The 128,036-nt window shown below is 41.5% G+C and overlaps 8 protein-coding genes across 23 annotated transcripts; 4 read left to right on the top strand and 4 right to left on the bottom strand.

Moving 5' to 3' along the window:
* Nucleotides 1-12,011: 12,011 nt before the first annotated feature.
* bag6l (BCL2 associated athanogene 6, like) lies at nucleotides 12,012-36,189 on the top strand. Of its 8 annotated transcripts, XM_086279791.1 has the most exons (25): nucleotides 12,043-12,268; nucleotides 12,385-12,575; nucleotides 12,678-12,795; nucleotides 13,235-13,458; nucleotides 13,793-13,852; nucleotides 13,955-14,077; nucleotides 15,184-15,362; nucleotides 16,934-17,063; nucleotides 17,283-17,471; nucleotides 18,757-18,973; nucleotides 19,397-19,459; nucleotides 21,004-21,299; nucleotides 21,514-21,592; nucleotides 22,158-22,456; nucleotides 22,562-22,811; nucleotides 22,892-23,061; nucleotides 23,400-23,453; nucleotides 23,549-23,651; nucleotides 23,992-24,116; nucleotides 24,211-24,345; nucleotides 24,634-24,696; nucleotides 26,654-26,839; nucleotides 29,478-29,585; nucleotides 29,782-29,928; nucleotides 31,050-36,187. In XM_086279791.1, exons 2-25 carry the CDS (start codon nucleotides 12,495-12,497, stop codon nucleotides 31,146-31,148), a joined length of 3,498 nt encoding a protein of 1,165 aa, XP_086135917.1. In that variant the 5' UTR covers nucleotides 12,043-12,268; nucleotides 12,385-12,494; the 3' UTR covers nucleotides 31,149-36,187. The 8 variants fall into 8 exon arrangements, with proteins under 8 accessions (XP_086135922.1, XP_086135920.1, XP_086135923.1 ...); XM_086279794.1 differs by having other exon boundaries at nucleotides 12,013-12,575; nucleotides 18,832-18,973; nucleotides 31,050-36,189; XM_086279792.1 differs by having other exon boundaries at nucleotides 12,015-12,575; nucleotides 24,637-24,696; nucleotides 31,050-36,188.
* lg22h6orf136 (linkage group 22 C6orf136 homolog) lies at nucleotides 33,533-43,308 on the bottom strand. 4 transcript variants are annotated; one of them, XM_086279808.1, is made up of 7 exons: nucleotides 43,136-43,307; nucleotides 41,400-41,619; nucleotides 37,735-38,379; nucleotides 34,973-35,061; nucleotides 34,672-34,872; nucleotides 34,226-34,295; nucleotides 33,533-33,830 (listed from the first exon to the last, which is right to left on the bottom strand). In XM_086279808.1, exons 2-7 carry the CDS (start codon nucleotides 41,496-41,498, stop codon nucleotides 33,687-33,689), a joined length of 1,248 nt encoding a protein of 415 aa, XP_086135934.1. In that variant the 5' UTR covers nucleotides 41,499-41,619; nucleotides 43,136-43,307; the 3' UTR covers nucleotides 33,533-33,686. The 4 variants fall into 4 exon arrangements, with proteins under 4 accessions (XP_086135934.1, XP_086135932.1, XP_086135935.1 ...); XM_086279806.1 differs by having other exon boundaries at nucleotides 41,400-41,616; nucleotides 43,136-43,306; XM_086279809.1 differs by lacking the exon at nucleotides 41,400-41,619 and having other exon boundaries at nucleotides 43,136-43,308.
* A 7,302-nt stretch (nucleotides 43,309-50,610) lies between these two features.
* On the top strand, nucleotides 50,611-71,306 carry abcf1 (ATP-binding cassette, sub-family F (GCN20), member 1). 2 transcript variants are annotated; one of them, XM_086281086.1, is made up of 26 exons: nucleotides 50,611-50,843; nucleotides 52,913-52,984; nucleotides 53,335-53,381; nucleotides 53,459-53,524; nucleotides 53,869-53,980; nucleotides 54,063-54,094; nucleotides 54,185-54,274; nucleotides 56,809-56,880; nucleotides 57,126-57,206; nucleotides 57,286-57,381; nucleotides 57,947-58,069; nucleotides 61,630-61,730; nucleotides 64,107-64,192; nucleotides 64,286-64,425; nucleotides 64,841-64,989; nucleotides 65,065-65,148; nucleotides 65,608-65,732; nucleotides 65,856-65,968; nucleotides 66,266-66,440; nucleotides 68,060-68,134; nucleotides 68,492-68,562; nucleotides 68,647-68,679; nucleotides 69,888-70,056; nucleotides 70,148-70,212; nucleotides 70,295-70,367; nucleotides 70,953-71,306. In XM_086281086.1, the coding sequence occupies exons 1-26, from the start codon at nucleotides 50,783-50,785 to the stop codon at nucleotides 71,117-71,119; spliced, it is 2,478 nt and encodes an 825-aa protein (XP_086137212.1). In that variant the 5' UTR covers nucleotides 50,611-50,782; the 3' UTR covers nucleotides 71,120-71,306. The 2 variants fall into 2 exon arrangements, with proteins under 2 accessions (XP_086137212.1, XP_086137213.1); XM_086281087.1 differs by lacking the exon at nucleotides 52,913-52,984 and having other exon boundaries at nucleotides 50,618-50,843.
* mrps18b (mitochondrial ribosomal protein S18B) lies at nucleotides 71,302-74,482 on the bottom strand. Of its 3 annotated transcripts, none has more exons than XM_086281093.1 (7): nucleotides 73,984-74,482; nucleotides 73,337-73,505; nucleotides 73,157-73,254; nucleotides 72,997-73,065; nucleotides 72,404-72,470; nucleotides 72,259-72,318; nucleotides 71,302-71,605 (listed from the first exon to the last, which is right to left on the bottom strand). In XM_086281093.1, exons 1-7 carry the CDS (start codon nucleotides 74,062-74,064, stop codon nucleotides 71,409-71,411), a joined length of 741 nt encoding a protein of 246 aa, XP_086137219.1. In that variant the 5' UTR covers nucleotides 74,065-74,482; the 3' UTR covers nucleotides 71,302-71,408. The 3 variants fall into 3 exon arrangements, with proteins under 3 accessions (XP_086137219.1, XP_086137220.1, XP_086137217.1); XM_086281094.1 differs by lacking the exon at nucleotides 73,984-74,482 and adding an exon at nucleotides 73,810-73,961 and having other exon boundaries at nucleotides 71,302-71,588; XM_086281091.1 differs by lacking the exon at nucleotides 73,984-74,482 and adding an exon at nucleotides 73,810-73,959.
* ppp1r10 (protein phosphatase 1, regulatory subunit 10) lies at nucleotides 74,319-84,477 on the top strand. Of its 3 annotated transcripts, none has more exons than XM_086281088.1 (19): nucleotides 74,319-74,624; nucleotides 74,797-74,868; nucleotides 78,197-78,306; nucleotides 78,408-78,494; nucleotides 78,944-79,079; nucleotides 79,158-79,209; nucleotides 79,296-79,385; nucleotides 79,465-79,590; nucleotides 79,933-80,041; nucleotides 80,177-80,280; nucleotides 80,376-80,503; nucleotides 80,802-80,958; nucleotides 81,082-81,225; nucleotides 81,334-81,580; nucleotides 81,939-82,014; nucleotides 82,123-82,329; nucleotides 82,466-82,595; nucleotides 82,712-83,074; nucleotides 83,264-84,477. In XM_086281088.1, exons 2-19 carry the CDS (start codon nucleotides 74,854-74,856, stop codon nucleotides 83,422-83,424), a joined length of 2,442 nt encoding a protein of 813 aa, XP_086137214.1. In that variant the 5' UTR covers nucleotides 74,319-74,624; nucleotides 74,797-74,853; the 3' UTR covers nucleotides 83,425-84,477. The 3 variants fall into 3 exon arrangements, with proteins under 3 accessions (XP_086137214.1, XP_086137216.1, XP_086137215.1); XM_086281089.1 differs by having other exon boundaries at nucleotides 74,320-74,624; nucleotides 74,797-75,078; nucleotides 83,264-84,476; XM_086281090.1 differs by lacking the exon at nucleotides 74,797-74,868 and having other exon boundaries at nucleotides 83,264-84,476.
* Nucleotides 84,478-88,913: 4,436 nt separating this feature from the next.
* On the top strand, nucleotides 88,914-90,911 carry agr2 (anterior gradient 2). The gene is made up of 8 exons (XM_086279838.1): nucleotides 88,914-88,973; nucleotides 89,244-89,368; nucleotides 89,457-89,520; nucleotides 89,608-89,660; nucleotides 89,838-89,914; nucleotides 90,070-90,133; nucleotides 90,470-90,553; nucleotides 90,664-90,911. The coding sequence occupies exons 2-8, from the start codon at nucleotides 89,257-89,259 to the stop codon at nucleotides 90,711-90,713; spliced, it is 504 nt and encodes a 167-aa protein (XP_086135964.1). The 5' UTR covers nucleotides 88,914-88,973; nucleotides 89,244-89,256; the 3' UTR covers nucleotides 90,714-90,911.
* A 2,108-nt stretch (nucleotides 90,912-93,019) lies between these two features.
* tspan13b (tetraspanin 13b) lies at nucleotides 93,020-103,950 on the bottom strand. The gene is made up of 7 exons (XM_086280446.1): nucleotides 103,874-103,950; nucleotides 102,449-102,648; nucleotides 100,564-100,731; nucleotides 98,214-98,294; nucleotides 97,192-97,305; nucleotides 96,056-96,166; nucleotides 93,020-93,727 (listed from the first exon to the last, which is right to left on the bottom strand). Exons 2-7 carry the CDS (start codon nucleotides 102,509-102,511, stop codon nucleotides 93,653-93,655), a joined length of 612 nt encoding a protein of 203 aa, XP_086136572.1. The 5' UTR covers nucleotides 102,512-102,648; nucleotides 103,874-103,950; the 3' UTR covers nucleotides 93,020-93,652.
* Nucleotides 103,951-115,011: 11,061 nt separating this feature from the next.
* On the bottom strand, nucleotides 115,012-123,484 carry LOC147304617 (sclerostin domain-containing protein 1-like). The gene is made up of 2 exons (XM_086280035.1): nucleotides 123,292-123,484; nucleotides 115,012-119,149 (listed from the first exon to the last, which is right to left on the bottom strand). Exons 1-2 carry the CDS (start codon nucleotides 123,482-123,484, stop codon nucleotides 118,725-118,727), a joined length of 618 nt encoding a protein of 205 aa, XP_086136161.1. The 3' UTR covers nucleotides 115,012-118,724.
* Nucleotides 123,485-128,036: the final 4,552 nt, after the last annotated feature.

The following is a 128,036-nucleotide window of genomic DNA, read 5'->3' as shown; positions in this document are numbered from 1 at the left end:
AGCAACCCATCTGCTCCTCTTTCGGCTGAGCTAGTGTACAGGGGGCCCAAACCAACCATTCCAAGGTTCATTCATTCTGATCCCTCTGAGTTTGCTAGGCTCCGCATGGCTTTAGAGAACCTACTCCCTCCTAATGCTACTGAGCTCTTCAAGTATCAGATACTTGTGGACCACCTCAAACTAGATGAAGCTCGACTTATTGCCGATGCTTACCTGAACTCACCCAAGCCTTATACTGACACCATGGCAGCCCTCCACGACAAATTTGGACAACCTCATCAGCTCGCCTTGAGAAAGATAGCAAGTGTCCTGGATGGTCCTGAAATAAGGCGAGGTGACACAGTAGCCTTCCAAAGGTTCTCCCTTCAGGTGCAGTCACTAGTTGGGCTGTTACAAACATTAGGACTGGAAGGAGAAGCGGAGTTGAACTGTGGGTCCCACGTTGCCCGACTAATAAGTAAGCTTCCTGCCGAACAGAGAGCTGATTTTCGTCGACACCAGTTTAAACAGCCCGGGAGCACCTACACTCTGTACGACCTATCTGCATGGCTTCGTCAGGAGTCCTGGTGTCAAGGATTTGACGGCCAAGCAGGTGTAAGAAGCAGTAGAGAAAGGACAAGTGTAAAGGCTGAGGCCCGTCCAGGCCGACAAACCATGACATAACCTAAAGGGGCCATCAGAACACACTTTTCCACCAGTGAAGGAGAGTCGAGCTAGAGGGAAGGTGTCATGGTCCTGGGTCGGTGACCCAGCGCTTTTAGTTTGTTATCATTTTCTAGATGATGATTGTTTAAGTTCTGTGTTATTTTCGATCTGCCTCTGAGTCTGCGTCTGTATCTCTCTGTCTATGGTGTCTCCCCATCTGTTTGTGAATCTGTCTGTTTAGTTCAATGTCTTGTCTGGTTCCATGTGTCTGAGTTTCCTGTTTTATTGTGAAGGTCCGTGTCGTATGTGAGTGTGATCAGTTTACGTTTCCCCTGTCCCGTCAGCCCAGATTCCTCCCAGCTGTGTTGCCCTCCTGTCTCTCATCCCCTGATTACTGGTGTGTGTATTTAAGCCCTGTGTGTTCTCCTGCCTGTTGCCGGTTCGTCTGTGTTACTCTGTGTCAGTCTGTGTTCCTCGGTGTCCTGCTCGTCTCTCTGCCTCTCTTCCCTTTTTGTTTCATCTCAGGTTTGTCATTTAGCTTTCCCAGTTCAGGTCTTTAGTTTTGTCTTCCCTCTTGCCTGTTTTGCCTTCTCACCACTGTGTAAATAAACTCACCAGCATCTCATCCACTGCCTGCATCTTGGGTCCTTCTTCTAACTCCACACGGCTCGCCTCGGCAGCCGCGACAGTACGAACCGGCCAAATATGGACCCAGCGGCATTCGCACCTTCCAAGGAGCTTCGGGAGGAATTAACCGATTCAGTTTCCAGGTGGACTAATCTGTGGCTAGAGCATGAGGGGGAGGAATTTCGTCATGCTCTGGAGGCCCGAATACAGCGGCTAGTTTCCAATCACCCCTGGCTGCTGGATTCACTTCACCCACTCCTACAGGACTTCATCCTCAACACGCTTCATCTTCACCCTCCAACTGCGACAGCTGACCTGCCTGGCTTACCGGAAGATTCTCTCCCCAGTCCACCAGAGGACTCTCAGCTGGACACAATGCCGCCCGATCAGTCGGCTTCCCCCTCCTTCCGGGCAAAACGGCGGTCCTTCGCTTGCCAAACCAGCTCTCGGGGTCAGTGAGAGTGACAGTTTCATGTACATGCAGCCCCCCCAGTGGCCAGCTCACACCAGCCCAGGCTTTTTACAAAGCACTGGGAATCATCCTCATTCCACCCAGCCCATCCACCTCACAGCAGGAGCAGCCACTTCAGAGCTGCCTCATATCACCGTCCGCTTCCCCGGCCGCTCTCGCTCCTTCTCCCAGGCGGAAGCGACGTCCGCACGGCCGTTAGTTACCGGCGGATTCCGTGAGTCAGGAGCGCAGTGTTTTTTCTGCTCCATCTGAGCGTGCATTCATGAACACTCTGTCAGTTATTCCTGAATCTAGTAATTCAATACCAGTCAACTCAGGGTTATTCAAATTTGAAAAGAGTAATCCGGAAACGGTTAATTCTTTGTCTGATACTCCAAGGTCCGTTAACACTCGCTCTGAGGATCTAGAGGACTGCTTTCATTCTGCCTCTTCCGAGTCCTGTGTTATGCCAACCCGGACTTTCAAACCGAAATCTGGAAATAAGAAAGACTATCTACCAGAAGCTCAGTTAGCCGCCCGGCCAGAAGCTCAGTTAGCCGCCCGGCCAGAAGCTCAGTTAGCCGCCCGGCCAGAAGCTCAGTTAGCCGCCCGGCCAGAAGCTCAGTCGCCACCTCCACCACCGTTGTCATCACAACCATTATGTCAGTCACCCTTAGTCCAGCCTCCTGTTCAGCAGCCGCTAGCCCGGCATCCTGTATCAATTGCTCCACCTGTAAAACAATACAAGTCAATTCAACCCGAAAAACACCATTCCTCGCCCGTCCATTCCAAGCAGAGGGACACACCTAATAATAATGTCAACACTCCTCAAAGGCTGGCCAGTTCTGAAACTGAGGTGCACTCCAGGGCCTCCCCAGAGGCTGGGTTTCAGCCCCCAGCAGACTCCGGACCCCTGGAGATTAAGAAGCCAGCTGAGGGCCGCACCCGGCTGTCGCTGCCTGAGCAGCGTCGACGCTCTATGCAGCTGCAGCCTGCTATGTGTTTGCAGCCTGCTATGTGTTTGCAGCCTGCTATGTGTCCTGCAGCCTGCTATGTGTCCTGTCCTTGTAGTACCATATCACCCTATTAGAGCGCTCCGCTCTCGCTCTGCAGGCCTACTTGTTGTTCCTAGAGTATTTAAAAGTAGAATGGGAGGGAGAGCCTTCAGTTTTCAGGCCCCTCTTCTGTGGAACCAGCTTCCAGTTTGGATTCGGGAAACAGACACTATCTCTACTTTTAAGATTAGGCTTAAAACTTTCCTTTTTTCTAAAGCATATAGTTAGGGCTGGACCAGGTGACCCTGAATCCTCCCTTTGTTATGCTGCAATAGATGTAGGCTGCCGGGGGATTCCCATGATGCATTGAGTTTTTCCTTTCCAGTCACCTTTCTCACTCACTATGTATTAATAGACCTCTCTGCATTGAATCATATCTGTTATTAACCTCTGTCTCTCTTCCACAGCATGTCTTTATCCTGTCTTCCTTCTCTCACCCCAACCGGTCGCAGCAGATGGCCGCCCCTCCCTGAGCCTGGTTCTGCCGGAGGTTTCTTCCTGTTAAAAGGGAGTTTTTCCTTCCCACTGTCGCCAAAGTGCTTGCTCATAGGGGGTCATATGATTGTTGGGTTTTTCTCTGTATCTATGAAGCGCCTTGAGGCGACTTTTGTTGTGATTTGGCGCTATATAAATAAAATTGAATTGAATTGAATTGAACTGTCCCTGCCAGAGGCCCGTGTGCCTGCTGGTCCTGTCCTGTGCCTGCCAGAGGCCCGTGTGCCTGCTGGTCCTGTTCTGTGCCTGCCAGAGGCCCGTGTGCCTGCTGGTTCTGTCCTGTGTGTTCCAGGGGCCCCTGTGCCCACTGGTCCTGAGACTGTTCTCACTGGAGGGCCCGAGTAGCCCGTCCAGCCTTTTGCATCATCAGCTGGGGGGCCCGAGGAGCCCGTCCAGCCTCCTTCCTCGTCAGCTGGGGGGCCCGAGGAGCCCGTCCAGCCTCCTTTCTCGTCAGCTGGGGGGCCCGAGGAGCCCATCCAGCCACCAGCTGCTCCACCAGCAGCCTCATCCACGCTTGCAGCAGCAGTTTCATCCATGCCGCCACCTGCTGCAGCGCCTCCGTCTGCAGCGCCTCCGTCTGCATCCTCCACGCCGTCGCCTGGTCCGGATTCAGCATCCTCAGCGTCGCCTGGTCCAGCGCCTGCTTCGGCTTCATCCGCTTCACCTGGTCCAGCCACTGCTTCATCCTCGCCTGGTCCAGCCTCCGTGTCTTCATCCTCGTCTGGTCCAGCTCCCGCATCACCTGCAGTGGCCTCCTCCTCAGCTTCAGCTGCTTCGCCTGGTCCAGCTTCAGCATCCTCATCAGCTGCTTCGCCTGGTCCAGCTTCAGCATCCTCATCAGCTGCTTCGCCTGGTCCAGCTTCAGCATCCTCATCAGCTGCTTTGCCTGGTCCAGCTTCCGCATCTTCATCAGCTGCTGCCTCGCCTGGTCCAGCCTCTGCTTCTGCTTCAGCCTCGCCTGGTCCAGCCTCCGCATCCTCATCAGCCTCGCCTGGTCCAGCCTCCGCATCCTCATCATCCTCGTCTGGTCCGGCCTCCGTGTCTTCATCCTCATCAGCATCGCCTGGTCCAGCTTCTGCTTCAGCGTCCTCATCCGCCTCGTCTGGTCCAGCCTCAGCTTCCGCCTCGTCTGGTCCAGCCTCAGCTTCCGCCTCGTCTGGTCCAGCCTCAGCTTCGCCTGGGGCTGCAGGGGCCACACAGCCTTCAGGTCCCCTACTACCACCTCCACATCGTCGGTCATCTGCCAGGCCGCTTGTTGGGCATCTCCGCCACCGTGGACGCCCTCCTGAATGCCGCCACTGCCTTCCGCGTGGCCAGCCTCCGGACTTGTTTCCACGCCGCTGTTGCCGTCCGCACGGTCGGCCCCCAGAACTGTTTCCACGCCGCTGTTGCCGTCCGCACGGTCGGCCCCCAGAACTGTTTCCACGCCACTGCCTACTGCGTGGCCGGCATCCGGACCTGCCCCGCTGCCATTCGCATGGTCGGCCTCCTGAACTTGACCATCTGGGCCTTTTTGGACTCTGTCCCTCCGTCCTGGGCCCCCTCCGCCCGCCCTGGTCGGGTTGTTTTCTGTTTTGTTTTGGTCCGTTTTTTTGTTTCTGCTGGGCTGTCTGGTGCCAGCCCTTGAGGGGGGGGGGTACTGTCATGGTCCTGGGTCGGTGACCCAGCGCTTTTAGTTTGTTATCATTTTCTAGATGATGATTGTTTAAGTTCTGTGTTATTTTCGATCTGCCTCTGAGTCTGCGTCTGTATCTCTCTGTCTATGGTGTCTCCCCATCTGTTTGTGAATCTGTCTGTTTAGTTCAATGTCTTGTCTGGTTCCATGTGTCTGAGTTTCCTGTTTTATAGGTGAAGGTCCGTGTCGTATGTGAGTGTGATCAGTTTACGTTTCCCCTGTCCCGTCAGCCCAGATTCCTCCCAGCTGTGTTGCCCTCCTGTCTCTCATCCCCTGATTACTGGTGTGTGTATTTAAGCCCTGTGTGTTCTCCTGCCTGTTGCCGGTTCGTCTGTGTAACTCCGCGTCAGTCTGTGTTCCTCGGTGTCCTGCTCGGCTCTCTGCCTCTCTTCCCTTTTTGTTTCATCTCAGGTTTGTCATTTAGCTTTCCCAGTTCAGGTCTTTAGTTTTGTCTTCCCTCTTGCCTGTTTTGCCTTCTCACCACTGTGTAAATAAACTCACCGGCATCTCATCCACTGCCTGCATCTTGGGTCCTTCTTCGAACTCCACACGGCTCGCCTCGGCAGCCGCGACAGAAGGTTAAGAACAAAGCCTACTGTGCCTACTGTGAGAGCACAGAACACTATTTCAGCCAATGTGATGATGTAGCCAAGCTCTCCAAAGAGGAAATAAAGGACTGGATACAGGTCAACAAACGATGCTGGCGCTGTGCCCGAACTCATTTAGCTGCTCAGTGCACACTAAAGAAACCCTGCAGCCACTGCCAGGGTAAACATCTGCTGGCTCTTCACGAGGTAAATGCCAGGACAGAAGGAAACAACGCTGGCATGGCTGCAAAGGAGGAAAGCTGCCTAACCAGTTCGGCTTCGGGCTCACCCTACCTTGATCGCCATGGGGCCGGCAATCGTGTCATGCTGAAGATTGTACCTGTGCTTTTGAGCCATGGAGAGCGGACTCTAGACACCTATGCTATACTTGATGACGGTTCAGAGAGGACCATGCTGCTCCCTGCTGCTGCAAAGACTCTTGGTCTGGCAGGCATCCCGGAGGACCTGCCATTACGAACCGTCCACCAAGATATTCAGATGCTTCATGGACATACCGTATCCTTCAGTGTCTCTGCTGCTACCAACCCTGGATCCTACTACAAGATTGATGGAGCGTTTACAGCTGATCGTCTCAACTTAGCTCACCATACCTATCCTATCGACCAGCTGAGAAGGAAGTACAAATACCTGCATGGGATCCCGGTCCCTGCCCTGAAGGAAGCCAAGCCTCTGCTTCTCATTGGTTCAGACCAGCCACACCTGATCACCCCCATAGAATCAGTCCGCCTCGGCCCACCTGGAGGCCCAGCAGCAGTCCACACCCGGCTTGGCTGGACCCTTCAAGGGCCAAGTCTTTTCATGGGGCGGCAGACCCAGCCTGTCCTATCCCTGTATACATCCGCCCAATCAGACGAGTTGCTCAAACATGTGGAGCGGCTCTGGCAGGTGGACGTGGTGCCTTACCAATCCGAGAAAGAGGTCACTCGGTCGAAACAGGATCAGCAGGCTGTGGCCCTGCTCGAGGCAAGAACAACTCGCAGGATGGTCGATGGAGTCTTCAGGTATGCTACACCTCTACTCCGTCACCCACAGATTCCGCCACTGAATGCACCAAAGGAATCAGTCATGCCCATGCTTCGAAGCACAGAAAGGCGCCTGTTAAAGGATCCCAGTCAGGCTGATGCCTACAGGGCAGAAATGCAGAAGCTGATCCAATCAGGAGCCGTGAAGGAAGTTACGCATGAGACTTCGCCCAAGGAGAACTGGTACATACCGCATCATCTTGTCAGTCATAACGGGAAGAATCGCCTGGTGTTTAACTGTTCCCATAAATACCTTGGACAGTCCCTGAACCAGTTCTTGTTGCCTGGCCCTACTCTTGGAGCTTCCCTGCTGGGGGTGCTGGTCAGGTTTCGTGAACACCCGATAGCTGTGAGTGGAGACATCAAGGGGATGTTCCATCAGGTACTGCTCCTCCCTGAAGACTGGCCCCTGTTGAAGTTCCTTTGGCGGGACTTAAAGGTGAATGAACCCCCTAAAATCTTCGAGTGGCAGATCCTGCCATTTGGGACAACTTCAAGCCCCTGCTGCGCCACCTTCGCCCTGCAACATCACGTGATGGAGCACACACAGCCTGACGACAGCCTGAGATTCTCCATCGAGAGGTGTTTCTACGTAGACAACTGCCTACAGAGTGTTGGCTCACTGGAAGAAGCGAGAGATCTGGTGGATCGGCTAAGAGAGTTGCTGAAATCAGCTGGCTTCGAGCTACGTCAGTGGGCTTGTAATGATCCAAGTGTCCTGAGCCATTTGCCTCCAGAAGCTAGATCACAGAGTCTGGATCTGTGGCTAGCCGAGGACAAATCCAACCCGCTAGAGACCACGCTCGGGCTCAGCTGGGACTGGAATTCCGACTCCTTGGGTTATAAGCACAGGCCCGTGTCCTATGAGGTGCCAACCCTCAGAAACATCTATAGAGTCCTAGCCTCACAGTACGACCCTTTGGGCTATCTGTTACCCTTCACCACTCGGGCCAAGCTCCTCCTCAGGCAGTTATGGGATAAGAAGCATGGTTGGGACGACTCGAATCTTCCCTCCACCCTCCTGCAAGCTTGGTCTGACTGGGAGGTGGAGCTTTTTACCTCACCTTACCTTCCCACGTGCCTATGTTCCTGCCAGTGCTAACTTAAAGGGGGCCATTCGTGAGGTGCACATTTTTGGGGATGCTTCTGAGAAAGCTTATGGAGCGGTGTCTTATATGAGGACTGTAGAACAGGATGGGCAAGTTCACCTCACCTTCATCCTAGCTCGCTCCCGGGTAGCCCCCAAACGAGCTCTCTCTATTCCCCGCCTCGAGCTCTGCGGAGCTTTGCTGGCAGCGCAGCTGGCCAGTACCCTGAATAAGGAACTCACCTCAGCGATTGAAAGAACAGTCCTGTGGTCTGATTCGACCACTGTTCTTACCTGGTTGAGCTCACAGTCCTGCCGCTACAAGGTTTTTGTAGGAGCCAGGGTAGCTGAGATACAGGAGTTGACGGAACACTGTACCTGGCGCTACATAGACTCAGAGAGTAATCCAGCGGATGACTTGACGAGAGGGAAGGCTCTGGCCGAGCTCAAAGTGCCTAATCGGTGGTCGAATGGACCCCCCTTTCTGCTCAACAGTCCTGACACATGGCCAGAGAACCCGAGCTCCGAGCCCAGTAATGACGAACTTGAGCTCCGGAAAACAGTCTTCTGTGGAACCTCTATCACCTCCACACCTACCTGTCAGGATGGAATGGCGTGCAAGACTTGGCAGGAGCTCTTGGATGTTACTGTTAAAGAGCTTTGTGGTCAGGGACTCTCGACTGCGCCATCTAGGGCCGAGGACTATCAGAATGCTGAACAGGCCATCCTCCGGCAGGCTCAACAGGAGTCATTTCCTGAGGAGTGCAGATTGCTTTCAGAAAGGAAACCTGTCTCATCCAGAAGCCGCTTGCTTACCCTGGCACCTGAACTGGATACCTCAGTGGGCCTCATCAGAGTAGGGGGTCGGTTGCGACGCCTAGAAGGTCTTGACGGACCTATATTGCATCCGATTGTCTTGGATCCTTCACACCCTTTCACACGCCTGCTCATCCAGAAATATGATGTTGATCTGCATCATCCAGGCCCCAAACGGGTCTTCGCGGAGCTGCGGAGGTCTTACTGGAAGAGAGGCAATTCGCAAGCACCAGCGAACCTGTCCTGAGTGTCAGCGTTGGAGGGCACAACCCTCTGTTCCCAAGATGGCTGACCTTCCAGCTGCTCGGCTTAGACTGTACAAACCAGCCTTTTACTCAACCAGTGTTGACTGTTTCGGGCCTATGTTTGTGAAGGTAGGAAGACGTCATGAGAAACACTGGGGAATCATTTTCAAGTGTATGACGACGAGGGCGGTACATCTTGATCTCCTAAGTAGCTTAGACGCGGATGCGTTCCTCATGGCCCTGAGGCGATTCATAGCCAGAAGAGGGACACCAGCAGAGTTATGGTCTGACTGTGGGACCAATTTCAAAGGGGGAGAACGAGAACTCAGAGAAGCCTTTGCCAACATGTCAGAGACATTGCAAGGGAGGCTCGCCCGTCAGAAGATCAGATTCCAGTTCAACCCCCCGGCAGCCCCACATTTCGGAGGTGTATGGGAGAGGGAAATCCGTTCAGTGAAGACAGCTCTGCGCACCTGTGTGGGTTCCCAACCTCTTCACGAGGAGGTACTCCGTACAGTTCTGCTGGAGGTTGAATTGATCCTTAACGCAAAGCCCTTAGGCTACGTTTCCACCGACGTAGCCGATGTGGACCTTGTGACACCCAATAGTCTCCTCATGGGGCGGCCTGATGGATCACTACCCCAGGTGGTCTACTCTGAGACAGAGAACCTCAGTCGGCGACGTTGGAGGCACTCACAGATTCTTGCTGATCAGTTCTGGGCAAGATTCATCAGGGAATACTTGCCTGGCTTACAGGCAAGGCAGAAGTGGCAGTCAACTCCTCCTGAACTTCTGGAAAAGGCAGTTATTATGGTTGCAGATCCACAGCTGCCTCGAGCCTTGTGGCCAATAGGCCATGTGATTAAGGTTCATCGTAGTGATGATGGACTTGTCCGATCTGCTGATGTGAACGTTAATGGACGTGTTTACACCAGACCAGTTGCTCGGTTGGTAGTTTTACCTGCCGTGCCATCGGAAGACAGCGATACTAAGCAGAATAGCAAGTCGCCTCCCTCAACTGATTAGGGAGCCTTTTTTCGGGGAGCAAATGTGTAACCACATTTGGGGGCGGCTGTATAAAAGGCTCTGGGATTTTATGTCTATGTTCTGCAATATTGTGTGGGGTGGAGTCGTAGGAAATGACGTAGGCAGAAGTTGGGGGTATCGCGATGCTACTCGAGAAGAGGAGATTTTTCTGTGTTAGTTCTGTTACCTCGTAAGCTGTGTTCCTGGTTGCCATCCTTCACGTGATACTCCGAGTGTTAAGTTCATGACTGGAAGTAAGTTTCCTTAAATATGTTTATTTTCCAATTCTGATGTTGGCCGCGGCTTTAGTTACATTCTACCGCATTGTAGCACCGCATTTTTTCATCTCGTGACTCGAAGCATGTGCCGCCGGCCGCCGCCATTATGTAGTAATTTTATTCGGCCACACGATGGCGCCAAAGTCCTTTGTTTACAGTTAGAGTGGATGTTTCGGCTATGTATGACATTCTCACTGTGTTTAATTGTGTCCTTTCTGTGTTTGGAGCAAGAGATGTAAGATTGGCATAGTTCAAATTATATATGTCCTGTTATGTGTATATTCAGATGGATGTGTTGGTTTATTTCATGTAATCCTTTATATTTATCTTAGTGAAGCTGTTGCTGTATATATTTATATACTCATGGCAACTTGTTTGTTACTACAGACTGCTGGCAACACTGAGCATCTAGGTGGCAATAAAACAGCTGGCGGTGACAATCCAGCAAAGTGGAAGCCTGTTGTCCTCCTTCCTGTATCCTGACGGATACACCATCTTGTTAGCTGCTGAACCTAAAAGAACTAGCCCTCACCAAGTACTCCTCAACAGACAGCCTGGCTTGTTTTTTGTTGTTATGATATGTAATCTGAAATGGTAGTAAATTCCGCTACAAGTGTGGCCGGGGTTGATTTAAATGTTTTATTCAAGTGTTATAGTACTAACTGTAGATGGGATACAGTATGGGATACTGAACGTTATAGGCCCACTAAAAGTAATGAAATAAAGCAAGATAAAAATGATTTTACTGTAAACACATCAACTGCTTCATTATTTTTGGTTTTAAATAAACTTTTTGAAGTGTAACAACAAAGTAATGCAAAAACTGTAACTACAATTAAAATTATTTAACTTAAATAAACAGCGCCGAATTAATATGTTCTCCATATGGAAAATAAACAAAACTCATCAAAGACAGACAGTATTTTTTTTTAAAAATCAACAAAGAAAAATAAAAAAAAATACTTGAAACAAGTAAAAACAAACCCCACCCACCCCTCCCCCAACAACATAGTTTAGAATCAAATACAACACCGAAAAGTGTATAACTAATTAATTCATGCAAATAAATATTAACCATACACATTTTCTATCAAACGCCATGACCTTTGAATTCAGGTATAAAACGTTTTCTCTCAGAAGTTGATTTCAGTGCCGAAACATATTTTTGAAAATGTGACCCAGACTAGTGAGAACCACCGGGATCAAAGTTAAAGCTCAGTTTTACACAAACAAGAAAAAAGGACCTTGAATTGTAAGGTGACCTACCAGTTAAATGAGAAAAATCTAGTAACTAGCTAGCTACTTTGTTATTATAAACTACATTAAACCAGTTGTATGAAAATGATATTCAGACAGGGGTTTTCTTAACATTGTAGACTGCACCGCTGGAGACACGAGCTAAGAGCCTATAGTACAAATCACTACAACAACAGTACTTTGTTTACATAATACTGTGTTTCTGTACACCTTTATACCTTTGATAATATATAAATCATCATTCACGCATGCAAAAAAGAAGAAGAAAAACAAATAATTAAAAATATCTGAAAAGTTAATTGCTCTTTGGGGTCCCTAAGCATTCGCCCGACAGTCTACCAATAGCGGTCTATCGCAAGATGAAGTATGTGGTACAACCGGTCTGTGCGTTTGTCGGGCTGTCAGGCTGCAGTGAAGTTATGACAGTGAAACCGAGTGTTTAAAAAAACAAAGCTTTTTGATTTGATTTTATTAAAATAATTTCATTGTTGTCCGAACATAACATTGACACATGTCTGCACTTTCACGAGCTGGAGATAGAGACCTTTTTGCCGAGGTCTTTATCTCGTCAGACCGCACTCCTCACAGACAGAGACGACCATGAAAATGGCAAATCTGCGGATGCAACACATATAATACGGAGGGTGGAATCATAAACGAAGCTAACCACTTAAGCTGGAACACCGGCCACTTCTCAGTCAGTATGTTTATATTGTACCTCTGCCTGTAAAAGCGCTCAGACGCAGTCGCGTCAACATCTTACGTCATCGAGGTCATGTGACCATGCTTCCATTACGACGTTTGGGGGTTTATTTAGCTAACGGCTCAGCCTGCATTGGCTAATATTGTAGACAGACATTCCAAAAACAAACCAAAGCCAAGCCCCACGTTTTTGTGTCGATTAGCTGACTGACGTTTTTCAACCGAACTCGTGCAACGTCGCTTCCAGGGGAAAAGCTAGTTAGCACTGTTACCTTCTCGGTAATAGGGGTTACTTAACGTTAGCTAGCTAACTAAATTAACAACAACAGGGAATGGGTTGTCTGTTGCAAGTTGCTTTCACCATATCTGTTATTTTGACTAATCTCATGCCGTAGATGCAGCGTGTTTCCTCAAGCTTGAGTCGTCCTCCATTCCCCACAGTCGCGAGAATTACAAATACAGAAGAGCACATAAACTGGCCAACGCTCTATTTAGAACATTAAGTATGACTGAGTCCAGCGGAATGATTGAAGTCACAGTGAAGACTCTGGACTCACAGAGCAGGATTTACAAAGTCAGAGGCGAGGTAATAGTCTCTGTTTAAAATGCTGATCTAGTTAGACATCCTCACCCTTACTGGTAACTGATTGGTGGGTGCTTATATCTTGTGTGTTTGTATTTTCTCCAGTTGACAGTGAAGCAGTTCAAGGAGCACATAGCGTCCTCGGTGGAGATCCCGGTTGACAAGCAGAGACTTATCTACCAGGGCAGAGTGCTACAGGATGACAGAACGCTGACTGAATACAGTGAGCAAATGACACCATGTGACCTGTGTATCCAAACATGCACAGTTAGGATGATCTTTGAACACGTGTCTGATTATGGCGTTATTTTTGTGCCATTATTCTGAGCGCACAATGCAAGTACAAGTGTTGCATTTTGAGCGAACAAAATTCACTGCTGCTTGCAAGAAATGTATTTCAGTGTTTGATATGATCCATATACACACACAATAACAGCCCCTCTCGCTCAGTTTTTGCATTTGCTCAAGCACTCAATCTAAAAGTAAATCCTTATTTAAATTTTTTGGCTACTGTTGTCTGATTTGTGTGGGTTTTTGTTTGTTTGTTTGTTTGTTTTTCCCCCACTCATACACTTATTATCTTTTTCAACAAAAATTGCCAAACAGTAACCCATAAATATTTTGGAGCATCTAATGATGTCCATCGCTTTGTTTTCCTTTAGATGTAGATGGTAAGGTCATCCATCTGGTGGAGCGTGCCCCGCCTCAGGCCACTGTATTGTCCTTTGGGGGTGCAGGTGTTTCTACTGATGGGGCAGAGGGTGGAAGCAGTAGCAGCAGCCATGCCTCCTCCCAGGGTGCCCCACATGACCGCAATGGCAACAGCTATGTGATGCTGGGGAGCTTCAACCTACCTGTCAACATGATGGACTCACAGCGGATACAGGTGGGGTCAAGGCCTGCGTGCAGACAAAGAACCCTGTTCATTTTCTTCTGAGGGGAACGGTAAAGGCTTACTTACACTCTTGTGGTAAATATGTGTAGACCCTACCAAGGTGCTGTTGCCAGTATTCGTGCTTGTGCATGGTGCATTATGTGTTAAATACTTTAATACGTGTACTATTGTGTACAGTTACATTTCTAAAGAAATACACTTCAGATTACGACACAGGTTACATTGCAGGGTTTCAGAGGGATTTGCGGTTATGATGTACCTACGGCCTAAATTTAACAAAAATCCATGTAAGGAGCTTTTTGTGGTTTTTTGTTTTGTTTTGCAGATGTCAGTTCAGCAGATGCTGACTGGAGATGGTGAAGCCAGGGTCAGCACTGGTTCGGGGGTAAAGTGTCATTATTCACCAATCATTTCTTTATTCTTTTTTTTGGAAACCCCTTCTACCTCACTCGTCCTGTAAATCTAATATATGTTTGTGCATCTTTAGAGCAATGGCTCAATGGATGTGCAAATCAACTTGGACCGGTCAGTTGAGAGTGAACCCAGGGTGAGGCTGCAGCTCGCTGAGAACCTGCTTAGAGACGCTCACTCTCTAATCCACAGTTTGGAGGTACATGGACTGTTTTCATATGTACTGTGGGTTTTTATTTGCACTCTCACAGTATTTCTTAGTGTCATAAATTAGTTTTGGTACTGTTCTGTCCCTTTGTTTTTTATGAATAGATTTTTGCCACAACAGCTCTCAGCATACTTTGGGTGATGCAAACAGGAAGTATACTGTAACACTGTTATCAGAGGAGTCAGAGAATCAATTGTGTGTTATGGCTTCTGTTTAGAGTTCTTTTTTTATTTCTAGTCTGAAAATGGATAATATAATACAAAAATGAGGAAGGAAAATCTTTTCAGTACTAAAGTAATCATAGGTCTTACCAAGCATGTTAGTAAGCACCTATTACTCACTGATTTAAGGATTGCAGCCATCACTATCTTGCTGGTATGAAACCAGACCTGATGACTGAACACTGTATTTGACCTCTGACAAATCATTAGCCAATAAGCAACCCATTTAAGTTCTTTTCTGAATCGAATATAAACTGAGAGTAACAAAATTAACTTTAAGTTTAATTCTGTCTGTCCTGAAGCTAGTGACTGAAAATATGAAGTCATCATTAATGTGTTTACTGAGGTGACAAAACAAGGGAGCCAGTGTTTTGTTCCTATGCACTCATATACAACTGGAAGTCTTTTTGCAGACAAGTTGGACCCTGCTGGCCATTGAATAGAATGCAGGTTTAAGGCCCTTCATTGGCTTCACTCTTCAGAACATGTTTCAAAACCTGTCGACCTGTAAGCTGAGAGATGAGGCAACTGTGTCTGTAAACGAGATTAAACAAAGAATAAACTTAATGAAATTCAGTGGGCAGATTGTATATGGACAAAAGAAAGCTGACAAAATATGGCATTGACTTGGCCGTACTCTCCAAGGATTCTTTTGAATCAAAAATACTACAACTTCTCTCTTCAGCGACAGTACTATAGTAATAGCCCAGGTTCAGTACCAGGATGTGCGTGCAGTCACTTTTCACTAACTTGTTCTGTTGAGTAGACAATATGCAAATTTAGATGCTGAAAGTTTTCGTAGGATTGCCTGAATAAATCTTTAAACAAAAAACTACTGAAATGCTTGTGGGAACAGTGACATGTTTTGTGTTGTAGGGAGTGCCCAGTGCCAGCAGCACCCATTCAGAAGCAGGGATGCTTCCGTCTTCTTTGTCCCCAACACCATTGTCCTCATCTCTAAGAAGGCCTGAAGCACCACAAGTAGTGCTTACCAGCTCACCCCCAGCAGCATCAGCTTCAACCCAAACTGAGAGACCAGCTATCACTGGGCCCAAGTGAGTCAAAATGAATAACTGGTATCTGATCATACGGTTTATACAGTTTGCTGTGTCATGTGCTAAACAGTTTCTAGCTACTGCTGCTACTTGTAACTTCCTAGACAGATTGAGTACTCCAGTGTTTTCTCACAGAATCGTTCGTCCTCTGTGATCACTACTATAAGGACTTTATCACAGCCATACAACAGTCTCAAATTAGCAACTAGTTACCTGGCTCTCCACAGGCATCATCATCAGCTGAGTAGGCGCATAAGTCAGTACGTGAGCACATCTCTAAAAGGCATTAGAAGGGCTAAAGCACCAGCTGCTCATTGATACGCCAGACATAAATATTCTTCATTGAGAACTCAGTGGGCAGGACCTCAACGCTGGAGGTCAACTCCAAGGCAGTCATTCAAGCCACCGTCAATCCTGAATATACCAAGTAGTGACATAAAATTATCGTATTTTCCGCACTATAAGGCACACTAAAAATCCTTTAATCTTCTCAAAAATCGACAGTGGCTGTGGTTACTGACCTCTAACTGAGTTTATGTGGTACACAGCGCTCAAAAATCTGTCAAAAAATGTTTTAGTACGACTTTGGTGAGCTACGAAGCCGCACCGCTCGATGGATTGTTGGAGCTTTACGGCTGTCGTAGTCAGGAGCGTCGCGGAGTAATCTGGGTCCTAAACTCAAACGAACACTGCAGCATCACTGAGAGTTAAAAACGGTCTAAATTCTTTCATCTTTAATAAAATGATCAGCGTTGCTGCTTTACCAGGTGTAACTATGATGTTTAACATCCAGGCATCCATGAAAACAGAATTTATTAGATTTAACAGAGTTAGAAGTTAGCAGGAAGTTAGCTCGCTAGTTTCGCTAGTTACCTAAGCATGATATAGCATGTTTGACTGAGAGATTTCTGAGAAAATTCAAACGTACAGCTCTGCTATCACTTCCAACATAAATGAAGACAGGAAACTAAACAGCAGTGACGTTTGTAGGGTTACTGAAGTTGGGCTAGCTGGTATATAATGATGTGCTACGTGATTGCTAGCGACACAGCAATGTTAGCATAACATAAACAGTGAAGCTGGAGGACGAACACTAACACTTTTCCACTTATAAAAGTTAACGTGAGCGTTCCTGATGGTTAGAGACAAATGCAATTGCATGGCAGGGTGCTGTAAACGGACCAAACTTCAGTCAGGAGAACAACTGAGGTTAGTCATTAATATACTGTAGCAACATACATAGAGCATCTACGAGAGAATTCAACATTAATGAATCGATGGTACGGAAGTGGAGGAAGGAAGAAGAATGAGTTGAGTAAAGTTTGACTTATCTGACTGTTTTGTTTCGCCTTATAATCCGGTGCGCCTTAGTGCAGACTCTCAAAGATCATCATGTTATATATCATTTTGTATGTCCTAGCTTCTTTATGCTGTGCAAATGTTGTTTTTCCCCCAAATCACTTTCTAAAAGCACAACAGATTTCAATGGATCCAAACTGACCTATAACACATGTCAAAAATGCCAGTGTTTATTGTAGTGCTGACTCTTCTTTCCCATTGTTTGTCCTCAGCCACCCTAGTCCCGCTGAGTTTGTGGAGGTTCTCTCTGAGGTCAGGAGGGTGGAGGAGCGATTACGTCCCTTCATAGAGAGAACCCACTCAATCCTCGGAGCTGCCACCTCAGCAGACTACAACAACAATGTAAGATGAACGTGTAGTGGCCATAGCAAAATATTCACTCTAGTGTACTTAGGAAGAATACATCTCAAAACTTTGTGACAGGAGCTCTTGCTAAGAAATGCACTGATGGAAGTGACTTCAATAAGGGAAACCAAGAGTTTCTCTGCAGATAAGTAGATACTGTCATGTCAGTGCTTTTTAGTTTAAGCATTAATCATAATTTTATAACTCTTTTCACAGACCCGGGAAAGAGAGGAAGATCAGCGCATTCTTAACCTGGTTGGAGATGCTCTTCGTCTCTTAGGGATCACACTGGTTGTCCTTAGTGACCTACGCTGTAACCTGGGAACCTCTCCTCCACGTCACCTGTATGCGGTTGGCCCCTTGGCTCACTACAACCACCCAGTTCTGCTTCAGGCTAGTCTGCCAGTAGGTTCACACCACACTGATATTTTGGCTACTGTGAAGAACTATTGTGTTAGGATATAGTGTAATAACCGTAACTTTACAAGTGGAACAATTATAACATGCAAGCAATGGATGGTGTTTGAATTGTACCGAGTATAATATCTTTATCTGCCATTGTAAAGGTGTACAGTGGAATTAGATTTTCAGTAGGTGCATACAATTAAGGCACATTTAATTTAATTTAATTGATTAGGATTGAAAAGGGACCATGTACAATATAAGCATTTTATAAGAGTTTGCTTAGAGCTAATTTGCATATGCAGTCCCTCGGCAGCTTAAAAAGCAAAACGTTACAGCAGTTAAACGAAGAAACCAAAATAAAATGTGTAACATAGTCTCAGGCACATTCACCCCACATCCCTGCATACACAAGAAAAAGCAGGCATTAATGTTTAAAGGTCTATTATTTTTAGTTCTTTAAAGACCTTTACAAAATTATATACAAATATTATTATGGCAGTTTCATTGTAAGTATAAATATCAACCAATCCAGAAAAAACACAAAAGTTATATATTAAGATCATGGAGTGCCTGTCCAGTCTCCAGACCTCCGTCCTATAGAAATATAAACAATTTAGAGAGCTCCGGTATAGATGGGTGGGCTAAAACCCCTCCTGAGATTTGTGCAATCCTGGTGAGCAACTACAAGAAATGTATGTGTATATATATTATTATATAATAATATCCAGAACTTTAGAATGAGGGTTACTGTCACCATGCACTGTCTGATTTTTGAGGTTGAGTTCTTATATAAAGTGTAGAAACAGTGAAATAGTGTCCTTAAAAAATAGATTTTAAGTAACGTCTACGTGTTAATACTAGGGACTCCTTTTTAAACCTAAAGGGTAGACATAATATTTGGACATGATATAATGAAAGTGTTACATTATTTTTCAGGATAATATGAGGGAGGTGCAACTTTGCTTATATTTCCTTAGTGTCAGCGCTGTGTTATCTGGTACCTCTCAGTGGTTGGTTTCATTACTCATAAAAAATTACCTATTACTTGCACAGCACAGGAAGCAACAAAATCATTGATTGATTAGTAACTTTAATGCATTAGATTATTGCAATGTAAACTAATAGTGTGCAGATTTGCGCGATTAAGCAGTGTTTGGACCTGAAAATGCAAATGTCAACATTTGTTTACGAAGGAGAAGGAATATATCAGAGGGCCTCAGGCAGTGTCACTTGTAAATTCTTACCCTACCTTTGTCACAGACCATGAAATAAATTTTCCCTCCAGATGCATTTAGGGACAACAGTAACCATGACGTCTAATGGTAGACAAGCAACTGATGGACAGCAACAAACCTTTCAGGGCACTGACCAATCAGATCAGCAGGCTACAGGCCAGACTCTGCCTCTTCAGGCAAATGGGACCAATCGAGGAGGACCTAGGGTGATCCGGATCACACATCAGACGATGGAGCCTGTAGTCATGATGCAGATGAACATTGATGGTACGTGTGCTCCAGTTCCTTCATAGAACTGACTGTACACATGAAGTTCTGCGACTCGTCTGATGCCAGTATTTTATACACGACACTGCTCTAAAACAGAGGTTGAACTCTTTCTGTGGTTGTTTACTGTATTCATTTGTTTATTTGGATAAATAGGTCTTATCTAATTAAATCAAACAATTACAGTAATCTGCAAACGTTATTTTCAGATGGGTCACAATTTTATTATTGTGGATCATTTAGAAATCTGTCATGTCTCACTACAGGGTTGATCTATTGATCTTCTAATGGCTGCTTTCATTAGCTGAAATGAGTGTGTGCACATTACATTTGAAACAGCTACTGCGTACTCTGTGGTTATTTTTGATGAGTGTATCAGTTCCCCTGCTGTGAAGCTGAAAGAGTTGTGATGTTGTTGAATAGGTGAATCGGCTGCAGGGTCTCAGATACCAGGACAACCAAATGCCGCAGCTTCTCAACAACCTGGTGAGTGAAACATCAACAATTATTTTCTTGGCAAATGAATGTTGATTTCATTGAGTGAGTTGTTGCTTAAACAGTGCAGTATAGATTAGAGATGGACCGATCCGATATTACGTATCGGTATCGCTCCGATACTGACCTAAATGACTGGATCAGATATTGGAGAGAAATAAAAAAATTTAATCCGATCCATTAAATATCAAAACAGCACCTCACAAAACTTGCGACATGGCGTAACTCGGCTCATAACCGTAGCACGTCGGAGCAGTGTGCATCACGTCATAGAGCGGCTGTGGCGTGCGAGACCTGTTGGCGGTCTGGTTGAGTATTTGGAGCCTCGCTACCAAACCGGCATTTCATCTCCGACAAAGTTATCCAAGAGAGAAGTAAAGCAAGTGTGTCAGTTCATCTCTGAATGTTTGTGAAGCATTCCTGCGTTAAGCTTAACAACCATATATGGAGCGACTGCCTCTTCTTGCTGCTACTTCAATCGTGAAACTGATCAATGATCAGCTGATCGGCTTTTCTGTCGCGAGTCTCTCTTGTTTGTTTATTGCCCACTTCGCGCCAGAAAGATGAAACCAGCTGCTGAACAACAGCAGCTGGTTTAAGCTTAAACTGTCGTTAGAATTTATTTAATATTACTTTCTACACCAGGATCTTTTTCTACGCAGCTGACGGCTGGTAACTGTGCAGGGGCGGATCTAGCAAAGTTTAGCCAGGGGGGCCGATAGGGCATGAACAGTGAAAAGGGGGCACAAAGACATACTTTTCTTTCTTATTCTCAGTTAAAATGTCGAGCTTTTAATAAATAATTATCTGACTCTTACACCCAAAGTTTTAATCTGATGTAAAATGTATAGAAGTCCATTACTGTATATAGTAACTGTTAAGTCTAATATACCCTAGTAAGCTATAGTACTTCTTCCATCTGTGCAGTCTGCAGTTCTGTTGAAGAAAGATGTTGAATCTATTTATTATTTCTTGAAAAATAATTTATTTCTGTGCATTTTTTTTCGCACTGCATCAAATTAAAGTTGATTATGTCGATTAAGCATCATGAGGTGGAGCGTGAGGGGTGGTTCCCTATTTTTTTTTTTTTTTTTTTTTTTTTGCTGGGAGTTTTAGAGCCCTATTAGTTAGGCTGCTTACTCTTTAAAATACCAGAATAGGGAGGATGGAGCAGGTTTAAGTTTGTTAGATTGATCAGTTTCGCTGAACTATGAAATATTTTGGGTGCAGTGTATGTTTTGCATACAGGTATAACAGAATAGCTTTAGTGGGGTTTTTTTTGTAACTTGAGTATGAACTTATACAAAAAGCAGCAAGGTATTAAAAAACACTTTTATTGATTAAAAACACACTATATCGGATTCATATCGGTATCGGCAGATATCCAAATTTATGATATCGGTATCGGACATAAAAAAGTGGTATCGTGCCATCTCTAGTATAGATGCCCCCCCCCCCCCCCCTTTTAACACCTTGGGCCATGTGGACTTCAAGTGCACTCACTCAATTAAGTTTAGTCCTCTCCCTGTTCTCAGGCACAACACCTGCCCACTTCACAGAATTACCTCCTGAGTTCATGCAGGCAATTGTGCACCAGTTTTCTCACCAACCCACTGCCATGGCTGCTGCACCCTCAGCAGCCCACCCAGTGCACATGATTTCTGGCTCTGACTCAACACCCAGTGCACAGACAGCTGCTTCACCACTGCTCCCCAACACCCCTGTACAGGGTAGGGTAGTCATCACCAGGCCATCCTTGTCCACCCACATCACCCAGCCTGTGGGAAATACCATCAACCTGAGGGCTACAGGTGGCCAGCAGCCAGGACAGGTAACCCACCACAGAGTGTGAGGAGATACAGGTTGAACATCACAAACATAATCTACTTAAAAAGTGACACACAAATGATTTGATTATCGACTGTCAGCTAATTTTACAACCTTCCGATACATCTTACAACGCACTGAATTATGTAGAATAACTGTTGTGCAGTAAACGTATATTCACTGGTATGGCTCTGCACACTTCGCCTTTTTGTAAACAGGGCACGGCACTGGGTCCCTCCTCTCTCACCCAGATGATCAGTGGTCTGGTTGGACAGCTTCTGATGCTGGAGCAGCCAGGTCAGTGTCATTATGTCACTTCCTGTTCCTGTTACAATGCAGAGTGGTGTTTTTGTGTAGCTCATCTGTGTAGCCAGTTAAATTAAAAGCTTATGGATAATGTCTTATATTAAAAGTGTAATCATCACATGCTTTATCCAAAGCACACTCTTACTCAATTCACCTGCTAGTTATTTCCACAGTATTCATTCACTGTGACTTTAGAGATTCACTAGGTTACCTTAGCGTATAGCTGACTGACTAGCAGCATGGCGTCTTCAGCTGTCCTTCCTGCACTTTGTCAGATGGTTTATTAATCCTGAGCATCCTTTATTAAAAACAATAATTGTAATAAATGTAGCCTGTTTACACCTCTGGAGGCCAGGATAACTGAATCGGAGACCTGGCTTCACACCCTTGGAAAAACCAGTAAAAAAAAAAGTAGGAGGACATATAAAGGGTGTCTCTACAACAAATGGTATGAAGACTAGTTAGGAGAGCAATAAACATAATATTAATATTGACTTTTATCAGTATTGGCCTCAAAAATGTAATATTCTTTTTTCATGTTTTTTTAACTCTCTAGGTGATCCTTCAGTGAACTCTCAGTCCTCCCTGTCTGCCTCTTCCATGTTTGTTTCCAGCACTGCTTCTCCCCCCTTTCCCTCAGCTAATACATCTGGACAGACATCCACCCGCACCACAAGTACTACCTCAGTCGGTCAGCCAGCAGAGACCAGCCCAGAGGGAAACATGGCTCAGCTCTTGGGATCTCTACTGGGAGCAGCAGGGTTGGGTGGTCCTGCCTCTGGATTGGCTCCATCCATCACTGTGACATTACCAGGGGTTCCTGGCTTCTTCCAGAGCATGTCAGACTTGGCACCAGTGAGTTCAGATAAAATGACAGAAAACCTGAATTAAACATTTCTGAACCTTAATATAAAGACTGTTTGTACCAGTCAATGAGCAACAGGTGTTGTTTCCGCACAGCCACCTGCCCCTGGCCCCAGGGCCTCACTTCTTCATCAGTCCATTGGTCCTGCTCCCTCTCAGACCGGCAGCAGCCCAGCCGGAGACTCTCTGAGCCCAGATTTATTCTCTGGCATTATGCAGGGAGTGCTGTCCACCATGATGAGCTCTTTTGGGGCACAGCAGGGCAATGGAGAAAGCATTGCCCAGTTCATCCAGAGGCTGTCCCAGACCAATAACCTGTTTGCTCCTGGCTCTGGGGATGCCGTGGGTGAGTCCTTGAATGAAGATATTGTGCCTAACAAGTTCTTGCAGTTCACACTAATCACCATGGTTGTTATCTCATGGTAGGGTTCTTTGGGGACCTGCTCTCCCTGGTGTGTCAGAGTTTCTCTGTGGTGGATATGGTGCTGTTGCTTCATGGGAACGCCCAGCCTCTGAGACGCATCCGGCCTCAGCTCACAGACTTCTTCACTGAACACTATCTCCAGGAGCAAGAACCCACTGATGCCAACATAGCTGTGAGTACTATGTAGAGTTAATGTAATGGCATCAGTGCCGTCCTTATTGGGACAGTGCTGCTGTTCCTCTCCTATACAGGGAAAACTTAAATCATGATCTCATGTGCATTTCACACAGCTTGTATTTTAATCAGTGTAACTGAAAGAATCTTTAGTTGCAACCCTAATTATCACTCATGAAAGATCCACTGTGCTCAATCTATGTAAAATATATTATAAAAATTAGTAATAAGCAAGAAAGTAGTTTTCAAAATGTTTTAATACAAATTCCACATTAACAAAGGTAATACCATAAAATTAAAATCGAATGGAAAAATGTAACATTATTCTCCCTCCAGGCAGCAGCTGAGGACCTCATCAATGGACTTGAGGATTACATAGCTGAGAGCTTTGTAAGGACAATGTCTTTCACACACAAACATAGTAACATGGACTCTTAATTTCCTGTGACATGTGCACATAAGTGAGCGCTGTGTATTGCATCTAGGCCACAGTGACAGTGCGCGAGGGAGTGGACATAATTCAGACCAACCTGTCTTTCTTCAGACAGCAGTTCACGCAAATGGCCACACATATCCTTCGCTGCCACGGTAAGTTCACTTTGATTGCAAGAAGGAAACGGTTGGGAAAAGAGGGCATTAAGAACTGCTTACATGGAACATGGAAGGTTTGAGCTAAAACCCTTTTCAGGCATGCTATATGTGGCATTGAGTGTGTTAATGGCTTAAAGCTGGGGGTCAATTTGTTGTGGATTATGGAATAACTTCAGTTTTATTTCAACCTTTGATGTTTGATCTAGTTGCTCAAATATATCACCTCCAAAGAGGGGCATCGGTTCACGACAGTATTTTCTTATCTTAGTATTTTGTGTAGCCAGAATCCTGCACTGATGGTTTTATATTTGGGTTTTTTGTTTTTTTCACATCGCAGATCACATGTTTGGCCCCCGCCTGCTGTTGCTGTGTACTCACAGCCTGTTTGAGTGTCTGGCTCTAAACCTGTATTGCCTGGGAGGAGAACACAGATCTCTGACTGCTGTTATCAACCAACACATTGTTTGTATACATCTTCAGTAACGCATCATCATGTGCTTTGCTGATGGCACAGATTGGCAGCTGCCTATTACTGTGTATTTCTGTGTTTGTGCAGAGGAGGATGTCTGCAGACGTCAATCCCAGTCTGGTCAACTGGCTGACCAACATGATGTCTATGAGGCTGCACATCATTCTGGAGCATAACCCAGTTACTGAGGACCAAATCCAACACTACGTTATCCATTTACAGGTAATTAACAGAAACAGTGTAGAACAGATTTTTTGTCCCTAATCAGGCTGCTACTAAAACCACATTATCTATGTAGATATGTTTTGCCAACGCAAGTAATACAGACACAGTCAGGTCCCAACATAGCTGAAAAAGTAAGGGTCATGATCAAACATAAATTTGAATGTATTCCAATTTGACTGTGTCTACAATACGACCCTGTTCCAACAGCAGACTTAACTACGTTCAAATCTGTCATTTGAGTCATTAGAGTCAGATTTAGTTACATTTCCTGAAATGTTATTTCAGGAGGAGTTGAACCAGAGGACGGAGACTGAGGTGGAGCAGCCATCAGAGCGTGCAAGTGTGGAGGTGAGTTTTTACTTATTTTTGTTCTTTTCTAACTTCAGCGAGTCTGACTGCTTCTTAGTGGATCCGTTTGATGTATCTTTCAGCACGTTCTGACTTCAGTCAGTATGTACCCATCAGCCTGTAAGCCCATCTCTTTCTCCTGAGGATGTAGGTCTCTAAGATAACTGTATGGTTATTGATTTGCATTCTAAAGATGGTGTAACTGTAACAGCAGCAACTAATGACAGTAGAAAGAAAAAATCAGGCTCTGATACACAAACTGCTCATTAGTTTTAGGCTTGGTTTGACTTTGCACATGACAAGAATAGAAATGTAGAATATCACCCTATTTATAATTTTAGATGTTTTTTTCTGTAATAAAAATTACAGAAAATAAAAGGGTTCCCATTACTATCAAATTGCCATTACTTCCACTACACCAAGATGGGCACACTTCTTTTTATTTCAGTTAGCTGGACATTATATGAGTTCAGTCATAAAATATAACAAAGATTCAGGTGGAGTACGTGACATTTTGTACTTGTGAAACTGTCAAAATTAGAGTCTGTATAAGTAACTGAAAAATGATCTTGTATTTTAATCTGAATTAGTATAATATTTTTTATTAGTGTTTAAATCAGCCGTTATGCTTTCTCTCTGTTGGGGCTAGGCACTCTAGCCATATGCAGTGCAGTTTGTATCTTACAAATGTACTTCAGTCCAATGGAATGACATGAAAGGCTCATGTGCTCACTACGGCTGCAACTACAGATTATTTTGGTGGTCGACTAATCTGCCAATTTTTATTCGATTAGCCAATTAGTCAGCATTTAACTCAGTAACTCTTATTGCTGCTTCCTGTGGGCAAACCTCCTATTCTAGGCTTCAATACCTCACCTGCTCAAGTCTGCTCACCCTGTTGTCTCGTCACGCAACAAATTATAATAATGACCCTGGAAACATGTGAATGTGAAAATAATCAAATGTATTTTTAACATTACTCAGCAGGACCATCAGAATAAAAACCAAATTAAAAAATATAAAAAAAAATAAATGAATTAAATATAAGTGATACAAAATAAAGGGAGAGTAGTATGTAAACAAAAACATGATGTGCAAACAAAACTAAAATGGCTTCTGTCCACAAGTTCAAATAAAGCTTCAAATGAAGTCAAAAATATTCCTTTTTTTTCAGTCCAGAATAACAAGTTTCCAACATTTACAGATGATTGCAGTGGGACGTGCTCTGGAGCGAGCCTTGCGCTCATCTTTGAGATGATGTTCCCAGCTGCTGGTAACCTCGCTAAAGATGCTCTCTGTCTGTCTTCAGCCATTCAGAGGTGCATGAGCCTCTTAACAGGACAAACTCATCCATACACCTGAGTTTTCATGGGCAAAGACTGTTACTAATCATAATCAAAAAACAGGAGACCGTGTAGCTACTCCTTTTTGATTGGCATTTTCACTCATTAGCTAACAAAACTGAAATGGTGTTTGCCTAGCAAGCGTCATCCTAAGAAGTTTCCCACAGGTAAGCTCACAGAAACAGTGCAAACATGAACACGGTGTCAGCGCGATGCACTAACTGAACTTTCTAAACAGAGTCGACGTCACAGCTCCAGGGTGCCGCGTTTTCAGTGCTCATGCGCTGCAGTAGTGCTGTCGTGGATGGAAGCTGTCCACAGTCTGCACTTAACTTTGTTTGTTTTCTCGTTAATGCTTTCAAATCTCAGTTTCCATGTTGCCGTTCGCGCTGAGTTCTTCTTCGTTAGTATTGAGCACAGTCTTGGCAGACGATATAGGCGATACTGCCCCATAGCTTCCTGGAGTGTATTGCAGTTACCAAATCACATTTACGAGGTATCAGTATATGACGCGTCGAAAATAAAATTCCGCGTTCACACATTTTTGTAGTTGACGTCATCGATTATGTCGACGAATCGTTGCAGTCCTAGTGCTCACTTCACCTCTCGGTCAGATGGAGGACAGTTCGTCTCCAGCTGCAGCCACTACAGCAGAGGAGGCCATGGTTTCCACTGGAGAGGGAGAAGCACCTGCACCTGGTTTATCTGTGGATGGTTCATCTCAGTGCTCCTCTGGGCCCCGAGCAGGACACGACGAAGTGGCTCCTGAAATGGAGCCATGGGCAGCAGCTGTTCCACCTGTAAGGATGAGGTTTTGTTCTGTTTTTGTTTTTTTTACAGTTTATGCTTATGCTATTCCTGCACAGGTCATTAACAAACCTCAGAAATGGGACCACAGTCTTATCTAATAAGACTTATAAGACTTATCTTTGTCCTTAATGGGCAGGATTAACTCTGTAAAGATGATGCTATTCCAAAATTTCTATATGTATTTCAATGCCTTCCCATCATGATTCCCAAATCCTTTTTTAAATCTCTGGATTCCTTAATCACTTCATTCATTTCGAATGGTAAACATTCAGAATTGAGGAAAGCTCTTCTTCAAAGACGCAGGCTGGTGGGAGGCTTAGCACTTCCTGATTTCCAATACTACTATTGGGCTGCAAATATCAGGTGTATGCTGTCTTGGCGACACTACCATCTTGGCAAATAACACCAGGATCCTTTTCTATGTAGCTGACAGCTGGTAACAGTGCAGGGGCGGGTCTAGCAAAGTGTTGCCAGGGGGCAGGTAGGGCATTAACAGGGAGAGGGGGCACAAAGACGTACTTTCTTATTCTCATTTAAAATTTCTAGTTTTTAAAATAAATAATTATCTGAATCTTACAACCAGTTTTTTTCTGATGTAAAATGTATAGAAATCATAAATATACCAACAAGTTTTTTAAATGTATTTATTTACCGAATTTCCCGGAGGAACCCACCCGAGGGATTAATAAAATTTCATTTAATCCAATCTAATCTAAGACAGTGTACATCACCTTGACACCTCTGTGTTTGTTTTCATTCAAAGGCTTTATGGCTTTAATACCTGGGGGGCCGGTCTCTAGTCAAAATGCCTGGGCTGTATTTTTTGTCCCAGTCCAGCCCTGGGCACGACACACAGTGAATTAATTTGAGAAGGTGCATAAAAAAATAAATGGCCGGGCCAGCGGTGCACATCGCAGATCAGCTCGCATAGACACATTAGTTGTGCCTCTTCTTAATGACAGTATCTTAGCTAACAACCCCAACTACCAGATTCAACTTGCAATTTGCTAAAAATCACTTTACCTCCCGGTCAGAGGGACGCTGCTAGCTGGCGTTTTTTTTTCCAAGCAATGTTGAAATTTTCACATTCCGACACTTCAAAAGCTTCAGGATCCGTCCGCTCAGCGCAGCATCAGCACCGCGGAAATACTCGGATACATCCGTAGACTCAAGACACAGTGCGTTCTCGGGACTTTCAGGTGTTTGGACCAATGTTTTCTTTTCTGATCAAACCAGAAGCTTTAATGAGCAGCTGGATTTGTCTCACATTAAATGGCTGAGTTAATGCCAGTTAATGCAACATCGAAATGCAGCTGATTGAAATGAAAAGCTCGAGTCTGTGGGGGTCAAAGTTTGCAGAACTACGAACGCAGCTGGAATCCACAGCTGTGCGTGTTCATGGAGCTGCATTTTCACCTGCTGGACGTCACTATCTGACAAGGTTAACTGTCTTCAGAACATTGCAGAGGCCTTATTGACAGTATTTGGCTCTACATATCTGTGTGAGCAGATTTTCTCTCAGGTAGCCTCTGAATGCTGGACACTGGGAGACCTGTGTCTCTGAGTGGGAGACCAGAGATCACATTAACATGTGTAGCCCTGTATTAACAAACATGCCATATTGGCCCAGTTTATTTTTCTTATCATTGTTGTGAGGAGACCATAAATAGCATTTGTATTTTCTGTTGTTCAGTTCATTTGCTGTTCTGGATAAAAAGTCTTTTTTTGTTTCAATATAGCTGAGAACTATTCGCTGACAGCTGCCAACATCTACGAACAAATATAATCCTATAAAGTGGCTCTATATAGTGTGTAACTGTTCATATAGAGCGTTATTCAATTTATTGCTAATATGGCACACTGACCTCTGAGGAAATTTTAGATGGCACTCGTCATCAGAAAGGTTGCCGACCCCTGGTCTAAACTCTTTTGCAAACTTATATGTAAATGGACAATTTGCTTGTCATTTGCTTTGGCATTGCCACTGCTCAGTTTTTACAGGTCTGACACTATGACAGCACAATTCTCCCAAAACCTCCAGACAGTCCTGTAGACAATTCTTTAATGGTCAAACCAGCCTCTAGGAGCGCAATATCAGTTCTGTAAAATTGAATTTCAAATGTTCAATGTTCTTCAGTAGCTGCTATCCAATCTAAATGGAACAAATCTTAACTTTCATATCACACGCCAGTAATGCCAGTGCTGTTTAATGTTTAATATCCTGAACTATTCTCTATTGTACGTTGCACTGATGCTTTGTCTAATAGTAAGAATCAGAGCAGGAAAAAGCGATCCATTCTCAGTCCCCTGAAGTTTAAACATGGATGGTAAGCTAATTTATTTTAATGAAACCACACTGTTTAAAAAATGAGTGACAGTCACCATAGTTACAGAATTTATTTGCCTTAGCATTTGTTTTCTCCAGCATGGTCTTCATGAAGGCATCTGTGGCAGCTTGTTATTGTTAGGAAATGTAGATAAGCAGTTGTGTGTATTCTGACATCCAGGGAAACGTTGTTGGAGGGCAAAGCCCTCTACAAATCTGTGATTTTCTTTTACACAGATTTTTAGCTACATACATGAGCAAAGTGACCATCACTTACAGTTGTGCAATAATACATTGGTCAGGAATGGGTTCCTATCATCAGACGTGACATGCTGTCCCAGAGGAAGATCAAAGCCCAGCCCCCGCTGTCTGATGCGTACCTGCATGGGATGCCTGCTAAGAGAAGGAAGGTGAGAACTGCTGTTCCAAACTCACTGAACAGAAAAGTCTGATTGTGTCACAGATCCCTTCCTCACTGTTGTCAGCCTTAGCTCTAACAAAAAGACTGCATTCTCTCACCTGCATATGAAGGTAGAACTGCAGGTTTTTTGATAATGAAAAAGGCTGTTGGGCAGAGAAGGATGACGTTAGTGTTTCTACCCTTAGACGAGCCAGTGTGAAGGACCGCACCTGTCCCTGTCGGACGCAGTTAGTCGAGCTGCTCGTGCTGTGGGAGTCCTGCCTGTCTCTTCCCCAAACAGCCTGCAGGTAGAGCTGGAGAGCCCAGAGATACAGGACGCTTACGCCAAACAGGTAATCAGCTGCTGCAAATGATGTAGTATGATGTGAGATCCCTTGATTACTTAATTACTCCTGTTTATTGTTATTCATCCAAAATTGAGTATTGATTGTTGACATATCCTGTTTTGCAGTGTATCATACACTACACTAAAGTAAGCCCTGTACAAACAAGCAAATATTAAACAAAGGTTAAATATTAAACAAAGGTTAAATATTAAACAAAGGTTAAATATTAAACAAAGGTTAAGGTCCCATCCAGCAATTCAAGAAAGGTTTCCAAGCCTCTTGAAAGGTGGGGACATCTCCCTTTACTACACCAAAATCCATTCAAGTTTAGCAGCATCTCACTAAGCCACCTTTTAAAACAGGGAGGTGATGCCGATTTCCATTCTGTCAGAGCTGGTCTTCCATGGGACAGGAGTGATCCGGTTTCATCAACGCCAAATAACAGTGCAGATGAATGGCTGTACTATACTGTTTGGAAATGAATAGGGTAAATGGCCAGGCCCTCCTCCCAAAGCTCATCTCAGTTCATTGGACTGGCTTTACTAAGATAATTTGCTGTAACTAGTGTAGTGAAAACTTGGATACTAAATGTTTAGAAGTTTGTTGCGCCAATAAGAGATCATACAAAGTTTGACTTTTCAAGGACATTCCCATACAAAATGATCTTGGCTTGAAAAGATGGTAGGTTGTTATTGTGAAGTGAACAGAAATGTTTCTCAGAGAGTATTTTGCATTTAATTTAGGGTCTTCAGAGAGTTTCTAAAAATGAAGTTGTCACCGGCAGATGTATGAGGAAACAACGTCATCATCAGGATGTATTAGCTTTAGCTTTATTAACAGCCAAATAAAAAACATCAAAATAAAAAACAGAAAACCCAGGCTCCCACTTTTAGTGGTTTTCTGTAAATGACCTTCAGAAGAGTGAGGAGGTCCATTACCCCATTCAAAGGAAAGAGTGAGAGAACCCAACTTTATCTACCAGTATTGTTTTTTATAAATGGGTAAGTTCCAAAAGAGATACGAACTCCGTGGCAGTACCAGCAGCCCTGGAATACAGATCTTGTACTTCACTGTTCTGAGTTAGGTTTGTGTGCGAGCTGCTGTTTCTGTCTGTATCCTCCTGCCAGGTAAAGTGTGACATCACACAACGAGTGAGAGACGATCCAGACTTTACCGGCCAGAGATTCCCCAACACACATCGAGCTTTCTCTGTAGAAGACTCCTAGTGCCAGTCAAACAGCTTGTGCCACAGAGGAGCAGGATGGGGCGATGAAACCTACCCTGCAGCGTGAGACCCTGATACATGTAATGTGGCATAAGCAAGGAAGACAGCTGCTGACTTCACTTCCTCCTCTCTTCTGTGTCATGGAGACGCACGCCGCTGTAGTTTGGTTAGAATGGGAAAGTCTGCAGACTCTTGCTAAAACACCCCACCTCCAACACCTCTGAGAAGGACCTGACAGAAGGACCTGACATCAGTGCAGAAGCAAACAGATCTACAGGATCTAGCTTAATGTCAGGATATGGTATGCAGCTTCTAATCAGTGGGCAGTCATACCAAAGTTTGAGATATTATTAGTATATTACTGTATATTAGTTAGTGGTGGTGTCACTGCTAGGAAAGAACAGAGTCAGAATGTTCAGAGAATAAAGTTTCATTAATCTGTGACACAGATGCACAATGAGAGTGAACGTGTAATCTGACAGTGTAAAAAAATGTCCGAATTATAAGCCAGCGTGCTTAATATTAGGAGGAAAAGTGTTCTAGTGTTGTTAAGGACAAAAATATTTTATGAGATAAAGTGTATTTATTGTTATAGTAAACAGTGATGGTGAAAAAAACATAGGTGAGCACTAATCTATGCTAAAAAATGATCTTCTTAAACTACTCTGCTGTCAAACAGCAGCGGTCCTGATACACTGTAATACTGAGCAGTACTGTGTTATAAATACATAGTAGCATAGAGCTTTGTCAGTTGCACTTTACCATATAAAGTCGTGATTGTCGTTAGTGTTTCCATGATATCCGCTTTATATTATTTTCACATCTTATTGATTTCAGTGAATCACAGACTTGCACATTTTAAATTTTGGGGTATTTTAGAGCATTACGTGTAATTGACTCTTGTTGAGTAATACAGGATACAGCCCCATCGGTGATATTTGTCAGCTTTGTCAAACTGAACTGTTACTACCTGCTTGATAACATCATGATCATAAATCCACTTTTAAATCAGTGTTTGTCAATTTTTAGTATTTATCCATCTGGATGATTGGCTTCAAATGTCTTTCTGCTTGTGGTCTCTGACAGTGGACCCATCTGTGTTTGTCCTGCTAGACCAGAGTGTCGTGTTCGATGCTGTTGACCATAATATTTCATCACAGCGATTAGAGCATGCTGTAGAGGCACTGTGCTGCAGTGGTTTGAATCATATCTATCTAATAGACTCAATGTGTTCATGGAAATGGGAGGTCCTCTTCACACAGAGGTTAATTGTTCCAGACTGCCCCCAGGCAGTATCATTAGAGGACGTAGCATCCATCTATGCACCCAGCTTTGTCTATCAATGAAGTAACACACACCAACTAGTTAAAATTGTAGGAATGTTTTAAAGACATAAAAGGGGTCATCTGATCGTTTAGTTTTCTCTGTATTGTAGGATTTTAATTTGTAAAATTACTTTACTGTTGTTGTGATTTGAAGCTGTGAAAAATACAACTGAATTGGACTTAGTATGGCACTCACAGCACAATCCAGATGGCAAACAATAATAGAAATTGTGTTAAATTTAGAATCAGACATTGATTCTTGATCATTTTTCCACCCTCTGTTAATATTATCATTCATCCAGAGTGCTGACTAGGTGCATGGTCACCAAAGGAGGTGGTGTAGCTAATCTGAGCTCCACCAGTAACAGCATCTCTAGTTCCTTTTTGCAATTTTTTAATTCACCATTAATTGAGTTGTAACATCCTGTTTAACAGTAAGAAGCCCAAATCTGATGCTCACTCTGTAGTGAGCTCAAGGTCTTCTCCCTCTTCTGCTTTCTAGCTCCAATTCCTAACATGTGAAATAACAGTATATGTGTGTATGTGTATCATTTTATTCCTACATCTCCTAGACTTGCTGCATAGAGGCAAGCAGACACAATCCACTGTTAATGACCGAAAACCTTTGTAGACAAATCATTTATAGCGAAGTCAAACTTGTGCTGATCCAAAAAGGCAGCTCTCTTAACTGTTTAAGATTGTTGTGCCACTCATTCAAATATGCCAACAAGCCGGTTACCACAACTGAACGGGCAGCTAGTTGGATTAATGATCCAAAAAGCAGATTTCAATACATACGTATATAGTATAAAAATCTCAAAGGTTACATTTACACAAAAGTGCACCATATGAAAGGTGTGGTACAGCAGCCGCCAGTAGTATTTCAGACTCTGTTACTCCAGAGTGACAAAATATGTTCTTATTCCTGCTGCTCTGCTGTCAACAAACATCTGCACTGTTGACCACTTCAATACTCAGAGTAAAAAGCTGATTGACTTTTTTGGTGGTATAAATATCTGAACAATTCCCTGATCTAGCATTAGAAAAGGAGAAGCAGAAGAAAGACTTGATGTTGTTTTAATTCAGGGACAAGAATATTTTTGAACAGCAAGCATAACTTTCAGTTTTCATGTGTTCCTATGTGAAGACCACTTTAGCTTTTCAGGGTCACATGGCTATAGAGACACTGGTTTTCCACTAATGCTTGTTCTGGGTCAGTTTCTGCTCTGTCGCAGTGATGACAGAAGCAGGGGTAACAAATTGAGAGCAGGTCGGTGTTCCTGCACTCCCAGTGCCACCAGAACCCCGGTCAAGAGGGAAGTTACTCTGGGCAGGACGGGGGGCTGAGCTGGCATCACCTGCAGGAAAGAGAACAACAAATATAACATATCCACACATATCACAGCAGGTCTCACTATCATCATGTTAATCTGACCTTTCACTGCTTTCTATCCAACATTCATGCTGATGAACGTCTTTAACTGACCGCCTGTCTATGTTCTCGATCTATGCCAATACTGACAGTGATGAGAGGCTGAAGACGCTGGTGTGTTTTAAAGCACACTAAGGTTAAAGCGGGTTAAAAGAAGTACTTGTTGCCTGGTCAGAAAGTTTATCAGCAGTGGTGCTGGGAAAACTGCACCCAACAAGAAATCTTTCTCAATCTGGCAGACAATCGTTGGGAGTAGTTATTCTATAGCACTGAAGGCGTTTTGCTGTGGGTGCTCTGGCAAAAAGCTGTTAGCTTCCTTACCTTCTCAACTTTGTGACAGTGAATAAATCCATCATGTCCCATGTAGAATGTAGAGAACGCATCATAGGACCTATGTGTAAGAGATGACATTTGGATTAAGGTTGGACAAAATATGCACCCATTTTTATGTACAAGTGTGAACGGAAGAATCAGTTATTCATGAGTCTTAATGTTTTTAATCTTACAAACATGATAGTGTTTATAGCGGACATTGCAACCTGTCTGAAAATCTGTTTCCTCTTTCCAAAAACACTCAATTCAAAAACAAGGAAACGTTAATTATATACGTAACACCAAAAGGCGAGTATATCAGAACAGTAATCTATTTTATGGAAAGATTACTTCATTACATTTTTGGGAGCTTTAAAATAACACACTGAGACAGAAATCGCCAAATCCACTTAACCTTGTAACTCCCGTGCACCCAGTTCTGGATGTGCTGTTACCTGTACAGGTGCGATTTGTCTTTGCGATAGAAGCGCAGCAGCAGAGAGTGGAAAGGAAGCCCTCTGATCCTCCAGCGAGCCTTAATGGTCCCGTCCTCTATGTGTTTGGTAAGCTTCAGTACATCCAGTCGAGCTTCAGCGTAGTAGCACAGACACAGCAGGCGCCACAGCGAGAGCGTGAGCCGGTACATCACACGGCCTCTACACCAACACACGCAGTCAGACACACTTATCAAGAGTTTGGTCAAAGGATAAGAGTTTCTTATAACGCATCACCATCACGCTAGACAAGCACATTCACCTGGTCTTGATATTTATGAGGCCGTTGATGAATTCCACATCGTTTGAGTACATGGAGTAGTCGTGGTTTGTCATAAAGAATCTTGGAAGCTGCAAAACAAACAGATGAAGATCAGTTTCAAAGTTTAGGTGCTGATGTTAAAGACAAACACTTCAACAAGATATTCTCCAATTCTATTCGTTTAAGTCTAAAAACAGAGTTTGGTTTTACAATAAGCAGGCTGCAGTTTGTGAGGAAAATGAAGAAGGTGAAGCGTATAGAGTTGTTTCAATGCTCACAGCAGTGGCAAGTAAAGCTGCTGCTGCTGCGCCCCCCCCTAAAAAAAGAGTTTTTTCATATCCGTGTCCCCTGTACTCCATCTGATATCAGAAAATGTGCGTTCTTGTGTTTGTTTTTTGTTATTCATTTGCCCTTTCGTGCTATGGAAACAATGTGGATACAGTGTGGAAACTATTATAAAATGTCTTAATTCTTCAAACATTAAAAAACAAAACAAAAACACAAAAGTGTGTTCAAATGATCCTGGTGGTGTTAAATTGCAAAGCCGATTATTCACCATGTGATCCGAAATTGTAAATTTCAGGTAAACATGTCCGATCTGATCATGGAAAAATGAAGATACTTGATTTGTTTTCATCATCAAAACATTTGTATACAAATGTAAAATATCAACATTGTAATGGATTTTATGGTAACAGGCTGTCCCAAAAACCTGTCCTTGGAGCAAATTTACTTTTCAATGATTGTGTAAAGTCATCATACTTTTTATGGTGGTTTTGTGCAAAAATGAATAAAACATTTTACCTGAAGCTGAGTAAATCCTATCATGTGGATAGCTGCTACATTTGCAGTGGTTTTAAAATAGAATTTCTTGGTTTGCAGTATTGTCACTGTTGAGGTGTAGCAGGATAATAGTGATAAGACTTTATTATGAACAAACAGCTACATTTCTAAATACTGCATGAGATGCATTTATAAGATGAAAAATTATTTTGTGATGATTTGATGATATTTCTGATCTGTGAACAAAAGTACAAACGAGTATTGTAGTTGTCATTAATTAATTTTACACTATTGTTACACTGCCTTGAGATACAACTCGCTGTCACTGCTTGTTATGCCCTTTGGACCACACAAGGGGAAAGAGACAACAGGTTGTTCCTCTAAGTCACACAAGCACACAATTTTGTTCCTATTGAATAAAGCGTGCCCCACTGTCACATCTAGACCTATGGTGGAGTGTGTTCAAGGATAAATTATTAAATGCACACACAGGTAAACTGCTGAGTGCCATTACTGTCTTGAGAGGAGGCTACAAAGGATGCTGTAAAGTCTTCATGCATGTCCAATCATCCCAAAAAGTTGAATCTGTTCATCTGGACGTAGCTTTTTCAGTCACTTGGATGAGTGACGAAACATTTCTCCCACTGAATACAGTTGAACAGAATCTACTGTTTGGGATGCTGTAAAGTGTTTAGTGCCCTGCACATGTACTTTGTTAACCAGCTGTCACAACCTGCCACTAGATGGGCCCACGACACAAGTTTTGGGGACTCACAGGACGCCTTAAACACAGGAGACTGACACTTTTCTCTCTCTACAGATAGAGATGGCCAACACTCACAACTTCAGACTAGTTGCTAAAAACAATATAACAGGGCTCCCGGCTTCAGTTTACTGTCACTCCCCCTAATTTCCTGGAAAAATGCATTCTCTGTAGAGATGTAGACTCGATTTGCATTCTTCAGGAGAAAATTCACTTGCTGTCAGAAAAAAACTATGTATGTAGTGCTCTGTGAACAGAGTAAAGCAGCTATCACTGCAGATATTTTTTGGTTACCAGTTTGGGGGGCCGGGGAGCTACTGGTTTACATCAATTAGCCAGAAGGATGCATATTTTTCATCTCTATCCCACTCCCAGGAGATAAGAGGTTTGTTTTTCAGGGCATCTGTGCAGAGTGTTACCGTCCCTGCAACATGTAACTTTAACGCTATTGAAAATGCTTGGGGCGTCCTCCACTTGCTGCCTCGACTGTAAATGTAACTGGAGGTGGTTGACAAACGGTGTAACAATAAGGGACACGTTCTGTGTCTGGTGTTGGTGTGATTTTATTATTCTTACAGGATCTGACTGACAGGGTAAAGGGTCTGGGGACAAAACAGTACCCCTTGATGTGCCATTTTATGAAAGGCTCCTCCCCGTCTCCAGGGAGACCAGACACCCCCTAGAGATTTAACAGTGGTGTTGGATGCAGGAGGGAGCAGCATCCTGGGGTTATCAGTCCAGGACATTTGTGCAGCAGCAGGAAGCTGGTCCACACCCCTCACTTTGTGCAGTTTGACAGGCAGAATGAGATCAGTGCTTCTGAGGATTACACCGGGAAGCGAATCATAGTGACCATTTCACTCATGCTGCTGGGGTTATGCAAGTAACCTAAAGTTACTGACAATAATTAATTAATTAATCATTCGTAAGCCATACGCTTTATCACAAAGAGAATGCAAAATAATCTGTATTTCAGTGCACAAGTTGGATTAACTTATATACCTCAAGCCTCAAGTGTACAGTCCAAGTTATATATGTGTATTAAACAGTCAGTACAGACTGTAGTACTAAATGCTTTGAATAGTCAATAAGAGTATGAGACTATTTAAATGTGTCTGTTTATATTTCAGGAAGAGACTGATTGCTAGGCAAGCGTTGAGTCAGATACAGCTGTCAACATAACCAATGACAGCTATCATACTGTAGTGGTTCTTACCTCTATCCTCAGCCTTTCATACACCAGGGCCAGTTTTTCCTCTCCTTCCCTGTCGCTCTCAATATGCTCCCCCTCTGCTCTGCCTGTATGGCTACACAGCGATACAGAGGGCAGCTCCACCGCCTTCTTGTCAAGTCCGCTGTCCTGGCTGTATTTTAGCACACTGTTAGGCACCAAGTGTGTGCCAGGGCAATGAAAGCAGTAAAACTTGGAGCCAGACATGAATGGTGCAGGACATCCCTCAGTTTCAAACAGGCTTCTGAAGCAGCCGTGTTCTCTCTTTACAGCATCAGTGTCGCTACGTTTGAAGGTCACTACGTTAATGTCATCCTCTCTGCTACCATCCACTGTGGTCAGTGGAAACAAGAACTCTGAAGACGTGAGGGGCCTTCCCATTTTGTTGTGACCAAACAGAGGGATCTCCAGAAGGGTGTGGAGGCCATGTGACTCGCCCTGTCGCACCAGCACACAAACACTGAGAGAGTCCTCCCAATCCTCCTCGCCGTAGCGCAGCATTTGAGGCTGGCTCGCATGATGTATTGGGTTAGACAGCACCGGCTGCCTAAAGTTCTGATATCTCAGGCTGTTGGGTGGGGCCAGGGCCCATGCTGCACTGCTCAGGGGGCGGGTCTGGCAATCCACCACCTAAAGAAGCAACAAGGACTTGGTGTTATTATTGTAAGCATATAGAACGTGATATTCCATTTTAATAGCGGTCTGAGATTTTGAGTTAGATTAGATTGTAAACAGTTTAATCTCTCAGTATATCCTTGGTTTTTCCATTTTTACTTACACACATTTATTCTGGATTGGAGAGCAAATTGGGATTAGTATCTTGCCCAAGGACATTTGACATGCAGACTGGAGCAGCAGGAATTCAACCACCAACCTTCTGATAAGTAGATGACCTGCTCTAGCTTGTGAGCCACAGCCACCCTAAACATGGAGCTAAACAAGCTCCAAAAACTTTAAAAAGCTGTCATATATTGGATTTATGTATAATACCTGCTTAGAGTAGGGCTCCATGGTGTAAATTAGCATTATGTGTATAAAGCATAGCTTTATACACATAATGAATGAATCTGTAACTGATTGATTGAAATGTGTGTCACATGAGCACAGAGCCAATCGAATACTTATTTCTCTCTGTGACATGTAAATCAGTTTATACCCTTTATTAACTCTTATTAATGTAGTTTTCCTGGATTTGTGGCCCATGTTTTGTCTCTAAAAAGTAGAGACTGTTCACTTCTTTGTAAGCAGTGTTGGTCAAGTTACTTGAAAAAGTAATCAGTAACTAATTACTGATTACTTCCCCAAAAAAGTAATCCCGTTACTTTACTGATTACTTATTTTCAAAAGTAATTAATTACTTAGTTACTTAGTTACTTTTTAAAAACACGATTTACAACCTGAATAGGTGATAAAGTGATAGATCTTTCAGCCCAATTCTACTTTTTCTGCATAATCCATCATACAAAATGTAATCAAATGGAAAAGTCTCTTTTTTTAAACTTGTTTTATCAGTTTTAATCTTTTAACTTTATGCATCAAGCAAAAATTTAATTATATGCAACATTCTCTGACTGGAAGAAATTAGTTTAACATTTAAACCTATTTTCTGCACATTCCAGCACATAAAATAAAATATTTTTTGTGTTTACACTCACTCTTTCAAATAGATGCAAGTAAAACACAGCAGAAAATAAATAAAGGCAAAGACTCAGCGGTCCTGTTGCTCTATTTTCACCTGTAAAGCAGGAGTGGGGTAGGCGGAGGTTTACCCTGGTGCAGGTGTGCCGCGGTCAGTGGAAGAATCCGTGAGTTTCTCTGTGAGTTTCCCATTACGTCGTAGCTACTCGGTGCTTGTTGGAAGTTTAGGGGTTTTTTCGCTGTAAAAAGAAGTTTTCTTCCCACGCACAGCGGACACTAATGTTTTTGTCACTTTTTATGGAATCAAACTCAAAGTAAGGTCAGTACTTCCACGCTTTAAACGCTGCACGCTCATACTCTCTCTGCACTCATATATGATCCATTGTTGATCTGCACACAGCTGTTGTCACCAACGGCGCACTCGCTTACGTCACTGTCATGAGACATTCTCGCAAAAAAATCACGGTTTTAGTAACGCAGCGTTCCTACGGGAAATCTAATTACCGTTTTTGCAATAGTAATCCCTTACTTTACTTGTTACTTGAAAAAAGTAATCAGATTACAGTAACGCCCATCTCTGTTTGTAAGTGAGAAAATGAGAAATTCAGATCAGACCATTATTTCCTCCACTGCAGCGTCTCGCTGTGCCTGACTGGACACATCTGCCTGTCAGCTTTATTCAGCACATCTCACTTTCCCATCAGCTCAGTGTCAAGCAACTGATGAGCAGCACCTGTTTTATAATAAGTTTTACAACCTTTGTGCAGTGACTGATCATGACGTTTTACTTTCTGGTTGCCATTTTTTTTGCACTTTACCCTAGTGAGTTCACCGTGACTCATCTGTCATAATACAACCTTTTGTAGTAATAAAATGTAAACGGAATGCAATTCATCCTGGGGAGGATGTGATTGTTTACTTTGTACGTTGCTACGCTGCTAAACATTGACATAAAAAGTTGTGTGAAGACTTAATAACCTAAGTGTTGGAGCTAGCCTAGCTGGTTCCCACTAATTCAAGTATAACTCTTGAAGGGTGTCCAAGAAGTAAGACTTCTTTGTGACAGAAGTATGTGAAGCCTGCAATCAGCCTTTTCCATGTCCAACATTGAGTTTGCTTTTTACCTGGACAGACAACGATGAAAGCTGAACACATACCTGTTCTAGAACAGAGAACAGCTGCATCTCTGCCCAAAAATATACTCTTATTAGAACTCACGTTGTTTCTATAGGTTAGTTAAAAACCTATTAAAAAAACTCTATGCAGCAAAAATGATCTGCAGGTCTGCATCATATTATGATTTAGTGCTATACATAAACTAAATTGAATTTAACAGTGAAAATTGACAGCAACCATAAAGCTACAGGTCCAACTGTGAACTTTGTCAACCAGTTAATGCAAAGAAATCTCTTTAAAAAACAGACAGACGGGATCGGCATTCATTGATAGCATTATTTTCAGGATACTGAGTACTAAATTCCACCTTCTTAACTACTTATTCAGTTTAGGGTCATGGGGTCACGCCCCTTTTCACTTTCATCTATGTCTGTTTACATCTAAATTAACACACAGTTCAGAGGACTGTACTACGAAACAGGACTTGGGCTCATCGAGGTAGCTTCAGGGTTAATCCTGGGTTTTAGTAGCATGAAGATGTTTTACTTCTTACCGAGGTCCATCGGTTTATGCTGCAGAGTTTACCTGCTCCAGAAATAGTTATGCTGGAGACTTGAGATCAGCAGGTATGAAATCACTGCCTACTGAACAATCAAATTCCTGTAAAATATTATTTCCAGAAGATTTCTCTTGGACCTTAAGTAATTAAAAAAATGTTTCACAGGGAACCTATTTGTATTTGTGGACCTTGAATGAAATTTTCACACATGCTTTTCTAGGTATGTTCAATTGTTTTGTAGTACAGGTCTAAGTAAAACAAACTATTAACAGCCTAAAATAACTGGAATACTGGAGTATTTGTCAACTGATGCATAACAAGAAATCCAGTAAATTACCTGTCTGACACTCCAGCTCCATTTTTGGATGGGCTGCCTTCTCCCGTGGCTGCGGATACAACCCACCCAGAAGGCCACGCCTCCTCTGCTCACAGACATTCACCACAGGGTCAGGGCAACCCCGGTCACCCGATGACCATCACCCACAGCACAGACAACAGCACAAAGACTTTACGACTGGAAGATTCCCAACTACTCCAGAGGCCCTCTACCTCATCTACTTGAGACCACAGAAGAGAGAATAGATCGAGTTAGCTGTTCACACGGCTACATGACATTATTACAACAGAGATATTAACCTGCTGACAAAATGATTAGTTGATTATCAAGCAAAAAATGCAAAGGCAGTTTTCTATGTTTTCACTGTAATTCGTACCCGAAACGTGAAACATTATCAGTGTCTGATAACCAAATGATTTTTTAATCAACTGACTACACTGATATGATATATTTGCTAAAAAGTTAATATTGGCTAACATTTTGTTCAGTCTGGTGCAATAAGAGCTTAATAAATACAAAAGCTGTGCTGCACCTTCTTTTCTAAAAAACGGCTGAATGATATTTTGTCCACCTAACAGATGCAAGTCTTATAGCTCTGTTTTTGGCACCACCAGCTCCTGAATGCTTGGCTAGGTCCTGCAGCTTCTCTGACAGTTAGCACTGCACCACACACTAGTTATTCCAAAAAGCTGCATCAGTACAGCAGGGAGTGCAGAGGACACTGGCAGAGGATTCGTCTCAGCTTTTGCTGCAGCACCTCATTTGGCTTTTACAAATCAGGCAATCACTCTGTAACGTTTTACTGGTCACATGATTCATCTTAAAAACAAATATGCTTTGTTAAATCAATAATTTTATGTAAGCTCCGACATTTGCATGTATTAGGAAGATTTTGTGTGATAATAAATCTTGTGGTGTTTGTGCAGCAAGATAACACAAATGCTACAGTTCAGGCATTCAACTGAAGGTTCTCTCGGACTGCCAGGAGCACGGGACCTGAAGCACACCTCACGTTTATAATCAGAAACTCCATGGTGACAGCTGGCATCCAGTGAAACACAGGCCTCTTCCTTACAACTTCAAATGCACTACAGCCAAAATGAACAGAGCAGTCTCAACCGCTCCTTTAAGTTCAGTTGTCAGTTGCATATCTTCCAGCTGACAGCGGCTTTTGAGTGGACGCTTCTTAGGTCATAACTCGTAAAAGGAAATTATTGGGTTATAGCATTTAACAAAAAAGTTTAAAAACAGCATTGCTAAAAATTTCAGGACTATTTTGTTTTAGACTGTCACACAATCCAATTACTGCAGTACAAATTGTTGTTTTAAATAACTTGGAAAAATGAATGTTTACATTTTTTTATATTCTCCGGAGGTTAAATGGGGCACAGCTGCGTTTTAACTTGTCAGACATCCCTGTATGGTCACATCCGGATTTTCTCCGAAACTATCGCAACATAAACCATATATGTATCCCTACAACGCTGATATTAACTCGGAGATTTCAGCTAGTGCTGGTTACATGCAGTGACAGTCAAATAATAGCAGTTAGCTTTCAATGCTAACTAGTCAACAGCTAGCAATGAGCTAGCCACCGGTTTGGAAAAGAGCCTCATGTTATCTTTTCCAGACGAAGTCCCTGGTCCGTCCAAATGTTGTAAGTCTCCGGTTAGATTGTGTACAACAGTCGCCGCAGAATCAATTAACAAACTAGTAACATTCCGCTGGTAACTTACACAAATGTCATTCCAACCCTGTAAGTGTCCTTGCCCGGCCAAACACACCTCACGCAGCCAGTCGTGATGCTGCTTTCAGGTCTATTGGAAAAACGGCCACTGGCTCAAAGCGCCACAAACGATCAAACAATGCGGCATAAAAATGTCACGTGTAGCGTCTACACTTTCAGTCGCGTTAACTAAAGAAAATTCCTCTTGTTTGTGGTTTGTTTTTCTCTCTGACTTATAAAAAAGTGTTTAAAACACAAGTAGCTTCCACATCATGTGACGTTTTAGTTTCTGAATCTAAAAAAATGTATGACTGTAGAAAGCACTGGTAGAAGGCCGCGAGTACACCCGCTCTTAAAATCGATATCAGTATTTTTACAGTTATATTTATAACTGTAAAACATATAACTATAGTTATATTTCATTTTTTAAATTGTTAAAATCTCTTTATCATTATATGTGACACAGTGGCTTGTATAATAGTTTTGCTACACAGCATTCCTCCCATCATCTAAGTGGAAGCTCACATTCAAAAGACATTTATAACGTAAAAAAATGTGTTTTAACTAAACATTTCTTAATAAATGGCAGCAATACATTGTCGCAGAAGGCTTTGCTCGACTTTTCCTGTCAAGACTCCAGTCCAGTAGGTGGAGGTAATGCTCATTTAAGCTGGTTTACTGCTCTCCAATAAACCCAGGAAAAGTAGTTTGTTTTTTTTGTTGTTGTTTTTTTCAAAAAAAAAAAAAAAAAAGGAACAAGAACAACAACAAGACCTCAGTTCTACATATATGTGTGTTGGTGGCCGCTTGATACCAGGAGTCCCTGAACAGGTTCACAGGACAGTAGAGGACAAGGCCTTATTCCAGAAAACATGTTCATCAAATTCTGAGTTTAAAAATAAACTCTGAATAACTCTTAGATCAGCTAAGATCTAACCAGAATAACAGAACAGCTGGCTGGATGTTTGGGAGTTTTGATTTTAGCTGATCAGACTTAGTTCAGTCACCTCTAAATTAAGAGCATCCCCGAGCAGAGAAAGAAAGCCATTGCCAATACTAATATGTTGTATGATTCCTATGATTCACTAATATGAATCCTAATTTTACATTTGAATTTAAATCTAATTATTGAGCTGTAATCTGAGAGGGACCAGAGGTAGGTGACAGAAAGTGAAAAAATCTGGAGGAAGAGATCAGACACTGTGATGTCAGTTACCTCCAGACTCCAGCGTGGATCTGTCCTCAAGCCTTTTTATGATGATGATGATAATAACAACAACAACAACAACAACAATAATAATAATTAAAAAAGTTTTTGCCCATTTAATTTTTTTATAATTCCAATAATAATAATAAAGAACTCCATTATTTCTGCTATCAATGGATAAAAACTGTTAAAGATAGAAAACCTCAGCTTTGATGTTCCCATTGTCAGCGTTTATAATTGAATCTAATATCAGCCTTTACTGATGATGGCTACCTGACAGTCAGGGGAGCTTTTTAGGTCTAATAGGTGTACAGTTTTATTATAAAAGGCAAACATATCACAAATGTCTGAACTTTTACAGATTTTGGATACTTCAGTGTCAGTCACAGTATATTTCAGTAAGACAAGGTGGAAACTGCTCCTACATCAATAAAGGCTGGTGTATTGATGTCACAGTGTTAGGAAAGTCATGTAGCCCTCCCCTACAGGCTTTTCTTTTAAATTGCAAACTTCGCCAAGGGAGTTCTCCTCATTCATTCTGGTCAGTGTTTACATCCCACCACAAACCTGCGTGTCAGAGGCTCAAAACCAGCTCACTGACCAGATAACTGACATGGAGAAAAACACCAGGTTGACAGGTAAGTGAGGAGAACTATGCTGTTGTAACAGGCAGTGCAGCAAGAATCTCAGCAGCACTGAACAAGGTGCACCACTGAAACATTTACACCACTAATTTTCTCTGCCAGTTTATTCCATGACAGCTTTTAAAGTTACAAAAATAGGGATTATACTTAGATTCAAAGCATCTTCACCATTGTGAAGAACCACAAGGAAGACCTGGACAGTTTACGACAGTATATTGACAAATGTTTCAAGTATGTTGTTATGGGGAAACCAGATAAGAAGTTCCCTACTAACTCTTGTAGCAAAGAAATGCCTTCCTCAAAACAGCTTCTCTATAAAACAGCAATATGGTGGACATTCTGACATCCATAGAGAAAGAACTGTCCAGCTTTGCACACACCTAGCCCTCCTGGAAATCCTGCATAAAGATTTTCAGGCACCACGTGAGTCTGAGGAGTCCAGCCAACAGCAGGTGGTAGAGCAGGTTATCTACTGATCGGAAGGTTGGTCGTTTGATTCCTGTCTTCCCCTAGTCTGCATGCCAAATATCCTTGGGCAAGATATTAACCCCAAATTGCTCTCCGATGCATCCATCGGAGTATGAATGTGTGTGAATGTTACTTAGAAAGCACTTAGATCAATGTGCTTGTGCGAATGGGTGAGAATGGGTGAATGCACAAGTTGTGTAAAGCGCTTTGAGTGCTCAGAAGAGTAGAAAAGCGCTAAATAAGAACCAGTCCTTTTACCATTACCATTTAACAGTCACTGTCAGAAACACTGCCCTCAGAGAGTCAGGCAAACAATAGACCATTTTGAACAGAAGGAGCCGGTGAAGAGGGGAGCCGAGAGGAGCAGACTTCAAGGTGAACAGTGAGTTTCCTAAAGAGATCCTGGAGCGACATAAGGTCCTGTTCCTGATCCGAAAGTTAATCCAAGGAGGCTCCCTACCTGGCATCATGGTTTTACGTCACCAGGCAGCTTTATCATGACCAAAACACCACACCATGGCTGTACCTTATTTTAATTAATTTTGGATTTGGTTCATTCTTCATAAATTGGATCAAAACACTATACAGCTCTCTAAACGCATCGGCTACGACTAATGATCTTATTTCCCAAAGCTTCAATCTACAGAGGGGCACAAGACAGGGCTGTCTGCTTCCCCCCTCACTTTTTTTTTTTAAATCAAACCACTAGCAGGAGCAATCTGCCAAAAATGTAGATAGTAAAGGAAATTAACTGAAAATATAGACCATAACATAAACCGATATGCTGATGATGTATTACTTTTCCTATGGAACACACAAATCTCTCTTCTGAAGACGAACACACTCACAGATAAGTTCTCATCCAGTTAGCAAACTCCAGTATACTCCAGTATGCTAACTGGAGTAAATCAACCGTTCTGGCCCTAAATTGTATGCCTGTACAAAGTTTCTGGCAGAGGATGCATGAAGACTTATCCACATGTATGTTTTTCTTTTATCTGTTTATTTATTCATTTCTATTTGTGTTATTTCAGCTATTACATTATATGTAGTATAGTATGACAATGTCTAAGGCGGGACAGGCAGAAGAAAAAATGAAGGGAGGAGAAAATAGAGAAAAATATACAGCGGGATGCAAATGTTTGGGCAGCCTTGTTAATAGTCATTATTTGCCTGTATAAATCGTTGGTTGTGACAATAAAAATGTCAGTTAAATACATCATATAGGAGACACACACAGTGATATTTGAGAAGTGAAATGAAGTTTTAATTGTTTAAACAAAATCAGGCAGGTGCATAAATTTGGGCACCACAAAAAAAGAAATGAAATCAATATTTAGTAGATCCGCCGTCTGCAGAAACTCCAGCCTCTAAACGCTTCCTGTAGGTCCCGATGAGAGTCTGGATTGTGGCTGAAGGTATTTTGGACCATTTCCTCTACAAAACATCTCTCGTTCATTCAGGTTTGATGGCTTCCGAGCATGGTCAGCTCTCTCTAACTCACAGCACAGATGTTCAATAATATTCAGGTCTGGGCTGAGATGAACGTTCCAGAACGTTGTTCTTGTTCCTCTGCATGAAAGCTTTAGTGGATTTTGAGCAGTGTCTCGGTCGTTGTCTTGTTGAAAGATCCAGCCCCGGCGCAGCTTCAGCTTTGTCTCTGATTCTCCAGAATCTGCTGATACTGAGTGGAATCCATGTGTCCCTCAACTTTGACAGGATTCCCAGTCCCTGCACTGGCCACACAGCCCCACAGCATGATGGATCCACCACCATATTTTCCTGGAGGCAGCAGGTGTTGTTCTTGCTGTGTTCTGTTTCCTCCATGCATAACACCCCTTGTTATGCCCAAATAACTCAATGTTAGTTTCATCAGTCCACAGCACCTTATTCCAGAATGAAGCTGGTTTGTCCAAATGTGCTTCAGCAAACCTCAAGCGGCTCCGTTTGTGCTGTGGGCGGAGCAAAGGCTTCCTCTGCATCACTCTCACATACAGCATCTCCTTGTGTAAAGTGCGCCGAATGGTTGAACGATGCACAGCGACTCCATCTGCTGCAAGATGATGTTGCAGGTCTTTGGTGCTGGTCTGTGGGTCGACTGTGACTGTTCTCACCGTTGCTTCTGTCTCTCCGAGATTTTTCTCGGTCTGTCACTTCGAGCCTTAACTTGAACTGAGCCTGTGGTCTTTTTCTCAATATGTTCCTAACTGTGGAAACAGACGGCTTAAATCTCTGCCCAAATTTATGCACCTGCCTGATTTTGTTTAAACAATTATTGCACACTTTCTGTAAATCCAATAAACTTCATTTCACTTCTCAAATATCACTGTGTGTGTCTCCTATATGATATATTTAACTGACATTTTTTATTGTAACAACCAACGATTTATACAGGCAAATAATGACTACTAACAAGGCTGCCTAAATGTTTGCATCCCACTGTAATTATAGGATAGAGTACAAACAGAAATACATAATGTATCGCCACCTGCTGCACCTGTAAGAAAAAAGCAAACATACAGCACCTGGAACACAAAAATATGAAAGTGGTGGTGTGAGTGTGAACGAGAGATAGCAATAGAGAGAGAGTGTTGAGAGTGTTGAGTGTGTGTATGTGTCTTTTTCGTGAAATGTACTTGAAAATGAGCGTGAGCTGCACTAAAAATCTGTTAGTAGGATGTGTGTCTGCTCCAGGACCCAACTGTGTGTCTGAAAGTCTGTGCCAGCCAACTGGCCCCAATCTTAACTCATATCTTTAACAGATCTTTGGAGCTATATGAAGTGCCTCCACCATCATCCTGGTCCCAAAGAAGTCCACCATCCTAGGATTCAATGACTACCGGCCCTTTGCCCTGATGTCTGTGGTCATAAAAGCCTTTGAAAGCCTGGTGTTGAGCCACCTGAAGGACATCACAGAGCCCTCGTTAGACCCTGCGCAGTTTACCAAACAGGCAAACGGGTTGGCCAAAGATGCAGTCATTGTAGGACTGCACTACATCCTACATCACCTCGACAACCTGGGATGTACACCAGGACCCTGTTCACGAATTTCAGCTCAGCCTTTAACACCATGATCGCAGACATCATCCACCTATCTCATCCAGCTTGTTTTTCCTGCACCAGTCCTTCGATTGTTCCACCTCCTTCCTGTAGCTGGCCTCGTCGTTGTTTGTGATGCATCCCACCACAGCTGTGTCGTCTGCAAAATTTACAATATGACAGCCAGGGTGATTAGGCGAGCAGTCATATGTAAGCAGCATGAACAGGAGGGGACTCAGCACACAGTCCTGAGGGGAGCCAGTGCTCAGGACTATGGAGGATGAGGAGACATTGTGGATCCTCACAGACTGCGGCCTGTTGGTCAGTAGGTCCAGAACCCAGTTACAAAGAGAAGAGCTCAGTCTAAGAGTCAGTAATTTATCGACAAGGGTCTGCAGGATCTCCCTCTATACCAGGGGTCCCCAATCCCAGGCCCCGAGGGCCGCTGTCCCTGCAGGTTTTAGATCTCACCCTGGGTCAACACATCTGAATCACATGATTAGTTCATTACCAGGCCTCTGGAGAACTTCAAGACATGTTGAGGAGGTCATTTAGCCATTTACATCAGCTGTGATGGATCAAGCACACATCTAAAACCTGCAGGGACACCGGCCCTCGTGGACTGGGATTGGGGACCCCTGCTCTACACTAATGACTGCACCTCAGGAGAACCATCTGTGAAAATCCTGAAGTCCATGGATGACACCACCGTCATTGGTCTGATATATAACAATAAGACGGTGCAGTCAGAACCACCTGGAGCTGAACCCGCTCAGCAGACCCGACAGAGGTTGTACCTCCTGCAGCAACTAAGGAAGTTCAACCTGCCACAGGAGCTGCTGGTCATCTTCTACACTGCCATCATCCAGTCTGTCCTATGTACATCAGTCATTGTCTGGCTCAGCTCAGTCATGAAGCAGGACAGGGCCAGACTGCAGCAGACTATCAGGTGTGCAGAGAGGCTGATTGATGCTGATCTTTTCTTCATCCGGGACCTGTAAAGGTCCAGGAAGCAGGCAGAAAACATCTCTGCAGACCCCTCACATCCCAGATAAAAACTGTTCAAACTGCAGCCTTCAGGGAGGCTCTACAGAGCGCTTTACTAAAACCAGACGCCACAAACAGCTTTCCCCCCCGGCTGTCACACTGATGAACATTGTGACTCAACCCACTGTTATATCATTCAGGTCATATGCACATATGCCAAAAATGAAAAATATGTCGAGGCTCAGATTCTGAATTTCAGACACCACCAAAATGTTGTTTTGTCATTAAATGACTGAAGTTCAACCTATGAACACAATTCAACATTAATGTAGTCAGAACACTGACTGTCAGCTGCATTTCATGTTACTTTGAGTAGATTTAGTTAAGTGTTTAATCTTAAAGTCATTTCAGCCTCATCTTCACTCAAATATTCAGATCATCTCCAAGATTCAAGGTGACAGATGACTTATCATTCATAAATGTGTAACATACACTAGGCCATAAATGTTTGCAGTGCATGGAAGCTAACAGTCTCAGAGCATCACTGTCCAGATGGAGTCAAGATGGAGACTATTGATTTTATTCTGAGCTGATAAATAAATGTAAACGCTGTCTCAATTACATATTTACGACTGAGTGGCTGTAAAAACATTCAAGTTAATTACACAAAATAGCAAACTAACATAAATCTGAATTTCAGTTTTTGTAAAACTGTAAACTTGTACAAATTAATTGGCTCCTTTATGAGTGAGGAAAGGAATCGGTGTGTCAGTCAGCTGGTTCAGGGGCAGCAGGAGGGCAAAGGTCAGTGAGAAATTCAGAGTTTGTTAAAGAAAACCTGTTAGCGAGCAGATCACAGTGATTGTTACCACGGCAGCTGACTCAGAGTTAAAGTTAATTCTCTTTCTGGAACAGGAAACCCTCCTTTCAATTCATTTCATTACTTAAACCCGGGTATATCATATTTGTATTCTTTATTCTTCAGATGTGCTTATCTGCAAATAAAACAGCCTAATGTAAAATTACAAGTGAAACTGATTCCGTAGTCAGATAAACAAACACGGTTGTATTTAAAGAAATATTCTGAACGCGGTCATCCAACACAATGGTGGCGGTAAAGTGAGGTGGCACCTGACTCATTTGGCGAAGAAGAAGAATTTTAACGTTGTTGGCGATCCGACTTCTTCACGTCATCAGGTCGCTGTGTCACATGTGTGTGGGGCTGTGAAAGCCTACTGGCTTAAAAAAAGAAGAGAAACAAACCAAATTTTTAGCAGCTGTAATTTCAGAAAATTGTAGTTAAAATAATAAAATGCCCAAAAAGGTGAAAGAAGAAGCAGAGTGGGTGGACGATGAAGCAACTCCGGCATCTGGTGAGAGACGCGTGAGAAGCTAGCCAGTAGGCTAAGTAGCATTACAGCTAAGTTAACGATAAGTAGCACAGATAAAGAGAATATAAACAGAAACAATACCGAAAACTCACAGTCTTCATTTAAAACTGCACGCTGCCAACAGTCGCTATCTCATAAATAAGCGCAACTGTCATGAATCCTGAGTATTGTCTGATCTGTTGAAGCCCAACTTTTACCAAATCGCTGTTTAGCTTAAATATGGTCACGCAGAGGCTCAGCACCGGTCGACTCAAGCTCATGTTGGTGATGGTACAGTACAGGTTTAGGGAAACAACCTGATGCCAAACGATGGATCAGCAAACAACATGCTTTAAGCTATTACACCACGCACCCATTTCCTAAGCTAATGCCACACTGTTAGTAATAACCCGTAATAACCCGTGTAACATAAAGGGAGAATAGTAAAAGAAAAAAGTAGAAACTGATATTTAATGAACGACAGATATGTCGCTGAGCCTTACCAAGTGGTCCGAATAAACTGTACTAGCTAACACACACACACACACACACACACACATATATATATATATATATATATATATATATATATATATATATATATATATATATATATAAGGATCCATGTTGCAGCATTTTAGAGGATTTGCAATTACGAAGTACCTAGGATCTAGATTTAACATGTGTAAGGCCTTCAGTATGGTAAACTGCCTGAAAGGCATTGCGTTTGGATTTGTACTTAAATACAACTGATTTGACAGCATATAGTAAATCCTGTGGTCTAAGCCTTCCTGAAGGTCTTTATATAAATAGAGATGGCATGTTCATTGTACCTGCATAGGGTTTCTTCCCACAGTCATTTATGTTAAGGTTGTTCTGAATTGGTTTCTAGGTGTGCATATAAGATAACTGCAAGTTGTCAGTGGTAAGATTGGTATAGCAATGCCAGTGTGTTTCCCAGCAGATTTGGCTGTGTAATTTCCAGCCTACTGTTGAGAAACTATTGTTAAAACAGACGACAAGCCCACCATCATTCATCTACGGATCCTACTGCTCTGAAAGGAGTGAATGGTTCTGTAGAATCGACTATAAAAAAAGTACATTTCTGAGCACAGATGCTGATCATTTAAATAATGATTTTTCGATGGCAGTGTGACTCTAAAGTGCTGTACTGTTTGTACGTTTTCTCCCCAACAAACACAACAATGTCGATTTCGCACCATCAAAGGCGCCTGCGGGTGAGAGAAAAGTGTATAAAGTGTGTAGTGAGGGGTTTTCCAGCCTTAAAACATCTACAATAATTGTAAAAAATAAAGCTGGCTATTTCACAGATTTCACCTATCGCGGGTTATTTTTAGAACGTAGCTACCGTGATAACGAGGGACGGCTGTAGATTGAGACGGGTGTTTTGCAGAGTTATATCTGGGTAAATCGGACAGCTCAAGTGATTTTGGAGTATTTAGCTAGAGGAGGGCTGAGTTTTAGAAACTCTTCTACTGTATAAACGTGAAATCGCCCTGCTGTGAAACCACTGCAGCGTAAATTAAACTACATGCTGTTTGGTTGCAAGTATTTATCAAAGCAGAGTCACTGCCACCTGTGGGCGACTAACTGTCCCTGCAAAAGAAAATACACTGACTGACACATGGGACAGTGTTAAAAAACGATGTTTAAAACTGACTGAAGTTGTAGTCAGTGTTTAAGATCCAACATTACAAATTAAAAAAGAAGTAATCTGTGTGCTCTGTGGTGTGTGCACTGTTGAATAAAGACAGGAATTTACTTAGGAAAAGGGACAATGCATATTAATGAACATTTTAACAAATGTAAATATGCCAGGTTATAGCCTTGGGCTCATTTCCATCTGCAGACCCTTGTGCAGGTTTTGTGCTCACTGTAGATGTTATGGAGTGATCTCACTCTGGAAATGTGATTTAAAAACCTTAAATGCTGAAAACCACTCTGATCATTGAGAAATGTAACTTAAGACATCCAGAGAAGCTAGACTGTGTTTTTGTTTGGGTTTTTGGGGTGTAAATATTCTCCAACTCCTTCCACTGTGTTATTTTAAGTTGGCAGGAATACTGAAGACCAGACGGAAAGCTCAGCTCTTTCCAGCTCAGCACCTCTCAGCGGCACACAAGGTGCAAAACAAGACATGTTTTGTTAGCCCTAAATGTGTCGCCATTTCCTGTAGTCCTTAGTCAGTCGTGGTTGTGTGATTCATTTGTTTTCACGTGTTTCTTTTCAAAGTTTGTGCTTCTGAAATCAGCACAAACAAACATGCATAAAGCCAGCCAACCCCGTAGTGCTTCTACCTTTGTAGTACAGCTTTTGTCGCACTGACGTGCACTTGCTCACACTGTTGGTAAATTCCCTCTTCCATTCTACTAGGTTATGACAGTTACTATTCTAGCTTTATACACAGAATTTCCTACATCAGTGATGCCCAGTTGTGTTTCTGTAAAATTTCAAATCGCTTTTCTTTCAACAGAAAAAACTGTCAAAAAGGGGAAGAAAGATAAAAAGGGGAAAAAGTCTGTGAGTACATGTTTAATATAACATATAACATTATTGTTTTTTAGACAGCATGTCTCATTGGATGTGTTTTTCTCCAGTTTTTTGAGGAACTTGCCACAGAAAAGGTGGACGTGGTGCCTGTGAAAGACATGCATGGAAAACAGGTAATCAACATGACATGTAGGTGTTCAACTAAAACACTGAAAAGAACAGCATTCACTTTCTGTAACTTAACACGGGCAAAAAGACAGGAACATCTTACCAGAATTGGAAATTGTATCGCGTAGGCTGTTTTTTTGTTTGCCCCCCTCCACCCTTTTTCACATTGAATTCCAGCTCATTCAAAAGCATGTGATGGAGCAATCCATCTTCCTGCCTGTAGGTTAAACAGCCCTGCTGAAAAAGAACCTGTGTCACTAAGCTCAAACTGGTCTTGAATTCTAAATAAAGCACCAGAAACAGTGTCTTTAAGATTCTGACTACTTGTAACATTTGAATTTTTTTCAAGCCTCAGAAAAAAAAGAAAGATCGGCGGAAAGGAAAAGGTGACGATGCAGATGATGAAAATGTCATGTTGACACTGTCAAAACTCTCAGTGGAAGCAAGTGATGAGGATTCAGGTATATTTCTAAAACAATATCATTCTTTTTCCTCATAAAGTGTATGACGCTGTTTCAATGTACTTATCTTTTGCTTCCACAGTCACTGTCTCCAGTAAAGGAAGTAAGAAAAAGGTTTGTCAGCACTCACAAACACTCTGCTTGACCTCCGCCATCAGCAACATTCACACGCCGACTCTGTAAAGCATCTCTGGTCTCTTTCAGGGTGGGAACATCTTTGCTGCTCTTAGCCAAGGACAGAGTGATGAGGATGAGGAAAGTGATTTGGATGAAGATGAAAAACTTGCAGAAAAGGTGGAGTACTCCATTTCATGTGGGTTAAGAGTGTTAACAGTTAATATTCCTGCCAGTATGGCTGTGACCATAATGTGGTAGCTTTATCTGAGTGCAGGCATTTAATTCTATAAATATATATATGTTACCAATGCAGACAGACAACACTTGCCTCAAGGGGCTTTAGAATATAAGAGAAGAACCTTGGAGCATTAACAATCAGACCTGTGAGCAAGCACAGGAAAAACTCCTTTCTAGCAAGAAATAGAGATGGACCGATCCGATATTACGTATCGGTATCGGTCCGATACTGACCTAAATTACTGGATCGGATATCGGAGAAAAATAAAAAATTTAATCCGATCCATTAAATATCACGAAAGCACCTCACAAAACTTGCAACACGCCGTAACTCACCTCAGAAAGTTAGCACGTCGGAGCAGTATGCATCACGTGATAGAGCAGCTGTGGCATGCCGGACCTGTCGGTGGTCTGGATAGCATTTGGAGCTTCGCTAGCAACCCGGCATTTCATCTCCGACAAAGTTATCCCCGAGAGAAGTAAAGCAAGTGTGTAAGTCCATCTCTGAATGTTTGTAAAGCATTCCTGCGTTAAGCTTAACAAGCGACTGCCTCTCCTGCTGCTACTTCAATCATGAAACTGCTTAACGATCAGCTGATCGGCTTTTCTGTCGCGAGTCCGTGTCTCTAGTTTGCTTTTGGCCCACTTTGCACCAGAAAGAGGAAACCAGCGGCTGAACAACAGAAGCACGTTTAAGCTTGATCAGCTGTTGTTAGAATTTATTTAATATTACTTTCTACACCAGGATCTTTTTCGACGTAGCTGACGGCTGGTAACTGTGCAGGGGCGGATCTAGCAAAGTTTAGCCAGGGGGGCCGATAGGGCATTAACAGGGAAAAGGGGGCACAAAGACATACTTTTCTTTCTTATTCTCATTTAAAATGTCTAGCTTTTAATAAATAATTATCTGACACCCAAAGTTTTAATTTGATGCAAAATGAATAGAAGTCCATTATTGTATATAGTAACTATTAAGTCTAATATATATACCCTAGTAAGCTATAGTACTTTTTCCTTTGGGAAGGTACCATCTGTGCAGTCTGCAATTCTGTTGAAGAAAGATGTTGAATCTATTTAATATTTCTTGAAAAATAATTGATTTCTGTGCATTTTTTTTCACACTGCATCAAATTAAGGTTGATTACGGCGATTAAGCATCATGAGGTGGAGCGTGAGGGGTGGTTCCCTATTTTTTATTTATTTATTTTTGTTGTTGCTGGGAGTTGGAACCCTATTAGTTAGGTTGCTTAATATTTATGCTAAGTACTCTTTAAAATACCAGAATAGGGAGGATGGTGTAGGTTTAAGTTTATTAGATTGATCAGTATTGCTGAACTATGAAATATTTTTTTTTGCATACAGGTATAACAGAATAGCTTTAGTGTAGTTGTTGTTTTAAACTTGAGTATGAACTTATACAAAATGCAGCAAGATATTTAAAAAACAGTTTTGTTGATTAAAAAACACTATATCGGATTCATATCGGTATCGGCAGATATCCAAATTTATGATATCGGTATCGGTATCGGACATAAAAAAGTGGTATCGTGCCATCTCTAGCAAGAAACCAAACAAAAGAAGCTGGTGGTGCAGGAAGGAGAAGAGAAAGAAGGAGAGCATGGAAACACAAGGACAAAACTCAAACAATGGAAGAGACAAAAGTTAATGACAATGCAATAGAGACACATAAGCCATCTGTTGGTACATCCAGCAGTCTGCTACAGTCTGCATAAAAAAGCATTAAAATCACAACATAAGCTGTGTTCTTCCTGCTTCAGATAGACTGTGTTTATATCCATGATTTCATGTTATTGTTTATCAAACGGGGAAACATGTTTGTGGTCTTCTTTTGTGGTCGTCTCAGTGAATCTTGGCTGGAGCGTGCCGAAACTTGCAGTTTTGGAATCTGTGAGATCTCGGCTTTTAGAAAATGTGTGGTTTGCTTGGTTACGTGAAGTCGCGTGAAGTCGTGGGTTGGTAGTTTGTTTCACTCCCGCATTCACACCCATGGGCAATGTAGATGAATCAATTAACCTATCCCCACTAAGTGCATGTCTTTGGATGGGGGGGAGGAAGCCGGAGTACCCGGAGAGAACCCACGCAGACACGAGGAGAACATGCAAACTCCACACAGAAAGACCCCGATGGTGGAATTGAACTCAGGACCTTCTTGCTGTGCAGCAACAGTGCTCACCACCGTGCTGCTGATATTCAGTTTCTGATTTTTTTCTTTTTGATAACATAACAGCGCACATACAGAATGTAAAACCTTTGTACTATTAAGAGAAGGCTGGTCAACATCTCTGACTTCTTTATTCCAGCGACTGACTCAGTGTTGTCTTTTTAAAAAATGCATGCTTGCATCAGATTTCCTTCGGTCTGCTGCTGGACACTTAATGTGTCTCGTCTGTAATGTTGGTCTGCAGACATTTTCCACTTTACCAAACAGCAGTTTCTGATTCTTTTACTGTCAGTCAGGGTCTGATGAGGAGGATGTTGAAGAGAAACCTACAAAGAAGACCAAGAAGGCTGAAGTTCAGTCCAAGGTGAGTCCTGCTCACATCCATACCTGTCAATGCGAGTTTCTTGGCAGCAACCGTGAACCATTACAAACATTAAGAGGTGCAACACCTAGAACCAAACAAATACCAGTCAATTTCTATTTTAAAGTCTTAGAGTCACTGGAACACGAAGAAGTTGGACAACAGCACAAGAGGAATGCCACCTGTTGGATAATGATGGAGTTGGTGTGCTTTTTCTCTAATGATGGGTTTTTAATCTGTCCACGTAGAAAGAAAAAAGTGCTCAGAGACCACGTAGCATGGATGAAGATGTGGAAGAGGAGGGTAGTGACATAGGTGACACCACAATGGTAAGTCTTTCTCCAAAGGTGTTGTCCTGTCTTCTCTGCTTTGCTCAGTGAATAAACCTTTTCTGACTATTACCCTCAGAGTGCAGAGGATGTCATCGCAGAGCAGGCCAAGAAGCCAGAAGATGACCTGTATGCTAATCTCACCAAAAAGGAGAAGAAGAAGAAGAAAAAACAGGTAATTACTCTCCATGCTGTTGTGTCAGAATGTTAAGAGAACTACCAAACCTATGAAAATAGCTGAGTCTTATTTAAAAACGAAAAGCAGTTAAAACTGGCATGAAAGTAAATGGCTGTATACTCGGTCATCGATCCGTCTGTCGACCTCCCGCTCCCTTCTCCCGTCACTCGTGAACAAGACCCCGAGTTACTTAAACTCCTCCACTTGAAAGGGTGGAGTGCCCAAGTGGGCCGTTCCAAGTCGAGCTGGAGGCCATCAGCTGATGAAGCCAACAGGACCACACCCAGAATGAGATGTCACTAAGTTCATATGCGTGTGAAGGCCTATATAGTGCAACTGCCTTTCAGAGTCAGAAGCCTTCATCGTCACTGTTTATGCTGTCAGTGTGAAATGAAAACATAAGAGCAGCCCTGCAGGATTGTACACATTTTTGTAGGCACCATAGGCTGCTATGGCATCACGGGTATAATCTCTGTGGTCCTGATGTAATTAGCATATTTTGTGCCTTGCTGTTGTTCTCATTTGTGTGGTTGTGCGTCCATGTGTGCGCCGTTCCTTTCAGATGGAGTATGAGCGTCAGGTGGCCAGTGTCCGTGCTCAGAATGCACTGGAAGGAGATTTCTCCATTTCCCAGGCTGAGATGTCTTCCAGACAGGCCATGCTGGAGAACGCCTCTGATATCAAGGTTATTATAGCTTTCTTGACACTTGCAGTGTTCTGGGACTACTGCCTGAAATTCTGTCCTATAAAGTTCTTTGAAAAACTAAGTACACCCCATGATTTAATAGCTTGTCGAAGCACCTTCCCTGAAAGTCCCTCCAAACAAGCCACGTGTGTCTTTTTCCTCATTGTGCTATCATGAACTTTAATATTTCACATGCTAACTCAGGCCTGTGAAGTCTGAGATGTAACTGCTGACCTTGGGCTGAATCTGCTAGAAAGATTGTGTTAACACACACCAGAGCAACACACACACCAGAGCAACAAACACACCAGAGCAACACGCACACCAGAGCAACAAACACACCAGACCAACACAAACACCAGAGCAACAAGCACACCAGAGCAACAAACACACCAGAGCAACAAACACACCAGAGCAACAAACACACACCAGAGCAACACACACACACCAGAGCAACACACACACACCAGAGCAACAAACACACCAGAGCAACACGCACACCAGAGCAACAAACACACCAGACCAACAAACACACCAGAGCAACAAGCACACCAGAGCAACAAACACACCAGAGCAACAAACACACCAGAGCAACACACACACACCAGAGCAACAAACACACCAGAGCAACAAACACACCAGAGCAACACACACACCAGAGCAACAAACACACCAGAGCAACAAACACACACCAGAGCAACACACACACACCAGAGCAACACACACACACCAGAGCAACAAACACACCAGAGCAACAAACACACCAGAGCAACACACACACCAGAGCAACAAACACACCAGAGCAACACGCACACCAGAGCAACACGCACACCAGAGCAACAAGCACACCAGAGCAACACACACACCAGACCAACAAACACACCAGAGCAACACACACACACCAGAGCAACACGCACACCAGAGCAACACGCACACCAGAGCAACACGCACACCAGAGCAACACACACACCAGACCAACAAACACACCAGAGCAACACACACACACCAGAGCAACACACACACACCAGAGCAACAAACACACCAGAGCAACACACACACCAGAGCAACACACACACCAGAGCAACACACACACACCAGAGCAACACACACACACACCAGAGCAACACACACACACACCAGAGCAACAAACACACCAGAGTAACACACACACCAGAGTAACACACACACCAGAGCAACACACACACCAGGCCAACAAACACACCAGAGCAACAAACTAGAGATGGCATGATACCACTTTTTTATGTCCGATACCGATACCGATATCATAAATTTGGATATCTGCCGATACCGATATGAATCCGATATAGTGTTTTTTAATCAACAAAACTGTTTTTTAAATATCTTGCTGCATTTTGTATAAGTTCATACTCAAGTTTAAAACAACAACTACACTAAAGCTATTCTGTTATACCTGTATGCAAAAAAAAAAATTTCATAGTTCAGCAATACTGATCAATCTAATAAACTTAAACCTACACCATCCTCCCTATTCTGGTATTTTAAAGAGTACCTAGCGTAAATATTAAGCAACCTAACTAATAGGGTTCCAACTCCCAGCAACAACAAAAATAAATAAATAAAAAATAGGGAACCACCCCTCACGCTCCACCTCATGATGCTTAATCGACGTAATCAACCTTAATTTGATGCAGTGTGAAAAAAAAAATGCACGGAAATCAATTCTTTTTCAAGAAATATTAAATAGATTCAACATCTTTCTTCAACAAAATTGCAGACTGCACAGATGGTACCTTCCCAAAGGAAAAAGTACTATAGCTTACTAGGGTATATTAGACTTAACAGTTACTATATGCAGTAATGGACTTCTATACATTTTACATCAGATTAAAAATTTGGGTGTAAGATTCAGATAAATATTAAATAATTAAAAGCGAGACATCTTAAATGAGAATAAGAAAGAAAAGTATGTCTTTGTGCCCCCTTTTCCCTGTTAATGCCCTATCGGCCCCCCTGGCTAAACTTTGCTAGATCCGCCCCTGCACAGTTACCAGCCGTCAGCTGCGTAGAAAAAGATCCTGGTGTAGAAACTAATATTAAATACATTCTAACAACAGCTGATCAAGCTTAAACGTGCTGCTGTTGTTCAGCCGCTGGTTTCCTCTGTCTGGTGCAAAGTGGGCCAAAAGCAAACAAGAGACACGGACTCGCGACAGAAAAGCCGATCAGCTGATCATTAAGCAGTTTCATGATTGAAGTAGCAGCCGGAGAGCGAGAGGCAGTCGCTCGTTAAGCTTAACGCAGGAATGCTTTACAAACATTCAGAGATGGACTTACACACTTGCTTTACTTCTCTCGGGGATAACTTTGTCGGAGATGAAATGCCGGGTTGCTAGCGAAGCTCCACATGCTATCCAGACCACCGACAGGTCCCGCATGCCACAGCCGCTCTATCACGTGATGCATACTGCTCCGACGTGCTAACGTTCTGAGGTGAGTTACGGCGTGTTGCAAGTTTTGTGAGGTGCTTTCGTGATACACGGATTACATCGGATTACATTTTTTATTTTTCTCCGATATCCGATCCAGTAATTTAGGTCAGTATCGGACCGATACCGATACGTAATATTGGATCAGTCCATCTCTACAACAAACACACCAGAGCAACAAACACACCAGAGCAACACACACACCAGAGCAACACACACACCAGACCAACAAACACACCAGACCAACCAACACACACACCAGAGCAACAAACACACCAGAGCAACACACACACACCAGAGCAACACACACACACCAGACCAACACACACACCAGACCAACACACACACCAGAGCAACACACACACACCAGAGCAACACACACACCAGACCAACACGCACACCAGACCAAAACGCACACCAGAGCAACAAACACACCAGAGCAACAAACACACCAGAGCAACAAACACACCAGACCAACCAACACACCAGACCAACACACACACCAGACCAACACACACACCAGACCAACACACACACCAGAGCAACACACACACACCAGAGCAACAAACACACCAGAGCAACACACAAAACTTCAGAACTGAACCTGTTGGTACAGGTGGTCCTTTTAATCCCGGACAAAGTGATAACGACGTGCTTAGGCTTTCCCAGTTCTGCAATTAGCCTCCTTAAAACCTTTCACTTCATATGCCCATATACTGAAAAGGGTAAAAATGAACTAGGTATAGGAATTGCTCTTTTTTTTTTTTCTTCTTTTTTTTTTTTTTTTAATATTTTAAAAATGTAGTGTTTTGTTTTTTTTAAAATTTCAAATATTGTATAACAAGACAAAAAATGGAATTCATTAAACTACCAAATAAACAAATTGGTACCCTCTTTCTGGCAGCACTTCTGCTATAATTTTGTTCGTGTTTTTTTTTTTTTTTTTTTTTTTTCTTTGAGCAATGAGGAATTGCTCATTTCTTTTTGTTTTCCTCATTTTGTTTTTGTTTTTGTTACATTTCTGAATGACAGATTGTTGTCAGACTGTTCTTTCCGATCTCTGTCAGTGACTTTCTGCTCTGTGTGTTTTAGCTGGAGAGGTTCAGCATATCTGCTCATGGCAAGGAGCTCTTCGTCAATGCTGACCTTCTGATTGTGGCAGGAAGAAGATATGGTTTAGTTGGACCAAATGGGTAAATATCTTTTTGTCATCAGTACTTTAGCAGCACAGACACTTTTCAGTACCAGTTTCAAACTTGCTCTGTCATTTCATAACTGACCTTTGGGAATTTGACTATATTAATGTACAATATTTGGATGGAAGACAAGAAAATGGAGGAAAATATATGAAGCCCCTCAAGTTGCACTGTTGCACAGAATATCTTTATTTATTTATTTTTTTCAGATCATTTTGAATCTTTTCATTTTCAGACGTTTTTCACATAGCTCTGCCCTGTGGGTGTGTTTCCAACCATGATGGTAACATTGATTACTTTAGCTGCACAGTGTACCAACAGTATGGATTTTTCTATTGTCGTGGTGGGACATGGTCTGTTCATTTTTCAGATGCGGAGACTCTCTCACTCTTACAGTCAACAGGAAACGTGGCGTCTTGGCTCTATGACATTTTCACAATCATAATGAGAATACTGTGGTTACAGTCGCTCCAAGACAATAAGAACAGTAACAGACTAACTCAGTTAAATAATAAAATATATCACAAAGTTAAAAAATATATGAAATAGCTCTGATATAAATATCCAGAACATAACAGATTAAATATATATGATTGACATTTTCCTCTTTTAGTGCAGAAGCAGCTCTAACGAACAAAAACCGTTTGGCACGCTGCTCGTTTGGAATTTAAAAATTGTTGCGTGACTAATATGAGGTTTTGACAGAGGCTGACGTTTTCTGGATGATTAAAAAGCATCGTTTTAATCACACTTTGTCTTGTCCTGACATGTAAACCCTTTTTTATATATAACATGTAATTGTATGATAATGGACTGCACCACAGTGGCCAATACATTTAGTTACTGTAGATTTCTTTTTAAAAATGCTATATTGAAGTTTGGAGGATGTGGTGTAAAGCAGCTACCGTCACAATGGTCACTTTGTTCTCTGCCGCATCCTCGTCTTACAGTCACTTATATTTATAACCGCCATTAAGCCGCTGCAGTACGATAGGTGTCGCCACTCAGACAATACCACCACATAAGCGCTGATGTAGAAAGAAAGAAGTGGAAACTTTAACCCAAGACTTTGAGTGGGTTTGTTCCACAAACACTCAAGTTTTTAAACTGTTCCAACGTCGTCCGCTGTATATCTGCATGTCTCTGAGCTTCTATGTGGGAAAACCATTAAAATGGAGGGGCACAAAATCGAGAGGGGCCCAATCGGCCAAAGTGCCACACAGTGTCGACACATGAAGGGGCGTTGGCTGAGCACTTCACAAATGATCAACACCAACTCACTGCCCGTGATCAGGTACCCTGCTGGGATAATGAGCTGGCTAAAAGAGGAGATAAAAGCCACTGACATCAAGACAAGTTTCACCCCAAGTCCAGCACCCTGATTCTGTACGCTGAGCAGAAGGAAGGAGGCCGGGGACTGGTGAGCATCAGCACCATCCAGGATGAGACAACAAACATCCACGAATACATCAGGAAGATGGCCCCAACCGACCGCCTGCTCAGTGAATACCTTAGGCAGCAGAAACCCAAGAAAGAGGAGGAACCATCATGGAAGGTATGTACCACCAGCAGACAGAGGGGGTGGCTGACATCCAGAAATCCTACCAGGGGCTGGACAAAGCTGGACTGAAAGACAGCACAGAGGCACTAATCGTGGTAACACAGGAACAAGCTCTGATCTGAAGATCCATAGAGGCTGGGGTCTATCACACCAGGCAAGACCCCAGCTGCAGGCTGTGTAAAGATGCCCCTGAGACAATCCAGCACATGACAGCAGGGTGCAAGATGCTAGCAGGCAAGGCATACATGGAACACCATAACCAAGTGGCCGGCATAGTGTACAGGAACATCTGTGCCAAATACGGCCTGGAAGTCCCAAAGTCAAAATGGGAGATGCCCCCAAGGGTGGTGGAGAATGACCGAGCTAAGATCCTGTGGGACTTCCAGATACAGACGGACAAAATGGTGGTGGCTAACCAACCGGACATAGTGGTGGTAGACAAGCGGAAGAAGACGGCCGTAGTGATACCGAATGACAGCAACATCAGGAAGAAGGAACACGAGAAGCAGATCCCAGGAACAACATCGGAGATCTCTGTCCAGAAGAGCGCAGTCCTGGGAACAGCTAAGATACTGAACAGGACCCTCAAACTCCCAGGCCTCTGGTAGAGGACCTGAGCTTGGAGGACAGACCGCCTGCAGGGGCGAGAGAGGAATGTTTTTAATATACATGTGTGCTTCAATGTTTGGTTTTTTGTTTATAGCACTACTTGGTTTCTTCAGCATGGGCTCAAACACCAGGACGTATGTAAATCACACCAGGCACTTTGAATCAGAAATAATCTGATTTCTCGTGTTCATTTTTTCTTTCAGAAAAGGAAAGACCACTCTACTGAAGCATATAGCTAATAGAGCTCTCAGTATTCCTCCTAACATTGATGTGCTGCTGTGTGAACAGGGTAGGTGATAAGTCCCTCTTGTGCTCTGTCGTTTTTCTGCTGTGTGCCCTTTGTTATCACCCATTGACTCTGTGGAATGCTTTTGTTTGTTAGAGGTGGTCGCTGATGACACGCCAGCAGTTCAGGCGGTGCTGAAGGCGGACACTCGCCGCCTGAAGCTTCTGGAAGAGGAGAAACGGCTCCAGGCTCGTCTGGAAAAGGGAGAGGATAGTGTAGCTGAGAGGCTGGATAAGGTTGGTGTCCATGTGCACTACCAGACCTGATACAGTATACAGCTTATGAACATAGTCCTGCTGCCATATTTAACAAATTAATAAAGGCTTCCTAATTTATGGTGGCTATGAGTTAACCTTCAACTTTAAATGCATTAACAGTAAGTTATACAGCAGTGTGAGCAGAGACACCCTCGGGCATGCCACGTAAAGTGTATTTCAGTACTTTCATCGCTGAGCCAGAGGCTCCGTTTCAGCATTAGGTAGAGATGTAACGTTTGAAAAACCATCCAGCAGTAAAATAATTCCTCACAATGTTCTGGCAGACGGTGCTTCCCTTGTCGACAGCCTTCCCATTAATAATGGACCCACATTAAGAGTCCTTTGGTGATCTTTGCTGGCCTGTATGCTGATTATCTGACTTTTCTCTCCACAGGTCTATGAAGAGTTGAGGGCAATAGGAGCTGCAGCAGCTGAGGCCAAGGCGAGAAGGATATTGGCTGGTCTGTCATTCACTCCTGAGATGCAGAACAGACCCACCAAGAGGTTTTCTGGAGGGTGGAGAATGAGAGTTTCCCTGGCCAGGTGCGCTGCAGCAAACATCCTCAGTGGAACTGGTATAGCATCAACCTGTCTCAACCTTAACGTCTGTGCCCACAGAGCCCTGTTCATGGAGCCCACTTTACTGATGTTGGATGAACCCACCAACCACTTGGATCTGAATGCTGTTATCTGGCTTAACAAGTACGAGTCATCTTTCTAACCAATAACAGCTCATTTAAATTTCTAACTGGTTCTCATGAAACATGTTAGCCTACTTCTCACAGTGAAAGAGACTCAAGTCTCTAATTATGGTGCAGTTCCATACACTTTCCAACTGGTATTGTTGGAACCAGTGGTGCTGGAAAGAACTTTTTCTGTCTCTGATTTCAGCGAATTAAATGACATTTAACCATTATTATTATGATAATTTTGGACAAGTAGGTCTTATCTTAATTATTAACTCGTTTAAATTTGGTTCGTGTGAAAAATGAATGACACAACATTGCCATGATTTGTTGTTAATTTATTGAAATTGCTGTACAGAAGAAAACGTCACATTTTTCTTTCCTACAGTCTACAGCTTCCATCAGCTATGAAAGTAGCTTCAGTCTTAGTAATGTGACTCATTTGTTGTTCTTGACTGTTCTTTCCCACCTGCAGCTACCTTCAAGGCTGGAAGAAGACTCTCCTCATAGTTTCCCATGACCAGAGTTTCCTTGACGATGTGTGCACAGATATCGTCCACTTGGACAACCAGAAACTTTACTATTACAGAGGGAACTATTGTAAGTGACAACGTGTCATCGCTAGTCACTAATTACTTGCAGAGAGAGAAGTTTGTGCGAAACTATGTGATTTAGTTAAAGACATTAGGACCGCTTTACCTCAGTTCTTCCTCATTTTTTAAGTGACCTTCAAGAAGATGTACGTGCAGAAGCAGAAAGAACTGCAGAAACAGTACGACAAACAGGAGAAGAAACTCAAGGAGCTGAAGGCTGGTGGCAAGTCTACCAAACAGGCTGTGAGTATGGCTTTCTCTTCACTCAAGTACACCTGAGCACCAAATCAACTAGTTACAAAAATACTGTCTTCTCAACCAGGAGAAGAAGGATTTAAAATTTAAACAAAATCCAACCGTTTAGGCTGTCAGGGGAACCCGTCTATGATCAGCTGATCACTCTGTTGCAGTTAATGCTGCTGTAATATGCCTGCAAGGTCTAGACTCGGCAAAATATTTCTTAATTTCCAGGTGACACTTTTATCCGTCTGTTGTGAGGCTAGTGTCCCTGCTGACATCACTTACGTTGTTCCATTTCAGGAGAAACAGACTAAGGACGCCCTGACCAGAAAGCAGCTAAAAGGCAAGAAGAAGGGAGGTCAGGAGGAGGAGAGCAATGAGGCCACAGAGCTGCTGAAAAGACCCAAAGAGTACACCGTAAAGTTCACCTTCCCCAACCCACCTCCTCTCTCACCACCCATACTGGGACTGCATAGTAAGAACATGTGCACCTGCTCCGAGCGTTCAGTCTACTCTCTCTGATTCCCAGCTGTACAGGAAATGTTTCAGGACAAGCGACATGTGAATATCTCAAATATGAAACCGAGCTTGCTGTGCTCTGGGCACCCACAAACCAAATTTCTTTTCTATTTTCTTTTTAAAGCCTTTAAGTAAGAACAAAAAGAGAGTTCTTAGTCCAAGCTGTGTCCCAGATGTCACACCGGCACTTTTGTTAACATGCAGCGTAGATGGACATCATTTATTTGAGTCATTTTTTTATCAGCATTTATTAAAAAACAATGTTGTTTTTGTGCATAACAAAAAGCTCACACTTGTGCAGTCAAAATGTAAACTAACGCTGAGCATAATAACAAAGACAGATTTCACAGCTGCTCTGTTCCCAACTTCTACTGCGTGACCGACAGCCTGGAGTTTGAAGTCTGCTTCGTAACCATGTCTCTGAACAGGTGCCATTTATGGCCCTTATACACACACAATACGGTAATATTACGTTGAAGCACAGTACGTATCACTCCGCGAGGCTCTGGACTACGGTAGCCGTAATGCTCCAACAATCCATCAGGCGGTGCGGCTTCGTAGTTTAGTCGAACTAAAAAAATTTTGAGCGCCGTGTAGCACAGAAAATTGGTTTGCAGTCAGTAAGCACAACCAGAACTCATACATAAGGCGCGCTGTGGATTTTTGAGAAAATGAAAGGATTTTAGTGTAAGCATATAGTCCGAAAATACGGTATACGAGTTTTGTAAGGTGGTTTGTTTCGGGGCAGGAGGCTGGGATTCAGCACACAGTTTCACACACTCTTCATTTGCACTTTATGGCGCTGTTGTAAAGGGTGAAAATACTGGTAGTGCTCCAACCTTTAGTCGGGACACTTTCCCAACATTCTCTACAGAATACATTATTCTGCTGCTCGTCTGACACTCCAAATAAGAGTAATAATAATTATGACCAGCTCCTCTTTGATAGCTGCCGTGCCCATCTTGTGCTGCCTGCAGGTGAAGCGATGGGGGAGGAGGGGGAGTTGTGTTCAGTGAAGGCGAGGCAGAGTAACGCTGTGTAGAGACAAAAGTGGACGAAAGAGAGGCAAACCTGCGGCTCCACAAGTATAATTATAACGTAACATAGACTATGTCGATATAAAGGATATTGTCACAACTTATATCTCGTATAAAAATATATCGATATATTTAAAAACTCGATATATTGCCCAGCCCTGCTGGCACACTTCATTCATATTCACATCTCCCCCCCTCCTCCCCTACTGAGCATGTGCTTCTTTCATTTTTTAATTCAAACCTAAACAATACACTTCATCTACTTACTTCTCCAGTGTAGTGAGTGGATGGAAACACTGTGTTACTCTTTCCTGTGACAGGTCAGCTCCTGTGATCCTGGTTCTGTCCGTGGGTCCTAACAGTGTATAAATATCAACATAAAGCAGTTAACAAGTGGAGTCTGTGTGTGTTCAGTAAATACTTTAAATGATGCCATCTTTAGGACAGAAAAGCCATAATGTAGAAGATTTCCTGTGGCTTGTTTAATAATGTAACAGTCATTTCATCTTGTTGATGAAAACATTTGTGCCACCTGCAGGTGTAGACTTTGGCTATGAGGGTCAGAAGCTGCTGTTCAGAAATGTGGACTTTGGTATTGACATGGAATCGAGGAGTAAGTATTCGGCTTCATAAGAACACTTTCAGTAAGTAATCGGGTACTTTTTAGCCTCTCATCTACACGTAAATGTCATTTTAGGTAACGGAAAACAAAGCTTTTGAAAAACTCCTTCCAGGGTAACGACTTTGACATCGAAGACGTTGAGATTTTGTCTTGCGTCTTTCTGTTTTATCCAGATTGTATTCCATGTTATTGCTTGTAGGCTTGCGAGACACATTTCTATACAGGAAGGATTACATCACCACCTGGTACCCAGCATCTTCTAAACTAAATGTGGAGGCGCTGCTCACTGTGTTGTTGTGAATGAGATGCTGTAATGTATCACATTTTATTCCTCTCTTCCTGCTGTAGTTTGTATAGTTGGACCCAACGGTGTTGGAAAGAGTACCCTGCTGTTACTGCTTACTGGCAAATTAAATCCTGTAAGGCTGGAGACGTAAAGCTGTAATATTCAAATTTACAAAAACTTACAATCTGCTGACTTAACAGGATGTTTCACTTTTCAGACTAAAGGTGAGATGAGGAAGAATCATCGGCTGGTGAGTAACTTCCTACTGATTCTTTAAGGGTTTTACTTTTAACAGTTGCAACCATTTTGATGCATAGTTCCCCACTTTCAGCAGCTCAGATGTAACTGGACGATCTCTCCCGTACTCTGGCTGTTAGCCGTCTTACTCTGCTGTCTTCCTGACCTGCACACAGGCACAGCAGATGGCTGCCCCTCCCTGAGCCTGGTCCTGGAGTTTTTCCCTCCCTCTATTGATGCTTACAGAGGGGTTTCTCTCTAATATTGTAGGGTTTTTAGCCTAATATTTAAAAGTCGATGTACAAACAGTTTATTGAGATCTTTCTTCTACAAGTGTCTTTGGATGTTGGCTGTCTTTTGTTCTATTCGCTGTGAAGGTGATCCCACATGGTTTAACTGATAATGTTCCACTGTCTGGCTTTGCTTCACTGCACTGACATATTATATTTGGGATCATTGTCGTGCTAAAAACTGAAGCAGTGGCCAATTAGACCCTTTCTGGTTTTACATATCGATGGTCAACCCACTTATGTGTTCTGTAGGTTTTGACACAGCCTGAAATTATGACCGAGCCGCCACCACGTTTTACAAATGACTCTAGACATTCACTATTTACCTCTCTGCTGACTTCGTCCATCTGTGTCGATGATGATTTGAATCGAAAATTGGATTCATCACTATATAAGATCAGCTCCCACTGATTTTCAGTTCCGTTTTGGTGGGATTTGTCATACCTTGGTCTTCCTCTGTGGTTGAGAACTCATCCTTACGAATGGCTTTGTGACAGCTACATTTTCTAATGAGGGTCTTGTTTTATCCTCCATTTGTCAGATTTCCTCCATTTCTGCACAGAGTGTGAAAAAGCAGCCAACATAAAAAAAAAAAAGCTTTTCAAAAAGACAAAAAAAGGAGGTGTGGCTGAAGACTTTTGCACGATAGTGCTTTTAGTAGCTTTTCACTGGAATTCAGATCAGCTTTGTGGTACAGTGCCATTTATGAGACACCAGACAATCAGACTAATGAGGCTGGAAAACATGAAAGAGGCTGGAAAGTTGAGAAAAACTGTTCGCACAGATGAAACCAAGGTTAACTTTGCTGCTCTCAGTTTGTAGACCACAAAACTTGCCTTCTGTTTTACTAGGAAACACTGAAGCTACAGCCGATGTGGAAATCTGGAATACTGTTTTCACCAGCTAACATGTAGGTTTTTTCTGTGTGCAGAAAGTGGGCTTCTTTAACCAGCAGTATGCAGATCAGCTTAACATGGAGGAAACGGCCACAGAGTACTTGATGAGGAACTTCAATCTTCCCTACCAGGATGGCAGGAAGTGCCTGGGACGTTTTGGCCTCGAGAGCCACGCCCACACCATTCAGATCTCCAAACTCTCTGGTATAAACATAAACTGGTGAACGAGAATGTTTATTGTACTATCTTGTGAAGGAAATATTTTCTAATAGTGTCTGGATTTTGTCTTCATCAGGTGGTCAGAAAGCCAGAGTAGTGTTTGCTGAACTGGCCTGTCGTCAGCCTGACGTACTGATCTTGGTAAGCATTGTTCGGTCTTTTGCTCTTCCTCGTGATGAACACTTTCTACTGTCTTGTTGATTAATCGCTTCTCGTCTCACAGGACGAACCTACCAACAATTTGGACATTGAGTCAATCGATGCTTTATCAGAGGCCATCAATGAATACAAAGGAGGTGAGACTGGCTGCTTGGTCAGTTCAGTAGGGACGACTATTCTAACTGCTTAAGTGCTCACATAATTCACACATCTATTTCAAATGCTTGAAGTAATGTGCTAGATGGAAAGCACTACTGTGGAACAATTAAGAAATTCTTTATTTATCCCATATTTGGGAAATATTTTTATTTTAAATACTTTTAAATGACTCCATCCCTCTGTTTACTCCTGGCTTGGGCAGAACCTTTCGAAATGATATGGCTGTGCCTGCCTTTATTAGGACCGCCTCCTAGCAGACGCACCCATATCAATGTGAAGTTATCACACTCACAGTTATGTGCCCACACTGTCACCGTGTGGACGTTCAGAATAATTATATACATGGAAAAGTAATTGCAACTGTTTCTTCACCAGCACCAAAGTCGTAAATGAAAAAGTAGGGACTTCTGCAGCATCGTGGAGTAGGCAGCTAGGGGTACATGTAGACGCGCTGCTAAAATATAATATTTGTACTCAAAAGAATGAGTGAGCTTTGGTTTTATCAATAAATCTTTAGACTCCAGTGTGTATCGGAGCATTAACATCTTGACTTTCTCGTCCAGCTGTGATTATCGTGAGTCACGATGCACGGCTCATCACAGAGACACAGTGCCAGCTCTGGGTGGTGGAGGACTGTACCATCAACCAGATTGATGGAGACTTTGATGACTACAAGCGGGAGGTGCTGGAAGCCTTGGGAGAGACTGTGGTCAGCAAGGCCAATCCCTGATCAGAGCTGATGCCAGGGCACACACCTGCTGAGCCCTCCAGTGTGTGTGAGCACACATAATATGGATCTTCCTCTGGACTGTAACATCTTTATGGGGTTGAAGTTGCACAGATACTGGATTATAAATATGTAGGTGATAAAATGTCTTGAATTATAATCTGCTTAAATAAAACAGGAAGTGATTCAATTTTTCATTGTGGTTTATTGTACAGCTTTGTGCACCTGCAGAACAAACATCACAGGGGCTAAAAACAAACTCATTTTTGCAACAGCATGATCAGCGCCTCGCTCACTTTAAGTAAGCTTTATATGTCTTTTTGACTTTAGCCACTTCATTCTCATCAGGAAGTATTTCCCCATACCATGTATACCAGTTGTCACCTAAAGTTAAGGATGAGGGTGGTGGTGTGGAGCCCACAGCATCATGGGAATTGGAGTAGTCCTCCCCTGAAAATTCCACATATGGAATCTGAAAAGGAAGCAAGCCTAGAAGAGAAGAGTGTTTTTAAAATGATGTCTTTGTTCTCTCATCAGTAGCTGTAACTTAAATGGTAAATGGTCTGTGTTTGTAAAGCGCTTTACACTATACACAATCATCCACACAATCACACACTGGTGATGGCAGCTACATTGTAGCCACAGCCACCCTGGGGCGCACTGACAGACACTGGCGCCACCGGCCCCTCTGACCACCACCAGTAGGCAACGGGTGAAGTGTCTTGCCCAAGGACACAACGACCGAGACTGTCGGAGCCAGGGCTCGAACCGGCAACCTTCCGATTACAAGGCGAACTCCCAACTCTTGAGCCACAATCGCCCGCTTGACACGACTTACCACTCGTGTCATTTCATTTTATTTCTAACAGCAAATAAAACTACATTTGAGGTCATAGTTCTTAACTTGTAGCCTGAAACTATACTTTAAGACTGAGCCAGTTACCTAGCATGTAGCTAAGCTGGAAGTTAGACAAATTAAATGGGTTGCACAGAAGATGGTAGTTGTTGCACTAGAAAAGATTAGTGCAAGAAGGTGTGCTTATTTAAAAAGGTGCTATAAATGCACTATAAAGTGCAGTATAAGTGTTATAAAGTGCTCTGGTGGAGATGAGTGGCAGCTAAGGCTATCACGATTCACCTACCGTGATCTTGTGCTGTGTCAACTGCCTCATTTAGCTTCTTCTGCTGTTTCATACACACACCTGAAGGCGGCAGAACCATCAGAACATGAGTGGAACATCCTGCTGCATTAATACACTTCCTAACATTGGTGGTATTACAACTTGCCAGTTCGAGTGGAATCCAACACCATTCCAGTGTGGGGACTAATGAATTGCTGCAACAACTTGACATTCTGCAAGAAAAATAAATTGCAGCTTACCAACAAATGATAGACTTTTTACACGTGAAGAGCTGGAGAGGACCATAGCAGAGTAACAGCGCAGCCACGGGACCAGTATCTACTCCTTTGTATGAGGAGGACCACTGCCCTACAAAATGACCTCCAGCAGGCTGCTGCTGTGCAGGGTTATGACCAAACTGTCATAAAGACGCTCTGATCATTCATTACTGAGAGAAGTAGCTGACAAGATGTTCTCATTCTGCTTTGTTCTTTTCATTAGTGTCAAAAAAATGAAAGTACTGATCTGCAGACAAATCAGACATGCAATTTATTTTTGCCAACCACGTGATGTATAAGAAAACTACAGCTGATACTGGCCTGTCGCTGATACGCGCCAAGATAAAAACTTCACATCATAAGAACAATATTATTTATTTAAAAAAATTAAATCTGGCCCAAAAGCTCCGGCTCAATACAGAAAACTTCAATATTCTCCAAGTCCTTAGTTGGTGTGTGTGAGACCAACATAGTAACCCACCTGATGGTGAATGATGATGTTTGGATCACGACAAATTGGGCAGGGGTTTCCACATATCTTGTCACCTCTCTAGAGACAGAAGTGCCCTGGTTATTTTGACAATCTTAACATAAGTGATCTGTGGTTAAAAAACAACAACAACAAACAACTGAAATATTACAATGCAAGTCTTGCGAGTCTTCTGAGGGGGGATGCCTCCTTTGTGGTTCCTCCTGTAGTCAGCCCACACTGGACTGCTTCCATACCTTTCAATATACTCTGTCAGGGTAAGGAAAAGCAATGAGATCACAAAATGTGGACAGAAGGCAACACGTCTGTCGAGGTACCTACGGACACTTACCTTCACTCTCCAGGTAATCCCAGGGCCTGTCCTTGTAGCGGGCTAAAGCCTCAGTAGCCTGAGCAACAGCCTCGTCCTGAAGCGATGCTGCTTTGCAGTACGAGTGTCTGGGATGTATAAATGGAGACAAAGAAAGACATGTCCTTGCAGGTAGCCTCTGTAGACGGGACTGAAAGCACAAGAAATGACCTCATCACACCATAAAACATCAAAACGTCCTTTTCATAAATGTAGCCTAAAGCCATTTGAGAACTTTGAAAAACTGTTTAGAGTCTAATTCTAAATAACTTGTATATCAACCCCAGTTCAATCAAATGAAGTGTCACTGAGCTGTAAACCCCTCCACCCCCAGGCAGGAGCAGCGTGATATAGATCTATACTGGAGCACACACCAACTAAAGACCAGCTAAACCACTATCGTGATGAAAAACATATCAATTAGTGTTTTCATTTAATTATTATGCCTCACTTACAAACAGATATCTGATATCCGTAGGACCAATGTCTATGTGGTAGAAAAACCACAGCACTAACAAAAGCGGTACAACACAACAAGGCAGCATCCAGCGTTTTCCCCGCACTTAATATTCGACCATACATGTAATGTGTTAGTCAGCACGTCACATCGTTTTAATGAAATATAATACCTGATACTGACGTACTGAATACGAAATTAAAGGCGACACACGACATAAAAACGTCGCGATGTACTTCATGGAGGTAGCCATTTTCAGATCCTACCCGGGTTAGAGGTAAAAGGTGAAAGGTTAAGTTGCTTCTCAAGTATATAATCTAAATCTAAATCATTTCGGTAATAAATCAATCTTAGTTGATGCAAAACTCAATCCTGCCATTTTCATTTCAATTAGTTGAATAAAGACGATTATTTTAAAAATGACGCGTTCCCGTTAGCACAAACATGTGACATTATAGCACGTGACAAACAAAAAGACTAGTCGCCATTTTGAAGGAATATTGTTTACTAAATTTAAATATCTAAGAATCAGTAAAACTGGGGTTTGTCGATAAAATATGTTGATGTAGTTTTGTCTGATTCGAATTATACAAAAATTTAACGCATTAATGGCGATTACGAGGAGTAATTCAAAATTAGATTTCCAACAATGTGAGATGCGCCATATTGTCCTTGATTGGCAAAGAACGACCGTTATCCTCCATTTTGTTTCAACGAAAACGTAAAAAAAACGTTTCCGTTGACGTTAAAAACGTCACGTAGTATAAAAGGTAAATCCCTCCTACACGCGCTTATTCCTGGATTTGGTCAAAGGTAAGTCAAGTCAGAAAAACAGAGGGGCTTATTTTCGACGCATTGTTCAGCTCTTAATGCGAAATTACTGCTGAGTGTATAAAACAAAACATTCAAGGACGTTGATGTTGATGATGGATGGGAATTTTGTAAACAAATGAAATTAAATGTGCGCTTTCTGTGTGTTTTTCAGGTATGAATTTGCTTTCCCGAAGACTGAGCCGTCGAGGACTTTGAACAACTCAAATTCATGTTTTTTCTTCAAGTAATGGACATTTGATTACTATTTTTGCCTCCAGTTTGTTCCTGAAGGAAAGGCTAGCATTTAGCTATCACAGCCCCACCCACAAGAAGTTTTTCAGTTGAAATTAAAACCATGAAGGTTGAAGACATAAAATTATTTAAATAGGATCTATAAGTGCCTTAAAAGCACACTATAATATTCCCGAGACGCTGAGGATCTATATTATCAATAGTAAGTTGATTTTGAAGTTGAATTGAAATTCCTCAAATGAAATTAGTCGTAGACAATAGGCTACCTAGCGGTAGCTGGCTAGCAGGCACCGTATGTTAGCTTGGTTCTTAGCAAATAATTTGAGCATAGCCTTGTAGTATGAGCTCACACAGGAACGTGGACGGAAGCAAAATGCTCCGTTTCTTCGTGTGTGAGACGGAATTGAGTAATTATACAAATAAAGATATAACTGGAAAATTCGTAAAATAACCATAAGCAATCTGTTCATAAAGATTGCCGTAGGCACAGAAGGGAACTTTCCAGATCATGAAGCCGGACTTTTTGCCTGCCAGATTTTGTTTTGTAGGGGCTGATCCACGGAACGAACACCCACCGCAATCTATACATAAAGATTGCGTTAGTTTGAGGATTGTGGACATTTTGTGAAGCACTGTATGTGTGTGTGTGTATGCGTGTGTGTTTAAATGACGATAATTATAGCACAGGGAGTTCACGAAAAGCCTAAACCAGGTACTCGGCAATCTGAGGATAAAGATTGCAAGATGACCGGGGAGCAAACAGGATTGACAAATATGGTGGACTAGTTGCGATTTGCTTTTTGTCCTCGGGACAGCTCCGAGGGCTAGCCGTGTTTTCCTCGGAACTACATTTGGAGTATTTGGCAAACGGCTGTGCAGATCAAGTATAGACTCATACGCCATCGCATTGTCTGACTTTGATACGCATATGGTGCTCGCTGTGTTATTCCATCAGTACTGTCTCCGCTGTGACAGCGATTGTTTGTGAAGGAGCTGGGTTGTCGCCGAAGTGGTTAACAGAGGGAGTGCTCTGATTAGCAGGCAGCCTCCTCCTCCCTCCCCTTCGTCAAGCAGCTGAGAGCAGGAGCAGGCCTGCCCTCTGCTGTGACAGATTTCAGGTTAAGAAGCAGCCTTTTATAGGCTGCTTCAGTTGCCCTTATATAACAGAGGGCGTTTTACACTGTTGCTCGATTTCTTCTGAGGCTTCTTGATTGAATATATTCAATTTGCCGTCTGTTGAGTAACCATGAACGATACAGTGACGATATATTTGTTCCAAGCATAGAAAGCCATACATTTGTTTTACATAAGGTATTGGTGATGTGTAGTAACACCACAGTATGTCTATGCAAAACTGCTTCTCCTCCTGAACCAGCAACCAGGGTCATGTATAACCACTGATTGTGTGTATATGTGTAACAATTGTGACATTTACAGGATTTGAGTTATTTGCAGTGTTGTGGAGGTCTGAGACTATATAAAACTTCTACTACAACAGTTACGCGGGTAAGACCTAACTGATTCCTCACATCATGACATTTCCATAAATTGGCAAAATGTTTCATTACGAAATGCATTGAAAGAAAATAAAGTGCATGCTTATTATAAAGGTCAGTTCGAGCAGTTATATTATGAATCATTTGAGGGTTATTCAGATTAACACAATAATAATCTAAAACACTGGAGCATTCAAATGTGCTTGAGTGTTCACTGTTTGTGTTTGGCTCATATTGCACTTTTCAAAGATGAAAAGTAAGTAAACACCCAACACCTTTAAACTTTACAGTCACTTTAATTTGTGACAGCTTCATGTGATGTTTAACAGGTGTTTCCATTTAAAATGTGTTGTTACTACAGAGAGTGCAGTGCCAATGTGCAAAAACTAACCTATAGGTGGCAGTAAGTGGCTAGACTTGTGCCTTCTGGCTGGGATAACTGTCAGTTATCTCATTAAAACAGAATAATCCAGTACAGAGAAACTGACACTATGATCACATGACCACAGGTGAAGATTAACAAACTAATGTCACAGTTTCCAAGCATTTCATTCTTCATACAGTTCTTTTTAATCATATTTTATTTTTTCATTGCATATAATCTTTGTACCATTCACCTTTTCATTAGATGTCATAATTAATTAATGACAGTAGATTTTGTTTGTATAAAGTATTTGTTTGTTTTCTCTTTTTCTTACAAAGTTATATTTTTTGCACAAATGAATATGACTGTGATAGATGTATGTTATTAAAAACAAACACTGATAAGTCATATTCAGCATTACTTAAAAGTATTCTCTTTGGATATTTTGAACTATTTTATATAGCTGTGATACATAAGTGGAAATGTATGATGAAATAAGCATATGAAATCCAAGGTAAATAGATTTTCAATATTCTTTTTTATTTTAGTAGTGAAATATTGAAATAAATAAAAACGATTAATGGCAGGTGTGAAGCTTTGTACATGAACTTTATAAATGTGCATAGTTGTCTGCGTTGCTCCTGCTTCTTTAATTGTAGCTTGAAATGGAATAAACAGGGTTTCCTCGCACACAAAATGAAAGCATTATGGCAATGTGCTGTCCTGCAAGTGAAAGTCCCAGAGAGCAGACCCCCTGTGGTACTGAAGAGCAAGTAGCAGTGACCCGGCCTGGTCACTACTTTACTGCAGCTGGTACTCCAAACACCTCAAGTACAAGACAGCACAGCACATATAACCTTTATGGCTATATGGCTGCAAGAAAATGCTACTGACTGTCTGTACTTGGTGATTTGTGTTTCAGATTGTGTTTCTACACACACACACACACGCATATACACACACATTTAAATGATTTCTTAGATAGTTGGTCATAGAGGCCTCCTTTGGTGCAGTACAGTGGATATAATAGGGCCTTGTTGGCGTATGGTGGCACGTGTGTTCTTGGTGGAATGTCCTTGAACAGGTTGGTGCTGTCATCCTCTGAGCTGCTGTAGGACCGGTTTCAAAGTGGAATCTGAATGTGTTAGTGGTTGTTGGCTGACTCTGCTGTAACTTTGTTGTTCTGACACATTTTAAGGGATCTGATTAATACAGTTGTCAATGTGTGTCCCTGAGAAGCGCGTGTGTGTGTGGGGTGGGTGCTTGTAGTCTTAGTCAAAAGTCTAAAAGACAGTCTGGTTGGAATTCTGTTGGACGGTGCCCTGTTTTTCTATCTGGCAGACAAATAGCCCACACTTGATGTGATACTTATTACGACAGACAAAACATCTCCATATAACACAAATGTAATACAGCTGTGTGATGTAGATGAGTGTATTTAATATAGTATTGTGTTTTAGGGTATGGCAGGGCGACCAGTAGACCCAAGAGAGATTTTGAAAGGTGTGGAGGCTCTGCTGGGCAAGGATGGAGAGCTCCGCAGTCTGGAAGGAGTCCCAAAAGTGTTTAGGTAAAGAACTGAATTGAAATGTGAATATGCACTCACTGTGAACAACACCTTTAGTTCAGGACTTTAACTCAATGATTTCTAAACACCTTTTCCCAATGCAGCCTGATGAAAGCTTCAACTAAGATGGTCAGTAGATGTATGTACCTGAACATCCTGCTGCAGACGAAATCCCACGATGTTCTTAACAGGTATGCTGGAAATCACATCCTGTGGTCACGTTTCTATTCTGTTACTCTCATTCACTGGACTTGATAAAAGCATGACAGCTGTTAACTTTCAGTTCAAGTCACACTTTTTTTTTTTGACTTCTTATATTTTTCATCCAAACACATTCAAGCACCCTGCCCCGAGGCGCCACCACGCTGTCGATGTTTGCATATGTACTGTGTCAGCATACACATCCCTGTTTGTAGCATGACTAGAGCTGTGTGAAGTTGTTTTAGTACTTTCTGGAGTGTAGGTTTAAAATTGGGGTGGGAGGTTTATAGAACAATTGTGTGTTTGTGTAATTTACCCAACTGTTATTTTTAATTATTTGTCCCAGTAAAATAGTGTTGTGGCAAAACCTGCTGGTTATTCAATTTCTGTCTATCCTTGCATGCCGTCTCTATAATTTGTTGTTCGCTCTTTCACTTAGGTTTATCAGAGTTGGTGGCTACAAGCTGCTTAATGCCTGGCTCACCTACTCCAAAACCACCAACAACTCTCCTCTACTTCAACTTATCCTGCTAACACTGCAGAAGTTGCCCCTTAAAGTCGATCACCTAAAACAGGTATTTTTTTATTGTTGTGTTTATAGTTGTAATCTATAGAGAAACAATAACATCTAACCTGCTTTTAATCTGTCCCAGAACAATACTGCCAAGTTGGTGAAGCAGCTGAGCAAGAGTGCGGAGACTGAGGGTGAGTTAGTTTTACATTAGAAATGAAACCTCTTAAATATAGGCAGCAGTGTATTTTCAATTTATTGTGTTGTCTTTTGTTTGTAGAATTGAGGAAATTGGCTGCTGTGCTTGTGGATGGCTGGATGGCTACAATCCGCTCCCAAAGTGTCTCAGCCAGTACCACCTCTCCTGCAGGTACAGATCTACTTTTCTTTTTGGCATCAAAGTATCCTGTAGGCATCAGATTTAAAGACTTTCTATATGTCTTTTATAGATAAGAAAAAGAAGAAAGAGGAGACTAAGGTGCCTGTGCGTGACTTGAAGGAAAAAGGTGGAGATGAGGAGAAGAAGGACAAACCCAAAGCTCATGCACCCAGCCACACTAAGATTCGCTCCATAGGTAAAGGTGGAGAGCTGTTTGGCTCTTTCTCCAATAGTGTGTCTTGTCTGTCTCTTTGTCTTTCTTTGCCTCCCTCTGCTTTTGTCGTTTCCCTCACCAACTTTGCCCCTCCTTGAGCCTGGCTCGCCTAAGGGAAACTTCCTGTTAAAAGGGAGTTTATTCTTACCACTGTTGCCAAATGATTGCTCATAAATGTCTGTGTTATTGTTGGGGTTCTTTCTAAAACTGGGTTTCCTTACAATATAAAGCACCTTAAGGGGACTGTTGTTCTGAAGTTGTAGTAAATAAATAAAATGGAATTGTTTAAGTTCTTTGTGAGCATCAGTGTTTTATGTTACTTAGGACTGGAAATCGGAGACCCTCCCAACCCAGCCCCTCCTAAGAAGACGCCAGCTGCCCCACAGCTGGGTAGCAAGTACAACATCAAGCCTCCAGTCCTCAAACGACACAGGTATTGCACCTCCACAACAGCCTGTTCTGTGAGCAAAGCATCATAGTCTTGTAGCTTTCTCACAGGTGCCCTCAGGTGGTACTAACACTGCAGTACTGACATTTTTCTTCTTGTGTTCATTTTTTTCATCTACAGCTCTGGCTCAGGAGATGCTCCACCTCAGGAGAAAAAGTATAAACCTCTAAATACACCCTCCAATTCCGCCAAGGAGATCAAAGTCAAAATCATTCCCGCACAACGTGAGTTCACATATACCCACCGAAGAACTTTTGCTCTTAAATACAAGGACATGATGGTGACGTATCAGTAATCTTGTTTTCTTTTCTTCCTGCAGCAATGGAGTGCACTGGCTTCCTAGATGCTCTGAACTCTGCCCCAGTTCCCGGGATCAAGATCAAGAAAAAGAAACCCAGTGCTAACGCTACAGCTAGTACCAAGGTGGTCTCCCCCACAACTAACAAGGTAGTGATGGATCTCAGGACAGTCTGACCTCAGATTTTATTTAAGATTTTGTTTCCTTGTTGTTGTTGTTCTTAATTAATTTAGTAATTTTGTCATTTTTAAAATTATTGTTGTGTTTTATGTAAATATCCCCAGAATTAATCTTTTTGCTTGACAGAAAATTATAGACATTGTTTTGCTGTATTTCTGTTAATTTGTATAGAATTCTTTAGTCTGTTGTTGTGTGAGACACAGAAACTGCACAGAATCGTTGGTTTTTCTCACCAGATACTCACCACTGTTGCCTTGTCTCCTTTAGGCAAGCCCATTCGACAGCAAACCTGTATATTCTGCATCTTCTACAAAACCAGCATCTCCAGAAAGTGCTGCTTCCAGCACTCTTGCAGATGAAAACCAGGAACCTGAGCAGCCTGGGACCCCTGTTCCCTCTGAGGACCCAGAGCCCTCTGACAATGGTTAGTTCTTGAAGATGATGATGAGGATGATGATTTGTAATGAGCACATGTTGCCTCCAGGGTGTTTTCTTGTTTTGTTGGAAACGAGCATAAAATGTTTTCCTTGTTGGGTCTTGTTTACAGGCGAGAAACCAAATGCACTGGCAGAGCCACGTGGAGAAGAAGAAAGCTTGACCAAGAAAGGCAAGAAGAAGAAGACGGTTCACTGGGCTGAAGAGGAGCAGCTCAAACACTATTTTTACTTTGATCTGGACGAGACAGAAAGAGGTAAAGCTGGAGGGTTCAAATACCAAAGTGTTTGAGTTGACTTTTTACAGTTGGTCTGTAAATCATCAAAAAACAACAACTATTAATGCTATTATACTTAATTCACAGTCAATGTCAACAAAATTAAGGACTTCGGTGAGGCGGCAAAACGAGAGCTAATGATGGACCGGCAGACATTTGAAATGGCTCGTCGGCTTTCCCATGATACCATGGAAGAAAGAGTCCCCTGGACACCCCCAAGACCCCTGACGCTGGCTGGCAGTCTTGTTACTTCAGGTGCAAACAGCACAGAGAAACTCACCCAAAGAGACCGTGAAATGGGCATCCTGCAAGAGATCTTTCTCAGCAAAGAGAGGTAGGGCATATGTATCCGTGGTGGTTAGTAAGTGCATTTTTCCAGGATCAAGCTGTGCATTACAGATGCCAAAATGTAGAAGAAGACATTTCAACCGTATGTGTGCTGCTACGCCCTCAGTTGTGTGCCTGAGATTACAATTTCAAGCATCATTTACATACATTTCTTCATATTAGTAGCTTTGGTCTTGCTTTGTATGGGCATCCGCCATTGTTGTGGTCTGAGAGAAAATGAGGAAAAGCCACTTTAGGCCACTCTAAGAAACGAGTCTTACCATGTTCATACCAAAAAGTTAAATTGTCCTGTTATTAAAACCAGAATTTGGTGTTTACAGTGTTCTTTCCTTTCTCATCATCAGTGTGCCTGACAGTCCACACGAACCAGATCCAGAGCCGTATGAACCCATGCCCCCCCGTCTCATCCCACTCGATGAGGTTGGCTCACTAAACACACACACGCTCTACAATTCTATTTCTTGTCATTTACATATTCTACATGTGTACCACCAGCCTACTAAGCTCTCAGTCTGATTTCCAATCCAGGACTCGTCAATGCAGGATGACGGCTACGTAGAACCTATGGACACGACGTCACAACCAGGCTCTGGCGAGAGCGCCAAGCTGCCGCCTGTCTTGGCCAATCTCATTGGTAACCTGAACAACAGTTCCCGCAGCCCACCAGCCTCCAACATTGTCAGCAGCACTGTGCCTCCCTCTGTCAATATACAGGAGCTGCTGACATCCATAATGGTAAATACAGGACAATCATCACAAAGTAGCATCTTTTCTAATTATGGAAGTTTTTGTAAAATATCTCTGCACTTGGTTTAAGTTTTCTTTTTGTTGTTACTGGCCAGTGTAACTAATGACAACTGTCTATCATCAGGGGCCCTCTGGTAACCAGTCTACTGAAGAGTTGATAAAGCAACCAGACTTCTCAGATAAAATTAAACAGCTGCTGGGCTCCCTCCAGCAGACTCAGAATCAGAACCAGAACCAGAGTGGACCTCCACCAGGTGAATTAACTGAATTCATTTTCACCTTTAACTGTTAAATTAAATTGTTATATTAAATATGTTACCGTAGGGTCGTGTCCGTCTGTTTCTTACTTCTTCTTTTTCTTCCTCTGCAGTCAACCAGGGTCTGCTGGGACATGGTCCAGGCATGAACAGCATGAACACCATGCACATGCAGATGCCCATGAATGGTGGCTACCCGCCCAACAGTTCACCCGGTGGTCCTCGGTTTAACCACCCCCCGCCCCCTCACAACCACGGACCACCTTTCAGTGGCGGTGGAGGCCCACGCATGATGGGACCACCGCCAGGTCAGGGGAGAGGAGACGGCAACTACTGGGGAGATGACTCGATGAGAGGAGGGCCCCACAGAGGGGGGCACTTTCACCGAGGAGGCCGTGGTCGGGGAGGAGGAGACCCAGGATTTAGAGGCAGAGGGCGAGGAGGTCCCAGAGGAGGAGGACACAACAATATGAATGGTACCTTATTTTCAAGTCTTATTTTAAATGTGTTTGCAAAGTTTGCAGACTGTGCAGAAGCATTTAGAGTATGTTTCACTCAAATGTACTGAATACAAGTGTCATATAGTAGTAACCAATTTGCTGCTCTCACCTTCTTTGTTTCACATACTTCACCCTTAAATCTATAATGCTGTTTTCTCCTGGCAGACATGTCCAAGAGGCCTGTTTGTCGTCACTTCATGATGAAAGGAAGCTGCAGGTATGAGGGCAGCTGTGCTTTCTACCACCCTGGTGTTAATGGACCACCACTGCCCCCCAAATACCCCGCTAACAACCAACATAATCAGCACCCACAGCATGGCCACTAGCTGATGTTGCCATCAGCCCGGGAATAACTGAAAGACACTAGAGTAGCCGTTAACGGCGATCCAATTAATGCAGACGTCTGTCTTTAGACAATTATGGAAAGACCAGGATGATCTGTCCTGAACAGTAAGCTTGCTGCTGGTAACTGAAGAGTCTGTGACAGAACAAGAAGAGAGAAGACAAGAGATTGTAAATGAATGACTGGAAGGCTGTGAGATGATCACTGATGTGACTTTGTTTTTATCGTGTTCATTTTTAACAGTGAGATTGGGCTACCATGTGTCCCCACTACGTCTGAATTGCTGCAGCTTGGTGCCTGTCTGCTTTGTCACTTTCCAAATCATTAACAGAGTTGGCCAAATGAAAACGTCCAACTCAGCACACCACTTCGTTTCCTCCTTATAGTGTTGCTCTCTAGTTTTGTTGCACCATCAGTAAGATTTGTACAGAAGAATTGGAAATGTTTTCCCTTCCTGCATGAGACAAAACTTTAGAAAAACCAGCTGAACTTCATCTATGATTTTTGAAAACTGGGCCTGTAAAGAAACATAACACTTAAACCGCCTGAGTTTGCCTACCCCTGAGAAAACTGCTGCTATGAACTCTGCTGATCTGAGTAGATCCTTTGCTTTGCTTTTGCTTTTCTCCGAGAGCAGTGTGTCATATGTAAGCGCGTGGTGGGGCAATCACAACATGCTATGCTATTGTCAGAAGAGCCGCTGCCTGTCACCTCTGTACTCGTCTAAATCCAGGAGGGGTTTGTGTTGTCAGTGTTAAAGATGGGAACGATGAGTCCCTCTGTGGGTCGCCTATATTATGTGTTTTCTGTGAAAACAGTCATTTGTGTCTCTTGTGGGACTGTAAGAGGTTTTTTTTGGTTTGTTTTTGTTTTTTAACTTTTCACCCTCTACATTTTTTTTTATATAAATTTGACAGTGTGCTTCAGGATTTTTTTTGGTTTTGTTGTCATTTTTTTTTTTGTGAAGGTATGAACTGTATGAATAAATTCATACATTCATTTTCAGTTGAATTCTTTTGTACACAGTGTATTAAATAAATGTTTAAATACTGAGCAAGTGTTGCTGTGTTTTCCCTTGAAGTGTGACTGATGTGAGCAACAAGCAGTTTGAGTGAAATGTGCGTCTGTACTGCACAGACTGATGAACAACACCTTGGGAATATTTGTCAGTTCAGGTGTTTCATTTTAAATCAGGAAAACACATCCTGTTCAGGCAGGTCTATCCTCTGTGCGTGTGGAGACAGCTGACGTCAGATCCGTGTTATCAGGGCAGGGCTGAGTGCATCTGGTGAGTGAAGTGTTACGAGGAGTGGCCTTTAACCCTGCCCTTTAGTGCAAATATTGACCGTGGTGTATAGACCACACAAAGATAGAAACTCATAGGAGTGAAAGGCATTAGAGGGAGCTGAAGTAAGGACACCTCATCACTAAGCTGCTTCCACATCCTGTTGCAAGAAACACAGAAACATTTATTTAGTGCTGTGTCGAGGAACAGAAGATTTCAACAGGAAATTGCAGTCAGGGTAAAAGCAAAGAAGAACACTAAATGAATGACGACCTCTCATGCAAGTGGAGTGTCACATGAAACAAAGCTGCAAAGCAGTAAAGGTGAATCAAAAGCTGAGTGACACTAAATCATAAGAGCAATGCTTTTGAGGACAGCTTTAGCTGATAATCCTAGAAAAGATGTTTGAGACAAAACTGAGGGAAACGAGGTCACAGTTCTCAGGAATGTACAACTTATGAGTATGTGGGAGCTATCATAATTAAAGACAGTTGGTGAATTTGGATTTGCATTAGTGTTTATTTTCTAAACACTAATGCAATGTTGCACTTTCTGAAGTATCTACACATCTGTATGTTGGGTCTATATTTGGAAATGTGGTCTGTGGGCTCTACTTCCCTTCTTTCACTAAACTCACTTCCATGTATACTTTAATCAAGCCCTCTTTTTGTGTTATGTGACCAGGGTGGCTGTGGCTACAATGTAGCTGCCATCACCAGTGTGTGAATGTGCCATCACCAGTGTGTGAATGTGTGTGTGAATGTGTGGATGACTGGATGTGTAAAGGCCATTTACCCTGCTTACCTGTGCCTGAGGTCCTTGACCTGTTTTTAACTTGCCACCAACCTCACCCAGCTCCAATTCTACTCTGCCTCCAGCATCCTCACTTTTCTCACCCTTTCAACAACTGGTTCTCTTCACCACCCTGTGCAGAGCCCATGTGGCTTAGTTCAGGCCATCTGCCTTGTCAAAGCACTTTCTACACCATGTGTCATTTACAGATTTTCTTTTCTGTGCTTTCTGTCTAACCTTCATACTCTGATGGATGCACCAGAGAACAACTTGGGGTTAGTATCATGCCCGTATTTGGCATGCAGACTGGATCAGCCAGGGATCGAACCGCCAACCTTCTGATCAGTAGATGATCTGAACTACCACCAGAGGCTGAGAACATAAGCTTGTTTGCTTCTGGATTGGGTGTCACAGGTCACATCAGTGAAGCCAAAGCATAGCTGAAGTTGACATTCCTTTTGTAATTTCATCCCTGTTTTGCAATATTACTTTCCCATCACTACATACAACTCCAACAGTTTACGTTGTACTTACTTTGCAGCCACAGCAAGATTATTATGAACCAACCAATGGATTATTCATTTAACTGCATGCCTTAAAATTGTATGATTTAGCTGATCATTGCTATGATAATATACAAAGCGCAAGATAATCTCTCCCCAAAATGTATTCAGAGGTTGTTTGAAATTCAATAGACATGAGAAAAGAAAAGGATATTTAAAAAAGAGGGAATCTTCTAAATGAGGGAAACATCTGGAATAGTGACGACAATGTGTGTAAAAGTTAAAAAATGATTGTCAATTTTTGAGGCAAATCAATACAAAATGGAGGTATTTTCTCATATATTTCAGTTCTTCTCTCTATTTAATATTTATTCTTAATTAATAATTTTCTTTGGTCTTTGTTTTAGTGCAATCTTGTTAGATTGTTATTGTATGTTCAAAGGATAGTCGTTTGGACCTTTTCAGTCACTGATATGTGTTTTATCCCCTTTTAATTCAGTTCTTTGTTTTTCTTGTTGTCATTTTCAAAAACAAAATAAACAAAAAACAAGAAAATGTTAAAAATGACCAAAAGGAAAAAAAAAAAAAATAAACTGTAGAAGACGTGGACAGAGAAATCAAATGGATAAAACCAGAACAAAGGGTTGAGTAGCCACCAAGGCCTTAAAATATCTGGCGTTTAATATGTGGAAGGAATTTATATGTCTTCAGTATTTGTGTTGGGATCTAAGATGTGGAATTCTAACATTGTAGGTTATTTAACCTACAATATAAAAGCCCCTTGAGGTGACTGCTGTCAGTACTATATTAATAAAAATGAATTGAATTTTATGAACTGAATATGTGGAATGTATTCTGTGGAAATAGGCCCTGTTCACTTCTGGCATTACATCTGTCTTTGGTGAGTTGATGCAACTGGAAAGCTCTAAACTAGCATCCATTTCAATACAACAGATATGATGATATGTTCATGGTGGTTTAAATGGCAAACTGAGGATCTGGAGTTTTTAGATACTATGGCAAAAAGGCCATGATGATGATTATGAGGTTCAACTGGTCACTGGTCTTTCTCACGTTGCCGGTTCAGGTCATGGACCTGAGGCACAGGGAAACAAGGAGTTACGGAAAAAGGTCGAATAACACGAAGACCCTCAGAGCGGCCAGAATGAGCCATTGTGTTAGTTCAATGGGTGAACTGGACAATGGAACTGGAGAGCTAAGCTGAGACAGATGCTGCAGGTCACGGTTAGCTGATGGGTCTCAGGTGTACAGGTGAGTTGGCTGAAGGAGCAGAAAAGGAGCACCACACCCAGACAGAAGAACACACACAACAAAGACTGACACAAAGTGCACCAGCAACAAGAGACACCAGGGAAAACAGGGAAAACGTCAATTTCCTTTTCTTAATCACACCAAAAGTTGATGTACGTTACTAATAAAATCTGTTTGGTCAGTTCCTGCGTCATCTGTTGTTTTACCCCATTACAAAACAAATAAATAACTAAGTGTGTACGTGTACATGTTATCGTGCAATGATTACAATTGTCAGTGCAGCGGGTCAGGGGGTCCTGATTGAATAAAGAGCACATCCTGGTAGAAGAGGATCTTCACAAACCTGGAAACCCGTGAACTGTGTCTATTAATGACTTATGAATGTCATTAGCTTAGATAGAAACCATTTGTTTTAAGCTACACAAAAGCTGCTTGGATAAAAAGTTCCTGTGAGTGGAAAAGTTTTAGTATTCAGTATTTTGACAAAAAACCAAATATGTCTGTTACTGGAATATACAAATGCAAATTCAAATGTTCTCATATTATCTCATATCATATTATGATATGTTAGTGCCCATAAAGAAAAATGTTGCTCAACTCAAATGAATGTATTACTCTACTTCCTGGAACTGAGCAGAGGAGAGCAAGTGTGTGTGGACTGTTAGAAACTGCAGGCAGATCTGTGGTGAAAGGGCTGATTCAATCAGAGAGGTAGAATGGCTGGAGCCTGAACAAAGCTGCTATTGACAGCAGCTAGGTGACCATGAGACCCCCGCTGCAGTGCACAGGCGACGGCTGAGATAAAAACCAGGCAGGATACAAACCTCTGTGCATCGTGAATTAGTTCTCGTCTGCTAACAAGTCCTAGTTTTGAAAAACTAAAGGCTCAGGTCATCATTTTGTTCATGCAAAGCATCATTCATGCTCTGCATGACTATAACAGCAGTGTACTTTGCAGCAAAGAGGATATCAAGTTGCTGCTTTGTGCTCTGAACCAATCACATGCAGACCAATCATCATTCAGTCTCTGATCGCTTTCCTACGTTTAATGCTGACTTGGCCATGGATCGAAGCCAAACAGCCCAACTCATCCTGATCACACCTGTGCAAAATGTGCATCACACTAATTATTGCTGTAGGAAACACTCAATTCAGTTTTTATTTAAATGCACCAAATTACGCCTTTATATTGTAAGGTAAAGACCCCACAACGATAACACAAACCGTGATTTGACAATAACTGAATACTTATATCGTCTAGAAAATTCAGATATTGCTTACTGACAAATATGGCTACATGAATATCTTTTTTAATCTTAATTTGTAAATCTCTTATTCCTTTCCAAATTATGATTTAATATTATTTAAAAAGGTGCTGCTCCATCAAGTTCTCTTCTGGTTGACAAGGGTGTGTTGAGTCCCAACATAAAATGTTTAAATCATGATCTTGCAACAGGATGTCTTTGTTCATACACACGGAAAATGCAAATTATCCACTTTCACTATGCAGTTGGTTGGCAAACAAACTTTTGCGTCACTCTGGCATTCCTGCACAGAGAAGTGGGGGAGGGAAGAAGGTGGGCTCTCAGCCAACAGGTACTTAAATACAGGACAGGTGAAGCTAGAGACAGTGCAAGTCCACGATCTGCCCACATTTTCTACCTGACTATTCGGGAACAGGTAAGCTAAAGAACTTGTCGCCATAGCTTTGTACCTTTTTGTGTGTGAATACTCTACTATGTCAAATAATTGCATGTCATACAAAAGTATCTGGATTTCTGTTAAAATAGTCTTCTCTATAAAAGTGTCTCTTCAGTTTTGCTTCCCTTTCTGTTACTGCAAGTTTTAACAGCTGATCGAAGTGTGAATGCAGTTACTTTAGCAAACAGGCTGATGCTTCAAGTCTAAAACTGGTATGCATTTCTAGCTGGTTTGTGTTTGCTGTTTCAGGAAAACTCTAAAGATGGTTAAATCAGCGCTGTCTGTGCTCTTGGTCCTGGTAGCCATTTCCTCTACCTTTGCTGCAAAATATATCCCCAAGAGTGGGAAGAGGGTCCCACAGACTCTGTCCAGAGGTATTTGAGTCATTTCATTCACGCATCAAGCCCAGTATTACTGAGGTAAAGGACGCACTTATCTCTAATGGTGTCTTTGTCTGTGCAGGATGGGGCGATCAGCTGATATGGGCTCAGACTTATGAGGAGGGTCTTTACTGGTCCAGGTCAAAGTAAGACATAGTTTCAAAATAAAAGTCCAAACTTTGACTTAACTGTAAAATTTGCTGAAGCTTATGATGGGCTGGTTGGTATTTTAGGAACAAGCCCCTGTTGGTCATCTTTCACCTTGAAGACTGCCCACACAGCCAGGGTGAGTAGCTGCTCGTGTTTCACTTATTAAGTTACTCACTGTGTTTGTTCGAGCGAGAAGTCTGTTCTGTTTGAAGACTGAGTGTGTGTTTGTTCATATGTGATGTCACCTTGGTCATCCTGGTGCTCTTCTCTACACACCCGAGTTATAAAACTTAAAGTCAATTTTCTCCCACAGCGCTGAAGAAAGTCTTCTCCGAGGATAACGAGGTCCAAAAAGTCCTTGATGAGGACTTCATCGTCCTTAATCTGGTGGTAGGTTATAACACCTGACAAAATGAAGTATTTTAAAGTCTTTCAGTCTCTATTACATTTTAAGGCACACTTAACATTATTACATTTTGTGGTTCAGCACTGGCGCGTAGGTTTACGGTGCCTGTAAAAAAACTGTTCTTTTGCTTCTCCTACAGTATGAAACCACAGACAAACATCTGTCCCCTGATGGCCAGTATGTTCCCAGGCTCCTTTTTGTTGGTAAGAGCTTGAGATTAGGACATATCTTTTATATAGACTGGTAACTACTATTACATCTATCAGTGTGTCTTATTGCACTGAATCCTTTTAATGTTTCTCAAGGAAATGACATTAACTATAATTAGCTGTATTGTATATCAGTTACAACCATGTCTCCAAAATATTGGTGCTGTGGAAAATCCTCGCCCATCCTAACCTGTTGTGTAAATGAATATACTTCAGAGACAACAAATCAAATGTTAAAAATCTGATATTTTATAGTGAAATGTTATGAAATTATAGTTTGATGCACACAACTGGCGTTTTTTCACTTACCCAGCACCAATTTCTCCACAGACCCCTCAATGACAGTGAGGGCTGACATCACTGGTCGCTACGCCAACCGCATGTATGCCTATGAACCAAGTGACATCAAACTCTGTAAGTGCTGCAGCCCATACTTGCTGTGACGCGTACTCCTCACGATGCAGTTTTTGTCTGCTTGCATCCATTTACACTGTGTAATTAAACATTTCCTGTCTCTTCCTCAGTGGTTGGCAACATGCAGAAAGCTAAGAAGCTTCTGAAGTCTGAGCTGTGAGCACCAGGAAGACACACTGATGCTGATCCACAGCTGCTTTCTCCACAGTTTACATATGAGAAACAACGCACTGGAAAAATTCTTCTTTTCACCTTCACTTGAAATGTTTTCTCCCTGATTTCCTTCCTAATGCTTGTTATTATTACTGTACGACAGGAATATTGAGTAAATAAATGAAGCTGTTCTCACTGACAGATACTCTGCCTTCTTATTTGCCAGACTGTGTGGAATCAAATCTTTATGTTTAATCCATGCTAATAATCATACTAACAACAAAATAATGAAATGACTGTTAACTTCAGTGCCTGCATCAGGTCTCCACTCATCCAGCTGTTAAATGTTTAACTTTTAAAGGCTGTGTGGGAGGGCTAGAAAAAAGCAGTTTTTACTGCATTCGGCCTGTATTGACCATAATGACCACTTTGTTATATGTATCTATCTCAAAAGGCCAAAAGGTGTTTATTTGTGCGGTCATTTTTCTCTTACACCACTATAGGAGGTTTTTTACAATGTGATGGAAGTGCAGACTTTCACCTTTAATTATAGTAGATCAATAAAAGCGTGGCATTAAAAGTTTAATAGTTACAGACATTTTTGCCCACAATTTTCCCAGCATTTAGTTTGCACACTAACCAGAGTTTAGCGTGTTCAAGTTTATGACAGTGCAATCAGAAAAACACAAAATACAAATATGTACTTCTAGAGACGTGTCAGGAGACAGACTCGTGTCTCTGAAAAGAACACGCAAAGTTCACTTATGAACAACTGATAAGATTGTTGAATCAGACCAAAGTGGTAATATCTGACCATAACACCCAGCACAGAGGCAGCCGTGGCCAAGGAGGCAGAGCACGTCTGCTAACCACAAGCTTGGTAGTATAAACCCCGCCTCCTCCAACCTGCATATCAAACTTTCCTCTGGCAGGATACTGAAGCTAAATGCATCAGTTGGAGTCTGTGAGTGTTAGGTTAAGCACTTGTGAACTGGAAAGTGCTGGTGCTTTCAATCAGTGGATTTGGGGTCAGTTAATGTTTCTGTCACAACTCTGATTCAGTGATGTGCTGGTGACAATCAGCATGCAGAGACTGGCATGATTTGCCTACTCTGTTTGATAACAAGAAATAATCATATAATGACGCCTGATCTGCAATCTGTCAGCACGATGTCTGTCAGTCAGACAGTTTCAGGTAAGGAATCGACTCAAGAAGACTGTGTATGCAGTAAAGTTGAATTCTGGGTGGGCGGGTCCACACTGCCAGCACTGAAAGCTTTTTTGTGTTGCTGGGTAACCCAGTCTCAAGTCTTTTCAATTACAAAGAACCGGCTATGTTAGGAACCTGCAGATGTTTTGCATATTTGAAAGTAAGTGTGTGTATGTGTGTGCGCTGCGTACGGCTCAACAGAGTCAATCAGGCTTATCATGTTTTTTGTTAAGTCTGATTTTGTTCCTTCCTGACCTCTTATAGGAGGAAGCTGACTCAGAGGGTTACCCCCCCATAACAAAAAACAAACAAAAAACACTCCCAGGCCCTGAGGAGGTGCCACTTTTTTTAGGGATTTAATGACTCGTGGGCTTGGTTAAGTTGAAGGAGCAAACCATGCCACTCCTAATTTAACTAGACCCAGACAGGCAAAGGAGGAATTAGAGTCATTTAATATTCTGATCAGGTTGTGGTTGGTGCTCGGACAAAGAATTAATATGTCAGTCAATGAATGAATGAAAGAAGCAAAACAATTGCTATGAAGCTATGTTTGTACGTTTGTTTGACCAGGTGAGTTTGTTGTAGAGTTACAGACTATAAAGGAGATAAATATGTCTCCTAGCAGGCAGATGTGAGGTATGTATTCAAATATGAAAAGAATCTATTAGTTTGAATGTAAGTGCTGAAACAGACTATATTTATGACAATTTAAAAATCATGTTTATAATGCCTACAACATGAATAAATGTAAAATAATTGTCCCTGTAAAATGAAAGTTAAAGTTAGCCATGATTCCCTGTGATTGTCCTAGTTTGGACTGCACATACTGTCAAATGCAGCTTCATCAGTTCATCATCTGATGTGGGCGGAAAAGGTGGGCGGAGAGAGATTGAAGCCCCCCCCCGGGTTTCTCTTGTCATCACAACAAGAAAGGGTAAGAGAAGAGCTTAGAGAAGGTCTTCAGTGCTATAACAGAGCTTTTCCATTTTTTGCTAATAGTAAATCAAAAGACAAGTTTAATCAATATGTTAAATGAAAATATCTTTTCTAATGTCTACATTTCATACATTTTATGTATCAGACACAGAAAGCATGTGATGAAGACACTGATTCTTTTTATTAGATTAGTATCATAGTGTGGTTTCCAGTACAAAGGCTCAGAGGAACTGCTTACAGATAGTTGCAGTTTTTTATACAGTAGCCCACATTTTAATGGACAGAGTCATGCAAAAGGGCAAATCCACAGCAAACAGAGAAAAACTCATAGGCACACACTTACTTTCAAATATGCAAAACATCTGCAGGTTACAAACAAAGCCGCTCGTCACACATTCACATTTCTACACATGGTAAAACATCAGAATCTGTAATGTCAGTGTGCAGAGAAGTGGGTGATATTATTGCTTCCAGTGGAATCGACTGTTTTTATAAAAGAAACAAAATGACAAAAAAGTGTTCAGAGTTAACTCTCAGCCAGGGTGTGTAAATACTTCTGGATTATATAGCAGATCAGCATTCCTTCTTTTTATTTCACAGTGTACTAACTGTATCTGTATTTTGCAGGAATGTCATGCTGAAGGCAGCATGTTCGCCGCTCCTCACACATAACTTAGCTCTTGAAAACGAAACACATCAGGTTTACTGCAGTGATCAGTCAAAATGCACAAGTCAGAACGTCCATAGAGGTCGTTTGGGGATGAGGTGATTGGATGTTGGTCAGTGGAGCTTTGGCTGTCTCACAGGAAAGCACTAGGGTTGGCTCGTGGGTCCTTCTGGTTCCTGTAGCAATATGTGAGCCACACTCCCAAGATCTGACACAAACACACAGCACTAAGTTAAAAGTTTCCTTATGTCAGTCAATACTATGTAATGAATTGTTTCAAACACACTACGTCATGAGAATTATTTTAAATCCACAATTATTTATGTAGAAATGTTGCCATGTTTTCTGGACAAACTCACTGAAGGAGGTCTGAGTCAAAGTTGGTCTGACAATCGAAATGCTGTCAGGCTTCCATCCATGTGACCTTATTCATTAATTATTAGCGTGAATGCTGATTACACAGTATTGTTAGCCTAATCTTTATTATTATATTTTATTATTATTTTATATTCTGTACATTTTTTGTACTCTACTTCAACACCGTTCTTCATCTTAGAAAAAACATTAACCAAGTCATTATTTTGTCATTTCAATTATTTTCTTATTTGTTCAAATGTTTTAAATACTTTCCCGTCACTAATGTACAAACAGCTGTTTTCCCTTCCATGCTGAAAATGAATCCTCTGTCTTTGTTGGTCCAAACAAGGGAAACAGTGAAGCCCATATTAAAAGTTTGCTATGTAATGATATCACCTGCGAAAAAGCCTCCTCCATGTTCCTCTTTTACAAACAAATCCTTCTGAATTCCCTTTTCTGTCTAATGACTCATTAGTAGTTAACAGAGCTGACTGTTTGTCAGCCTGGCTACAGTGAACAGAAACCTGGGGTTGTTCTTATTTCCTTTAATCACTGATTGAAGAAAATAAGCTTTATAGAGAGCTCTTTTAAAATAGAGCAACAAACTATTTCTCGAGGCTAAATGATGATCTTCTAAAGTAGCGACACGCCATTTCCTCTCCAGCTTACGAGTCATCTGCTTTAAGGTCTGGGTTTGAGAGCTTTACACTAACGAGTTGTATGCAGTGAGGTTGGGCGATACGTAAAAATCTTCCAACCGATAATCATCAGTCCAATAACCGACGATATCTTTGCGCAGGTGCAGAATTTCTGATGGGTGGAGCAATGCAATCATGCACGGACTGATTTGCACATTTAGAATTTATAAGTTTTGTTTGAGGGAATATTTTACCTTCTTTTCTTGTTTGTTTCAGTAGCTACTTTTGGATTTTTTTCAAATGTATTTATTTGAGATGCGCTAAATTACAAAGAACACTTAACTTTACGATGGAGATTTTTTTAATGTTCGCTGGAAGAGACATTTTGATTTTTAACGTAGTTTTTGTTTGAGCTTGCATTTATTGTTTGGGTGAGTGTGTGCGACGGATAAACACTGGAACAGCTTGTAAACACGGTTATAGTGGAAAAAGAAGCCACTTTCTCTTTGTTTCCCATTTAAATCAAATGTTTTTATTTTTTCTGAACATGGGCTTCTGCCTTGCTTTCTGTTATGAGTTTGAATAAATGAATCGCTACATTTGGGCGCACTCTGAGGTCGGTGCATTTGCTCACAGCTGGAAGACGGTGCCGTCAAAACAGCCCAATTATTTTTCCATTGGCTGCTTCTCTTAGCTTCAGTCAACATTATTAGCAAACTTACTCGTGGGCAAATAAATGAATAAATCGCTCTTGTAAAAACGATTGGTGAAAGGCTCAGCCTACGTCGATAGTCGATATATTCGTCCAGTCGCCCAACCTTAAAGATAGGAATCACCATACAGAAAAATATGACTATTGTGGAAAAGATTAAATCACAGAAAATGAAATATGAAGCTGAAAGAAGATGACAGACTAAAACACTTAGTAAAATGTAACTAAAACAGGATCTTATTGATATACTAGAGAAAGTCCAGAAGTGGAAGCCCAAATGACATTTTCTACAACAGACTAACTTTTAATATAATTTGAGTTTCTGGTTTGTATTCCATACAAGTTGGTGGTGGTACCATGGGGCACATGTAGGCAGCCTGCTGTAGGCACTGTTACCGGTCTGAAATATCAGCACGCTCTCATACCAACATACCAACATACCGACGCCATGTGACAAATCGGCGGTATGTCACGCGTTGGGAGGTATGAGAGCCGTTTGGAATGAATCTATACATATAAATGTGTTTTATGTTCTGATCATGAATCACTTTGGAAAACACCATCTGATAGGGCCAACGTTATGGTTAAGGTAATGGTTAAGGTAATGGTTAAGGTTAGGGTTAAGGTAATGGTTAAGGTTAGGGTTGGAATGGACGGCTGGAGCTTCTGCTCTGAGCGTGTGTTATTGCCACGACCGGCATTCTATTGGATTCAATTGAGATTCCGAAGCGTCTCATAAGGACGCGGAATGGTACCTTTCATCTTGGGACGTGACAAATCGTCGGTATGTTACTGAAACACAGGGCATGTCTGGGCTGTAATGGCTCACCTCAGTGAAGCTGAAAAAGAGGCCAATTCCTCCTACAAATCGGAGAATATCTCCAGCATGTTCCTTAATCTGGTCTGCACAAGGCGAACAGAAGCTGTTGGGGAAACAAGCCTGCAAGAGACACAGCACATGTTTAAAAATCGCACCAATGCTTCTGACAGTAGAGTCATTATTTCAAATTAACTTTACTGCTGTTACTTTTCAAACAAGACCAAGGGAGCTCACTCTCAACCAGTGATGGGAATAACGGCGTTACAAGTAACGGCGTTGCTAATGGCGTTACTTTTTTCAGTAATGAGTAATCTAACTAATTACTATTCCTATCATTACAACGCCGTTACCGTTACTAACAAGAAAATGTGGTGCGCTCGCGTTACCATTTTTCAACAAACAGATGATTGAAGCTGTGTTCAGGTTACCGCTTGCACGGAAGTAGCTGTAAGTAATCTGGGCGCTACAGCTTTAAGCAGCTACGCGCTCCCGTGGACGGTACAACACCTGGAGCTAATGGGGCAAAAACAATCGCATTATCCACAACTGTTCCTTGGCTCTTGGACAACTTTGATAATTCTTTTCACTCCTCTGTCTGAAACCTTGCAAGGAGCAAGGTTGTGGTCGTTGTCAGTTTATCATAAAACGATGTTCTTTCCACTTCTGGATTATGGTCCCAATGGTGCTCACTGGGATCTTCAGTAATATTCCTCTGAGCCAGTGCCAGCAACATTTTTGCAACAATAAAGTTCCAAGGGTCTTGTGAGAGCTCACTGGTTTTACCCATCATGTTTTTTGAGACCCCTTTAAATCGACCATCAGCTGGGCCTGAACCCTATTTGCACCTCCCTTTCTTCATTTTTTCAACAAAGTTTTTTATTATCACACATAATGTAATCACACAATTTATGTGTCTATGGTTTGATTTCATTGCATGTGTGAAGTGGGTGGGTTGTTATCAACACATGGTGAGAATTTCTTTCAACCTAAACTTTAGAAATATATTTACTTGAAAATTTGTGATGTGTTCAATTTTATTGTACATTAAAAAAACAGAACCATCATCAGCCTCTTCGCACATACTGAGATATGTGACATGTAACGGGGAACAGGAAACACTTGGAAAAGACTGGATCCAAACTCACAGCATCACACATGCTGTTAGGGTCGACATGTTTGAAGCCACAGCAGTTGAGGCTCTTCTCCACATCTCTCTGGGTGCTCTCAGAGTTGTTCCAGCCCACCTCCAGCAGGTGATCCTTGAGCACAGTGTTAGAAGGAACATGAAGCATTACATCTGTCATCATCTGTCAGTATTTTCACATTAAGAGGTTCTGCTTAAATGACTTAATGAGCACATAGTCTGTGCAGCCTGACAAGCTTAGAGTTCACTTTTATATTTAAGCTTTTATTTTTTTTATTTATCAGTAATAATCCTTATAGTATCTCCACTTATATTAAAATGTAGTGGCCAAAAAAATGTCATGCTGAAACAAAACTTCCAGAGAAAAAAGATACGACCTTCATTTAAGCTGTGCGTTAGCTACTTTTGGAGAGGCAGGTTTTAGGTAAAATCTACTTTCACTTTTTATGTGTTATTTACTGATAATATCTATAAAATATGATTCCCATTGAAGTAATATTATTAGTGTTTACTGACCACAATTTACACTTATTTAAATTTCTTTTATATAATATAATTTGATTTCTTCCTCCTATTACACACACTTTCTTTCTTTTTTGGACGCGTTCCCATTCAAACGAATAGGCGAAAATTCTGTAGGTTTTTTAGGAATTTTGCAAAAACTGTGCAACAAGTTGCTACCAAACGTCACAGCACTCTATTCCCAAACAAGCTGCACAAAACGATATATCATATGTGGGGTTTTCACAAAGCTGCAAGGAGAGTTTTGTCTCAAACTATCAGGTGGAAGAACGAGACGGTACTGTCTGACACTGCTGCCTGCTTGTTCAAGGCCTCCACCTTCCCTGCATCCACCTGTATGGATGTTTGCTCAACAGCTCTGATGAAATTTTTTAAAATGTGAGTTGTCTAACTGTACTGGATATAAAGTCAAGTAATAACAAATTAATGTGCAACAGAGAGCAAGCTGCATAGTTATCATTTGTGCTGCTCGGCACTCTGTGGAGAAACCAAAGCTCGTACCTGTTGCTCTCTGTTGACAGCCAGACAAGCGCTGGAAACAGAAAACTGTACAATAAATACCATGAACAGGATGATCATGTACTGAGCTTCACTGTCAAAGGACAACAACAGTGGACACATTGCAGACATTGGACATAATACTGCTGATAGTCAGTGTTACTGAAGCACTACATAAGCAGTTGGAAGAGCTCATTTATAGAAACATATCTGCTAATAGTAAGAAAATAGAGTCTGTGTGCAAGGTTGTCTGTGAAATACAGTCCAGCTCGGTATCTTCTTCCACATAAATACATTAATATGTAATGAATTTTCCAAAACAGTAATGTTAAGACAGCATATTGTAGGAGATAAACAACAGTGTGCTGGTCAGAAACAGGACAAAGATGCTCGGCACCAACAAAGACAGCTCTAAACATTTTAACTGTAAATGTTCTTTTCTTTTATTCTGGGAAGTTCTGGTCACTTAGCAACTAATTAAACATCTGAATCTAAATATTACAGAATTATTTTTAGATTTTTAAAATTAGCACAAATTCAATGATACCACAAAACAACGACCACAGAAGACAAACCAACAATATTATTATACACAGTTTCTATTTTGTCGTTGTTTCTTTATGCACCCCACCAACATGCCCCCGACCAGGTTCTGCTGGAGGTCTCCTGTCACCAAGAGCTTGGTTAAACGGGATTGTTTGATTGTTGGGGTCCTCCCTTTATTGTAGGTCTTTAAAAGGGCTGGGCCATATTATACCGTTCACGGTAATACCGGTATAATGTTAGGCAACGATAGGAAAATGAAATATCGCGATAGAATGGGAGTAAAACGCGCATGCGCAGTGCCTTTGTTTTCATACGCACATGGCCGATTGTTGAGTGAAACAGATGAACCAGAATTGGTTTGTAAAAATGGTGCAACTTCAGTGATGTGGAACTGGTTTGGTGTTTGTCCGTCAGATACACGACAAAGCACATTTTTTTGCAGAACATGCAAGCGGCCGTTGTTATTGTCGTATTTGTCGGACTAAGATGCTCTTAAATCTGGGAGTAATCTGGGTCCTAAACTCCGTATTCTTCAGGTCAAACAACACTGCAGCATCACTTAGAGTTAAAAACTGTCTAAATTCTTTCATCTTTAATAAAACGATCAGCATTGCTGCTTTACCAGGTGTAACTATGAAGTTTAACTTCCAGGCATCCATGAAAACTAAAGTTATTACATTTAACGGAGTTAGACGTTAGCAGGAAGCTAGCGGAAGTTAGCTCGCTAGTTTCGCTAGTTACCTAAGCATGATATAGCATGTTCTGACTGAGAGATTTCTGAAAAAAATCAAACGTACAGCTCTGCTATCACTTCCAACATAAATGAAGACAGGAAACTAAACAGCAGTGACGTTTGTAGGGTTACTGAAGTTGGGCTAGCTGGTATATAATGATGTGCTACGTGATCGCTAGCGACACAGCTATGTTAGCATAACATAAACAGTGAAGCTGGAGGACGAACACTAACACTTTTCCACTTATAAAAGTTAACGTGAAGGTTCTTCATGGTTAGAGACAAATGCAATCGCATGGCAGGATGTTGTAAACGGACCAAACTTCAGTCAGGAGAACAACTGAGATAATCCATCCACAATACGAGGTTAGTCATTAATATACTGCAACAACATGGGAACAGAGCAGCTGCCAGAGAATTCAACATTAATGAATCAATGGTACAGAATTGGAGGAAGCAAGAAGAATGAGTTTAATAAAGTTTGATTTATCTGACTGCTTTGTTTCGCTTAATGTGCCTTATAATCCCGTGCACCTTATGGTCCGGAAAATGCGTACTGCACACTGCAGTTTAATGTTGCAAAGCACCTCTTTTTAACTTCAGTGGATATTATACATGGTTATGCTCAGGATATGTCAGCCCATTTCTACTGGAAATGCCTTTTGGTTAAACTTTCAGCAAGGAATTTGCATTTGCACTGTTACATTTTTATAAAGCTTTAATGTACATAAAAACCAGCTTCTTGTTTAAGTGAAAATAAATGGAAGGTTGTCTTTTTGCACTAGTAATGTTGTGGAGTTGTATTTTGTCTCGCATCAATTATATCGTTGGTTATATCGTTATCGCAAATTTTCAAATATATATCGTGATAAATATTTTTGGCCATATCGCCCTGCTCTAGTCTTTACCTTACATTATCTTCAAGCATCTTGAGATGACTGTTGCCGTGAACTGGCACTACTGGAACTATATATGTAGAAAAAGGATTGAATTTGTATTACTGAATGACATTTTATATAAGTTGTGAATGAAAGTACAGAAAGAACAGTCATAGGATGAGTTTGTGAAGGATACAAAGAAGAGCAGGACTTGGTGATGCTTCATTGCCCCAATGAGGCCAGCCAGAGCCACAAAGAAGAGAAAGACACCCACACCAATGATGCCTCCCACCACCTGGAAACTGGAGACCAGACCAAACCACTTTCCCCATGCTGCGATGCCAATCATCAGGAGACTGACCATCTGCAGGACAGACATACTGGCTGAGTGTGGAAATGACACTTTGTGCAAAAAGTTAAACATCATTTTTTATTCTATCAGCTGGCCAGGGCTGTTCTGTAAGGAGTTTGCATGTTCTCCCCATGTCTACATGGTTTCTTTACATGCTTCCTCCCACAGTCCAAAAACATGCAGTTACACAGGTTTGGTTAATTGCTGATTCTAAATTGCCCATAGATGTGAATGTGAGGTTGAATGGTGTTAGCTCTGCTACAGACTGGCAATCTGCAGACTGGGTGCACCCTGCACTATGGCAGCTGTGATAGGTCTTATTTGGATAAGTGGATTGAATATAGCTACTTCCACATCTGCTAAATTGAACATGTGAAATCAACTGCAGCAGGCAGCTTAAAAAACAAAAATCAGCCATATAAGTATCCACACTATCACACGTGGGTTAATTATTGAAATTCTGCTTTAGGTTATAAGAGAACTTTATTGTATTGTCCAGCATGTGCTGTCTGCATTGACTTTGACCACAAACAATCTGAGTGGCTCATGAACCAGCAGCCAAGGAATCTTTGTCTGAAGTGGTGACACACGGTGTCAGCAGTGTAGCATAAATCAAGTTCAGAATAGTTTAAATGTGCGTCTTCCTTCATCACATGCACATGGTAACTAATTTTAAAAAGTAAAAATATTCAGTCAGTAGCATAGAACGATTTATGTGGATGAGGAAAAATATCAATCCTTGATGTGATTGTGTGAGCAAATCCAGTAGCATTGTTATGTTTTAGGGACATTTTGCTGGGATGACTTGACTTGTCATCGTACAAGAAGTTAGGGGGCTAGAATCAGCATATTATTATAAAATTATAAAACTGATTTTTCTCTGATAGAGTGATTGGAACAGATACTTCTTTGTCACAAAAAACATTCACAAATTTTGCGCTGCTGGATGGCTTTAAGCACTAGTTGTGGGAATGGATACATGTTGCTTCTTTATTACTTTAAAAAAAAGAGTGATAATAAGAGCATTTTCGTCTTCTTTTTTAAATGTGAGCTGAACTGCATGTGCATATCTTATCCTCTCGACTTTTACATGATAAGCAACAATTTTGTACTACACTTACATAAAGAGAGATTAAACAAGAAGCAAAGGCCAACATGTCAGACTGATACGATGATATAATACGAAAGTTGCAGTGTCAGATACGGCAGATTACCTCACTGTGAAATCATTAGTACCTCCTGCACCCTTACAGAACCAAGGGTGCTATGGAGCGCCTTCTTTAAAGGACTGCAAGGCTCCAGGTCCAGTGTGTAGCTAAGCGTCAGATACACACCTTAATCCAAAGCAGACATGATAAGAGCTATCAAAGCCTGCAGGAAAGGCTTCCACAGTAAGGGCGACCTCTAAAGTGACAACCCCCCGCCCCAAAAAACAAGCGCACAGTTAAAGGTGGAAACTGTAGATCCTCCCATTTTAAAAAGAAAATCGGGCGCTTTTCTAAACTCCTCGTCTCTTATTCGGTTCATCCGATGGATGGAGCGGCCACCTGATCCTACCTACCACAGTGAATAATTGATTAGAGCAGCGTCTGACCTCATCAGTGGATTTTGTAAAAGTGGACGTGTCCTACACTCCATTTACACACTCTGAGGGTGATAAAATGCTATCTGTATTGATGAACACGGCACTTTAATTATCCATATGGTAAGCTGTGATGTGGATACTCACAACATAGAGGATGTTGAGCGCACACAGGGAGTGCTTGGAGCAGGTAAATCCAGCGCAGCCCATGTTCACCAGCAAATAAACACAATAAATCCTTGAAACTGATGTTTACATAAATATCTCGACACAAGAAATAAAACCCGGACAAAGACCCACTGAGCTACTTATTCCGCTAGTCCGCAGCAATAGATGATCGGTCCAACCTGCGAGGAAAAAAAGAGGCTTACAACCAACACCTGAGTGCAGAGGAAGTCACATATCGACCCTTCAAAATAAAGTCACATAAACACCGACCGTGAGATAGATAGACATCGGTATTTTGAGGGAAATTGGGATGCAGCCTACAATCTAACTTCTTCTTCACCACAGCGGATCATCTACCTTCATCTGAAAATGTCCCCAGCATCCTCCTCCGTCACACCAACCCTCTGCATCTTCTCCTTCACTACATCCACCAATCATCTCTGTGGTTCTCCTCTTTGCCTCCTGCCTTCAGTGTTACACCATGACATATATTTGCACACATATTTGTGTCCTTTTGTATTATATTTATACCTGTATCTCTATATGTATCTATACCTATATTTATCTTAATATTTATCTATCTATGCCTCTGTTTCAACACGTTTGTTGTATGCATGCTCTGGTATTAATAAAGTCTCTTTGATTCTCTGATTCAGATTTTCTTCAGTGCACATTCATCAGGTCCTTAAAGTACTCCTTCCATCTTCTCAACACAGTCTTCACTTCACAGTTGGTACAGTTCAATCTGTCTTAACCTGCTGCACCCTTTACAACTCGAGCTCTCTCCCTAACCAATGGGGAGCCAAATCCTTATCTCTTTTCTCAGTGTCCAGCCTCACCTACAAAACACTGTAAACCTTTGATGGACGCCTGAAGTATCTTCATCTGGGGTATAAACATCATGTAACAACGTCTCTAGTTACAATCAGTTGTGTGTTAATCGTATAATAAGGATGCACGTGGTCTGTTAATTCCAGGCTGAAATGCCATGCTTTTATTATGAAGGATTAAAATTCCAGTTTGCGTGTAGTCTTATGTTGTTTTTTTTTTAACTTGACTCCTAGTCCACATGTGACTCAGTAAGGATATCCGATCCACCGATTGGCTAAAGAGAAGTCCTGCAATTTCCTCTCAAAATATTCCAGAAAGATTGTTGTCAGGAGCCATTTAGCTTCATAATTCACCAACGACGCTTCGCTTGAAAACAGCACAAGCGTTGCTGGGTCACACTGAGCCGTCAAATGCACGCACGCCAAACACACACAGCGTTCCGGCAGGACAACAACGGGAGAAAGTGAAAATACATACGAGTAATGCCAGTAACAAGATCATCTGCTGACCGGCGAGCAGCAGCTGACAAACTGTCCTATTAGATATTATAAGACTAAAGTCAGATCTCATCACCTCAGAATGTAACACTCGCAGACATATGATACGTGGTTCTAGTCGTTCCGCACTTCTTCTGCGCAGGTGGCCCGAGCAGCCACTCAGCGATCATAAACTTATATGACCATCAGATGGCGCTGCAGGACCAGTCAAACTCAAATGACTCGCTGAAAACCTCACCGGGCAAGTACATCGTGATAGCGCCGGTGTCGTGCCAAAAAGTGATCGTCTGCTCGGATTTAAACTGCTATACATAACTTGTTGGTCTATAATATGTGAAACATATGTCAAATGTGTCCCTCGTGAATGAAAAAGTCATCGTGAGCCACAAACAACATCCCTGTAACAGCGTAGAAGCCGTCGGTTTTGGGGAGTGACTTTTATATGTCCTCTATTTATGCAGTTAAAAAAGCTTGATGACATTAAAAATGTGTTTTTTAGAGTAATCTGGCCAAGAAGACAGCAAATATTGCAAGAAATCTAACAATAGTTCTGTAAACATGTTTTAAGTGGACAAAAAGGATGGATTTGGTTGTAATGTAAGTACAATAAGGCAGAGTTGTAAAGATAGTTGAAAAAGATGTAATTTTAACATTTTATATGTAACCCCTTTGTAAAGCCTGTTGACCAAAGTCTATTTGGGGTTCAGTATCTGAGGCAGTCAGCGATTAAACCACAGATTAGCAGATGACTATGCCTGCACTACCTCCTGAGCCACCCCGTGGGTACACAGTGGGTGTAAAGGGACAGACACAGTCAACAATAATACTCAAATATACTGTGGCATTTAAACAATGCCTAGTTTGTACTAAGGGCCACCCACACCATTACACCACCAACACAAGCGTGAACCATTGATTAAAGGGAGGATGTATCCTCTACTTTCATATTGTTTAATGCCAAATTCTGACCCAACCATCCAAATAGTGCAGCAGAACCAGCAACATTGTTCTACTGTCTATTTTTCTTAGTTTTTCTTTTCCCCCACCTTTCAAATGTTGGCCTTTAAGCCCAGAAATCCTTTTGTTTCCCTCTTTGTTTTATGTTTTTAAGATAAAATCATCCTTAAGAAGCATGATATTAAATAAATTCTTACAGAATGGTGGTGACAAGTGAAAATGTCTCTGTTAAATCCACTCTTAAAGGATTGCAGTTACAATGTGTAGAGGGAAAGCAGTATACACGCAGGACGGAGTGCATTGCCAAAAACCAAAGACAGTTATGCTCACTTGCTACTAAATGTCCTGAAATATGTCATATGTACAGAGGTCATGATAACATTCCTAAACACTCATACTCCTTTGGGTGGCGCTCTCACTTGATGTTGGCTTTTTCTGGTATCACTTGCTGTTTCTGTTACAACACAGAGTGGTGTTATTAGCTGTGTCCAGGGGCTGCATCCTTCTTCTTTTTTTAAAACTTTAACAAAAGAACAAAGTACAAGAGCGGTAGCTACCTTAGCAGAACAAAGATGACATAAAACATATACTGTAGAAAATCGTTTCAGAACTTGAGAACAGAAGAAGGAAATCTAGATGTGTCAGGGAGGCAAGAAAGAAAATTAAAAAAGCAACCACAATTTATTTTCTTCTTCTTCTTCCTTTTGTTTTAAGCACTGTTTTGAATATTTTATTGAGAGAATAACAATAATGTTCTAACTGCTTTATGATTAGAGGAAAGTCTGATAATGTCATAAGTGATAGTTATGGAATTCCATCATGAAAGTAAGGAAGTGCGGTTTTCTGTTCAGAACATTTGTGAATATGACATTTGGCCCATAAAAGAATTCAATTAATTACAAATATAGAAGAGTTTATGTTGTTATCCTGATGTAGGATAAGACATCTTTCCAAAAAACCCTGAAAATCCCCTTTGATAGTGTCTCTTACATAAAAAGAGACATTTTGCCAAAAATGTCAAGAGTGGGAGCCCACTCTACCTACTCACACTAGGCATAGCTGTCCAGTGCTGAAGCAAGTTAGTTCTAGGGTTAAAGAACCCTAATTTATTGTACCGCAAATGTTTCCCTCTGGCTTCTGTATGAGCTTCCGTTTAGTTAGCACACTGAGATTGGTTTTCTGCCATTGCACATGTGCTCCAAATCCAAACTACTCATTGCTGGAAAACTTGTGTCTTGCCTGACAAAGTGGAATAGACCAAAATATCCTCTAAAGCCAGACATCACATCGTGATCCAAGGAACATCAGGAACAAATGAGAAACAAAGTAATTGAGATCGCTCAGTCTGGAAAAGGTTAGAAGGCCATTATCCACAAATAGTGAAAACAAGGAACAGTGGTGAACATTCCCAGGAGTAACCGGCTGACCAAAATTACCCCAAGAGTGCATCGACGACTCATCAAGGACCCCAGAACAACATCCAGAACTGCAGGCCTCATCTGCCTCAGTTAAGGTCAGTGTTCATGACGCGGTCGGAAGTTGAACCCACGACAAAGGCATGATTCTTACACACACACACACACACACACACACACACACACACACACACACACACACACACACACACACACACACACACACACACACGCACGATTTAAAAGGATACAGTTAAATAGGTTATTTGGTTGTTAATTCTGTTTACAATCACTCTTTGGGTAGCTGACAAAATGAAGCATGCTCTGAGAAATGCCTTCAGAGTCATCATCTAAATCTATTATGTTTAGCCAGTAGGTTAGATTAAAGGTAAATATTACATTTACAAACTAAGCTCTGGTGTCAGAAATTCAACTGTCAAATGAATAAGAGTCAGTAAGTATTACATACCTTTGTCCCGTCTTATTTTTTCTATGTCCGATTTCCTTTTTTCTTGAGCACCACTCCTAAATATCATTTTAGAAGCCATTTGTGCAACAATCAAAATTCTGTACTGAAATGTAATGTTATGATGTTACAATCTTGCCTAACCATGTCGATGCTGGTTCTAATCAAATGTTAGTGTCTCAAAGTGAAAAAGCACTCTCAGGATTTAAAATCTCCTTATGTGAACTACAGACAGATTTATCTGGTGCTGATAGGCTAAATCAACATTGTGTGAACTAATCTGACATGTAACGGCTCTACATTTATATTTAACATTTCTATAACTGCAGTGTGCGCAGCAAGCAACACAGAAAGTCATGTGGAGCTAACTACAATAAACGTGTTAGATACTGTGACTTGAGGCTGGAGTAGAGGTTCACCTTCTTTAAAAAAAATATTATTATCATTATTTATTTATTTTATTTTATTAAGTTTGAAGTTATTACAAACACAACATACATGACTGGGGGATAAGAAAGTAAGACAGGAGAAGTTCAAGAAAAACAGAGGGGAAGAGGGGCAGTGAGAAAAGACACTAAAGAGACACTAGACCTTCCAGCAGGACACTGACCCTAAACATACAGTCACAACTACACTGGAATTGTTTAGATTAAAGCATATTCATGTGTTAGAATGATGTATTCAAAGTCCAAAGCAAAGAAATAAAGAACTCTGTAGTGCTCTTGTGACACGGGGGCGAAAAATGTAGGAGTTTGAAACTCACGTTAAAGTCTTCTTCTTACCGTTGCTGATTATCTCCCTTTAGCAGCAACTCTGTGTCTATTTTGTGCCTGCTGGCTACAGCGGAAATATGGCACCATTCCAACTTATGGTACACAACTACTTATTTGTAGATTTTATATTTGGATTTCCTGCATATTTCTTCATGTCCTAAAGAAGGGGTGGGCAATTCCAGGCCCCTGCAGGTTTTAGATCTCACCTTGGGTCAACACACCTGAATCACATGATTAGTTCGTTACCAGCCCTCTGGAGAACTGCAGGAGCTAATTTAGCCATTTAAATCAGCTGTGTTGGTTCAAGGACGCATCTAAAACCTGCAGGGACACCGGAATTGCCCACCTCTGTTCTAAAGTAATAGCGGACTGTTCAGTAGCATCAAGACTGGTCCTCACTGGTTGACAAATATCCAAAGTCCTTTTCCCAGGATGAGAGAGGTGCTTCATTAATGTCTCACTTAGTTCATTTTGTTGTTAAATCCTGTTGTACTTGATTTCAATGGGTTTTTGGTTCTTGATAGAAAATGACTGAGGACAGTTTTACCAAACGTCTGTGGTGCTGTACTTGCAGTCCATTAGCTAAATGTAAATGATGCTCTAGACTATTTAAAAAAACACTGTGTCAAAGTGTTACTTGGACTAAGAAGAGACCCCACTTTCTCATGCCTGTTCAGTTTACTCAGTTTCTTTAGAGCTCTGTATTCCCTGCTGCATTGTCTTCATTTTCCATGCCTCTGCTCCCATGGGAATACACTAACCCCTGTCACAGTTCTCATAGACACAAGCAGCAAGCATGGCTGCTGTCAAGGACCCCACTACCCTCTCTTGGATTTCACACTTACTCTGGGCTGAAGAAAAGTATAAAAGATCAATCTCAAATTTCTAGTTTCTGAGATGCAAAATTTAGCAAATGGGCTTCCTTTAAGCCCTCCAGGGTCTTCTGTTTAGCCGACGATGTGATATTACCAACACGACGTTTTGGAGTAATTGGAGATCATTTTTAGTGCAAAATGGATGGAAAAAAAAACCTACTTCAGTAATGGCATGAACAGGACAGTTATGGAGTGGATTTTTCTTTTCAGTGGTATCAAAGAGGTACAAAAAAAGCTGGAGTAAAGGCACTGTCACAGATCCCTGGGAAAGGCTTGTAAGCAGACACCTTGATTCTTCAAGGCAAAATTTCATCAGGATGAAGGTGGAGAGGCTTTGTGTGGTGATAATGGATATACACATGTGTCATGATGGTGAGCTCACCTACACAGCTCTGGCTGCATGAAACCCAGTGAAAACGTGTAAATTAAACATGACAAACACAATCATTACAAACAAACATGTTTTTAGCCTGAAAAAGCTTTGGTCTCACTTTTCTGTCCCAGCTTTTGCAGGTATACAAATTTAGATTTTGTTTTACTTCATTTTTCTTGTTCCACAATTTTGAGTATTAATTAATTAAATGCTCATTTTGAACATTTTTATTTATTGAACAGGTACGGGTATTTTATATTAGTTAAATGCAACAATTTAAAGTTACTGAAAATACATATTATTAATCACAGTAATTAAAATGCTGGAGATGACATTTTCTATCCTATTAAAAAATGCATGTTGGCAAAGCTGCAGGGACAGATTTGCATGCGATGGTGTCAGAGGGAGAATGATTTGGTGATTTGTTCCCATCTACTGTGTTTCTGACTTGGTACACACTGTAACCGGTCACACTTTAAAAGTAAACTTTCTGATGCTTTTCAATGGAAGTCTCGTATCCAATGTAAAATTCTCCTTGGGTCAAGTCATATATTGGACTGCTGGCGCTTTCTTTTCTTTCTTCTTTTTATAATGTTGTTTAGTCTTTAAAGTATAACCTGCCTTCATACTGTAAGTGTTTTAAATTAGTGATAAAATCAAGAAAAGTTTTAAGATTCATCTCCTATGTGCACATTTTGTGTACTGCCAGTTTGAATGAAATGACAAACCGCATCCTCGGTTACATATTTAGATCCTTTGGCGCTTGTCTTTAATCTGTGATGAAATAAAACTTTTTCTCTGTTGTTTTTATGCATTGTTGCATTCACCTCATCAGACTCAAAGCATGTCTTTGTTTAAACAGCCCAAGATATCAGTCAGTTCTCAATAATTAAAGCAAGACAGTTCAGGTATACATTGGAGGAAAGTCAAATGTTCTCAGTTCTAGCGTCTTAAACTGTTTTAAGTTCTGAAGCTTTTCTGGTGGTTATCTCAGATGAACAGATCGTTCAGGTAACAGTGTCTTGAGCTGTAGTTTAGCAGCATGTTAATTCTAAAGTAGTTTTTAGAGGGGGTGAGATCATCAAGATAGAAACAAGGCTATCAAATCCTCCTTGAGCATTCTGTGGAGTCACCTAATACCTGAAAAAGAACAACAGCACAGCTTTTATGTTCTTCTGACTGCAGGGGTTGTGCGTGTGTTACAATAAGACAGCTTTGTGTATAGGAAACTCTGTATTCTTAATGTGTATTCATAATAGGCCATCTTATCGTTTATCTGTCCATCTACTCCTAATCTAATTCAGTGTTGCCTACATAGTTCTTGCTCTGAAGCGACAGTGATAACTACTGCATCACTGTGCAAGTCATTAATAAGATCTGTGATGCAACATGTAAGATAGAGCTCACAACTGCCCTTATGGAAGTTGTGAAATAGTCACTTCCAGGACACGTTAACCCCACATACATGAATAATTTTTTTGCAGAACATATAGAAACATCACAATCATTTTGTTATTTTTAGTGAAAAGCTGCCAACAGATAAACAGTCTGTGTGAAAGTGAGATAGGAATGCAATCATGTCCATTCTTGAATCATATCTATCTATCTATCTATCTATCTATCTATCTATCTATCTATCTATCTATCTATCTATCTATCTATCTATCTATCTATCTATCTATCTATCTATCTATCTATCTATCTATCTGTCTATCTGTCTGTCTGTCTGTCTGTCTGTCTGTCTATACGTATTATTGTTATTGGGTCTACCAGAGAGAGAAGGCATGTCAAACACAGACATCTTTGTCTGGCCAGGGTTTTCTGAGTGTTGTGGCTATGAAGGAATGCTTAGATAACATTCTGGCTGAATGGAAAACAGGTGTGTCTGCAGTAGAGAGATTAACCTCTCTTTGACTATTCGAGGCTATTGAGTGCAGAACACGCAGACTTTCAGCAGCAGGTACCTTTCACAGCTTCAGGCTTCAGGACGCTCAATGAAACAGACCTTTGTATGATTCTATTTTGGTCTTTTTACTTTGCTTGTTTGCAGAAGATGAATTTCTGCAGCTTTGATGTGGTTCTCACCCTCTCTTTGATGTATAGAATATATAAAAATGCCTCTGAAATGTAATAATATAGGAAAGAAGAAGATTAACTCTTATGTTAGTGGGGGCTTAGTAAGCAATAGTGTCGCTAAGACCAAACTGATCATGAGACAATGTTTTCTTTTGATTAATTGCTGCTTGTTCTAGATTGTTTGGACACAGCTTCCTGACACCTAGGTAAAGGGGTTTGGCAGGATGTGGAATCTGTTCAAATAAAGTGTTAAAATCCTGTGGTTAAGAGATGGATCAATAGCCATGTAATTGTAGCTTCAGGGCATGTTTCGCTGCACTGTTTGAACTAACAGGAACATTTGTTTGTAGCGCCTCGAGTGACCTGGGTCACATAGCAAAGTGCCTTGTTTACAGGTACAGAGTGTCACTCATCTGTTCTACTTTGCCCACAGTTTCCTTACTCCCTGAACAACATCGGATGACGAGCTCTGCTACACTGCTCAAGCGTTTTTGGATATATATACCAAATTTTAGCAAGTACTTCTTCCTGGTGTTGCTATCACTTGATATAGCTCATCTATCACTACGACCTGAAATCAAAACGATTTGAAATGTAGTTGGTTTGGTGGTGTACTGGGGCTTCCTTTTAGGACTACGCGTCCTTCTCACCATCACCCAGCCCCACTGGTTTCCTAGCTGTTCTGGACAATCTGCTGGGGGTGACCCAATATTGACTAAGCAACCTTTGCCTACACCACCTGGCCAACTGAAGGATTTTCCAGGCTATGGAGACAGGTCTCCAATTCATTGAGCCTGGCCTCCAGAGCTGCAGTTAGGCTACACTTCTTACAATCATCGGTATTACTAAAGGAGGCTGAGGAGTAGCTAAACATCTGACAAGACCTTACAATAATACATGTAGATAAGCTACACAAAACACCAATGTGTGTTGTAACAGGAACAGGAAGTTATACAATACCACAGCAAGAGCCAACACCAAAATGAACTGACTTAATCGAACATTGTTGAATGTGAACACTTGTTCAGTGAACTCATGTGATGTGAAAATGTAATCAAACCTTTTATCAGTGGGAAAGTGTACTTTGTAGGACACTATCCTAGCATTTGCTGGCCTAATGTTAGCTTATGTACTGGTAGTTTTTTGTTTAGCTGGCTGACTGTCAGACGTAGCGACAGGAAGTTTGCATGTCTAATATATACAATAAGTAACTGCGACAATATTGGGAATCAATAAGCATGTTTATGCACATTTTTGTGTGTTAAACAGTGAGAAGACGCCTGAGGAATGGATAAGTATGACGTTTGCGGTGTTCAAAAACAAGGTGATGTGTAGAGCTGGGGTAACAATTGCAGGATGCTGAGATGAATTTACGTTAAGGTGAGAGTCTGTGAACAGCAGTAAGGCTGTATGCTGGGGAAGATGGAGAAGGACTTGCACTTTGTGTTTGTGGATCCAGCGAAAGCATATGATAGGATGCAAAGAGAGGGACTCTGGTACTGCAACGTCTTGAATATTGCACGAGATTAGCTTTGAGCTCCCCTCCTGGTGACCAGGTGATGACTCTGTCACCGGACAGCGTGAGGAGATCCCTCAGCAGGATCAATGCACGTAAAGCTCCGGGTCCTGACAACATTCCTGGTCGTGTACTGAGAGACTGTGCAGTGGAACTCACTGATGTCTTCACAGACATCTTCAACATATCACTCATCCAGGCTGTCGTCCCCACATGTTTTAAAGCCACCACAATCATTCCGGTTCCAAAAAAGTCATCTCCCTCCTGCTTTAATGACTACCGTCCTGTTGCACTTACTCCCATCCTGATGAAGTGCTTCGAACGACTAGTCATGCAGCACATCAAGACTGTCCTGCCCCCCTCCCTGGATCCCTTCCAGTTTGCCTATCGGCCCAACCGCTCAACCGATGATGCCATCTCCACTGCACTCCACTCGGCACTCACACACCTGGACAAAAATGACTCATATGTTCGAATGCTGTTCATAGATTTCAGTTCAGCATTCAACACCATAATCCCCCAACAGCTCATTCAAAAACTGGTCCAGCTGGGGCTCAACACCTCACTGTGCAACTGGCTGTTGGATTTCCTCACCGGAAGACCTCAAGCAGTACGGGTTGGCAGTAATACATCCAGCACCATCATTTTAAACACGGGGGCCCCGCAGGGATGTGTGCTGAGCCCCCTCCTCTTCACTCTGCTGACCCATGACTGCACTCCATCACACAGCTCCAACCTCTTCATCAAGTTTGCGGACGACACAACGGTGGTGGGTCTCATTAGCAACAGGGATGAGACCGACTACAGAAGTGAGGTGAGACGCCTGGCCACGTGGTGTGCTGACAACAATCTCTCTCTGAATGTGGAGAAGACGAAGGAGATTGTTGTGGACTTCAGGAGAATGCACACCCAACATGCTCCTCTGACCATTGACGGAGCGTCTGTGGAGAGAGTGAGCAACACCAAGTTCTTGGGTGTGCACATCACAGAGGATCTCTCCTGGACGTACAATACCACAGCACTGGCCAAGAAATCACAGCAGCGTCTCTTCTTTCTCCGCAAACTAAGAAGAGCAGGAGCACCAGCCCCCATCATGTACACTTTCTACAGAGGCACCATCGAGAGCATCCTGTCGAGCTGCATCACTGTGTGGTTTGGAGCCTGCAATGCGTCCTGTCATAGAACCCTCCAACGCATAGTGAGAGCTGCAGAGAGGATCATTGGTGTCTCTCTCCCCTCCCTCCAGGACATTTACAGCACCCGTCTCACTAAAAAAGCCCTTTGCATAGCGGCTGATCCCACGCACCCAATGCAAAGCTTCTTCAAGCTGCTGCCGTCGGGGAGGAGACTGCGGAGTCTCCAGGCCAGGACCAGCAGGCTGAAGGACAGCTTCATCCATCAGGCTGTCAGGAAGCTTAACTCCCTCCCGATTCTGCCCCCTCTCCCCTCTCTCCTCCACGGTCTCACTGAACTCTGTCACACACACACAAACACACACACTCTCTGACTCACTCACTGGCCTGCACCAGTTACCAGTCACTTTGTGGAGCATTGGACTGCCATTACCTCATAAGACTTTGTTGTTACACTTTCTCTTACCGTACACTACTAAATCTCCATTTGCACTATTTGCCTATTTGCACTACTCTGCCTGGTTTACACTCAATGTCACTTACCCATTATATTGTATATTATATAGCTTTCTTGTTATATGTAAAATTGTATTTATTTAAATTTTTACTTTTTAATTATTTTACTTGCATTTTTTAATCACTTTTATATTTAAATATATTTAAATGTTCATTTGCTATTTATCTAGGGATTGAAGAGTAACGCAATTTCTATTCTCCGTATGTCCTGTACATGTGGCAGAATCGACAAATAAAGTTGACTTTGACTTTGACTTTTCTTGCTTGAGATGATGATGGACAAGCTGACAGATGAAGTCAGGCAGGAGTGGACTATCATATTTGCAGATGATATTGTGATCTGTAGTGCGGGTTGGAGGCAGATGGAAGAGACCCTGGAGAGGAGGAGATATGCTTTGGAGGGAAAAGGAATAAAAGTCAGTAGAACATACTGACTTTTATTTATACATCTGTATAAACGTAAATGAGAGGGAGTCAGGTCTTACAGTGAAACCAAAAGGACAGACACTCACATTCACAACTATGGGCAATTTCGAAGCATCAGTTAACCACGCTAATTGCATTTCTTTGGACTTTGGCAAAGCTTGAGAGAACCCACGCAAACTGGGGAGGACATGAAAAGTCCACACCGAAAGGCACCGGCCAGATGTTGGAGTCAAGCTCAGCACCTTCTTGCTGTGAGGCAACAGTGCTAGCCACCAGGCTGCCTGTGAAAAAAGTAATTGCCCCCTTAACCTGATAACCTTAAACCTTGAAAGAACTGCAATCAACCAATCAGTTTGCAGAAACTGGCAATCGCTATTACGCTCAGGGTAAATTTTGAAAGACAGAATTATTTTAAATCAGTCATAGTCATGAACAACCTTTTTCTTCTTCTTCTTTGAGCTATTCTGAGGTAGCTGCTGTTTTTTGGATCATTGTCCTACTACATAACCTAAGTGCGATTAAGCAGCAGTGGACGGGCTAATGGTTCGAATTTAGCAGGGAGCAGAATTTATGGTTCTATCAATCACAGGTCATCCAGATGCTTCCATTTCAAATTTGAAACAATTTAAAAAACAAATTAAAAACAAGAAAAGTATAAACGCCACAGTATTTGAGTAAATGTATTTATTTTCTCCACAACAGTTAGTTTCTGCTACTAAATATTCTAATTCTGTTAAAAGATCACCTGAAAAAAGTTGTTTTCCGCCGAGCTGCTGAACAATATTCCAGACGTGATCTGGTTTAAAAGTCTACCTACAGGATATAACAGACAAAGGGGCATCAATCCTTATCCCTGTGGGGAAAACACAAATGAAACATCCTGTTGTTGTCTAGTGCAGGTGATTCTTTTAACTGTCTTTCTTTGGCTACAGTTCTTATAGGGGGAAAATGAATGGATAGATGAGACAATAAAACACCAATAAAAATGTTTGCTACAGCTGTAAGAACCTCCACTAGCCTGGAGGGGAAGGTATCCCCTACACAATAAAGCAAAGTAAAGGCTGCTGTTTAAAATAGATATTCATCACTGACTAATGCCTCTGTTGTTAGGGAGTTCCTGTTTGCAGTAAACCTGACTATAAAATGGGAGGCCTTTAAAGCTTTCCTGAGAGGGCAAATGATCAGTTTTACAAGCTTTAAACATAAAGCATCCAGGATGGAACTGGTCCATTTGGAGAAAAAGATGAAAGATATTGAGGAAGAGATATTTATATCCAAATCTAATGCTCTAATTCTAGAGTTAAATAAACTCAGAGCTAAATTTAATATTTTGTCATTAAATAAAGCTACTAAAAGTTTACTAAGACTGAAATAGTCATATTATGAACAGGGTGAAAAAGCAAGTAAAATACTGGCTTGGTGTATTAAACAGGCTCAGGCTGAAAGAACAGATGAAGGACAGATCACAGCTGATCCTAAACATATTAATGACTCTTTTTCTACTTTTTATAAACAGCTATACACAACTGAGCATTTAAAGTAATTTTCATCAAAACAAATAGTTTTTTTGGATCAGCTGCATTTTCCTAGACTACCAGAAAACGATATGGATGAACTAGAGCTTAATATAACAGTAGAAGAAATTACTAATACTATAAGGAACATGAAAGGGGGCAAAACTCCTGGACCTGACGCAATACCAATAGAAATATTTAAAATATTTAAAGATAAATGAATCCAGCCTTTATTGGATATGTATCAGGAATCATTTGAATCGGGGTCTCTCCCCCCTTCACTTAATGTTGCAACAATTACTTTGTTACTGAAACCTAATAAGCCAGCAACACATTGTAGTTCTTATAGACCAATCTCACTGTTGAATTATGATTGCAAGATACTTTGCAAACTATTAGCTATGAGATTAGAGACACTCTTGCCTAAAATGATTCATTCAGACCAGAACGGCTTTATCCAGGGGAGGCAGGGGTTTCACAATATATGGAGGGTCATGAATATCATTTATGAGAAAAAAGAGACAATGCGTTAATCTCAAAGCCTTCGACAGGATCAAATGGCCGTTCTTATTTGAAGTTTTGAAAAAGTTTGGTATTGGAAACAGATTTTTTAAATGGAGTCAGTTGTTGTACTTCAACCCTCAAGCAGAGATTTTAACTAATGGTCTTTTTTCCGCACCATTCAGATTATATCGTGGAACTAGACAAGGGTGCCCCATGTCACCTCTCTTGTTCACCTTGGCAACTGAGCCTCTTGCAATGACAATTCAGAATCATAAAAACATATCAGGAATTAAAGTAATGTTGACCACCGTATCGCCCCATATGCAGATGATATGATCCTGTTCTGCACTAATTTAAACAAATCAATACCATCCATATTAAGTCTCATTAATACATTTAGTACATTTTCGGGTTATAAAATAAATTCAGATAAATCCGAAATATTATTTTTGAATAAAAATGAACGACAAACTCCTCCAATCAATACTCCTTTTCTGTTATCTGAACATGGGTTTACTTATCTGGGTGTGAAATTAACTCACTCAATTGAAAATATTCTTGCATCCAATTATAATTCCTTAACGACTTCAGTTATTACACTTCTAAACAGATGGATGAAACTACCTATATCTTTAATTGGTCGTATTAATATACTAAAAATGTCAATTTTGCCAAAATATCTTTACCTTTTTCAATCAATACCTCTCTCTCCACCAAACTCTTTCTTCTTAGATTTGCAAAAACTATTCCGAAACTTTATTTGGAATAACAGAAGACCAAGACTCAGAATCTCATTATTATACCTTCCTTATGAAAGAGGGGTTTACAACTTCCAAATTTAAAGTGGTACTTCTGGGCTGCTCAAATCAGAGCGGCAATATTTTATTTTGTTAATGCGCAAATTCCAGTGTTGGTTTCTACGGAGTCTACAGAAATCAAAATTCCTCCTACCTTATATCTTTACTCAGCCGACAGGAAGACACTAAATAAGCAAACTAAGAACCGCTTTTTAAAAACCCTATAATGATCTGGTTTGAAATACATAACTACTTGGGAGAAATGATCCAACTGTCTCGGTTTACTCCGATATTTGGAAATGACAGCTTTCCTCCTGGTAGGGTGGATGCAGGTTTTAAATTTTGAATCGATGAAGGTATGAGAAAGTGTCTGATATATTTAGGAATAATACTCTTATGTCTTTTGAACAACTTAGAAGTACTTTTTCTATTCCTGTCAAACATTTTTTTAAATTTCTTCAATTAAGAAATTTTATCTTAACCACACAAGGTAACAGCTTACAAATCCCCACCTACTCCTTTCTAGAGAGCACAGTTATAAAGCATGTAAATGGGAGAGGCCAAGTTTCTGCATTGTATAAATTATTTATGGAAAATTCCAAAGAATCAACACAGTCTATTTTAGAGGCTTGGAGGAATGATTTGCAAATGGATATATCTGATGATGAGTGGTATAAATCATGCTCCTTGGCCCAGAGTCAGACAATCTCGGCTACTTCAATATAAATGGTTAACAAGACCTGTATTAAGTGTGGAGTGGACAGGGTCACTTTATTTCACTGTATATGGGAATGTCCACATGTGAAAATCTTTTGGGAAAAGGTAATAAATCTGTTGAGTCTGTTGATTCCACTTCATCCTAAAGTATGTATTTTAAATATATACCCGAATAATTTTGTACCTGCTGCAAACAATAGAGCTCTGTTAACGACTGGAGTTTTGGAAACCAAGCGCTGTATTGCTATGTGCTGGAAAAATCAAAAGATATGTGGACTGACATCTATACGATCTATAGAGAAAATAACTTATACATTAAGAAATAAACTGGACAAGTTTTGGGCTGTATGGTCAAAATTCTACAACTTTCTGTAGAACGACCCTTCCTAGGAGAGGCTCTCCTGCTAAGATAACACTAAATGCTACAATGAGGCAAAACCAAAGAAGGACAGCAAATCGAAATCTCTACATCTAGCTAAAATATATAACATGTACTCATATTCACACTATACGAATAATGAGAATACTGTCAGTGTGACAAAATCACTGCTGTTCAAAAAATGTACGGAAAAAATAAGACAACACTTCTCTCCAGAAAGATTAGACAAATGTCACCAGCTGTAGCTCAGGTGTTAGACTGCTTTCTGAATAGTTGCAGCCGAGTTCTTTGTTGCAGATGACAAACATATTTCATGGGAACAAATTAGCTATATTTTGGTCTACAGACTAATCACTGTATTAAACTAAATATGGAGATAACACTATACTATTCACCTTTGTTTATATCTATTCTGCACACTTATAGTTCATACAAAAACATTTATAGTGACAATATGAAGGTTCTTTCTTTGTAGCTGTGAAATCAGGTTTCAGTTAGCAGACTCGCTCCCAGCATTCATCTCCAGCAGTCCAGGCCTCCCCTGATTCTTCCTCTGTTTACCAGTATTTCCAGATGTGTCCTTGTGTCGTGAATCGTTCTGCTGTCTGGTGTAGCGCTTGCATTTGCAGGAGGTCACCACAGTTATCTTGTAGGTCCTCGTGCTCCCATCGTGGCACTGCAGCTGGATCCGCTGGGTCCTGGTTCGATCGATAACACAGCGCCACTCCTGAGCATCGCGGCGGCTCCAGTACCTCCCAGTGTGAGTTCTACCAATCCAGTTGGGCAGCAGCTGAGCTGGCAGACACTCCCCAGCACACACCAGCTCCTTGATAGGGTTGACACTGGTGCACTGGCCATCAGAGATGTACTTCGTGGACCTCAACTCCCTGCAGCCCACCTGGCTCTGGTCTGGCCCTAAGACATGAAAAGTGAGTTACATATATGTGTAGCTTAGATCAGTCTTCTTGTTATTCCAAAGTATGTGTGTGTGTATATTAGAGATGGCACGATACCACTTTTTTATGTCCGATACCGATATCATAAATTTGGATATCTGCCGATACCGATATGAATCCGATATAGTGTTTTTTAATCAACAAAACTGTTTTTTAAAATATCTTGCTGCATTTTGCAGACTGCACAGATGGTACCTTCCCAAAGGAAAAAGTACTATAGCTTACTAGGGTATATATATTAGACTTAATAGTCACTATGTACAGTAATTGACTTCTATTCATTTTACATCAAATTAAAACTTTGGGTGTCAGATAATTATTTATTAAAAGCTAGACATTTTAAATGAGAATAAGAAAGAAAAGTATGTCTTTGTGCCCCCTTTTCCCTGTTAATGCCCTCTCGGCCCCCCTGGCTAAACTTTGCTAGATCCGCCCCTGCACAGTTACCAGCTGTCAGCTACGTAGAAAAAGATCCTCGAGTAGAAAGTAATATTAAATAAATTCTAACAACAGCTTATCAAGCTTAAACGTGCTGCTGTTGTTCAGCCGCTGGTTTCCTCTTTCTGGTGCAAAGTGGGCCAAAAACAAACCAGAGAGACGGACTCGCGACAGAAAAGCCGATCAGCTGATTTAAGCAGTTTCATGATTGAAGTAGCAGCCGGAGAGCGAGAGGCAGTCGCTTGTTAAGCTTAACGTGGGAATGCTTTACAAACATTCAGAGATGGACTTACACACTTGCTTTACTTCTCTCGGGGATAACTTTGTCGGAGATGAAATGCCGGGTTGCTAGCGAAGCTCCACATGCTATCCAGACCACCGACAGGTCCCGCATGCCACAGCCGCTCTATCACCTGATACATACTGCTCCAACGTGCTAACGTTCTGAGGTGGGTTACGGCGTGTTGCAAGTTTTGTGAGGTGCTTTCGTGATATTTAATGGATCGGATTACATTTTTTATTTTTCTCCGATATCCGATCCAGTAATTTAGGTCAGTATCGGACCGATACCGATACGTAATATCGGATCGGTCCATCTCTAGTGTATATATATATATTATTGTTTTTTGTTTTGTTTTAAGTGGGTAGTGGTGGTGGTGGTATAGAAGTGTGAAGTGTAGATTAAAGAACTCTTTCTTCTCCAATGCCATTAGACTTCTAAACACCCGGCAGGAGTGTATTTCCTTGGGCTACCTCAGTTTACGACTGTCTACATTTCTGAGTTTGCACACACATAATTGCACCCTCGCTGTGTCCGCTGCACATACAGTTAATGTAGCATTCAAAATGAACATATATATGCACACACACACACACACACACACACACACATCCTCAATATTAAATTTGGGTCAGTTTGAGTCGATCTGCACATTTGAGGTCCATGGTGAAATCAGTGAAATCAGAGTCAGGGGTCCTGCTGGTACTTTCAGGAAGCTAAAAATAGCATCAGAGCTGAATATGAATTTGTAAAATGACAACTGAAATATTTACAACGGTGATGATTTGTCATTAAACTGAAGGTGAAGAATTGGTTTAAACCCAGTTAAAGGAAAACAGCTACTGATATTTCTGTTGTAAAAGAATTTAACATGATTTATAATTCACACCACTAACTGTCCCATGATACCAGTTTATGACGTGTTCATGTTAGTCTGATATTTCCACATTTCTGCACTTCATGACACAGTTTGTCTTTTTTAAATCAGTAGTTTCATATCTGGACCAAGAGTCATGCACATGAAAAGCATTTTGTGATTTAATAATGTATTGTGCATTTCTGTATTTACAAACTGCTGCTGAATTTCTTTTCTTTATTTAGACATTAATAATTATAAATCAATAGTTATTTCATAATTTAACTGTTAATAAAAGAGAACTTTGAAATGAATGTTTCTAAATGGAAAAAGGCATTTACAGAAAAAGACACTCAGCTCTCAATTAAAAAAAAAAAGATTTATAAAAAATTCTAAATTTAAATGGCAAACAAATAAGTAAATAGATTCAAACATCGAAATTAGGAAAACTGTTTTTTCCAACATGTAAAATGGCAATTGCATTCTCCTTTTCCCATGAGGTTGTCGTGGTCCTGAGTCTTTTTCTGGACTTATTCATTCCTTTGTAAATATAATTAATTATGAATATGTTGTCCTTCTAGAGCCTCTGAGACTGCTGTTTATAGTTCTTATTTTCATAATGGGAGTGCCCCGTTCATGTCCAGTCTGTCTTGCCTATGTTTTGTTATCATGTTGTCTGTTTCTCCCCACTGTCCTATCTTGTGTGTCATGTTTGTCCCTGAGTCCTGCAGTTGGGCCACAGCCATACTTGACACAGCTGCTGCTTTAACTATTATATGAGGTACAAGACAAGATTCAAAGATGACTCTTAGTCCTTGGAGAAAAGGAAACACAAATTAGCCATAATTTGTGTTGCCTTGAATTATAAAAGTCATGTTTATAATACTTCTTCTTCCACTTATTGTAAGTGGGCATATGTGCATGTATAGAAGAAAATATCCAGTCTCAGTATTATTTTTGTTATAGATTGTGAAGCCTTATATATGCTATCCATCCACTTAAACACAGGAATCCAGAGTTGAATTAAATAAATGTCATGTTATTCTGTTGTGATTATTAACAAGAGGGAGAGTGAGAAGAGACTGATGGGTGAACTCTCTTATATCAGGGCAGGGAGCAGCACTGTGCTATAAATTCATTAAACTATATAAATAGAGCCTGACTTCTTTCACAGAGAAATAAAACAGGCTTTTTTTTTCAGTTATAAGTTCCAACTTCAAAATATTTATTTGCTGCACTAAGTGACTTTACTCTGTCTTCCTCACTCTGTCTACTTAGCTTTAGTATTATGAAACTTCTGAGGAGAAGTGTTTGCTGCAGGATTCTAAACCATTTGTATTGTGATTTATGAGCCGTGAACTTTACAGCTTTAGTAATGTAGCCTTTATTAAAGCCACAAAAACAAGTGAGAATTAATTCTACATTCCACGACTGTATTTTGAACTGATGTATCATTGATATCATTAAAAAAGCTCAAAGGTTCCTTATATTTTTTAAAAGACAGTCATTTTGTTCAGTGTTTTCCAACAGATAACTATGGCTATGTTGGTTGTTACATGTACGAGAACCAACCCGAACTTTATAAACATTTTAACCTAGCTATCACATGGCTTTAGCTACCTAGTGAAAAACCGATTGAACCCGAAGGTATTACTTTCAGCTTTTTAATAATAGTCCACTTTTTAAATGATTAATATTGGTGTGGTCTTATAATACAAAAACCACAACAACAACATTAAAATTTACTGTCACCAGTGAAAATGACAAAATGTCTCCTCCCATCATCAGGTCAGATGTGGGATATCGACAGAATTCCACAGTGCCCTCTAATGTGAGAGTAATAAGCATGTGACAATCGAGCCTACACTATACTGCTGAAAGTATTCCTTTGTCTGCCTCCACATGCATATGAACTTGAGTGATATCCTTCTCTTGATCCACAGGGTTTGAAACGATGCTGGCTCACCCTTTGCAGCTATAACAGTTTATGTTTATGAGCTTATGGAAGTTTTTGACCATTTTTCCAGAAGCTAATTTGTCAGATCAGATTCATGTTGAGAGAGAAGACCTGGCTCACAGTCTCCATTCTAATTCATCCCAAAGGTGTTCTGTCAGGTGTTATATAATCTACAACAGACAGACAGACATTTACAGCATGCACCTGCAAAAATCTCAACACCAGCAGCAAGGATTTCTTTGTTGGTTCAACTATAAATGTCTGTATTGACAACGGGCTTTGGGCTTCACTGTGGATCGTGCACGGCACTGCATGTATTTTAATTACAGTTTTTTAATAAATCCTGCATTCCAGACATGGATATCTTGTAGTTTTTTGTTTTGTAAGATTACTTTTTACCTAGGTTTAAACTGATTGCATCATCATAATACAAATAAATAAATAAATAAATAAATAAATATTATTATTCCAAACTAGGATTTTTTCTTTTCAATTTTAGTTGTATTACTGTCACATAATACTTTATGATGTTTTCTATCACATTATTTAATTTTAGCCATTTGGACTCACCATCACGCAGAGAGTCAGAAGGCCGTCTCCCTCTATTCCTCGCCTGGTTTGTGTCTTCATCGGTCGGCGGGTCCTGAGTTTCAGGGACCAGCTGAGGACTTACGGACTCTGTGGCGTTATTTTCAACAGCTGAACTCATGCTCAGCAGCAACAGGAGCGCAAGGAGCCGGAGCGCGCTGACAGAACGAAGCATGACTGCACCTGACGCACCTGATGGATAAGTAACCTGCAGGGCTGTGCTTTATATATCCTCACTGGCAGCGACATTTTATGAATGAGCTGGACACACCTACTTGCACAGCAAGAAAAGAAAAATGCAGGTCGAGAGCCAGAAACCACATGTATTTTTGCAAACTGAATTGGCGCATTTATTCATGATCACACAGGTGTTGGAAACACCAGGATTGCAGAGGTGTACTGTGACATCGGAACTTACCGGACAACGTTTCATTATTCAGCAGAACAAAAATCCACAACATGGCCAAAACAAGCATAGAGCTTTTCAGGTTAATGGGTTGAAATATTCTGGAGCGAGTGAGGCAGTTCTGGTAATTATGTGTCCAAAGGACTATGTATGCCACGTGGTTCATTCTGTGAAATTTATTTTGAAATTGAATGTAGCCTAATCTACATGTTTTATGATAAACTAAATGCACAGATCTGTCTCAGCTCATTTGATCTGGACTACAGAGCCATCCCACTGGCGACAAAGACATTTATCTCCACCTAGTGGTGAGTTAAAATTAGGTTTCATGCAAATTTTCAAAGATGTGACAAAAAACCCGAACCCTCACCTCAACCACGAGTGGATCAGATCACTTTGTTATGCTACTGGCAATTTACTGCCATGGTTTGGGTTCAATGAGCAGTTACGGAATGTCAGTATATTTGTTGTGAGTGATCACCTTTATATGGTGGGTGTGCTTTCTCCTTAGTTCGTTATACTTGGAATAAATGCCAAAAAAAGGTTGTACATCTTCATGAGATCAAAAACAAGGGTGAATGAAGCTGCTCGTGTTGCTTTTTCCTGTCTATCCGACCTATAAATGTGATCTGTGTACTCAGTACTGAAACAGGAAGTAAGTGTTTCAGACTTGTTAGTGTAAAACTAAATCGTATTATTCCCTCATTTATGTCATTCAACCACAGTGTAGTTTAAGTAGCACATTTATATAAAGTGGGAAAGCGCTCTTACAGCAGCATTAGACTTTTTTTTTTGTTAACTTTAAAAAAAATTAAGGACATATACAGCAAAGTGAGCTGTATTAATGTTGTTTTGCACCTGCATTATGAAATTATTATATAAAGTAAAGCTAGTGTTTTATTAAGCTCAACTCTTTAATTATTCATATCCATCAGCAGGTACTTGATAAGATCATTTCAAATTTATTTAAACAGTGCCAAATCACAAACAACAGTCACCTCTAAAGTAGGTTGCGACAGCAGAACCAGGCACAAGGAGGCGCAATTTGTTGGGGGTGAAGGGAGGGAGACAGGACAAAAGACATGCTGGGGAAGACAGCCAGGGATTATTAATAACTCATGATTAAATCTAGAGTGGTCTGTAAACACATGGTGAGAGAAAGAAGTGAGAAAAGGAGAAATGCAGCCTAAGTCTACTACAGCATAACTATATATTTAAGCAAAAAAAGAAGAAGGTTTTAGGCCTAATCTTAATCTTAAGTACCAAACATGTCTGTCTTCGGAATCCGAGCTGGGAGCTGGTTCCATAGAAGAGGGTCCTGAAAGCTGAACACTCACTCACTCTCTCTCTGAACACAAGAAAGCCTGCAGTCTGACAGCAAAGTTCTCTATTGATCTGTAATTCTGCAATTATCAGTATATTGTAATTACAATAACATTTTATGGATATCCTTAAAAGGGTTAATCCATTAATTTAATGTAAAAACCGATTATTCACTTGGTGTATCAAAAAATGTATTTTTAAACCCAGTTACTAGTTTAATAAAAGTATTTTGACTTTTGTTGAATGGATGAGAAAACATTATTACATTAATTATGGAATAAAATTACAAGAGTTTTCAAATAAACTCACATGATAAAGCCCAATATCATTTTTTCCATAGTAGGCCTTGTGTTTGTCCATATTTTTTTTTCACATGGAACTACATTTTGTTGTTTTTTTTGTAAACTACACACATACAAAATCTGATAAAATATACATGATTTCATTTTAATTTAAAACTACAACAACTGTATTTTATTTTATTCTTGCATAAAACAGAGAAATTTTGCGTATTTCAAATTTCTGTATTCTTACGTAATGGAAAATTTGTAATGTGTGTACACTTACACTGTAAAAAAATATTCCGTAGAAAAACGGAAAATGTCCTGGTAATTTTCTGCCAGTATATTTTCTGTTTTTTTACGGAAGTTTGACGGACTTTTCTGTAAATGATAAAACGGAAAATTCTGTAGATTTACAGTATACTCTCTGTACTATTTATGGACATTTCCTTCAGCTATAAAACGGAAAATTCCGTTTATTCATAGTATATTTTCTGTATCATTAACTGATATTTTCCGTTAATAGAAAAATTCAAATTTCTGTTTATATTACTATTTCCAAGCACTTCTTTTCACTGTAACTCATTAAATATAGTTCTTTATATCCTTAAACGTACATTTCTATGCAATTACAACCTAGTACACCATGTGCTCAAAAATTCATAAATTAAAACTTAAATTAATTTGTGCTTCGTACACAACAACATTGGTACAGTTAATGTTAAATATTCTTTTATTCTCCTCAACTCTAAAACTATACTAAAATATAATGACAGCATCCATCTTGTCATAAAACGACTAAACAGCTGATACATGAACAAAATAACTCACAAGCTTTCAAATTTGAGCATTTTTATTTCCTTGAAATCAGGTTGCCCTCATGTAAATGTGTTTATTTACATTCATTCAAGTGGCTACCAAGTGTTTTCTTCAAACAGGACACCTGACAAACAAAAAATGTCATATTTAACGACATGTTCACATTTAATAATATCCAGAGTACCTTTTAGTTAGAATCACTGCCTTGTGGTAGTTTTGCCTCAGCCAAATGGTTAAGGTGTGGTTTACATCCATGTCTGTCCACTTATGATACAGTATACACATGTAGTCAGTTATAGCCAAACACCTTTGATTACTGAATTACATTCACTTCATTAATGAAGTGAATGTAATTCACATTTGTGTGAACATTTGTCTGAGATGAACTCTTTGGGCTCTTTACCTTACAATATAACATACTTGGGTCAAAATTTGTTGACTGTTTAAGTGGTGCCACATGAATAAATCTGAACAGATCTAAAGAAGATGTTTCTGAACTTTGGGTTTATTCGAACAGGACGGATGGATAACCACAGGACTTTTCCCCATATGATAACTAAAACACAAAATAAATGAAGACAGATTACTGTCCCAAACTTAAAGATAAAAGTGTATTTACTGGACTTGTTTTGTCAGTGAGGAGCAAAGTACAATTAGAAGTGCTTGTTCTGATAAAAAGTTAAACTGTAAACAGCAGCGTAGTGAATAAGGATCTGTGTCCACGAATCCTCAGCAGTGACAACACTTAAACATCATAGTTCAAAATCCTTAATGCACACCTTTTTCTCCACGGTGTTCAAATGCTCTTAGCTGTTTAAGTAGAGGAAAAATGACATATTTCATGACCATTAAATGTTAGACAAGGCTCTGAAAACGAGGTTATGGTTACAAACAAAAACCTCTGCTTGTGCGCACAGACCCTAAATCACAACAAATAAGACAATAGTAAGACAAATTACTACAAAGTCTTGTTACCGCTCTTCATATACCAGTGTGACAAAGTCCTGAATGCAGCCTGCATGTTAGTACATCAAGGTCCATCTGAGCTTTAAGTAAAATACACTCAGCTTTTCCTTGGATTTTCAGAATTGCTCAGTTCATACAGGAACTGCAGCAGTCGGGGTTAACGTGTCGCTGTGTTGCTCCTCCATCTCAGCCACTGAGACTAGTCGCAATTTATTCTGAGGAAAAAAAGAGAAAAAACAAGACATTTTTAAAAAGTTTGTATTTTTATAATTTTTTTTACCTAGAACATAAACAACATAAACAAAAAAAGGATTAGGGCTGTGCGATATGACGATATATATCAGATTACGATATAAAAATGTCTATCGTTTCATATTATACACTATTCTTTGTTTTGTGGTGTTGCACAATAAACTGTTTACGGCAATATTTTTGTCATGATTTTGATGGTCACTGTAGTGGCTATATTATTTCTTAAAGTTCTCTCTTTCTCTTATACTTACAATAACCACACTATGGACGGACAAGTGACTGTTTTTACGCGTACTTTCGTTACCAACAATGACGGTAAAACCAGTGCGTGGCTCCGCCGTCCGCTTGTTTATTTTCCATATAAACCTTTCACAATAAAGCTCAAGTGTCTGTTGAGACTTTTCAAAATAAACTGAAATGATATACATTATTCTCAAACATACAATTTCAGAATATGCATCAAACAAATGACCTCAAATAAAAACATCAAGTAACTATAAATGGCGCTTACAGTCACCACGCAGATGAAGGCACAGAGAATACCAGCATGGCCAGCAAGGATGAGGCAGAACCAGCTAGCTCCAAACAGAAGGACCAGTCAAAAGAAATCGAGGACCTTATTGTTAAATGAGGGGCTACCTCTGTAGCATGGACATGGTTTGGTTATGAAAAGTCTGACA

Source organism: Aulonocara sp. 'chitande type north' Nkhata Bay, linkage group LG22 (genome assembly GCF_057382095.1).
Source record: "Aulonocara sp. 'chitande type north' Nkhata Bay isolate Kocher_YH1m ecotype deep benthic linkage group LG22, A_spYH_male_GT1.1, whole genome shotgun sequence".
In the NCBI taxonomy this organism is placed as follows: Eukaryota; Metazoa; Chordata; class Actinopteri; order Cichliformes; family Cichlidae; genus Aulonocara; species Aulonocara sp. 'chitande type north' Nkhata Bay.
This window is presented reverse-complemented; position numbering and strand designations above follow the sequence as displayed.

Coding starts and splice junctions, on each gene's coding strand:
- lg22h6orf136 (XM_086279808.1), bottom strand. CDS start 41,498: ATGTCTGTGAGCAGAGGAGGCGTGGCCTTCTGGGTGGGTTGTATCCGC. Junction 34,873..34,972: donor CTCATAAATATCAAGACCAG/GTGAATGTGCTT, acceptor GTGTTGGTGTAG/AGGCCGTGTGATGTACCGGC. Junction 34,296..34,671: donor GACAAATCGCACCTGTACAG/GTAACAGCACAT, acceptor TCTTACACATAG/GTCCTATGATGCGTTCTCTA.
- ppp1r10 (XM_086281088.1), top strand. Junction 79,080..79,157: donor AAGTCGATCACCTAAAACAG/GTATTTTTTTAT, acceptor AATCTGTCCCAG/AACAATACTGCCAAGTTGGT. Junction 81,581..81,938: donor ATCTTTCTCAGCAAAGAGAG/GTAGGGCATATG, acceptor TCTCATCATCAG/TGTGCCTGACAGTCCACACG.
- agr2 (XM_086279838.1), top strand. CDS start 89,257: ATGGTTAAATCAGCGCTGTCTGTGCTCTTGGTCCTGGTAGCCATTTCC. Junction 89,369..89,456: donor CCCACAGACTCTGTCCAGAG/GTATTTGAGTCA, acceptor TTGTCTGTGCAG/GATGGGGCGATCAGCTGATA. Junction 89,521..89,607: donor CTTTACTGGTCCAGGTCAAA/GTAAGACATAGT, acceptor TTGGTATTTTAG/GAACAAGCCCCTGTTGGTCA.
- abcf1 (XM_086281086.1), top strand. CDS start 50,783: ATGCCCAAAAAGGTGAAAGAAGAAGCAGAGTGGGTGGACGATGAAGCA. Junction 57,207..57,285: donor ACATAGGTGACACCACAATG/GTAAGTCTTTCT, acceptor TATTACCCTCAG/AGTGCAGAGGATGTCATCGC. Junction 66,441..68,059: donor ACCCATACTGGGACTGCATA/GTAAGAACATGT, acceptor TGCCACCTGCAG/GTGTAGACTTTGGCTATGAG.
- tspan13b (XM_086280446.1), bottom strand. CDS start 102,511: ATGGGCTGCGCTGGATTTACCTGCTCCAAGCACTCCCTGTGTGCGCTC. Junction 98,295..100,563: donor ACCAAGTCCTGCTCTTCTTT/GTATCCTTCACA, acceptor AGTGAAGCTCAG/TACATGATCATCCTGTTCAT. Junction 97,306..98,213: donor CTGTCAACAGAGAGCAACAG/GTACGAGCTTTG, acceptor ACTGTGCTCAAG/GATCACCTGCTGGAGGTGGG.
- bag6l (XM_086279791.1), top strand. CDS start 12,495: ATGACTGAGTCCAGCGGAATGATTGAAGTCACAGTGAAGACTCTGGAC. Junction 24,697..26,653: donor CAGAGCGTGCAAGTGTGGAG/GTGAGTTTTTAC, acceptor CCTCTCGGTCAG/ATGGAGGACAGTTCGTCTCC. Junction 26,840..29,477: donor GGGCAGCAGCTGTTCCACCT/GTAAGGATGAGG, acceptor TACATTGGTCAG/GAATGGGTTCCTATCATCAG.
- LOC147304617 (XM_086280035.1), bottom strand. CDS start 123,484: ATGCTTCGTTCTGTCAGCGCGCTCCGGCTCCTTGCGCTCCTGTTGCTG. Junction 119,150..123,291: donor TTCTGACTCTCTGCGTGATG/GTGAGTCCAAAT, acceptor TTCATGTCTTAG/GGCCAGACCAGAGCCAGGTG.
- mrps18b (XM_086281091.1), bottom strand. CDS start 73,899: ATGCTGCCTTGTTGTGTTGTACCGCTTTTGTTAGTGCTGTGGTTTTTC. Junction 73,066..73,156: donor AGACTCGCAAGACTTGCATT/GTAATATTTCAG, acceptor TTCTGTCTCTAG/AGAGGTGACAAGATATGTGG. Junction 71,606..72,258: donor TGACACAGCACAAGATCACG/GTAGGTGAATCG, acceptor CTTCTCTTCTAG/GCTTGCTTCCTTTTCAGATT.